General features: G+C 42.7%; 4 protein-coding genes across 8 annotated transcripts; 1 reads left to right on the forward strand and 3 right to left on the reverse strand.

Moving 5' to 3' along the window:
- Positions 1-13,224: 13,224 nt before the first annotated feature.
- On the reverse strand, positions 13,225-20,577 carry PIGW (phosphatidylinositol glycan anchor biosynthesis class W). 5 transcript variants are annotated; one of them, XM_083379775.1, is made up of 3 exons: positions 20,525-20,577; positions 17,683-17,778; positions 13,225-17,417 (listed from the first exon to the last, which is right to left on the reverse strand). In XM_083379775.1, exon 3 carries the CDS (start codon positions 15,818-15,820, stop codon positions 14,309-14,311), a length of 1,512 nt encoding a protein of 503 aa, XP_083235901.1. In that variant the 5' UTR covers positions 15,821-17,417; positions 17,683-17,778; positions 20,525-20,577; the 3' UTR covers positions 13,225-14,308. The 5 variants fall into 5 exon arrangements, with proteins under 5 accessions (XP_083235901.1, XP_083235899.1, XP_083235902.1 ...); XM_083379773.1 differs by lacking the exon at positions 20,525-20,577 and adding an exon at positions 18,663-18,923; XM_083379776.1 differs by lacking the exons at positions 17,683-17,778; positions 20,525-20,577 and adding an exon at positions 18,663-18,923.
- On the forward strand, positions 20,213-75,214 carry MYO19 (myosin XIX). The gene is made up of 24 exons (XM_083379695.1): positions 20,213-20,645; positions 27,329-27,464; positions 31,216-31,364; positions 34,095-34,208; positions 35,294-35,426; positions 36,708-36,777; positions 38,027-38,129; positions 41,068-41,164; positions 42,269-42,345; positions 43,198-43,288; positions 44,100-44,271; positions 44,712-44,785; positions 52,315-52,436; positions 52,562-52,675; positions 53,017-53,193; positions 54,200-54,358; positions 56,802-56,909; positions 60,049-60,119; positions 63,574-63,686; positions 68,595-68,761; positions 69,695-69,824; positions 70,331-70,416; positions 71,830-72,138; positions 73,534-75,214. Exons 1-24 carry the CDS (start codon positions 20,637-20,639, stop codon positions 73,654-73,656), a joined length of 2,904 nt encoding a protein of 967 aa, XP_083235821.1. The 5' UTR covers positions 20,213-20,636; the 3' UTR covers positions 73,657-75,214.
- Positions 75,215-75,604: 390 nt separating this feature from the next.
- ZNHIT3 (zinc finger HIT-type containing 3) lies at positions 75,605-82,446 on the reverse strand. The gene is made up of 5 exons (XM_083379889.1): positions 82,283-82,446; positions 79,530-79,561; positions 78,139-78,231; positions 77,595-77,675; positions 75,605-76,127 (listed from the first exon to the last, which is right to left on the reverse strand). The coding sequence occupies exons 1-5, from the start codon at positions 82,375-82,377 to the stop codon at positions 75,937-75,939; spliced, it is 492 nt and encodes a 163-aa protein (XP_083236015.1). The 5' UTR covers positions 82,378-82,446; the 3' UTR covers positions 75,605-75,936.
- A 13,168-nt stretch (positions 82,447-95,614) lies between these two features.
- LOC310632805 (lysophosphatidic acid receptor 3-like) lies at positions 95,615-96,583 on the reverse strand (the record flags this gene model as incomplete). The annotated part of the gene is made up of 1 exon (XM_083350235.1): positions 95,615-96,583. One exon carries the CDS (start codon positions 96,581-96,583, stop codon positions 95,615-95,617), a length of 969 nt encoding a protein of 322 aa, XP_083206361.1.
- Positions 96,584-125,310: the final 28,727 nt, after the last annotated feature.

Below are 125,310 nucleotides of genomic sequence, written 5' to 3' on the forward strand. Positions count from 1 at the left end.
CAGGAGAAGGAGAAGGAGAAGGAGAAGGAGGAGAAGAAGGAAGAGAAGAAGGAGGAGAAGGAGGAGGAGGAGGAGAAGGAGGAGAAGGAGAAGGAGGAGGAGGAGAAGGAGGAGGAGAAGAAGGAGGAGGAGAGGGAGGAGGAGGAGAAAGAGAAGAAGAAGGAGGAGGAGGAGGAGGAGGAGGAGGAGGAGGAGAAGGAGAAGGAGGAGGAGGAGGAGGAGAAGGAGGAGGAGAAGAAGGAGGAGGAGAGGGAGGAGGAGGAGAAAGAGAAGAAGAAGGAGGAGGAGGAGGAGGAGAAGAAGGAGAAGGAGGAGAAGAAAAAGAAGAAGAAGAAGAAGAAGAAGAAGAAGAAGAAGAAGAAGAAGAAGAAGAAGAAGAAGAAGAAGAAGAAGAAGAAGACCTGATCTAGATGCTCCTTTGATGTTTACCAACGGCTTTTATTTTTTTATATTTATTTTTTTTTAAAGTGGAGCCAGAAGCGGAGTTGCTTTCATGACTTACTACCCCGGGGTTTGAGAAGACCAAAGCACCAGAAGGCGAGACAAGAAACAACGGATGGAAACTAATCAAGGAGAGAAGCAACCTGGAACTAAGGAGAAATCAGAAGAATGAATCAGTGGAACAGAAGTTGCCTCCAGAAGTTGTGGATGCTCCATCACTAGGAGGTTTCAAAAAGAGACTGGACAGCCACTTGTCTGAAATGGTCTAGGGCAGGGGTAGGCAACCTCAGCTCTTTTGTGACTCCTGGACTTCAACTCCCAGAATTCCTGAGCCAGCCACGCTGAGGAGAAATGGAGAGGTTTCCATGCTGAGCCATACAGGCTCAGGAATTCTGGGAGTTGAAGTCCACGAGTCATCAAAGAGCCAAGGTTTCCCACCCCTGCTCTAGGGTCTCCTGCTTGAGCAGGAGGTTGGACTAGAAGACCTCCAAGGTCCCTTCCAACTGTTAATTCTGACCCGTGATTCTGTCTCAAGGGTGAGAAGCAGAGAACCATCTACGGCTCCCAGAGTTGTGGATGTCTGAACGCGTGCTTCTTAAAGCTCTTCCAGGGAGGAAGGAATAGAGGCCAGAAAATGTAGGTCATAAAGACCGGCTGGAACGCACCCATGCTAAGTAAAAGCACTTGAGGTTTGATTGCGGGTGTGTGAACCAGCACGGATTCTTTCCCACAAACCCACAGCCAAAGAAAAAAAAAAGTTAGCAGGTGCCTGAAATTTCAGCGCAGATCAATTGTGAATACAGGTAGTCCTTCACTTATAATCGTAACTGTCGGCCGTTAAGTGAGACATTTGTTGAGTTTTGCCCTGTTTTACGACTTCCCCCCCCTTTTCTTGTTATGTGAATCACTGCAGCGGATGAGTTAGTAACCGGGTTGTTAAGCGAATCTGGCTTCCCCATTGACTTTGCCAGTCACAAGGTCGCAAAAGGAGATCACACGACCCCGGGACGCAGCAAAGGTCATAAATAGGAACCAGCATTTGAATTTTGATCGTGTGATCAGGGGGATGCGGCCAAGGTCGTTAACTATGGAAAACGGTCCTAAGTCACATTTTTCAGTGCCGTCGTAACAGTCGCTAAATGAACTGTTGTAAGTCGAGGACTACCTGTACATTGTGGGGATAATAGCGCACATTTCAGGATGATTTTAATTAACCCAAACCCAAATGAGTCCACTATCAGCCTGGTCAAATTGAAAAGCAAACTAATTTACAATATTGGGATCTGTTGGGTTGTGCCTGGATTCAGCCACTCAGAACTAGGGGTTAGGGAAAGAGAGAGGAACCAGCATCGTGTCAATGTTTTCTCTCTGAAAACGCAAGCGAGTTGGACGCTGTGGTACTGCTGTTAAAACACAGCAGGACTGGGGATTTTCTACTGAACGACATACTCAACCAAGCCTTTTAACTATGCTTCATATATGACAGCCTGAGCTTTGAAGGGACCTTGGTGCTCTCTGAGCTTGGTCGTTTTCTTGACTAAGCTGGATTTATGCAACGAACGAAATTCAAACTGAACACTTAACAAAGCTTCAGAGAACAGCAACGAAGATGATCAAAGGCCTGGAGACCAAGACCTACGAAGAACGGTTGCGGGACTTGGGTTTGGCTAGTGACAGGGGTAGGCAACCTCGGCTCTTTTATGACTCATGGACTTCCAACTGCCAGAATTCCTGAGTCAGCGTGGCTGACTCAGGAATTCTGGGAGTTGAAGTCCATGAGTCATAAAAGAGCCGAGGTTGCCTACCCCTGGGCTAGTCTAAAGAAAAGAAGAAATAAGGGAGACATGATAGCAGCGGTCCAGTATCTGAGGGGCTGCCACAAGTTAGAGGGGGCCAGGTTGTTCACCAGAGCACCAGAGGGAAGGACGAGAAACAACGGTTGGAAACTGATCAAAGAGAGAAGCAACCTGGAATTAAGGAGAAACTTCCTGACAGTGAGGACAATCAACCAGTGGAACAGCTTTGCCTTCAGAAATTGTGGGCGCTCCATCACTGGAGGTTTTTAAGAAGAGACTAGACAGCCATTTGTCTGAGATGGTATGGGTTCTCCTGCTTGAGCAGGGGGCTGGACTAGAAGACCTCCAAGGTCCCTTCCAGCTCTATTCTATTCCATTCCATTCCATTCCATTCCAGCTGATAAAGGAGAATATTTGTAGCTCGGGGTTGAAATGAGGTCCTTGATGCTCTTGGAGCTTGCTTGTTTTCTTGCAAGGCGTTTCATGACCCAAACTAGGTAACCTCATCAGTGCTGGTTGATGATGACTAGTTGACTAACCCTGATGAGGTTACCTAGTTTGGGTCATGAAAGTTCTGCGAGAAAACAACCATGCTCTTGAGAGCTCCAAGGATCTCTCATTTCAGCCCCGAGCTACAAAATATTCTCCTTCATCAGCCTAAACTTTGCTAGTGTTCAGTTTGAACTTCGTACGTTGCCTAAACCCAGCTTATATTTTGGGAGAATGTGCATATTCAGAAAATCCAGGAACTAAAATATGTCATCACTGCCTCCACCTTTCCAGCAGACACATATAAGCGGTGACATCTTTGTAAGGGGAGGAGCATCGAAATTTTAAGGCTGCCTTAAATCTCATCGTAATGGTTCATAGCAACGGTCTCACCTCTAGGCATCCCATCAAAGAATAATAAAGAACCCAAGACTTAAATCACCTCACCATTCAGGACATTCTAAATAACACATACGCTCGTACCTTCTTTAAAGGTAAAGGTAAAGGTTCCCTCGCACATGCGTGCTAGTCGTTTCCGACTCCAGGGGACGGTGCTCATCTCCGTTTCAAAGCCGAAGAGCCAGCGCTTGTCCGAGGACGTCTCCGTGGTCATGTGGCCGGCATGACTAGACGCCAAAGGCACACGGAACGCTGTTACCTTCCCACCGTAGCGGTCCCTATTTTTCTACTTGCATTTTATGTGCTTTCGAACTGCTAGGTTGGCAGAAGCTGGGACGAGGAACAGGCGCTCACTCTGTTACGCGGCACTCGGGATTTGACCCGCCAAACTGCTGACCTTCTGATCGACAAGCTCAGCGTCCTAACCCACTGAGCCACCGCGTCTTTACACTCACAAATTACAGTTCTGTTTACCAAAGTCCTCAACTTTTAACTTCACTCCAATTCTCCCTTTTCCCATTTCTACCTATGTGAAAGAAATTTATCTCACCACAGATGCAATAATGCAGTCTTGCCAAAAAACAAACAGTTCAGTAACACCTTTTTAACAGAATAACAGAGTTGGAAGGGACCTTAGAGGTCTTCTAGTCCCCCCACCCCGTGTTCAGGCAGGAAACCCTGTACCATTTCAGAAAAATGGTTGTCCAATCTCTTCTTAAAAACCTCCACTGTTGGAGTGGCCATGGCTTCGGGAGGCAGGTTGATTCACGGATTAACGTATCAGGAAATTTCTCCTAGGGCAGGGCTTTTCAACCTTTTCACCCATTGTGCCACTTTTAGGATATGGCAACATCCGAGTACCACCGGTCGCCTAGCAAGATGTCAAACACTTGATGACCCCCCCCACACACACACACAAAAAGGAAAAAAGTGATGAAGTACAGGTGGTCGACTTACAACAGTTGGCTTAGTGATGGGTTTGAAGTTACAATGGCACTGAAAAATGTGGCCCCCAAGCCACAGCCGAGCAAGACACCTGCCTGCCCACCCAGCAGCGCTCTTCCTCCTGTCCGAGGTTTTCACTGTTGTGAGCATTTCTGTTGAGGATTGGCAGTGGAGGAGGGGTGAAGGGTGTTTGGTTTCTATTCCCCTTCTATTCCCCCCGCCCCTGCTGGGTGGTTGCAGCAGGTTTTGGTCACTTCACATGACCCTGGGACACTGTGACCATCATAAATATGAATCAGTTGCCAAGCATCTGAATGTAAATCACAAGACCCTGGAGATGCTGCAACATTCCAGCTGATCGGCGCTTCTTCTGGGCTCAGAAGCACCAGGATCAGCGCCAAGCTCCAGCTTCCACTTCCACGTCCACTGAGCTCCAGCCGTCTCTCACTCAGGCTTGTGCGGTGCTGCTACTGGTTCAGCTCATTCCCCTCCCCCGCTACTTTTCTAGGATGGTGGCGTACCACCTGCCAGGTGCCAATGTACCACAGGTGGTACCTGTACCACTGGTTGAAAAGCCCTGTTCTAGGTTGCTTCTCTCCTTGAATAGCAACCTAGAACTAAGGATAAATTTTTTGAGTGCCAACCTTCCCCATTTATCAGCTGGAAAACTCAAATCTAGGAAGCCCCCACTGGCATTGGCACAACATCTGCCCAACAACTTTAACACTGATTCCCAATGGAGAGACAAATGGGTTGCTGGATGCCCAATTATAAGGAAGACATATAAGTGACCTCACAAAAAAGGCGCCAGGCTTTGAACTACCACACCAGCAATATAGACAATCCTGAATAGGATTCACAGCTCACATTGCGTCTGCCGAGACTCTCTGTATAAATGGGGCGTAGTATGCTAAGATGATCAGAGGCCTGGAGACTAAAACATACGAAGAACAGCTATGGAACTTGGGTTTGGCTAAAGAAAAGAAGAAATAGGGGAGACATGATAGCAGTGTTCCACTATCTGAGGGGCTGCCACAAGGCAGAGGGGGCCAGGTTATTCTCCAAAGCACCAGAGGGAAGGACGAGAAACAATGGTTGGAAACTGATCAAAGATAGAAGCAACTTGGAATTAAGGAGAAACTTCCTGACAGTGAGGACAATCAACCAGTGGAACAGCTTTGCCACCAGAAATCGTGCGTGCTCCATCACTGGAGATTTTTAAGAAGAGACTGGAGATTCACCTGTCTGAGATGGTATAGGTTCTCCTGCTTGAGCAGGGGGCTGGACTAGAAGACCTCCAAGGTCCCTTCCAGTTCTATTCTATTCTCTTATTCTATTCGGGGGTCCCGCGACAAGCGGTAAGATCACATTGTGACGGGCTGTAAGCTGGTGCAGTATCTGATATATTTTTAAGAATATAAACGATGCTGTGCCTGAGTGGTTGGATGGCCTAGACACTGTTATTTGAACACAGATCTTTCTAACAATGACATTTTATCGTGTTTTACTAATATAGGTGAAATGTTAATATCGCTAGTCCACGTATGATGTGCCATGTGCTAAATAAATATTCAAAGATACAAGCTTTTGTGAGCTGCCGCTCACTGTGTCTCTGCTAAAGCAAGATGCAGCGCACAAAAGCTTAATTTATTCATATCTATATAGCCACTTATCTCGCCATCAAGTAAATACGTCTCTGAATAAAAAGGGTCAGGCAGGACAGGTGCTGCCAGACTCCTGCTGAATCTTTGCCACCACAGATGAACACAGTCCTGAAATGCATATTCACAACCATCCTCATAAAATGCCTTACCTACGCTCGGGGCCAACCACATATTTGTAATGTATGTGGAAATATTTTGGACACCTAGAGCTATATCAGGAGAGCCAGCCTGGTCTGGTGGTTAAGGCAACCGGACGAGAAACTGGAAGACTGACTTTCCAGTCCTGCCTTAGACGGAAAACCAGCTGGGTTACTTTGGGCCAGTCACTTTCAGTTCTGGGAAAGAGGCAAAACAGTTGTGAGAAACCTTCCCAAGAAAATTGCAGTGATTTGCCCAGAACACAAAAAAAACAGCTACACTCTGTCGTATGCCAGTACAGGTAGTCCTAGATTTACAACAGTTCCATTCAGTGACTCTTCGAAGTTACAACGGTACTGGGGGGGAAAAAAGTGGCATGACCATTTTCCGCAATTGTGACCGTTGCAGCATCCCCCGTGGTCATGTGATTTACATTCAGGTGCTTGACCACTGGTTCCTATCGATGACGCTTGCAGTGCCCCGGGGTCATGTGATCGTCTTTTGTGACCTTCCAACAAACAAAGTCAACGGAGGAAGCCCGATTCACGTAATATCCGTGTAATTCACGTAATATCCGTGAACAACTGCAATGGTTCGCTTCACAAATGTGGCAAGAAAAGTGGCCAAATGGGGCACAAGTCACTTAAAATTTTCTCACTTAATAACACAAATTCTGGGTTCAACTGTGGCCGTAAGTCGAGGACTACCTGCATCACAATTTGTACCAGAGTTGAGTTTACCTTATTCAAGGTCACATGTTGGCTGTGTTCACACAATAGGCTAAGCCAGGGGTAGGCAACCATGGCTCTTTTATGACTCATGGACTTCAACTCCCAGAATTCCTGAGCCAGCATAGCTCAGTATGGAAACCTCTCCATTTCCCCTCAGCATGGCTGGCTCAGGAATTCTGGAAGTTGGTCCACAAGTCATAAAACAGCCTAGGCCTAGGCCAGGGGTAGGCAACCTTGGCTCTTTTATGACTCGTGGACTTCAACTCCCAGAATTCCTGAGCCAGCATAGCTCAGTATGGAAACCTCTCCATTTCTCCTCAGCATGGCTGGCTCAGGAATTCTGGGAGTTGAAGTCCATGAATCATAAAAGAGCCAAGGTTGCCTACCCCTGGGCTAAGCCAAAACAACTTCAGACCACAATCCCAATTTACTGTTTACAACAAAGAACAGAGAATCATAGGGCTGGAAGAGATATCAGAGGTCTTCTAGTCTACCCCATTCTCAAAGCATGAGACCTTATACCAGGGGTCAGCAACCTGAAACAGTGAAAGAGCCACTCGGAACCGGTTCCCTCACACAAGGAAAAACTGGGAGCCGCAAAAAATGTCGGTGCGCATGCGCGTACATGTGCAGAACTTAAACTTAAACTTGATTTTTAACTTTTGTATTTTTGGCTTTTAATTACCCTGTAAACCGCCCTGAGTCCTCCGGGAAAGGGCAGTATATAAATGTAATAAAATAAATACATATAGTTTGACTGAAGTGTGGAGCCAAGGCGAGATGTGCACCTACCCTGCATATTTGAATTGATTGGTTGAACTTTTTTAATCCCACTTTTTTTTTGGACTACACATAGCATGCGGCTCCGGAGCCGTGGGTTGCAGACCCGTGCCTTATACCATTCTGGTCAAATGGTAGTCCCATCTATTTTTGAAACCCTCCAGTGTTGAGGCACCCACAACTCTTTAGCATGTCTGCCAAGATCAACTAATTGCAAACAAGGTGACAGAGGGGAAGGGCACTTTTTCTAGGAAAAATAACTTTTACTATGCAGATGTCTACGGAGATTCTCAGTCAACTAAGGCAGGGGTGTCAAACTCAATTTCACTGAGGGCCGCATCAGCATTGCGGTTGCCCTCAGGGGGCCGGGTGGGTATGGTCTAGGTGGGCGTGGCCTACTGGGTGGGCGTGGCTAGAGTGCGTATGGCCTACTGGGTGGGCGTGGCCAGCTCTACATCGTTCGCATCAAGGGTGCCTATGGGGGCCTGGGCAGGAGTGGAACAGATCTGAGGGTCTCTGGCAGAAGGAGGGTCTCTGGGCCAGGGCCAAAGCAGTGGGGGTCGTTACCTCACTGTTTCCAGGATGGCTTTGCGGGCTGCATGAAACCACTTCGTGGGCCGGATCTGGCCCCCGGGCCTTGTGTTTGACATGTCTGAACTAAGGAGACATTTTCTGACAGTTAGAACAATTAACCAGTGGAACAACCTGCCTCCAGAAGCTGTGAATGCTGGAAGTTTTTAAAAAGAGACTGGACAACCATTTGTCTGAAATGGTATAGGCTTTCCTGCCTGAGCAGGGGGTTGGACTAGAAGACCTCCAAGGTCCCTTCCAACTTTATCATTATCATTGTTATTATTATTATTATTATCCAGGTCATGGTCGTCCCAAAGGTGCTTTTTTCACGAGGCAACTGCACTTTGTTTTTCTTGAAGACACTTCGCTTCTTGGATGAAGCGAAGGAAGTCCAGTTGCCTCCTGGGAAAAAAAAGTGCCTTTGGGTTTTACTAATGCAGAAATATAAGTAGGACGCCAAATAAAAACACAAAACTCCATGCTACTCAGCTAAATAAAGACTGTGAGTAACGGGCAACACAAAAGCCATGCCCGAAACAGCTTTAAAGTTACCTACGCGAAACATATTCAATTTTCTAGAACTAAGCAACCCGGAATTGCAGGCAGGCCAACTTGCAACCTATTTTAGCAACTAAAATCAAGGGCTTGGCCAGCAATTATGGTTCAACTTAACCTGTACACCTACACCACTCAGCCAATATGCCCAAGGGGGCAAAAAAAAAAAGCAAAAGCTCGTTTCAAAGCATAAAATCCTTGTATAATTAGCAGCCTGCCTACTCTTTCCAAAGAGGGGTGTTTTCTTTCCCTTAATCAGGGACTGATTCACTCTCACTTTCTCTCCTTTTGACTTTTCCACGTTCTTTTGCCTCCTTGCATTGCATTGTTTTCCCAGGGAATCCTCAAATAATGGGGGAAAGGGGGAAATTGTTTTCCCCTCCCCTCTTTTTCCAGGGAAGAGGGGGTGCATTCTTTTTGCTTTTCGAAAGGAGGCAGGTTAGGAGAAGAAATCCTTTTTCCCCCCCAGGACATCAATGCATGTGGAAGAAAATAAATTAATAAATAAGGCACTGAGTAGGTCAAAGCATAACCTTCGCCTGGCCTCCTCCTCCTCCCTCCGCCCCCACTGACTGCTCCGACAGGCTCCACCTATATTTAAATTTACCTTCCTTTTCCCCCCCAGCCCGTCTCTCCTATTGGTTGAAGCGACTGAAGCTGCAGGAGGAGACTTGCCACACCTCGAAGCGCCGAAACGGGCGATTTTTTTGGCCTCTCTCTCTTGCCTTCCCCTCCCTCCCCTTTCAGGAGGGCAGCATGGAGCCTCCTCGTCCGGCTTTGGCTCCGCCCCCGCCCCTCCTCCTCCTCCTGCCCCCCTCCTCTCGCGAGAGACGGAGACGGTAGCCCTCCCCGCCTGCCCCACCCACCAGCCCCACCAACCGCTCGCCGGGCTCCGCCCTCCCAATCCCCGCCCTCTTTCGACCCCCGGCGACTAACTGCTCTTTCGGGGGCGTGCCTCGGCTCAAGCTGTCGCCTCTGCCCAAGCTCCGCCCCTTTCTCTCTTTTATGTAAATGACGCTTGTGCGGCCCGCCCCCTGCCTCCGTCCTTCCCCTTCGCTCTTTCCGCCGCGGGCTCAATCGAAGAAAGGATGGTGGGAGAGCGTTTCCTTTATATAGGTAGGCCGGAAAGAGGGTCCGGCTTGCGGCTCTCTGCGCGTGCGTCAGAAGGAACGCGGCCGTGAAGTGGAACCCGCCTGCCCATTCTCCGCCTTTCTTCCTTGGAAACTTGTCACAAATAGGCCCTGCCGCCGGCGCGGCGAATAGAGGGGCTGAGGTTGTACGCATGCTCAGTAAGCCCTTTCTTCCGCCTCGAGAAATAGTTCGAGCGGGAAAAAGCGGGGATGTGGCGAAGCCGGTCTCGCGCTCGCCCTGAGGCGGGAGTGGATTCGTATTGCTTTAAACGGGCTTACTTCGGAATAAAAAAAAAAGGGCAAGACTTCGCTTCTGGAAGCCTTACCGAAGAAATCCACACTTATTTTAAGTAGGAGCTGCTCCTTTCACTTCCTTGGCTTCTTTAGCCGTTTGGATCTCTTAGACCAAAAAGTTAAAATTATTTGTGAGGTAAAGTTGCCCTCCCCCCGAAATATACCTTAACCATATTTTAAAAAAGGTATAATGCCTATTTGCTTTTACCCGAAATATTCCTTATCCATATTTAAAAATACGGATGACGCAAACCTTTCTCCCCAAAACTTGCCTTATCAATGTTTAAAAGAAGGCATAAAATATACCTGCTTTCTCCGAAAACATACCGTATCAGTAATTAAGGTATGCGTACCTGCTTTCCCCTCAAAATTTACCTCAGTATTTAAAGCGTATGATATATCTGCTCATCAATATTTAAAAGAAGCGATAATATATGCCTTCTTTCCCCCAAAAAACTCTTTTATCAATATTTAAAAGAAGGGATAATAAATATTCTTGCTCTCTCCCCACAATATTATGATTATTAAATTTCTCAGCTAATCTCAATGTACAGTACATAGTTGTACTTTGACAATAAAGGTTCATTTCATTTCATTTCGGGTCATGGGGCTGCTCTAGGCGGCTCACAATCATAAATGAAGAAGAAATAGGAAGTTTAAACGACGTGAAAGTAAAATAGAACAATACAAATAACCAAGGAGAAAGAAAACGAAAAGAAAAGAGGTCAATAGGATCAGCAAAAAAAGGTGGACAAGTGGGGAGCAGAGAAATGGGGTAGGGGAGCTTGTTATCAATCTTACAGCCACCTCCAGGATTGAATTTCTCCATTGGGTCTCCACGACAACTTGCAGAGCCAAGTCTCTAGCCCTTAAGGAATGACAGGAGGTTGGGGGCAGATCTTACACTGGACGGCAGGATGCCTATGGAGATTTTCAGTCATCCAGGTCATGGTTGTCCCAACGGCGCTTTTTCAAAAGGCCACTTGCCTTTTGAAAAAGCACCTTTTGGGTTCCAAAGGAAGGGTGCTGCGGCCGAGAAGGCTCTTCTCAATCCCGGCAGTCCTAATAAATATACATTATCAATATTTGAAAGAAGATGCTACCTGCTTTCCCTCCGTTCCCCCCCCCCCCCAAAATGGACCTTATCAATATTTAAAAGAAGCCTGGAGATGCACAATGCCAAATCTGGGACTTTTTCTTGTAATTTGGACTGAGAAATGGCACAGCAATAAGAGCAGGAAAATATTCCATACAAGGTTGTCTCCAGCACTAAATAACAGCCCTGAATCTGAAGCCAAAAGATGGAACTCTTCTTTTACAATCCAAGCTCATACTAGCAGTGATTGGTTACCAGCATTCGGGTAAAACAGAAGGGACCAACAACAGAGAATATTTGTAGCTCAGGACTGAAATGAGAGGTCTTTGGTGCTTGTTTTTATGCAGACAACTAGCACTGATGATGTTACGTAGTTTGAGTAGTGAAATGCCTGCCTAAAAACAACCAAGCTCAGAGAGCACTAAGGACCTTTCAAACTGAAAACATTTAAGAGTTTGCATCCCTTTGGAAAGAAAGGTTATCTTATGGACTTTTAATTCATGGTTATATTATGGAAATCATAATATGGATCAATCTGGCATTAAGCAACCTAAGCTATAGGGCTGACGGCCGGCTAACAAAAATTGGCTTATGCCCGAGTTGCCAGTCACTAGCTTCCAGCCTGCCCAGTGTTTTTTGCCATTCCATTTGTAACTCCAGGGATTATGATTCCCTTCAAATTATGATTATGATTCCTTTCAAATCTAGCATTTGAAATCAATTCAACTAATGTTTTAGCATTATAAGTGAGGTGGCATATAACAATGTGAAGCATAAATTTATTTAGAAAAAAACCCCAGCAAGAGCTGGAGTCCAGAATTTGAAAATATTTGAAAATATTTCACCTGTCTCAAAAATGTATTTGTGTGTGGGGCAGAGAATTACAAGCAATGGTGAAAGCAGTCTTAACAGTGTTGCCATGAAAATTCCTTTGTATGTGCATTGTAACATTACATGGACATATGAAAGAGTTTTATCTTACAGTGTGACTTCCATTCTTCATGACTTTCTTTCTAGTGATAATTAGATACCAGTCATGAATGGTTGTAAATCAAGTCTGTACTACATTTTTCAGTGTGATTGCCAAGTTTCAATTGCATAAGTACTGGTACTTTTGCATAAATTGATGGTGTCTCAGAACAAGTACAACAAATGGCTTGTTTTATTGCATCAACTTGAAAATGGCACGTTATTGTATAATGACTTTTGTTGGGCATGGCTCCATTGCAAACTACTCATTGCTGAGGTGATGATCTCAGAAACGAGATCTTTAATTTTAAAATTACAGTATTTGTATATTAGTTGATGTTTATTTCCCTAATCCAGACATGTCAAACACAAGGCCCGGGGGCCGGATCCGGCCCGCGAAGTGGTTTCATGTGGCCCGCGAAGCCATCCTGGAAACAGTGAGGGAATGGCCCCCGCTGCCTTGGCCCTGGCCCAGAGACCCTCCTCCTGCCAGAGACCCTCAGATCTGTCCCACTCCTGCCCAGACCCCCATAGGCAGCCTTGATGCCAACGATGTAGAGCTGGCCACGCCCACCCAGTAGGCCATACGCACTCTAGCCACGCCCACCCAGGTGGCCACGCCCACCCAGGCCATACCCACCCGGACCCCTGAGGGCAACCGCAATGCTGATGCGGCCCTCAATGAAATTGAGTTTGACACCCCTGCCCTAATCAATGGTAAATTATAGCAAAGGTAATGTAGGTAGCATTTGATCCATTTCCACAATCCTAAGTAGAACGGCTGTCTTCATTTTCTATATTGCAATCTACCTTCCCCATACTCTTTTGAGAGTTCAGAGCTTGTTACTTAACAAGCAATGCATCTTTATGATCTTCTATCTCAGGGGTTCCCAACCGGGGGTGCTCGCACCCCCTGGGGGAGCAAGACAACATTCCAGGGAGTGCGAAAACTTGGGTTTAGATGTTTCAAAATTATAGTGTATATGCATAATTTGTTTTGAACTTTTGTAAGGGGTGCAAGAATATATCGGAAGCGTTCTAGGGGTGCCGGGTATAGAAAAGGTTGGGAGCCGCTGTTCTAATAAAAATATATGACCTTTAGAAAAATAAGATTTTTTCTTTGTAAACCAGTGATGTGTTTTATTAGTAATTTGTAAAAAGCTGATTTCAGAATCTTAACTTTACTTTTTTTTACATCTAAGGTTACATGCTGTTTGTCTATATTGCTAGAAATAGATTTGGCTCTTGGCACTGCAAGTTTTATTTTGGAAACATGAATTTTCTTCATGGATTTTTAATATATTTTAAATTAAGTCTGTAAGAGCATCTCTGACATGCCTATATTTATATATGTCATAGTATTAGCAAATGCTGATCACTTATCAGCATAATATATTGTCATAGGGTTCACCCTCTACAGCAGTGATGGCGAACCTTTTAGAGACCGAGTGCCCAAACCGCAACCCAAAACCCACTTATTTATTGCAAAGTGCCAGGGCTGCATCAGCATTGTGGTGCCCTCTGGGAGGGCGTGGCCAGGGTGGTCACAGCAGACTGGGTGGATGTGGCCATCTTGATGCTCTAACACCTCTACTCGAGCTTGCTAGCCGGTCATTTTGCCTGCTTTGTGCTGGGTGGGGTTGCTGCTCCGGGCAGTGGCAGCGGCGCCCTAAGGGACCAGCGCGAGCTGCTAGTGGCAGTGGTGCACGTGCCCACAGAGGGCTCTGAGTGCTGCCTCTGACACGGGTGCCATAGGTTCGCCACCACTGCTCTACAGTAACACATAAAATGGCATTTTGATTTTGGGTCAGGCTAAATTTATATATGTCAGTTGGGCTAAGCAGAAACAATAAAACAGATACAAGAACCTTCAAGCCACACCATTTCCCCCACCCCCAGCACTCATATTGGGGACCTCAGATTGCACCATGAAATTATTTTTTTCTAAAATAAAAATCAAAACAGGTGCCTTTGTCTTTATAAATTTTATCCTTACAAAATAAAAAATTGTCCCAGCCCAATGATAATGGCTTTTATATTTCATGACGTCACAAAAATTTGCAAACTATCACATTATGGCAAGAAGCCTCTGGTTAAAAATAATTCTTTTCCATTTCCCATAAATTGGTTGCTAAATATCCCAGTAAAAAAAATCACACTCTCATGCATATAAATCTAACGAAAAACACCAAGGTTTATATATTTCATAAACTGCAGTTTTTATCATTTTTATTGGCAATATTTTTGTGCCTTCAAGTCAATGTTCACGCCTGGGGACTGTCTAGACATGTTCCTGCAGTTTTATAAATTACCAACATTTTAAAATTATATTTTTTGCTTCCAATAAATACATAACCAAACAGTTTGTAAACATATATAAATGCACTATTAACATGGCAGAGAGTGTGCTGCTGTGTACTGTATCAACCTGCATATTTACAAGACCAGTTAAAACATTGGCTAGCAAAAAATGCAGAAGCTGGTTTTTGTTTACCGCATTGATCATACACATACTCTGAGATTTGGTCTTTCTGTGCCGGAATTCCAAATTAGTTTTTTTATATGTTGATGAGTGCAGAATATTCCAACTACTAGGAATATCAGCCCCACCCACAAGAAGCTTTGTGAATACGAGAATGAGATCAACCACTAAAAAAGAACTAAAGAGAATCAAGCAGCTAGTAACAATCCATATACAAAAAGAAAGGTTTGCCATTCTTCGGGACACAGTGTCAGTGTACAACTGAGCAATGTGGAGGCATATAAAAAGGAGAAAAATTGCCAGTAAAAAGTAGCAGATTACTTTAAGCCACTCTTTTGCTGTTGTTCTTTTTCCTAACAAATAGAAACCTACTTGCACACTGGACAGGTAGATAGCAAGGTAACCGATGACAGAAAATATGCCCTCTCTGTTGGCATTTAGAAAACCAGTCCTTGAATCTTGCCCATTGCTTCCATGCAAAATAAACATTTTCAGGGGTGTAACGTCAAGAAAGCATTCATAAACTACAGCAAGCGTTACTGCGGCAACCCAGGCTTTGTGCACAGGGAACACAGTCAGAAGCAGTGATGCACCCATCCGTACAGCAGCTAAAGTGAAGAAAAAGTTCCAGTGCACGCCGTATTCAGTGACATGTTCATAATAGTCAGCTGCTTTAACACTCATTAGTCGTCCGAAGCCAAGGAGAACGAGGGGCCATACAGTCAACAACTGCCTTGAGAGATAAAAGAATTTGTGTTGCGTTGCACCAGGTTTCAGCCGAACCTCTGGACAAACCACACCATTTCCAAAAACAAATATTCCAACTCCCAAATCCATCACTCCTGTCCCATAAGTCTCGGTTTTGGCATATCTCCGCGGATACTGTGGGAAGTCTACAGCCAGGATACTAATGGACGTCCACAAATTGATGAACACTCGAAGCGAAGTTATGGAGGGAATGTAGTCTGGGTCCAATTTGGTTCTCAGGAAATCATCTGAGATTTGCTTACGTGACACTTGGGCATAATTTGTCCGTTTAGTATAAATGACAGAAATCAAGCCTATGCAGAATACCATAATGGAGAGGATCACAAAAGGGAACATGGAAGCTAAAATTGTATAGGAAAGTACTGGAGGGACGATTAAAACAGTAAAGTCTAGGAAAAAATTACCATACATTGAGCATAAAGGTCTTCCATAATGGAGAAAATAGAAAATTAGGAGCAACCCTCTGGTAAGAATACATAATGGTGCAAGCGGTAAGCCAACAGAAATTTCAAGTAAGGTTGTTCCATTCAGGTTACTTAGAAAGGCTTCTTTTACCAGTTGCTGTGACATTTTTCAGCCTCTGCAAAGTTACATTTAAAACAAAAATCAGAATGGCAAGCAAGTAAAATGAGTCAAAAGCAAGCAACTGAGTTTACTTCAAGATAGATCCCCACCATTCAGAGATTACTTTCCAGTTTCTCAATGTACAATAGAGGATTTATTGGATAAAACAATGGACATTGTTTTGGGAACCGTTGATGAAAAATGTCAGGTAGCAGTAATGTATTATCTCCTCAGGCAGTCCTTGACTTATGGTCGTAATGAACCCCAAAATTATGACTAAGTCATTAAGGGATTCATCACGTGACTGTGCCTAATTGTATTAGTTTTTTCCTATGGCTGTTAAGCAGACGTGACAGTCATAGAGTGAACTACCGTATATGGTTGTGGTCATTAAATCTAATAATAAATTAAACAAATCCATTGTCCGTAATGGGCATTTATTGCCAGAAACAGGAAGCATACACCAGTTTCCAGCCATAAAGTCATACATTGCAGTCATGGCTTGCTGCAAATGACCCGAAACGCAATCATGCAAGGAGAGTGTGGCCATTTGAATTTCAAATCTGGATTTTTAGGTACTGTATCTTTTGGGGAGGTTGTTATAACTGAATGGTTTCAAGTTGATAACTACATGTACAGCAAGCCTTGTACCCTGTTTATTTTCAACTCAGAATCTCTGGACAAAAAGGTGAAACTATAAACAGCCATCTTGAACCATCTTCTCTTTGTTGAACTCTTAATTTCTCAGTTGCTTCAACCATAATAATCCTTAGGTTGGCTTTCTCCACATTAACATATACCAGATACAAAGGAATCCCCAACAAGCAGTCATTCTCATTATATCTGGAAGATCACAGTTTTGAGAAGCAGCATAGAATTCTAACCGTTTGGTAAGAGCTGAGGTAGAAAAATAGCTTCTAGTAATGTACCCAAGTCCATTTTTCCCCTATATCCAAATCACCCTACATTAACGCATTACTATCCACTAATGGCTTTCAACAACCCAAACTATGGACATTCAGCTACAGTGTCATCATGCAGAATGTATCATTGCTTGTTGTCTCTGCTCACTCCCTCTTATGCAGACACTTATGCTGGGAATTGAAGTTGGATATGGACATCCCAGCCATCTTATTTCAACTTGTCCATAAATGAAAGGATGTATCATCATGCCATAACTTGAAACACTTAGGAGATGAGAGATCATGCGGTCTATGGCTAGTATCTCCGTAGCCCACCACAGATACTATCATTCTCTCAGCTGGCATCTATTGGATTGGAATGGCATGGAAGACTTTTGCGCGCTGTGTAAGACATTTCAAGCACTGGACCATTCTTCAGCAACTCACCAAACCTCAGATGTGATTAAGTGAAATGTGAGCCTGTTTTTTCTGGTAGTCCGTTGACCTTCTCAAGTTGTCTCCAACAGCCTCCAGATTGGTTGGATTTCAATTCTCAGAATTCTTCAGCAGGGCCATTTTTAAAAACGGTGAGGATTAAAGTCCACCCGTTTTGAGAAAGCTGTCTAGGAGAAGGAGCCAAGGGAACAGCTTTCACTTCTACTTTCTGCCCAGGGCTGCTGAGCTGAAGGCTTCCTCCAGCCCTATAAACAATTTTGGGAAGCAGATGAGAAAGATTTGCGCGAGAAATTATCTTCCAACCGAAGATATTGTGATCTAGAAGCAAAAAAGAACGACCAAAAATAATTGCCCTTCAGTTAATAAAGCTATTCCCTTTTTCATTCATCCCTTGGCGCATTTCTATTCATTATTTCTCCATATAACTGGTGGAACAGAAAATACCCTGTGAAAAAGGTAGAGTAGAAGTCTAAGAAATAGAGAGATATAAATGTAATAAAAAATAAGTACTTCTTTGCATAAGGAGATAATTCAAGGAAGATTCGTCGCTGTTCTCTGCATGTTTTTTTTCTAGCTAGCCAATTCCTTAGAAATTCCTTCTCACTGCTGAAAAACAAATAAGTTATTCTTTGGAATCTACAAATTCAATTTTTTTTTACAATGCATTCTGATTGACAAGGCATGTTGAACTTATAACAAAACATTGCAGTACAAAATGTGAAGAGCTGGGTTATAGTGTTCCAGTAAACACATCCAGTTTTACTCCATTCCATTTCAATTCTGTTTATTCCCAAACTGGTCTAGAGTGCTGAAATGTTAATCTCTTTTTTAGGCTCATTACTGAACATGAAATTTGGAGTTTAGGTTTTTCTCCCGTAAAGGAGGAAGGGGCAGAGAATGAATGAAATGTCAATGCATAGAATAATATTTTTTGCTATTTGTAAATCAATCAAGACATTTCGTTGAACTGCTGACAACAAAAAATTAAAAAAAAAACCAGTAAAATGAAACAAGCAATTTCAATCAGGCACTGCACTGCCCAATTGTGACAAGAATCACAGAAAATTTAAAACATTTAAAATTAATTTCCTTTTAACAGGAACGGTTACAATAATTAAATTTAAATTTTAAACCAAATCCCCCTGGAAGCTGCTCTCTAGGCAGCGAGCGAGTCTAGGACCTGCCCTTCTGAAGCAATTAACAGATAAATACGAGCTTATCCCCAGACTTTGGATATTAATTCAGACAGGCTGGGAGACGGCAACAGGAAGAGAGAAAAGCAGTTTAAAACCCAGTTGAATTATCCATTTCTTTGCATTTTTCAAATTTTCACCCGGACATGCTTTGAAAGAATAACCTGCATGAGTCACCAGGGAGACCAACTCCTTAAAAAAATAATAACAACAAGCAGGATTTGAGTTGGTTAAATGAGAATATTTCCTCCACAGGATGACGCACTTAAGAGAATTGCCCTTTCAAAAGAATATTACTTTTGGAAGCCTGGGATACAGTTTCTTCTTTTGCCTTCCGCTGCGGACTATTCTAAACTTCCTGCTGCTACAATGCCTTACCCACCCACCCCAAAAAGTAAAGAAGGAATCCGTTTCCTCGCGACATTTTCATCAGCAAATATCCTACGAAACGGCACTGCCTGATTCACCACGCCGTTTGAGCAACGCACGCTCGCTACCTGTTAAGCGGAGGACTGAAAAGTTGCAAAAAAATAAATGCAAAATTACGTTCCGATCATATGTATGAAAACTCCTTCACGTCCATCTAAGCCAGAGCCTTACTGAATCTTAAAGTGAACCCATAGATATGGTCAAACAACGCCGAAGAGGTCCCGTTAACAAGAGGGTTTGTTCTAGGCTTGTTAAAACTTGGACCCAAATCTCTCTCTTTTTTTTTTGGCACGGAAGGAAAAAATTCCCACCTGACATTCATCAAATTGGGAGCAGCTCTACTCAACGTGCGTCAGAAATGGTGTAGGGTCTCCTGCTTGGGCGGGTGGGTGGGCTGGATTAGATGACCTACAAGGTCCCTTCCAACTCTGTAATTCTAATTCTAACACTACTTGGGTTAATAGATCTACACAGACCACGGCTTCGAGACTACTCCCTAACCAGCCATCCCTAGCCTCCCTCCTGCCCTTCCTTTCACTCTGAAGTTACAACCCAAGGCCAGCAAACCCTGCGCTTGGCGTCTCCGCCCGTTTAGAAGCGCTTCCTCCAGAATTCAGACGTTGAGTGTGACATCTTCCCCTTACGTGAACTGAGTCCCTTCGGGGGGACAACTAGCACTTTACGACCCTTTTAATCGGCCAGCTGCTTCATTTGAAGGACCGCGCGTACATCCTTGCAATACGAAGAATTTACAGGCCAAAATAATTAGTAGTAGTAGTGGTGGTAGTAGTAGTAATTAGTAGTAGTAGTAATAATAATAATATAAATAATAATAATAATAAAATAAATAATAATAATATAATAAATAATAATAATATAATATAATATTTTTTTAAAAAAAATTCCATTTATATCCCGCCCTTCTCCGAAGACTCAGGGCGGCTTACAAGCTTAGCAGTAGCCTTCATTCTATGTATATGCCTGCTTATTAGGGCTTTCACACACACCCCAAGCGGCATTATTACAAAGTCAGCTTATTGCCCCCAACAATCTGGGTCCTCATTTTACCTACCTCGGAAGGATGGAAGGCTGAGTCAACCTTGAGCCTGGTGGGACTCGAACCTGCACTGATTGCAGGCAGCTGGTGTTACTTAAGGAGGCATTAGCCCACTGCTCCACCAAGGCAATAATAATAATAATAATAATAATAATAATAATAATAATAATAATAATAATAATAATAATAATAACAATAACAACAACAACAACAACAATAACAACAACAACAATAATAACAATAATAAATAAATAAAGGACACTGAAGTTTGTGCGCCTCCCGCGAAGTTCGCTTGGCGAAAAACGCCGAACCGCGCGCGGCATCTGCAAAGCGCTCGAGCACGCGATGCGACTCCAGACCGGCTCCTCTTACGGGCCACGTGTTGCATTTTTCCCAGGGTGTTGCGTCTTTCGGGGTGGGGAGGGGGAGGTTTAAACTTTGCCAGGAATCCAGGATTCCCCACCCCACTTCCGCCAGGAAAGAGCCCTCCGCCACCGTTCCTCTCTCTCCTTCCCTCCCCAGGAAAAAAGAAAAGAAAAAAGGCCCAGGGCTTTGGACTCCGCAATCCGCAGGCGGGACGCTCGATCCCGGGAATCGAGCCTCGCCGATTCAAATTCAGCCGCTCCCGCCTCCTGCCCCGCCTTTGCCTGGACTGGGACTGGTAGGGAGCGACCTCAGCCTGCCTTCCTTCCCCGCTTGTCGTTAGAGGACGTTTGCTTCGGCTTCCCCAGGACCGCCACGAAACTCCGATTTATAGCTCGCTCCGCTTTCCATCTCTTATCTATATGCGGCGGGTGAGTCCGATTGGGCGATACGTCGCTCTGTTTTCTCCCTTCCCTTCTCCCCCCCCCCCCGGACTCCCCCCCCTCCCCAATCTCCATAACTAAACCAGAGCACTGATTGCTCGGTCTGCCCCCCCCCCCCGTAATGTGCCCTCAACTTTTGAGAAAAAGGTGTAAACCAGGGGGTCTTCCAACTTAGCCCTTTTACGACTTGTGGACTTCAACTCCCAGAATTCCTCAGCCAGGCATGCCTGGCTGAGGAATTCTGGGAGTTGAAGTCCACAAGTCGTAAAAGGGCCAAGTTTGAAAACCCCTGACTGTAAACGGAGCAAGAGTTCGGCTGCGCATCGACGAAGTTCCTTCTTCCTTCCCACGGGCGAAGCTTAAGCAATGGGAGGGAAGAAATCTTGGCAGAAGCAGCGGGGTGGTTTTTTTTTGGGGGGGGGGAAAGTAATTACCAGATTGTGTAAATCGAGAAGCGACAGCTAAGAGACCTGGCTTTCTTTGAATCCCAACATTTGCCCCCCCCCCAAAAATACTTGGGGTTTTGTAGCAAGTTATCCAATAGTAACAATAGCAGGTAATAACAGGTAAGGGCCCTTTTATAGGAAATGAGTATAGGTCACTGCAATACGTTAAAGTTGATCCTAACTTTAAAACCATACTGACTGACTGTAGTTCACATGATACACATTAAAAAAAACCTATTTTGGTATAGTGCAGGGGTCGGCAACCTTGGCTCTTTTATGACTCGCGGACTTCAACTCCCAGAATTCCTGAGCCAGCTATGCTGGCTCAGGAATTCTGGGAGTTGAAGCCCGCGAGTCATAAAAGAGCCAAGGTTGCCTACCCCTGGTATAGTGTAATGGTGACCCTGTCTGTATTTGTACACAAACCTTTGCAGTCAAACTAAAAGTGCTGGAATATAAATGCCAAATATAAAATTTGCCAAGGTCCAAAATAAGCTCGTTCAGTTACAAAGTCTGCATGATAGTTTTTTTGATGAGTACAATGTCATAATTCAATGGAACCAGTTTATACACAAGGATAATCTACTACCAGCATGTGAAAAACTGAAATAATCCTGCTTGGTCCAGCTGGTGGTAAATTTTTAAAGGTACAAAGCCAGAAGCAAGTGGCTTTTTAAAAAATGAAATGTTTATATGAGAAGTTCCATAGATTTCAATAGGACTTTCTGACATTAAAGATTTAGGCTTAATGAAAAGGGTGAAGGAAACTGGAGGATTTTTTAAGTGTTTGAAGTTGTTATCTATTTAAAAGGCTGGCATAACATGTGAAATGTCAAATCTTGACAAAATCTTGGTTTATGGCTACACATGGTGTATGAACCCAATTAAATATATTATTTTGATAAATCATGACTGTAGCCTCATATTTGCTATCTGGAATGCTTCCAACTAAAAATTTGGGACAAAACTCTTCTAACCCAAATCAACGTGTTGCCAAGCCTGGACTGGGTTGCTTAACATTGGGACCCCAATATTCGACTTTAATCCAGATCTTGTTGCTACGTCCCTTTGCAACTGTTGTGGCTTTCTTTACTTAACTTTTTCTTTCTTGATGAATATGCAGTGGGCAAATTTGTCCTAAGGCTAAGGCTAAGACTGATCTTTAAAAGAATGATTGCTGTGTTTTTGTTTTTAATTGGACCTTGTGCTACAATGCTGTAGTAGTCTTCTGTGTCCATCAGCTTCTCAGTACATCCATCAAAGTGGAGTGGGTTTTTTTCAGTCAAAGAGCTTCTACCCAGTGCTTATAATGCAATTCCACTAAGTCTTATTCATGGTGTGTGTGTATGTCTGTGTGTCCAAGTAATATTGTGACCTCTAAATGAGATTCAAGGTGCTGGTGATGACCTATAAAGCCCTAAATGGCCTGGGTCCGGGATACTTGAGGGAACACCTCCTGCCAGCATCAAACTCCCTTCGTCCAGTGCGCTCCCCCACAGGGAGGGTCTTCTCAGGGTGCCACCAGTAAAAGACTGCCGGCGGATAACACCCAGGGGGAGGGCCTTCTCTGTGGGTGCGCCTGCCCTCTGGAACCAGCTGCCCGTAGAGCTTAGGACTGCCCCCGACCTTCGTTCATTCTGTCGGGACCTGAAGACCTGGCTCTTTGAGCTCTCCGGCCCAGGCTGAGAATTTTTAACTGAGGTTTTTAGTTAAGGGATAATTTAATCTTTTTTTAATTGTTTTTTTAACTTTTGTATTTTGTACTGTTTGATTTTAAATACCCTGTAAACCGCCCTGAGTCCTTCGGGAAAGGGCGGTATATAAATTTAATAAAATTAAAATTAAATTAAATTAAATGGAAGTTCTAATCTGAGGCAGAAAAAAGAAGGCAGGCACTAAGAATTTAATATTTTTTCTGATTCAAGAAGACTGTTTTTATACCCGTAAATCCTGAATTTTGAATGCGTGTTTTCTTTTAAACCAGTTTGGGATGAGGAGAAGAAATCTTGTTTACAACTCTTTGTATATAGATTGTAGGTTATTTGAAGGACAGCTGTGATTCATTAAAAAACCCTGCTAGTACACAGCAATAGATTTTCAGTGTTAAGGACGGAGTAGCTTTATTGTTACCAAGTATAAACAGGACAGTACTTTGTTCTTGTTGGCTGTTTCGGTGTTTTAGGGTTTAGCTTGATTTAAATTAAATTATAAAATCCAAAGTCAGTATGTGTTGATTTGTTCATTCCCTCCTAGCCAATACTTGTGGTCAGTACTAATCCTTTTCTTTCCACTGTCCAGGTTGATAAGAGGCAAAGTGTGACCTCATTTGCATAGAATGGAATGGGATACAGGAATCAGCTTCCAATAATCAAAAACTGCCCGTGGTAAACCCCAATGCAGAGTATATTAACTGCATTGGGTGGCTTTTCAAAACCCAGAAAATAAAAATAAAAAAAGACCTCTGGGCTTAATTTGATTGATAAACTCAGCCATTATGATTTGTACAAATCTGCCCTATACATTGGCAATTTAGGAGTAGGCAACCTTGGCTCTTTTATGACTCGTGGACTTCAACTCCCAGAATTCCTGAGCTGGCTCAGGAATTCTGGGAGTTGAAGTCCACGAATCATAAAAGAGCCAAGGTTGCCTACCCCTGGATAAACCATGGTTCAGTTTAAGGTTGATCCCATAGGCTCTGCTTGTACACTATGCTTGATTAATGGTTAATACTATTAAAGTTTCCAGAATTAGCACTTTGCCAGGATTTGCTCAGCACATGTAACCAACCATAAGCATTCCTTCCCATGTTTTACCATATTTTATTCTAAGGAATTATATTAGCCCAACAAATATTGCTTGGCTCCTACATAGCTCTAAGACAGAAACTCTGGTATACAAAGTGCAATATTTAGTTCAATTGTAGTTTATAGGTCTTGTTTCTTACCTGCTTAAAAATGGCAATGCAAGTAAGAGCTTTCAGGGCATCAAGATTTTTGTGATCAGACGGTAAGCATTTTCTCCTGGGAAATTTGCAGAGAATTTAGTGTTTGCCTAATAATAATAATAATAATAATAATAATAATAATAATAATAATAATAATAATAATAATAATAAAAAACACTGACCTTACCGTATTTTGGCACAGGAAACTTAACAGTTTAGAGTAGACCCAGTTAGCTTTTGTAGGGGAGACTCGAAGGACCCTAAGGCTGTAAATTAGACTTTTTTCTTCTTCTTCCATTCAGTGGTGTCCAATTCTCTGAGACCGCCTGGATAAGTCTTTCTAGTCTTCTTGTGTCAAGGTTTTTCAGAACTGGTTTGCCATTGTCTTCTTCCTAGGGCTGAGAGAAAGTGACTGGCCAGCCGGCTTTGTGTCCAAAGCAGGACTGGAACTCACATTTTTAGTGTTCTTCCGTGCTGAAGAAGGGAAACTGCTTCTTGGCAGATATAAGACTTTTAGGAAAAGAAAGTGCTGTTTTTCTACCCCCCCCCCCCTTTTGTGCTTAAAATATTGTATGTGGTAGTAAGAATGGTCACTGTATAACAGAAAGCAGTTAATAGAAACTGCATTATTGTACCACCTAATTCTTCGTAAAGAGAGGGAAGAATCTTAAGAGAGAAAATAACAGGAGAGGAAATATAAATGTGCTGTGTGCATGTAATCATAGGTAAGCCAGCATTTTGTGTGGCTTTAAGGCTATTTTTTTTTAATTTTAATTCCATTTATATCCCGCCCTTCTCCGAAGACTCAGGGCGGCTTACAAGCTTAGCAGTTATCCGCCAGTTGCTCTGGAGTGGGATGAAGCTAGCAATCAAAAAGCATGTTTTCAGACTTTTTTTTCCTTGCCCTTCTCATAAAACTTTCCACGGACCACACCCAGGCAAAATTGTCCTGCCTCCCTTTTCCCTTTAGGCTTTTCTCCTCTTTCTGCTAACGTATGTGTAACAACCTGCAAACAGATCTGTTTTACTGGAGAAAAACCACTGGATTCTCTCCAACTCTGGCAGCCTCTAATAGTAGCAATGTGATGTATATGTTTTAAATTTAAACTGCTGCTTTGCTTAGTTTGGCTTCAGGTTAGAATTAACACGGATACCGGTAGCTGGTTCCTCCTTTCATAACACTTACCAAAATACACCAAAGTTTTGGAAGCAAATTAAAACTGAATAAAATTTACCTGCAGGTTTGGAAAAAAAAAAGCCCTGATAGAGTAATTTTGATTATTCATCCAGAGCTAAAACTGAAACCGTTATTAACAGATGAAAATGGTTAATAACGGTTAAATGTGGCAGTTGAAATCGGAATGCAAGAGGTTCATACTGTACAGGTAGTCCTCGACTTCCAATCGCAATTGAGCCCAAAATTTCTGTTGGCTAAGTGAGACATTTGTTAGGTGAATTTTGCTCCATTTTACGACTTCTCTTGCCACAGTTGTTGAGTGAATCACTGCAGTTAATAACCTGGTTGTTAAGTGAATCTGGCTTGCCCATTGACTTTGCTTGTCAGAAGGTTGCAAAATGTGATCACATGACCCTGGGACACTGCAACCGCCATAAAGTGAATTTTGATCATGTGACCCTGTGGATGCTACAATAATTGTAAGTGTGAAAAACAGTCATAAGTCACATTTTTCAGTGCCCTTGTAACTTTGAATGGTCACTATGCAACTATACAACACTATGGAATGTTGTAAGTTGAGGACTTCCTGTAACTGTTGGTCTTTCCATAAGAAATGATGACAAGGTTCATACAATTGGTGCCGAACTAAACCCTACAGATTATACTAGTGAATGCCTTAGAGCAGGGGTCTTCAGACTTGGCCCTTTTGTGACTTGTGGACTTCCACTCCCAGAATTCCTCAGCCAGGCACGCTGGCTGAGGAATTCTGGGAGTTGAAGTCCACAAGTCACAAAAGGGCCAAGTTTGAAGACCCCTGCCTTAGAGCCCTGTGTGAATCAAATTCATCAATCCAATTCAATCCAATCACTGTATGAAACCTACATTTTACTGAAACAGAATACAGTTTGGTTTACTGTGATTCATCAACCTAGTAATTGCAGTTCAGGGAGGCAAATGATGTTGCATGTATCATGAATTTGCCAGACACGTGTACATGTTATGATGCATGTGATTTCATTGTACCAAATTCCTTTGTCAAGAAACCTTGAAACTGAGGGTTTAGTAACTACAGTTAATCCTAAACGCACAACCATGATGAAAGGACTGGAGGTTAAAACATGTAAGGAACGGTTGATGGAATTGGGTATGTCTAGTCTAATGAAGAGGGACGAGGGGGGACATGACAGCAGTCTTCCAGTATCTCAGGGGTTGCCACAAAGAAGAGGGAGTCAAGCTATTCTCCAAAGCACCTGAAGGCAGGAGAAGAAGCAACGGATGCAAACTAGTCAAGGAGAGAAGCAACCTGGAACTAAGGAGAAACTTCCTGACAGTTAGAACAATTAACCGGTGGAACAACCTGCCTCCAGAAGCTGTGAATGCTCCAACACTGGAAGTTTTTAAGAAGAGACTGGACAGCCATTTGTCTGAAATGGTATAGGGTTTCCTGCCTGAGCAGGGGGTTGAACTAGATGACTTCCAAGGTACCTTCCAACTTTATCATCATCATCATCATCATCATAATTTAGAGAGTGAAGTTACAATAGCATTGAAAAAAGTGATTTATGACCATTTTCACATTTATGACCATTAAAGCATCTCCATGGTCACATGATCAAATTCAGATGCTTGATTAACTGTATTTATGATGGTTGTTCACATGATCACCTTTTGTAGCCAACTGACAAGCAAAGTCAATGGGGAAGCCAGATTCACTTAACAACCATGTTACTAAACAACTGCAATGATTCACTTAACAACTGTGGCAAGAAAGGTCGTAAAATGGGGCTAAATTCACTTAATAACTGTCTTGCTTAGCAATGGAAATTTGGGGCTCAGTTGTCATAAGTCAAGGACTACCTGTATTGCAATGCTGGGCACCCTTTTATGCAAGGTAGCATGAAGCCAGAAGGGCAAAATTCCTGTAAAATGACAAGGCAGAAATCGCACCAGAATGCAAAACTCACAAGACTTCATGCGGATTATTATTATTATTAGTTTAAAAAAATAATGTTTTAAATTTAGGTTCCTGCAAACGATATCCTGACATGTTTGGAATAATATCTTGCTTGTGTTAGTCTCTTAATTCTTCTATCTCTGCTTTTAGGTTAATGGCTTCACGGCCCATCACAATGGGGAGGATAACACTTTGGGCAAAGAAATTGAATCATTTCTGAGTGACCAACAACAATTCTCTTGCATCAGTAACCTTACCAAAGTGAATCCTGTAACCACCACATCTGGTAAGAGCTAAAACACTCTTAAAGAAAACTTTTGCTTCAGAAGTGCTCTTCTTTTACACACACACACACACACACACACACACGTTACTGCTTGTTCATGAAAGTTTTTCTTTTTTATATATTTTATTGGTTTTTTTAACAGAACATAAATCATTCAGTAATTAGTAAACAGTATGTTGTCTGGGTAACATTTACAAAACAATCTTTAACAATTGATTTCTATAATCCATATTCCATATGTTAATTTCAGTCGATTTCCCTTTTCCCCCGAAGTATCCTTCTTGCAAACATTAGATTAAAACAATTCTCATTATTTTGATAAACAACAATTAAGTATATAGTTTTTCCAACATTCCTATTAATCATTTTAGTTGCCTTATCGTAAATCCTGTTACCGTGCTTATTTCAGTTTATTTCTCCCCACCCCCCAAATTCTAAATATTCTTATTGGTGACAGTTTTCTCAACAATTAATTACATTTACATTGGTGGATTTAATTCTATTTTTTCCATATAAGCCCTCTCACACTTTTATATTTCTTAAGCAATAGATAAAAAAGTAGAAAGAGAAAAGGAGAGACGAAAAAGAGGAGAAAAAGAGGAAAGAGGAAAAAAAAGACAAAAGCAATAAAATACAAAAAATAACATACTACTTAAAATATGTGTCCCTCCTAACTTAATATATATATTTATTCCCTCAATTTCTTATTCTTTTTAACCATAGCTAAGAATACATTTAATCTCTTTAAACTTTAAGCATTCCATTCAGTAGATCTAATCATCTAATCCAGGGGTGTCAAACTCAATTTCATTGAGGGCCGCATCAGCATTGCGGTTGCCCTCAGGAGGACGGGTGGGTGTGGCCAGGGTGGGCGTGGCCTACTGGGTGGGCGTGGCTAGAGTGCGTATGGCCTACTGAGTGGGCATGGCCACCTCTACATCGTTTGCATCAAGGGTGCCTATGGGTGCCTGGGCAGGAGTGGGACAGATCTGAGGGTCTCTGGCAGGAGGAGGGTCTCTGGGCCAGAACCGAGGCAGTGGGGGCCGTTCCCTCACTGTTTCCAGGATGGCTTTGGGGGCCACATGAAACCACCTCGTGGGCCGGATCCGGCCCCCAGGCCTTGTGTTTGACATGTCTGATCTAATCCTTTAACCCTAATTCAAAACACATTTTTTATGCTTTTCTTATTGTCACATTTAAATAACTCAAATGTTTGCTTTGATTTAATAGACTCAGTTGCCTCTTGTACATCAGAGATATTTGTCATTTGAACAATAATAACATGCAGAAATTACAGGTAGTCCTCGACTTAATGACCACAACTGAGTCCAAAATTTCTGCTGCTAAGTAAGACATTTGTTAAGTGAGCTTGGCCCCATTTTGCCACCTTTTATTTAGTTGTTAAGCGAATCACTGCAGCTTTTAAGCTAGTCACACGGTTGTTAAGTGAATCGGGCGTCCCCACTGACTGCTCTCATCAGAAGGTCGCAAAAGGTGATCACATGCAGCCGTCGTAAATATGAGTCAGTGGCCAAGCGTCTGAATTTTGATCACGTGACCGTGGGGATGCTGCAACGGTCTTCACGGTGAAAAACGGCCATAAGTCGCTTTTTTTCCACTGCCGTTGTAACTTTGAACAGTCGCTAAATGAACTGTTGTAAGTCGAGGACTAGCTGTATGCTGGAAATATGACCCTTGTAGCCTGTTGCAGTGAAGCCTGGAAAATCATGGATGCTGTCTACAGGTAGTGCCCACTTAATTACGACCTTGTTTAGCAACCGTTTCAAACTATAATGGAGCTGGAAAAATACCTTTACGTCCAGTCCTTGCATTTAACCATCACAGCATCCCTGCAGTCATGTGATTTGACACCAGCGAATGCTTACCATGGTTGCAGCAACCCGTGCAATCCATTTGTGCCCTTCACACAAGAGAGGTTGGCGAAGCCTGCAGTAAAATCGCGAATCGCTGTCCCTCAAATGTTTTGCTTAATAAAACCATGAGTTCGAGTCCCGCCTAAGCCACGAAAGCCAGCTTGGTGGCTTTGGGCCAGTTGTTCTCTCTCAGCCCAACCCGCCTCACAGGGTTGTTGTGGGGGAAAACAGCTGGAGGATGGAGCATGGGTTAGGTCTGCCTCCTTGAGTTTGTCTGTAAAAATAATAAAGGTGGGATACAATAAATAAATAATTTAAAAAGAATAAATAAATAGAAACGAGCTCGTCAGCTCGTTGTTTTGCCTAGTGACAGAGTTGCCAATCCAGTTTGTGGTTGCTAAGTGAGATCCACCTGGACTTCAAGAAATTTAGAGACATGCTAGAACCGGGGTCTTCAAACCTGGCCCTTTTATGACTTGTGGACTTCAACTCCCAGAATTCCTCAGCCAGGCATGCGTGCCTGGCTGAGGAATTCTGGGAGTTGAAGTCCACAAGTCATAAAAGGGCCAGGTTTGAAGACCCCTGCTCTGGAAACAGGTTGCAGCAAGTTTGACTGCCTTGAAAAACAAGCAACTAATGTTTTTCCACAGCAAGAAAGTAGGGAAATTGTTCCATTTGGCCCGTCGTTTGAAGATCTGCTTATTCCAGCTTTTTTTTTTTAATGCTGAACGTTTATTTTCCAATATAGCTGATTAAGGTTCCACCCCTGTCACCTCCAGGAGTTTGAATGACAGGTACGCCTAGACCACAATTGAGTCCAAAATTTCTGTTGCAAACCAAGGCAGTTTTTGACCCACGTTTGTGATCTTTTTTGCCACAGTTAAGCAAATCCTTGCAGCTGTTAAGTGAATCGTGCAGTCATTAAGCAAATCTGGCTCCCTCCATTGACTTGGCTTGTGGGAAGCCTGCAGGGGAGGTTGCAAATCGTGATCACATGACCCCAGGACCCTGCAACCGAATAATAATAATAATAACAACAACAATAATAATAATAATGATGATGATGATGATGATACAAAAAACTGCGCTAGTCGGAACATCTTACGTTTAAGGAGATACCTGGTTGATACCTAGGATGCTGGCAGCAACCCGTGTCAACCATTAGTGCCAGTCAATTTGAGTGTTCAGTTGACAGAGGTTCAGGTTTAATGAATAAAAGTTTTATAATATAATAATAAAGTTGGAAGGGACCTTGGAAGTCAACTAGTCCAACCCCCTGCTCAGGCAGAAAACCCTATACCATTTCAGACAAATGGCTGTCCAGTCTCTTCTTAAAAAGCTGCAGTGTTGGAGCACCCATAAGATCTGGAGGCAAGCAGTTCCACTGGTTAATTGTTCTCACTGTCTGGAAATTTCTCCTTAGTTCTAGGTTGCTTCTCTCCTTGACTAGTTTCCATCCGTTGCTTCTTGTCCTGCCTTCGGGCGCTTTGGAGAAGAGCTTGACTCCCTCTTCTTTGGGGCAGTTCATGAGGATTGCTGCAACAGTTGCAGATGTGAAAGCCATCAGGTCTGTTGCAACTTCACACGGTCACTAAACAAATGGTTGTAAGTCGAGGACTATCTGTATGTATAGAGTCTTTGGATCTGTACGCATGAACTTCAAGGTTCCCGAATTCCCAAGCCAACATGGCAATTGCTGGGGGAACTGAAGCCCATGAAATGAAATCAGCTTGCTCAAATGAAATTGCAGCCTGCCCAAAAAGAGATTAGCAAATGAGGCAGAGACTTCATGTTCTACATTTTGAAAACGGTATCCACAATAGATCAGTCAAAAGAGTCAGGTCGTAAATACTGACAAAATGTTCTGCTGCCTTTAGTTCTGAAGTGTCTCCAGGCGAGGTACGCTGTCGATGTGTTTTATACAAAAGCGGGGTGCAGCCTTGTGGCCATCAATCCCTTCCGTCCTGTTCAACGTCTCTACTCCCAGGAGCTCATGAAAGAATACCACACTGCTGCCGGTCTTCAGGTGAGAGGGTGTGCCGCATTGGCGGATTGCCGCCTTTCTGGAAAAACAAACTGGGTTTAATGTTATGTTAGATTAATGTTTTTCAATCTTAGCAACTCTTAAAATACGTGTGGGGTCCTTGGTGCTCTCTGAGCTTGGTGGTTTTCTTGCAGACCTTTCATAACCCAACTAGGTAACTTCCTCAGTGCTAGAAGGAAGTGGGGTTTGTGGAGAGGAGGAGGAGGGGAAGGAGGAAGACTGAGGGGTCCTTGGTGCTCTCTGAGCTTGGTGGTTTTCTTGCAGACCTTTCATGTGTTGTGATTCAGGGTCAGCCTGTGGGTTCGGCAGTTGGGTCGGACGACTCAGAGGAGGAGGGGGGTGTTGAAGACCTTGCTGAGGGGGTTGAAGATCTTGCTGATGAGAGCCCTCAGCCAGGCCCCTCCCACTTGGTCACCACGGAGACCCAGCTGTGTGAGCCTGACAGCGTGGATGAAGATGACCCACAGCTGGCCCTGTTCAAGGACGCCCGACGCAGGAGGCAGTCAATTAGGAGTAAACAGCGGAAGGCAATGGGGCTCCTCGGAAGGAGGCAGAGAGAAGCCACGCCCTGAACTCTATATAAGGGGAATGTGTGGGAGGGCTGGTTTGCTGAAGGCAACCGCTTGGATAGTTCCTGTTTCTTAAAGCTCCGGTTTCTTGGTTTGTCTTGTTCCGTTTGTTTTTGTAGCAATAAATTTGGCAGGCATAATTCCAGCCTCTTGCCTTCTTGTAAAAGGGGTTGTCCCTGCCTTTTCTGCAGGCCCGGTAGCAGGCTGGTACAGAACATCATGACCCAACTAGGTAACATCCTCAGTGCTAGAAGAAAGCGGGGTTTGTGGAGAGGAGGAGGAGGGGAAGGAGGAAGACTTAGGGGTCCTTGGTGCTCTCTGAGCTTGGTGGTTTTCATGACCCAGCTAGGTAACATCCTCAGTACTAGAAGGGGAAGTGGGGATTGTGGAGAGGAGGAGGAGGGGAAGGAGGAGGACTGTGAGGTCCTTGGTGCTCTCTGAGCTTGGTGGTATTCTTGCAGACGTTTCATAACCAAACTAGATAACATCAGTGCTAGCGTTGATAGTTTTACCTAGTTAGGTAATGAAATGTCTGCAAGAAAACCACCAAGCTCAGAGAGCACCAAGGACCCCACAGATCAACCCTCAGCTATGGATATTCTCTTCTGTTGGTCTAAGATGTATGGACTTCAACTCCCAGAATTCCTCAGTCAGCATACAGTACTAAGCACAACATGCGCCATGGGCATCATTGCATAAATTATATAGTTTGTAATTTGTTTTACTTGTTTAATATTTTACTTGTTAAATACCTGTGTATTCGTTCAGCTGTCAAGTTTCAAACTAATTTTACTGCATGGAATTTCACAATTATTTTGTCTGATTTGTACACCACCTTGGTAAAGGCATATAATAAAAATGTTGCTAGTAATGTTATTTTAGAACAAAGCACTGGACTGAAGCTTCCTATTCTTTAATTTTCTGAAATATATAGGGCGAGTCCAGGGAGGAGCAGTGCAGTGCATGGTTGGGGTGATGAGTTAGGAATGGAGAGACCCAGCTTTTAGGCATGGAAGTGCCTGAACGACTTCACGTCAGTACTCTTGCTTAGCCCTAACAGGCATGGACTCTGTGACAGGCCATCTAAGAAATAGCAATAGCACTTAGACTTATATACCGCTCCGTAGTGCTGTACAAGGGACATGGTGGCTCAGTGGGTTAGGACGCTGAGCCTGTCGATCAGAAGGTTGGCAGTTTGGTGGGTCGAATCCCGAGTGCCGCATAACAGAGTGAGCGCCTGTTACTCGTCCCAGCTTCTGCCAACCTAGCAGTTCGAAAGCACGTAAAAATGCAAGTAGAAAAATAGGGACCACTATGGTGAGAAGGTGATAGTGTTCCATGCGCCTTTGGCGTCTAGTCATGCTGGCCACATGACCACGGAGACGTCCTTGGGCAAGCGCTGGCTCTTCGGCTTTGAAACAGAGATGAGCACCGGCCCCTAGAGTTGGAAACGACTAGCATGCATGTGCGGGGGAACCTTTACCTTTACCTTAGTGCTTTACAGCACTCTCCGAGCGGTTTACAAATGTCAGCATATGGCCCCCCAACAATCTGAGTCCTCATTTTACCGACCTCGGAAGGATGGAAGGCTGAGTCAACAACCTTGAGCCCGTCAGGATCGAACTCCAGACTGTGGGCAGAGTTAGCCTGCAATGCTGTATTCTAACCACTGCGCCACCAGGATTCCTATAATAAACAAAACTATCCCATCACAACGTGTATTGCTAGCTTCACTGTAAGAAATCAGAGTGCATAGTGTAAAAGCAAGCAGATCCTGCAGTGTGGGACAAATTCAAAGAAAAAAACTACAATAACAACTACTGTTGAAGACCAGAAGACAGGGAATTGATAAGGACCAAGGTGTGCTCGTGCACATGAAGACTCGGCTTACCTTGGTTTTTGCTAATTTCCCAGTTCTGGTTCAGCCTTGTGTTTGGTGTACAGGGTTCATGTCCAGTTGTGTCCGTGTGTGTGTCCATGTGTGTATCAAAATGGGCAGGATGACAATTGTGGCACTACCTCCATCACCCATCCAAGATGTTATTGTCGATTCCCTTTTGCTGAAAATGCTACAGTCTGCTGTTGAATTGTCTGTTTCCATTTTTTTCTTTCCAATTGCTTGTGTATTCTTTTTCTTCCTTAGGAATTAAAACCTCACATTTTCACAGTAGCAGAAGAAAGCTACCGAAAGGTCCAGAGCCAGATTCCATTAGTCAATCAGTCCATCATTGTTAGTGGGGAAAGCGGTGCTGGTAAAGTAAGCTGAGATCTCTTTAAAATTGCTTTGGGGAAATTTTGCATGCTCATTTCTGGTTGAATTGACTTACACGTTTGTGTGACCAGCAGATTTTTTTTTTCGACCTGCCTTCCGAAGGTTGGCACCTTAACCAACTTTTCCACGTTAGAAGTTAAGGCTTTGAGTTTCATCCCCTTCCAGTTCTGATTTGGATGAAATCAGTTTGTTTTTGCATCTGCATAACTGTAGTTACTGAATCGGGATTAAAGAGAGAATCCAGATCCTGTTAAAGATGGTGCTTGATTCAAACCCGGAAGGGCTCTGCTCCTCTCTAATGTGGGAAGATGCAGAATTGGCCATTTTGTGTAATTTGTGGCTGGACCTGGGAGATCAAATGGTAAAAAGTGCCTGAGGTTGACACTCCACAAATGCCACCCTTTCCATGTTTGAAAGGGCAGGGGTAGGCAACCTTGGCTCTTTTATGACTCGTGGACTTCAACTCCCAGAATTCCTGAGCCAGCGTGGCTCAGCATGGAAACCTCTCCCTTTCTCCTCAGCATGGCTGGCTCAGGAATTCTGGGAGTTGAAGTCCACGAGTCATAAAAGAGCCAAGGTTGCCTACCCCTAGGGCAGGGGTCAGCAACCTGAAACAGTGAAAGAGCCACTTGGAACCGGTTCCCTCACAAAAGGAAAAACTGGGAGCCGCAAAAAATGTGTGCGCATGCGCAGAACAGGGTTTGACTGAAGAGTGGAGCCAAGGCAAATCACATTCTCCAATTAGTTTGAAGGGTACGTTCTCCCTCCTTAGCTTAACCCCCAGTTCTTTCTTAGCCTCTTATGACATTCAACCTTGAACATGCGCCGCTGCTCTGTTATTATGTCTAACTAATCTAATCCCCCATGCATATTCTTCCTTCCCCCTCCCTTCTTCATCTAACTTTAACTCTAAATGTGATACACAGGTAGAAATACAAAATGGCTGCTTCATCTTTTGTCAAAGCAAGGACATCAGATGTTAGCAGCGTTGACACTGCCTTTCTCTTGTTTCTGAGATATTATAAGTGGAGAGAGAAATCAGTGGCTGATATTCAGGGGTCTCTTTCTAGACATGGACCTCCCGCTGCCTGATGAAGTTTTATGCGACTGTTGCAGCTTCACCTGACCTCCCAGACGGCAGTATATCGGTGGAGAGGATAGAGCAACGCGTCTTGGATTCCAATCCTGTCATGGAAGCTTTTGGTAAAGATGATATTTTCAATCAACAAAAATTTTGCTCTAGCCCAGGGGTAGGCCACCTCGGCTCTTTTATGACTCATGGACTTCAACTCCCAGAATTCCTGAGCCAGCTCAGGAATTCTGGGAGTTGAAGTCCACGAGTCATAAAAGAGCCAAGGTTGCCTACCCCTGGTCTATCCAATAGAACCATGCAACTCAAATAAACCATAAATCTAATCCAACGCTTCTCAACCTGATGATTTTAAGATGGGTGGACTTCAACTCCCAGAATTCCCCATGCTGGCTGGGGAATTCTGGGAGTTGTAGCCCACCTGTCTTCAGTGCTTTTTTGTAAAAAAAAAAAAAAAAAGGTGCCGGAACTCCCACATGTCACACAACCTGCCTTGCCAAGGTTCCATCCCAAAAAGGTGCCGGAACTCCATTCTGAGCATTCTATGAGAAAAAAAGCCCTGCCTGTCTTAAACTCTAGTCTGTTCAAACCATCCCAGACCGTAGGTATCCGTAGCAAGCTAAAGTTTCATCAAACGTGCTTTGTGATGTCATCGAACAAGCTTTGTTCTTTTTGTACCTGTGTGCAGCATTGTAACGCAAAGGTAAAATTTGTATTGCAGCCTGTGTTGCCCAGATACCTGTGAAAAAGCAGAAACTTACTTCCTTGTTTAAAAATACTGCTCAGGGCATAGTCCTTGTCCTTTAGTTCTTCCAGCTGATTATGAAGTCAGACATACCAAAGTAAAGTTTCCTAAAACCAGTCATGAATAAAAAAGTTGAAGTTGGGTTTCCACATTGCCCTAAGCTATGTTTTGTGGGGGGGGAAAACCACCCCACAACTGGTTGATTTACACAAGGCACTAAATTATAAATAGGAGTGGCCACATTTGGGGACCTTGTGGGCCCCAAGATGTAAAGCAATTAAACTAATTGGGTAAAACTGGTTTGGGAGATGGAGACATTTTTTCATTTATATTAGTCCAACTTTTGAGCCTTGCATTACTTTCCTGCCTTGAATAGTGAGAAATGGTGCAATCTGTTTTCAGCATTATTAGCTACACTATAGAAGAAACAGAATCTTAAGCTATACATACACACACAGAGACACACACTAAATGAATGCATGAATGAATGAATGAATGAATCACAGCAAAGTTTACATGCATGCTATGTCAAATTCCCTTGCATATTAGCATAATGCCCAATCTCTCTTTTACATTAGTTCATACCTCCTTTAACCTTTGTGATAGACACATGTGGCTTGCATAATGCCAGTTTTTGTTAATTTCACAGGAAACGCATGCACCCTTCGGAATAACAACAGCAGTCGCTTTGGGAAATACATCCAACTTCACTTAAATAGGTACCGTCTGCTCCTTCGCCTACAGGATGTTCTATTTTGACATATTGCAATGATCAAGTTTCAGATTCAAGGTTAAAAAGATAAATTCTCCTTTGAGTCTCCTGTTCACCTCCTGGTGATCTTAAGCATTTCTTCCAGGACTTTTAAATTATTATTTTTTTAAAAAAAAAGTTAATGGATTTGAAGTCCAATCCAATCTGAAGCTCTGGAAAATATCTTTGTAAGATGCCATACCGGCGGTCCCCAATTTATGACCCAGATTGCAACTGGGTTGCTGGTTTGAAATCATTATACAGTCATAAGTCAAGGGACTCATGTGATCAGACCTGATTTTATGATACTTTTTCCAGCGGTCGTTAAGCAATTCACTGTGATTGTGAAGCAAATCCACAATCGTTACATGGATGCTGATGTCATAAGTCTGAAGCCATTCTTCCAAACGGGTGTTTGTTTGTTTTTGCCAGAAACCAGCATTAAAAAATGCCAGAAACCGACCAAAACAAATAAATAATTCACAAGGTCACATGATTGTGGCGCATAGCATCTGATCATAAAGGCACACTGGTTGCCAAGTGCCCAAAATATGGTCACATGACTGCCATGGAAGTTAGTACATTTCATGATGGCATAAATGCCTTAAGACAGAGGTCCCCAACCTCTTGGACACCAGGGATCGGTTCCGTGGAAAGAGATTTTTCCACGGACCGGAAGGGGCGTGGTTTTGTCTACTGCCTGCATCCCACGGATGGGTCTTTGCTTGTTTGTGCGGCCTGGTTGCTGGCATGCCGTGGCCCGGTACCAGTCCACGGACTGGGGGTTGGGGACCCCTGCTTTAGCAGCCACAAAGCACCATTCCCTGCCTGTAATAATTTCAAACAATCATTAAGCCACCAGTTGTAAGTCGAGGACTGCCTGTATTCTGGGCAAGGATTTGTTACGCATTGCATCCAGGGGAGGGATCAAAACAGGCAAGACCACCAATGCGGAATTAATTAATTAAGGTAGAAGGGTGGAGCTTGCGTCACGCATGCCAGCCTGTCTTATTTTGAATGCCCCATCAAATATGTTGAGACTACATTTCTCAGAATCCTCAGTTATTATGGCCATTGATTGGCAGATTGTTGAAGTTATGATCCTTGCTTTTTGCTATCCACTGAGGCCTTTTGGAATAGATTGGGAAATGTAATTTTGCTGCTCCGCCGCTGCTCCTAGAGTCCGTGAATTTAATTTTAAGCTACCATTTCTGCAGATCTCAGCTTTTAACAAGTGCATCCATTCAGACTTTTCTTCTGGAGAAAACAAGAGTTGCCTATCAAGCCCCTCAGGAAAGGAATTTCCATATTTTTTACCAGGTGTGTGTGTTTCTATCGGGTTTCTTTAATGTGAATCAATAACTTCCGTTTTGAAAATTTGTATGCACATAAAGATGCTAGAAGGGACGCGGTGGCTCAGTGGGTTAGGACACTGAGCTTGTCGATCAGATGGTCGGCAGTTTGGCGGGTCGAATCCCAAGTGCCACGTAACAGAGTGAGTGCCTGTTACTTGTCCCACCTTCTGCCAACCTAGCAGTTCGAAAGCACGTAAAAATGCAAGTAGAAAAATAGGGACCACTACGGTGGGAAGGTAACAGCGTTCCATGCGCCTTTGGCATCTAGTCACGCCGGCCACATGACCACGGAGACGTCCTCGGACAAGTGCTGGCTCTTCAGCTTTGAAACGGAGATGAGCACCGGCCCCTAGAGTTGGAAACGACTAGCACGCATGTGCAGGGGAACCTTTACCTTTGAAGATGCTCGGAAAAATAGTTCTGCTTTGTTGCTGAGGGTCACAATATGAGAAATATCCTTTTTTTTAATGGAACAACCTGTTTGCTTCAACTGTTTTGGGGAAAATAGGAAGCAGGAATATTAGGTACAGGTAGTCCTTGACGCACGACTACAATTGAGCCTAAAATTTATGTTGCTAAATGAGGCATTTGTTAAGTGAATTTTGCCCTATTTTATGACCTTTATCGCCACATTTGTTAAGTGAATCATGGTACTTGTTAAGTTAGGGACACGGTTGTTAAGTGAATCTGGCTTCTCCATTGACTTTGCTGGTCAGAAGGTCGCAAAAGGGGATCCATGACCCCTGGACACTGCAACCGTCTTAAATGGAGTCAGTTGCCAAGTGTCTGAATTTTGATCGCATGATCATGGGGATGCTTCAAAGGTTATAATTGTGAAAAACGGTCATAAGTCACTTTTTCAGTGCCGCTGTAACTTTGAATGGTCATTAAATGAACTGTTGTAAGTCAAGGACTACCTGTATATTCATTGCCTTGTGTTCTCACACACACACACACACACACACACACACACACATATATATATATATAAATATGAAAAGGTATTAAAAACTAATGATATTGTTGATAAAACAAAAAAGTTTAATTAGCAAACATTGTAATACCTAGAGACAGCAAAATAAAAGAAAAAGATAAAGATCTGCAAATAGATGCACAACAGTTGTGGCAAAAGAAAGCAAAGGTAGTACTGATAGTCATAGGTGTCTTGGGTGCAATTTCAAAACATCTGGAGGGGCACTTGAGCACCACTGGCAATGACAAAATCCCATCAGTCAGCTGCAAAAGGCAGCTTTACATAAAACAGCTTACATCAGGGGTCTTCAAACTTGGCCCTTTTATGACTTGTGGACTTCAACTCCCAGAATTCCTCAGCCAGTGTCTGCCTGAGGAATTCTGGGAGTTGAAGTCCACAAGTCATAAAAGGGCCAAGTCTGAAGACCCCTGGCTTATATCCTGCAATGATACATCCAGATTCAGTCACAGTTTTATTCCATACAGTATTAATCTTGTGAACTCTAAAGCTTCCTCCTTCCGTTATGTGTTCAAGATGGACAGTGATTAATATTTATATGTTACTTATATGTAAGGGTGTAGGTCTTTACATATGTTGTATATTGTATGTTTAAATGTGTGTTATGAGTGTGTACACTTTGAGAGCAAGCAACTAAATTTCATTTGTAATGTGTGCCGTTACGCCCACAGTGAAAAATGACTAAAGGTAAAGGTTCCCCCGTACATGCGTGCTAGTCGTTTCCGACTCTAGGGGCCGGTGCTCATCTCCGTTTCAAAGCCGAAGAGCCAGCGCTTGTCCGAGGATGTCTCCGTGGTCATGTGGCCAGCATGACTAGACGCCAAAGCCGCACGGAAACGCTGTTACCTTCCCACTGTAGTGGTCCCTTTTTTTCTACTTGCATTTTTACGTGCTTTCGAACTGCTAGGTTGGCAGAAGCTGGGACGAGTAACAGGCGCTCACTCTGTTACGCGGCACTCGGGATTCGACCCGCCAAACTGCCGACCTTCTGATCGACAAGCTCAGCGTCCTAACCCACTGAGCCACTGCGCCCACAGTAAAAAATGACAATAAAGGTTATCCAATCCAGGGCTTTTCGACCTATTTTCTGAATTCTTTCAATACAATATGCCTGATTAGTATTAACTTTCTAGAATTTCTAGAAGCCTGGCACTCTGACAAATCAGCCATCATTAGGCACATAGACATTAACAACATTTATAGACTTATGCAGAAGAGACAATCAACCAGCCCCAAAGAGAAAAAGACTCCAGCACCTCTCCACCAGTAATCAGCACCCAGATCAGCATAGATTAACTCCAAGGTCACCTTCAGATGAACAATGAAGGAAGCAATACCCCCATTCGAGAAACTTCCAAAGAGCCATTAGTAAACAGTCCAACCGAAGAATCCCTAAGACCCGTCTAGACAGGCAAGATGCAAGAATATCAATCGACAGCAAATAGCACACCTTACTAGCACTGATGATGTTACCTAGTTAGGGTAATGAAACGTCTGCAACAAGCAAAACAAGCAAGCTCGGAGAGCATCAAGGACCCATCAGTATTAATTTTGGGTGCAAAGGATGGCATGTTGTACAGCTTGTTTGGTTTGAGTTGTTTCCAGCAGATGCCACCACTTAGCTGGTATTGGCTGGTCTAAAAAAAACAACAACGAAGAAGGTTCAGATCTGCTTAGATTTTGGATAGGAGGCCACCAGGAGATTCCAGAAATGTAAGCTAGAAGTTGCCATGTGCCAAATTTAAACTTAAACAAGACTACCATCACTGTACACGTTCAGTAAATGGATTAATTCAGTAAGCCCCTTCAGCACGTTCTGTAAAACCAGCTGTACGAGGGAATGACGGTTAGTACCTAGGACACCCATGTAGGTTTGGGGAAAATTGCCAAGCTGTTTTCGCTTACTTTACAGATTGCAAAAGGAGCCACGCTGGATGAGCGCCAAGAATGGGATCTCCTGGAGAGTGCACAGTTCTGTTGGCTTCCAAATTCTGAAAAGACTCTAGAAGGTGGCATTTGAAAGCCCAGATCTTGTAAAGACCCTTTGTTGTTGTTGTTGTTGTTGTTAGCTGCGAAGTCGTGTCCGACCCATCGCGACCCTATGGACAACATTCCTCCAGGCCTTCCTGTCCTCTACCATCTTCTGGAGTCCATTTAAGCTCACGCCTCCTGCTTCAGTGACTCCATCCAGCCACCTCATTCTCTGTCGTCCCCTTCTTCTCTTGCCCTCAATCTTTCCCAGCATTAGGCTCTTCTCCAGTGAGTCCTTCCTTCTCATTAAAGACCCTTAGGCGTCTTTAAAAAAAGGAGGAAATTGACTACAAGCCTAAATAAATAAAATGTAATGTAATTAATATAATTTCAAGTTGAATTGCTATTACAGAAAAGAGGAGTAGATGAAAAATGCTGGAACAAATTCTGAGATTAGCATTCAAACAAAGACGATGAAGAACTCCTGTGGCCTTTTTTTTTAAAACTCTCAAACATATCCACTTGAAATGATTTTTACATCATTTCTGAGGCACTTCGGTAGGATTATTTCACTGGAGCTTAATTCCCCCAGCAAGTGCTTGGGATTTTGGTTTGCTTTTAGAAAATTTATTTATTTATTAAGATAATTTATATGGCTGCCCAACTCACTCTTAGTGACTCCGGGCAGCTTACAAGGATAAAAATCCAATGGGAAAACCCCCACGCCCCCATTTCTTTCAGTACTGCTTGAATGTCAATGTTTAATGTCAAAAGGTAGGGAAAAATCTTTTAAGTGCAGGAAAAAGGACAATATTTTCTTTTTTCACGAAAGAGAAAACAAATGTGCTTTTGTCTCATCCGTTTTTCATGATTCTGCCCTTTTTTTTAAGCAGGCAAGATCAAGTACAGTCCCTGCCTGCAATTTCAATTTTTAAATGCTGTTCTTGCACTTGAGCCGTTTGGCCTTACTAGGTTGGTTCTGATTCAGTACCATTGCATGTTATCTCAGGCTGTTGGTTCAGCTGTAGCAGCAAATCATTGTTAGGCCTTACAAACCATGATCTGGGACTGCATTAAAGCCACCTGATTTTCGGGAGGGAAAGTGTGAACCTCCGTCTAACGAATGTCTCTTTGCCTTGTAGAAGACTGTTTTGATGTCACTCGGGAGGCCATGACCCACCTGGGCATTGACAGTTTCACCCAGAATAATGTTTTTAAGGTCAGTTAAACCTTGGCTCAGTAGCAGTTGGATTGATCGATCGATAGGATGGGTAAGGCCACCTAATCAGCATGTATTGATCTCTGAGGTTGATTCAGCACGACCTGAATTTCAACAGCCTGGCTGTCAACTGTCCGGTTGGCATTTCCAGAAAAAGTAACTCTTGGGGCATGATTTTACCAAGGTCATAATACTTTACTGAAAAATTACATTGGCACAGAAGAAAACGACGCCAGCTCTGGTTTTCACCCCTCAAAGGCTTGCTTAGTCAAATGATAGACTCCCTCACCCACACCCACCGGGTGTTCACTTTGTCCAATAGTAATATTTCTTCTGGTTATGGAAACAGTCCACTTCTCCGAGAGCTGGCGTTGACTCTCGGTTGCCTAGACCAGAGGTCCCCAACCTTTTGGGCACCAGTGACCGATTCCGTGGAGAGAGGTTTTGCCACGGACCAGAGGGGACGTGGTTTAGTGTGCTGCCTGCATCCCACGGATTGGGCTTTGCTTGTTTGTGCAGACCAGTTGCTGGCATGCTGCGGACTGGTACTGGTCCATGGACCGGGGGTTTGGGACCACTGGCCTAGACATCACCCCTCTCACCTTTGCATTCCATTGTCAAGATATGAGCAAAAGAGAAAATCTATTCTAGTGAAAAGGCGAATCATTCTTGACATTGGCTTCCTGCCATTGGGGTCTTTTATGCTAGGGTGGGTGTCTTTTCAAATCTCCTGCTGGACAGTTCGCAGCAAACTCAGTTTGTGAGTATAGATTCCTTGTTCAGCCCAAAAACAATCACCTGTACAGAATACAGAGAAACTAACCAATTTGCGATCTCTTTTTGTTTTAACAGATACTAGCTGGTCTTCTCCATTTGGGCAATATTCAGTTCTGCGAGTCAGAAGATGAGGCACAGCTTTGTGAGTTAGAAGACCTGGCCAAAGGTGAGCTGCCCGAGAGCAAGGTCCTCTAATCTCAAAAAGAACCTAATTTCAGCTTTGCTGAATCCTGGTTTAACACCGAAGGTGGTGTAAAACCAGCTAGCTGGAGCTTATTCAGCAAAGTACATCATAATATAATGTAGGAGCCCAATCGGTTATCCAACAGATCTTTGTATGTTTATATAGGTAAAGGTAAAGGTTCCCCTGCACATGCGTGCTAGTCGTTTCCAACTCTAGGGGCCGATGCTCATCTCCATTTCAAAGCCGAAGAGCCAGCGCTTGTCTGAGGACGACTCCGTGGTCATGTGGCCAGCATGACTAGACGCCAAAGGTGCACGGAAGGATGTTACCTTCCCACCGGAGTGGTCCCTATTTTTCTACTTGCATTTTTACGTGCTTTCGAACTGCTAGGTTGGCAGAATCTGGGACGAGTAACAGGCGCTCACTCTGCTACGCGGCACTCGGGATTCGACCCGCCAAACTGCCGACCTTCTGATCGACAAGCTCAGCGTCCTAACCCACTGAGCCACTGCGTTCCCTATATATGTGTCTGTGTGTGTATGTATATGTGTGTGTGTGTCTGTGTGTGTGTATATAATATAATATATATATTTATATAATATAAAAATTGTGTATGCGTGTGCATAGTTGCTGACTTAGAAAATTTTAGGATGACATTTTCACATTTCATATTTCTGAACTGCCTAAGCGTCATACTGTAGAACAGAAATTTATCCAGACTGTTTTAAGAAAATTGGCTGACTTTTTGTTTTTTTTTTTTGGTTTTTTTTTTAAATGATTCTTTTAAAACAAGGCTTTGCAGAGTCTGCTTCCCGGCTTTTGAGAATGCCTGGGGAGAATTTGTTGGACGTACTCAGGATCCGGACGATAACTGCTGGGAGACAACGGCAGGTGTTCAGGAAGCCTTGCCTCAAGGCAGAGTGTGAAACAAGGAGGGACTGTCTGGCCAAGGTGATTTATGCCAGGTAAGTCCTTAGACCAGCGTGGCTGCCTGGGGAATTCTGGGAAGTGAAGTCCGTACATTTTCAACTTGCCGAGGTTGAAAAACCCTGCCTTAGATCATTCATAAAAGGGTCAAAAGTTCATCAAGTGTCCTCCAAAGCTTTTATGTTTTCTTTCCTTGTGTCACATTTTAAGATGCCATGTATCCTCGTGACTTTTGCTACATCTCTCGCTATCCTATTCCTTAATATCTCATTCTGTCGTTGAAGCCCCTCTGGAAGGTAAGCTAACTTGGAAGAGAAAGCATAACCTTCGCGATCGATTAGCTTTGCATTGGGTCTTCAGTCCTGCTCACAACACACACCTACGATTCATTATCGGTCTGTGTTTCGGGCTGCTTTTTCGCTATGTAACCTTGCTTCTCTGATGACCTGAATGGCACAATTTTCCACCTTCCTTGCAGGATCTTTGACTGGTTGGTGTCCGTGATCAATGGAAGCATCTGTGCCTCTAATTCCGTGTGGAACAACTTCATAGGTATTATTTGGGGGCATCTTGGGTACATTTTCCTGACAGAACTAGTTTTTGTGGTTGTTAGTTGCGAAGTCGTGACCGACCCATCGGGACCCCATGGACAACGTTCCTCCGGGCCTTCCTGTCCTCTACCATCTTCTGGAGTCCATTTAAGCTCACGCCTACTGCTTCAGTGAAGCCATCCAGCCACCTCGTTCTCTGTCGTCCCCTTCTTCTCTTGCCCTCAACCTTTCCCAGCATTAGGCTCTTCTCTAGTGAGTCCTTCCTTCTCATTAGGTGGCCAAAGTATTTGAGTTTTAGCTTCAAGATCTGCCTTTCTAAAGAGCAGTCAGGGTTGATCTCCTCTAGGACTGACCGGTTTGATCGCCTTGCAGTCCAAGGGACTCGCAGGAGTCTTCTCCAGCACCATAGTTCAAAGGCCTCAATTCTTTGGTGCTCGGCCTTTCTTATGGTCCAACTTTCACTGCCATACATTGCAACTGGGAAGACCGTAGCCTTGACTATACACACTTTTGTTGGCAGGGTGATGTCTCTGCTTTTTAGTGTGCTGTCTAGATTTGCCATGGCTTTCCTCCCCGGGAGCAAGCATCTTAATTTCTTGGCTGCAGTCCCCATCTGCGGTGATCTTGGAGCCTAGGAAAATAAAATCTGTCACTACCTCCATTTCTTCCCCTTCTATTTGCTAGGAATTGAGAGGGCCAGATGTTCTGTACAATAAATCTTCTGCAGTCAGGGAATCTTCCAGTTTCTTTCTGGGTGCAATTCAGGATGCTGGTTATTATCTTTAAAGCCTTAAATGGTTTGGAATGAGCCTACTTAGCAGGACCATCCTTTTCTGAGGATAGTTACCCCTCATCGTTTCAGATAGGGTGGATGTGCTGCAGATCCCTTCCTTTAAATGTAATCTAAAGAGACCTAAGAAGTGTTCCTTCTCTGTAGCTGCCCCTGCCCTGTGGAACACCCTTCCACAAGAGAACCAGCTGCCCTACCCCTCTTCTTTGCTTTTTTGAAGTCCTCCTAGGTATTCTCATAAGCATTGGGGTAGGCTGGAGCCCAGCCAGATTATTCATGAAATATGGAATAAGATTAAGATTAAGATAGATAAAGATAAGATAAGATAAGATACCAAGACCATTGGCATCCGGCCCTCTCAATTCCTGGCAAATAGATGGGGAAGAAATGGAGGTAGTGACAGATTTTATTTTCCTGGGCTCCAAGATCACCACAGATGGGGACTGCAGCCAAGAAATTAAAAGACGCTTGCTCCTGGGGAGGAAAGCCAATGTTAGGCATATGGTGTTAGCCTACAATGTTGGGTTGAAAATATATTAACCATAATGCTATGTCTTTAAGATGTTAATTGGCCAATGGGTGTGTAAGTGTTCTCATGGCCATAAGAGGAAGCTAGGAGCGTAGTTTTTCTCTCTCTCTGAATTCACTGATCTCTACTGTTACTGTTTTTGCTCTGCTGTTGGTTTACTACTGTTGTAACCTAAACTGTGTATTGACCTCTGGACCGGTAAGAAGACTTTGTGACTTGGACTGTTTATTTTTTGACTGTGCATTTTTGTTCTTACACCACCTCAAAAATAAACTACTTTTTGTTTTTATAACTCAGTGTATTCTTGTGTGACTTTACTACTCTCAGTACCATTTCTTGTCTGTGCAACTCTTTGTTAGCACAAGGAGACCTCTGCACAAATAAAATTCCTTAACACTGGTTATGGGCCCAGGCCTGTACTGAGAGTTAGTACACACAGTATTCCTAGCTGAGTTTGTGTTAGTTATTTTTGGTGTAAAATGGCACAGGAACTGTTGTCAGGCATCTCCTGGATAACCCGGTTGGATGGGACAAACTATGTTTCCTGGTCCACGAAATGCTGCTTGCTTTTGCGCAAGGAAGGACTATGGTCTGTTGTTAATAACCCACCAGATACTACTGCTTGGGATCCAGATGATGAAGAGGATGTAAAGAAGTTAGACAACTTTAAACGTAGAAATGAGAAAGCTCTTTGCATTATTGGACTAACACTGAATGACCAGCAGCTTGTCCATATTCGTGGTGAGGAGTCTGCTGCTAGGTGTTGGGATGTTTTGCGAAGGCTTTATGTTCGTGACAGTGTGGGTGCACATATACACCTTACACGTAAGCTGTTTAGGGCTCGTCTGCAGAAGAATGGAGATATGCTGACCCATTTAAATTACATGAAGGCAACTTTTCAAGAGCTTCATGAAAAGGAGCTGATTTTTTCAGAGTTGCATCAGGTCTACATTATTCTGTCATCTTTGGATAAGAGTTATGATGAGTATGTTTCTTCTTTGGAAGTCCTGACCAGAGAGGAACTGACATTGACTAACATTACTGGGAGACTGCTGGAAGAGTCCAGAAGGAGGCGTGACAGAGACCAGCTGAGAGAGACACAGCCACGAGAGGAGCAGCCATTTACCACTGCTTACAATGTCAAGAAATGTTATTCTTGTGGGGCTAGAGGGCATATAGCCAAATTCTGTAGGAAGGGTAGAAAACAGAATGTAAATAGCAGTGGAAAGGCTAAGAAGGGCATTGGTTTGGCTATTTCTGATGAATCAACATCCAGAAACAATGAATTGTGGGTTGTTGATAGTGGGGCTTCACAATGCATTACTAAAGTGAAGGATAGGTTTGTTAATATGAAAAACAGCAACCAATATGTTTCACTAGCCAACGGTTGGAGGATGAAGGCCTCTGGTGAAGGTAATTCCTATTGTCCATGCATTGATGAACAGTTACCTATGTTATATATACCTAAACTAAGATTCAACCTGTTATCTGTAAGGGAATTGGTTAAGGTTGGGTTTGTGGTAACATTCAGAGGGGAGCAATGCACTATTGAGAGGAATGGAACCTGTGTAACTGCTAATTTGAAAAATGGTTTATTCGTTCTCACAAGTAACCAGGTTAGTACAGTTAAAGCTAACTCAATATGTGAGAACAAGAAGCCACATGATGAATGTATACATTTATTGCATAGGCGGTTAGGGCATGTAAACTTTAACTCACTACGTAAAACAGTTGAGTTAGTAGAGGGAATTAAACTGAAGCCATGTAGTAAGTATTTGAATTGCAATGCCTGTAATCAGGAAAAGAGCAAGGAAACTCCGGCAAACAGGATAAACGGCTTCAAAACAACTGTTCCTTTGGAAGTTGTGTTTGCTGACTTAATTGGACCCATGAAGCCAAGTTTAGGAGGATCATGTTATATTTTAAGTATATTGGACCACTACTCTCGTTATGGTTTTTGTTATCTGCTTAAGTCAAAGGCAGACACTTTCCAACAATTTGCAAACTGGCTGAAGTTTGTGGAGAGAAAAACAAAGAGAAAGGTTCAGTGCATAATCACTGATAATGGTACTGAATTTACAAATAAGCGTTTTGTTGATATGCTAGAATCAGCTGGCATTGAGCATAAACGTTCAGCCCCATATAGGCCTCAACATAATGCTTTTGTTGAGAGACGTGGGCAAACGTTACAAGCCATGATGAGAACTATGTTAAGAGATTCTGGCTTAACAGATAGACTGTGGGGGGAGGCAGCAAAATGTGCAAACCATGTTCTGAATATAGTTGTTAATACTTCTACTGGTAAAATACCATATACAATATGGCATGGTAGAAGACCAAACCTTGATTACCTGCACACGTTTGGCACCCCAGCTTGGGTCCACATTCCTGCACAACTCAGGAGTAAAGGCCAACATAGGGCTAGGCAATTATACTTCGTAGGTTATGAAGCTAACCATAGATCCTATCGTTTCTGGGAACGAGGCACAACTAATGTATATAATAGTGCGAGTGCAAAATTCCTTGAGCACGTTGGTTGGGATAGACTAGAGCAAGAAACTGTTAATACTGATCCTCTAGTGTTTGAGGACTCCTCTGATAATGTAAGTAGTAATGATAATACATCTCCTTTAAAAGATGAAGAAGAGATAGGGGAGATTAAAGATGAATCAGAGGAAGGAGAGGAGTCAGGAATTCAAAGCCCTGTAATTCCTTGGCGTTCAACGCGCATTAGACATCCACCTGATCGCTATGAAGCTAGTATAATATGTCAAGTTAGTGTAGAGCCATCTAACTATGATGAGATCAGGATGTATCCTGAAAAGGAACAGGCATCATGGAAAGCTGCAATGAACAGGGAGTTGAAGTCTTTGCGGGATCTTAAGGTTTATGTGAAAGCAAAACTGCCACCTGGTGAGCAAGCTATAGGTTGTAAATGGATATATAAGATAAAGAGGGGTGTAGATGGAACTATAACCCATAAGGCACGTTTGGTTGCACAAGGTTTTGCCCAAACTACTGAGGATTATGACGAAGTATTTGCACCCAGTCTAAGGTCAACTACTTTAAGAGCAGCTTTAGTATGGGCGGCTAAAAACCAATATATGGTTAATCATGTAGATGTTGAAACTGCATATTTACATGCTCCATTGCAACATACTATTTATTTAAGAATACCACCAGGATTGACCAGTGATAGAGACCATGATTGTTGGAAATTAAAGAAAAGCCTCTATGGATTGAAACAATCAGGCTATGAGTGGAACAAATGTATAGTTAATGAGTTAAGTGCATTAGGTTTTGTAGCCAGTAATGCTGATCCTTGTTTGTTTAGAAGAGAACACAACGGAGCATTATCTTTTCTTTTATTATTCACAGATGATATAGCAATAATAACAAAAACTGAGTTAGAAGCACAAACTATCATTTCAAGATTGGAAACTAAATTCACAATTAGAAATCTTGGGGAAATAAGCCACTATTTGGGGTTAGATATTGTGAAAACAAATAGGGGTTTTAAGATTTCGCAAGCCAGTAAAATATCTCAGTTATTAAAGAGATACAATATGGAAATGTGTAAACCAGCAAAAACTCCGATGGCTATGGATTTTAAGGACACTAATGTTGAGAGTCCTGTATTTGATAAGACTATGTACCAATCTTTGATAGGAAGTCTTATGTATCTTAGTAATTGGACTAGACCTGATATTTCTTACTGTGTAAATCAATTAGCTAGGTACAACAATAATCCTACTGTTAGACATTGGCAATCAGCTAAACGAGTATTAAGGTATTTGAAGCAGACTATTCACTACTCGTTATATTTAGAGCCAAATCGTGAGTTAATCCTCACAGCATATGCAGATGCGAGTTTTGCCTCTGATACAAGCAGTCGTAAATCTACCTCAGGGTTGGCTATAATGTTGGGTGATTCTTTGATTGGATGGAAGTCTATTAGACAAAAACACATAAGCTTATCTACAATGGAGGCTGAATTTTCATGTCTATCAGTGTTATGTACAGAACTGCTAGTGTACAAACAATTATTGTTAGATATGGGTTTAGATGTAAATGATCCATTTATTGTGTATGAGGACAATCAAGCTGCGATAAAGATGGCTAATAATGCTGCAGTAAGAACAAGATCTAAACATACTGATCTTCGTTATTTAAATGTCAGACAATGTGTCAAAGATAAATTAATACAGCTAGAGTATTGCCCATCTGATGTAAATATTGCAGACCATTTTACGAAGGTACAAAGTGCTGTGAAACACAATGCTAATTGTGAAAGAATGTGCATAAGATTGTAAGAGTTATATATTATTCTACCCAAAGGGGAGAATGTTAGGCATATGGTGTTAGCCTACAATGTTGGGTTGAAAATATATTAACCATAATGCTATGTCTTTAAGATGTTAATTGGCCAATGGGTGTGTAAGTGTTCTCATGGCCATAAGAGGAAGCTAGGAGCGTAGTTTTTCTCTCTCTCTGAATTCACTGATCTCTACTGTTACTGTTTTTGCTCTGCTGTTGGTTTACTACTGTTGTAACCTAAACTGTGTATTGACCTCTGGACCGGTAAGAAGACTTTGTGACTTGGACTGTTTATTTTTTGACTGTGCATTTTTGTTCTTACACCACCTCAAAAATAAACTACTTTTTGTTTTTATAACTCAGTGTATTCTTGTGTGACTTTACTACTCTCAGTACCATTTCTTGTCTGTGCAACTCTTTGTTAGCACAAGGAGACCTCTGCACAAATAAAATTCCTTAACAGCCATGACAAATCTAGACAGCACACTAAAAAAGCAGAGACATCACCCTGCCAACAAAAGTGCGTATAGTCAAGGCTATGGTCTTCCCAGTTGCAATGTATGGCAGTGAAAGTTGGACAATAAGAAAGGCTGAACGCCAAAGAATTGAGACCTTTGAACTATGGTATTGGAGAAGACTCCTGCGAGTCCCTTGGACTGCAAAGCGATCAAACCGGTCAGTCTTAGAGGAGATCAACCCTGACTGCTCTTTAGAAGGCCAGATCCTGAAGTGGAAACTTAAATACTTTGGCCACCTAATGAGAAGGAAGGACTCACTGGAGAAGAGCTTAATGCTGGGAAAGGTTGAGGGCAAGAGAAGAAGGGGACGACAGAGAATGAGGTGGCTGGATGGCGTCACTGAAGCAGTAGGTGTGAGCCTAAATGGACTCCAGAAGATGGTAGAGGACAGGAAGGCCTGGAGGAACTTTGTCCATGGGGTCGCGATGGGTCGGATACGACTTCGCAACCAACAACAACAAAATAAGATAAGATGATAACCTTTATTGTCATTTTTTACTATGGGCACAATGGCTCACATCAAAAATGATATTTAGTTGCCTGCTCTCAAAGTGAAACACATACACAACACACACCTAAACATACTATATATAACATATGTATAGACCCACATCTCTACATATACATAACAAATAAATATTAAATAGATGTCATAGCTTTTTTTAAATACAGTTTTTATGGATTCTTATTTTATGCTTTGGGGGGTTGATTTCTTTTACTGTTTTGTATGCTGCCCAGTATTTTTCTTGTAACATAAGCAGCTATATAAGGCTCTTAATCAATCAATTAATCAATCTAGATTTGTTATTTTTAAACATTATCTTCCCAAGGATACCCAAAGAGTTTTTGGTTGAACCTCACAAAACTGTAAACTGTACAGTTGTCCCTGGCTTGCAACTTAATGTTTGACAATAGTCTGAAGTTACAACAGCCTTGGAAAAAGTGCACTTTTACAACATGTAGTTGCACCACCCCTGCACTCCTGTGATTTCAGGTGCTTTGCAGCCAGCTCAAATTTACAACTGGTTGCAACGTCCTGCGGCCCCATGACTGCGATTTGCAACCTTTTCCAGCCAAAAAAAAAAAAATCCATTAGAGAAGCTGGATTCACTTAACAACCACAAAAACTCGCTTAATAACCATGGCGATCCACTTTACAACCATCATAAAAAACGGTTGTCAGATTGGATCAAATTATGTAGTAACTTAACTTATGACTGTAGTGGACTTAGTGACAGCAATCCCAGTCCCTCTTGCCGTCATAAATCGACGATTACCTGAAACCCAAAGACCAACTAGGAAGAAGAGCAAGCAGAAAGGCTGCCTTGATAATGTTCCCAGGATGATGGTGCAACCTTTCCTTTCCTCTCCTCCAGGTTTACTAGATGTTTACGGTTTTGAATCCTTTGTGGAAAACCACTTAGAACAGCTTTGCATCAATTATGCTAATGAGAAGCTGCAGCAGCATTTTGTCAGCCATTTTCTAAAAGCTCAACAGGTAACCGTTTTGCAAGTGAATTTTCCCTGGGTGCTCTCCTGCAAGAAAACGAGTTTTTGTATTCTGGGGTCTTTGGGCAAATTGAAACCATCTTACTTCCTCCTCGGTTATTTTTGTTCCTCAAGGAAGAATATGCTGAAGAAGGTCTTGAGTGGTCCTTTGTAAACTACCAAGATAATCAAACCTGTCTGGACGCCATTGAGGGCAATCCTGTTAGCATCTTCTCCTTGCTCAATGAGGTGGGTCCAAAGCTTCCTTTTCAAATAAAGTCCATTTAATCATAATTGGAGCTCTCCAAAGCAGAAGAGGCTAAACTGGCACCATAAGACAATATCAATGTAATACAAGTCATAAGGGGAAAAAAAGAATCTCTAAAAGGCATAAAGGAGTGACTGATTTAAAGACGCCATCATTGGATTCTCCTCTTTTTGGACTGCACCAAATTACTCATCTGCGCCTAAATTTGATTGGCTTTGTTGCTGCTGCTGCTGCTGCTACTGCTCCTCCTCCTCCTCCTCCTCCTCCTCCTCCTCCTCACAGCCAACCTTTCCCCACTGTGTCTCTCTTTTTTCTTTGCTAGGCCTGTCGCCTTAACTGGACTTCCAACGCAGCCCAGTTTCAAAGTCGGATTGAGCTTGCTCTGTCCAAGAACGCCTGTATAAGCCGAGACAAATTTAGGAAAGATCCAAACTTCATTGTATCCCATTATGCCGGCAGTGTCTGCTATCGAATTGAGAGTATGGTGGAAAAAAATAAGGTATGTCTGGTTATCACTTGGGTTTTTTAATTTAAATGAGAGAGGGTCCCTTTTTTTTTGTAAGTCTCATCTGAAAATGAGGCTAAAATCAAATTCCAAATTCCTTTCAAAAGAGAGTTGTAAAAATGGGAAGGGTGCTGCCAAAGAGAAGCCCTTGAATCTTTGGTAACAGGGAACAATGTAAATTTAAGCCATCATCTATTGATCCTAGAGCCAAAAGAATGTAGAATATAACATTCATATATGTGTGTGTGTGTATGTATATATGTGTGTGTGTGTATATGTATATATATATGTGTGTATGTGTGTGTGTGTGTGTAGTGTGTATGTGTATATACGTATGTGTGTGTGTGTATGTGTATAAACATATGTGTGTGTGTGTGTGTGTGTGTGTTTTTCACACTGTTCTCTGTAAAGGACTGCAAAAAAATTCTCCTGCAGTTTGCCCAACAATAATATGACATAAAATTTTAGAACTGCACACATAAATATTTTATCTCTGGCTGTGGGTTTGGGTCCCCTTTCTGAAGCTTTTGTGGCAATAGCTTTTGCTTACACACCCCACAAAAGTGTTAAGACAGATATAAACCTTTCGGTATTTCATAGTTTTTGCCTGGCCTACATACTCCATCCATTAAGCAATGACGTCTGATAGGAGCTAGGAAGTGGCCTGCTCTGTAGTGGCACCTGCTGTTTGAAACACAAGCCCCCCAAGATACATTCGGGATGGGGCAAGGTCTGGAATTTTTATCAGAAGCCCTTTCTGCTGTCACCCTTAAATCAGGGGTGTCAAACTGCAAGCCCATGGGCCGGTTGCATCATATGGAGGCAAAGCCCACCCCAGCTCCGGCAATGCAAAAAAAGTCACGATACGTCACGACACGTGATGTGGCGAGTTTGACACCCGTGCCTTAGATGGATTTAGTCTTGTTCAGTATGTTTATGGTTCATTATGACAAAAGACTGAGAATCTGTCTGCTTCTGGTTTTTCCTTAAAAAAATTCAGGATCCTGTTCCCCCAGAATTAGTCCTGTTGCTGCAACAATCCGAGGATGCCTTGCTTCAGAAGTTATTTCCTGTAGAAGAGACGAACACCAAATCTGACGAAAATGATATAAAGACTCAAGCAAAACCTGCACTTGTCACAGTCGTCTCAAAATTTAAGGTTTGTCCCATTTGCAGATTTCAATTTAGGTTGTGCCTCCTTTCCCCCCTCCTTTCCCCACAGGCTTTTCTCCTACAACAGTGAGCCCCAAACCTGTGTTTGTTAAACCAGAGGAGAAGTAAGGAGAGGAGACACAGGTAAGACAGGCAGGATGGTCTTCTGTAATGTTGTGCGAGTAAAGGAGAAATCATTAAAGTGTAGGTACACCTGACTTACCAACCATTAATTCATTTGGCCCTTTGAAATAGTGACAACTGATTAAGTAATACAGGTGGTCCTTGAGTTACGACCCCAATTGAGCCCAAAATTTCTGTTGCTAAATGAGGCGGTGGTAAAGTGAGTTTTGCCCCGTTTTTATGACCTTTCTTGCCAGAGCTGTTAAGCGAATCACTGCTGTTTTTAAGTTAATGACATGGCTGTTAAGGGAATCTGGCTTCCTCATTGACTTTGCTTGTCAGAAGATCACAAAAGGTGGTCCCATAACCCTGGGACACGACAACCCGTCATAAATATGAGTCACTTGGTTGTTGTTGTTGTTGTTAGCTGTGACGTCGTGTCCGACCCATCGCGACCCCATGGACAATGTTCCTCCAGGCCTTCCTGTCCTCTACCATCTTCTGGAGTCCATTTAAGCTCACGCCGATTGCTTCAGTGACTCCATCCAGCCACCTCATTCTCTGTCATCCCCTTCTTCTCTTGCCCTCAACCTTTCCCAGCATTAGGCTCTTCTCCAGTGAATCCTTCCTTCTCATTAGGTGGCCAAAGTATTTGAGTTTCCACTTTAGGATCTGGCCTTCTAAAGAGCAGTCAGGATTGAGCTCCTCTAGGACGGACCGGTTTGATCGCCTTGCGGTCCAAGGGACTCGCAGGAGTCTTCTCCAGCACAAGAGTTCAAAGGCCTCAATTCTTTGGCGCTCAGCCTTTCTTATGGTCCAACTTTCACTGCCATACATTGCAACTAGGAAGACCATAGCCTTGACTATACGCACTTTTGTTGGCAGGGTGATGTCTCTGCTTTTTAGTGTGCTGTCTAGATTTTTTTTCACTTGGTAAGCATCTGGATTTTGATGCTGTGACCATGGGGTACTGCAAGTGTGAAAAAAGGTCATAGGTCACTTTTTAAAAGGCCATTGTAACTTTGAATGGTCGCTAAAAGAACTGTTGTAAGTCGGGGACTGCCTGTACTTTTGACTGGTCCTTGATGTTCTGGCCATCGCAAGACCCTGCAGTCCCATGGTCACAATTTGTGCAGTTGACAACCAGTTCCCGCTTACGATGACTGCACCACCCCACAGTCATGTGATCACCATTTGCCGCCTTGCCTGCCGGCTTCCCATAAGCAAAGACAAAGCCAGCAAAAAATATCTATTGCAAGTTATTCCAGTAAGTGTCAAGAGTGAAAATTTGGCAGCTATGTGCCCCTCTCTGTTTTCATCTTGCCATTAAAATGGAGGAGGGGAGATGTTGCTTTTGAGTGGGCTAGGTAGAGAAATGAAACCTCTCCCGTTCTCTTGGAAACTTGCTGAGAGTCAGCAGTCTGGAAACCTTTCAAGGACATTCTGGCAGGTGTGAAGAAGATAGCAGACGGTTCCCATAACAAAGCGAACTTGTTTACGTGGACATGTGGGTGGTTTGCCTGGGAAAATCATTGTTATATATATATATACTGTGGTCTGACGCCCTGGGATTTTAGAGTTAGTTTTTCCTCACCTTTACCAGGCCACGTATTCAAAAAACAGTAAGCTTTTCAGAAATGAAAATAATCCTAATTAGAATTAGAATTAGAATTAGAATAGAGTAGCGTAGAATTAGAGGGACGCAGTGGCTCAGTGGGTTAGGACGCTGAGCTTGTCGATCAGAAGGTTGGCAGTTTGGCGGGTGAAATCCTGAGTGCTGCGTAACAGAGTAAGCGCCTGTTACTCGTCCTAGCTTCTGCCAACCTAGCAGTTCGAAAGCACGTAAAAATGCAAGTAGAAAAATAGGGACCACTACGGTGGGAAGGTAACAGCGTTCCGTGCGCCTTTGGCGTCTAGTCACGCTGGCCACATGACCACGGAGACGTCCTCGGACAAGCGCTGGCTCTTCAGCTTTGAAACGGAGATGAGCATCGGCCCCTACAGTTGGAAACGACTAGCACGCATGTGCGGGGGAACCTTTACCTTTACCTTTAGAGTAGAATAGAATAGAATAGAATAGAATAGAATAGAATAGAATAGAATAGAATAGAATAGAATAGAATAGAATAGAATAGAATAGAATAGAATAGAATAGATATAGCAGGAGAGAATGTATATTTGGGCTACCTCAGAAAAGAGCCAGGCTAATGGATTGCAACTTTTGAGTAATGCATTTAAGCTGCAGTGTTTCATTGCAGATCAGGGTTGTTGTTTTTTTCTTCCTTTTCAAAACTCTCAAGGGCCTATTTCTCTTGTGATTCTTGCAGGGTTCCCTTGAGCGGCTGATGGAGATCTTGCACAGCACCACGCCGCACTACATCCGGTGCATTAAGCCCAATGCAGACTGCCAGGCGGCCCTGTTCAGAAAAGAGGAGGTGACCTGCACGCTAATTTTTATTTTATGTTTTCCCCTCCACTCCCCCAGGACACCTGACAACAGTGGTGGCAAACCTATGGCACGTGTGCCAGAGGTGGCACTCAGAGCCCTCTCTGTTGGCATGTATGCTGCCGCCGCCGCTAGCAGCAGGTCCATCAGGCCACCACCGCCACAGGAGCCCCACCCAGCACAAAGGAGGCAAAACGTCCGAATAACAAGCTCGAGTAGAAGTGGTAGAGCAGAGGTCACCAACCATTTCGACTGGTGGACTGGAAGAAAAGGGAGGGGGAAGCATTTTACATGCGTGCATGCACGCATGGGGCCGCAAGCACACACACGCTGGAAAAGGGGTGGGGCTAGGGCCTGCGTGATACTAGCCCTGCCCCGTTCTTGTGTGGCGCAGCACCTTGTATCTGCACCCCCGCGGCAGCCATTTTTGCACCTTGCAGCATGGTGGCCCATTTATGCGCCGCCCGGCTTTTGTATGCCAGAGGCGTCATTCAGAGGCGTCTCCCTGCCTCCCCCCCCCGAGGGCACCACAATGCTGATGCGGCCCTGGCACTTTGCAATAAATAAGTGGGTTTTGGGTTGCAGTTTGGGCACTCGGTCTCTAAAAGGTTCTCCATCGCTGCCTTACAGGATATTATGAATCACCATGGGGTTTTTTGAAACCTGAAACGGTAGTTAAAATTGTACTCCATAGAAGCTTACGAGCAGAAACAGTAATATAAGAAGGTTTTAAACCACCCAGAAATTTAAGATCCTGATATTAAAACGTATAAGGAAATACGTCAGCTCTGTCTGGTGCTGAAGGCTCATCCAGGTGATGCCAGGCAAGTCTCATTGGAGAAAGCCTGAACCCAAGTAATCTTTTTTTACTATAGGTTACTAACCTAGCATAGGGACACGGTGGCTCAGTGGGTTAGGACGCTGAGCTTGTCGATCAGAAGGTCGGCAGTTTGACGGGTCGAATCCCGAGTGCCGCGTAACAGAGTGAGCGCCTGTTACTCGTCCCAGCTTCTGCCAACCTAGCAGTTCGAAAGCACGTAAAAATGCAAGTAGAAAAATAGGGACCACTACGGTGGGAAAGGTAACAGCGCTCCGTGCGCCTTTGGCGTCTAGTCGTGCCGGCCATATGAACACGGAGATGTCCTCGGACAAGCGCTGGCTCTTCGGCTTTGAAACGGAGATGAGCACTGGCCCCTAGAGTCGGAAACGACTAGCACGCACGTGCGGGGGAACCTTTACCTTTACCTTACTAACCTAGCAGTTGTTACCACAGCCATTAAGGGTTGCAACAACTAATTTATAAAAGAAGGAAGACTCTTAAGCCGTCACTTGGTAATAGCAGAAGTGGGGAGAGCATTCTAGTACTGATGATGTTAGCTAGTTTGGTAACGAAACGTCTGCAAGAAAGTGATTAAGCTCAGAGACAACCAAGGACCCCCAGAGTTCAACCCTGAGCTACAAATATTCTGTTCTATCGATGTCAGATATCTTCTACATTACGGAGTCCTTTCCTTATGTTTGTTCGTTCTTTCAAAATTAAGGCATAACCCCATTTATCCCAGGAATATTTATAAACAATCTGTTGGGATTTTTTTGATACCACCAACTCTTTCCTGGATCAACCTTTTATAAAGTGAATCTCTTGTTTTAGCATGTGTCAGAGGTAATGTTAATAGCTACCTAACTCTCCAGTAATACAGTTGGAAGGGAGCGTTAAGGCTCAGAATCGGAATCCAAATTTAAGCGCTCCACGAATCGAGAGAAGCAGCCTGGAACGAAGGAGAAATCAGAAGAGTTGAATCAGTGGAACGGCTTGCCTTCAGAAGTTGTGGATGCTCCATCGCTAGAAGCTTTCAAAAAGAGACTGGAGAGTCACTTGTCTGAAATGGTAGAGGGTTTCCTGCCTGAGCAGGGGGTTGGGCTAGAAGACCTCTAAGGTCCCTTCCAACTCTGCCATTTTACATTCCATTCTGGTCTAGCCTAATCTGCCTTGACCTTCTTCTTGTGGGCTCCTTTCAGCTATTCATCCGATCACCTGCTGGTCAATTTTTAATCTAGTTCAAACCTATCCAGGTCTTTCAGTTTCCCTCTGTAGAAGCGTAGTCTCTACGCTACTGGTTGTCTTTATTGCCCTTTCTCAGACCCTATTATCTGTGAAGCCCTCTCTGACCACTTTCTACAGAGGGACGATTCTGTGGTGGCGAACCTATGGCACGGGTGCCACAGGGGGGCACGCAGAGCCCTCTCTGTGGGCACGCGTGCCATCGCCCCAATCCCAGGCCTTTGGCTGGGTTTTATAAAAAAATTTCGCTTTAGGCCTCTGCCGCCGTGTGGAAAAAAAAAAGGTTCAATCAATCAATTTCAACTTCTAGCGGGGAAAAAAAAAGATCTCGCAAATTTGGAATTGATTGATTGAACTTTTTAGTCCCACCCAGTCTGCCGTTACCACTACAGCCACGCCCACCCAATGGGTCACGCCCACCCGGCACCCGACGATACATAAGTGGGTTTTGGGTTGCAGTTTGGGCACTCGGTCTCTAAAAGGTTTGCAATCACTCAGAGCATCCTGTCGTACAGCATCATAGTCTGGTTTGGAAGCATCCCTGCTTCAGACAGGAAGGTGGTGCAGAGAGTGGTGAGGACAGCTGAAAAGATCCTTGGCAGTTCCCTCCCTCCCATCCAGGACATGGCACAGAAGCTTTGCTTGAGCAGGGTCCGCATAATTGTCTGGGACGCTACACATCCTCTCCATGACCTGTTTTCCTTGTTCCCTTCTGGGAGGGGAGGGGGCTTCGTGGTATCCATAGCAGAACATCCAGATTCAGCCATAGATTCATTCCATACAGCATTAACCTTGTGAACGCTCAGGCTTCCTCCTTCCGTTATATATTCAAGATGGGACAGTATTTAATATTTTATTGTTATGCATATGCAGGGGTGTGAGTCTGTACATGTGTTGCATGTAGCATGTTTTAGGTGTGTGTCATGTATGTGTTTCACTTTGAGAGCGGGCAACTAAATTTCATTTTTGATGTGTGCCGTTGTGCCCGTAGTAAAAAATGACAATAAAGGTTAACTTATCTCAATTCTTCAGGCGATGCGTTCTTCAAAGCCTCTTTTTCTTCCAGGTGCTGAATCAGCTGGAAGCGTGCGGCATTGTACAAAGTGTTCACATCAGTGCAGCTGGGTTTCCAGTTAGGTAAAGCTAACGCCAGAGTTTGCTTTTCTTTCCTCATCCGTGATTACCCCGGCTTGCGTTTTTCCTGCATTGTTCTCCCCTTGCCCTGATCACATTTGGAAATGAGATAATACATGATTTATGTGCTTAATTATTGGTCGTCTCATTCCCAAACATCACCTGTTGGGTTGTGGGTGGTGGGTGAGGATGCCTCCCTCTCTCTCTTCTTTTTTTAAAAAAAATAAATTTTACTGCAAGCCCAACCCACACCATAGCTGTACAAAGTTTCCAGCACCTTTCTGCTCTTAAGGTATTTATTTGTTATTTGCAGGTTGGGTCATTGGGTTTCATTTTACACTAGAGGGCTTTTGTTTATATCCAAATTAACCCCAGGATTAATGTGGCCGTTTGGCTACATTACTAACGTAACATACAGTATGTTTCAGTGGATATTCCTGATGGAATATCTAATGGCAGAAAGTGAAGAAGAACTAAAGAGCCTCTTGTTGCGGGTGAAGTAGGAGAGTGCAAAAGTTGGCTTGAAACTTAACATTAAGAAAACCAAGATCATGGCATCCGGCCCTCTCAATTCCTGGCAAATAGATGGGGAAGAAATGGAGGTAGTGACAGATTTTATTTTCCTGGGCTCCAAGATCACCACAGATGGGGACTGTAGCCAAGAAATTAAAAGACGCTTGCTCCTTGGGAGGAAATCCATGACAAATCTAGACAGCACACTAGAAAGCAGAGACGTCACCCTGTGAGTATAGTCAAGGCTATGGTCTTCCCAGTTGCAATGTATGGCTGTGAAAGTTGGACCATAAGAAAGGCTGAGCGCCAAAGAATTGAAGCCTTTGAGCTATGGTGCTGGAGAAGACTCCTGCGAGTCCCTTGGACTGCAAGACGATCAAACCGGTCAGTCCTAGAGGAGATCAACCCTGACTGCTCTTTAGAAGGCCAGATCCTGAAGCTAAAACTCAAATACTTTGGCCACCTAATGAGAAGGAAGGACTCACTGGAGAAGAGCCTAATGCTGGGAAAGGTTGAGGGCAAGAGAAGAAGGGGACGACAGAGAATGAGGTGGCTGGATGGAGTCATTGAAGCAGTAGGCGTCAGCTTCAATGGACTCCAGAAGATGGTGGAGGACAGGAATGCCTGGAGGAACGTTGTCCATAGGGTCGCGATGGGTCGGTCACGACTTTGCAGTTAACAGCAACAACAATATTCCTGATAGCGTCAAAGAAAGCTGTTAGTTTATTACTGGTAATTTTTCTAAGTATGTACTATTTTGTACTTCTGCAACTTTTTGGGATTCTCTCAAGCCTGCGGGTCCCATTTGCAACATCCTGAACTTTAGAAATAGAACTAGCTAAAGCAGCTAGGTTGACAGATTCTTTGATTTTGAATCACTCATTGCCCAAGGATACATTCATTGTTAAAATAGATCGAATGTAGTAATAACTACCCCTATGCATCTCCCTTTTATCATAGCCAGGTCCACATTTCTCAGGGCTGTGAGAATTATTTCTTTTAGGAGGACCTGGAAAGGCCCATCTTTAATCAGAGCCAGATACAAAGGGGTAGCTGAGGAATAGGGGTGGGGGTGGGGTATAGGAGTAGCAGGGGTGAGGGTGGAGAGCAAGAAAGTAAAAGAGAAAGTTATGCTTCTGCAATTCATTTAATTACATCTGTTGGACATATCAGTTGCATACGGCTAGTCCTCAACTTTGTTGTTAGTTGCAAAGTCGTGTCTGACCCATCGCAACCTCAAGGACAACCTTCCTCCAGGCCTTCCTGTCCTCTACCATCTTCTGGAGTCCATTTAAGCTCAGGCCTACCGCTTCAGTGACTCCATCCAGCCACCTCCTTCTCTGTCGTCCCCTTCTTCTCTTCCCCTCAACCTTTCCCAGCATGAGGCTCTTCTCCAGTGAGTCCTTCCTTCTTCTCATTAGGTGGCCAAAGGATTTGAGTTTCAAAGTCCTCAACGTACCAGCGTTCATTTAGTGACCGTTCAAAGTTACAATCGCGCTGAAAAAAGTGACAACCGTTTTTTCACATGATTGTTGCAGCATCCTCTCAGTTATGGGATCAAAATTTGGATGCTTGACAATTGGCAAGTATGTATGACCAGTGCTTTTTTTGTAAAAGAAAAAGGTGCCGGAACTCTCACATGTCATACAACCTGCCTTGCCTACCCTACAAGGTTCCATCCAAAAAAGGTGCCGGAACTCCGTTCTGAGCGTTCTGTGAGAAAAAAAGCCTTGTGTATGACAGTCCAGAGGTCATTGAACCTAGAACTAAGGGGAAATTTCCTGACAGTGAGGGCAATCAGTGGAACCACCTGCCTCCAGAAGCTGTGAATGCTCCAACACTGGAAGTTTTTAAGAAGAGACTGGACAGCCATTTATCTGAAATGGTATAGGGTTTCCTGCCTGAGCAGGGGGTTGGACTAGAAGACCTCCAAGGTCCCTTCCAACTCTGTTGTTGTTATCAACGTTCCCAACTGGTTTTCGACAAGCAAAGTCAATGGGGAGGAGTCATGTGGCTGCTTTGATGACCACATGGTTCACTTAATGGTTGTGGCAAAAAAGGTCATAAAATGGGGCAAAACTCATAACTGCCTTGCTTAGCAATGGAATTTTTGGGCTCAATTGTGGACGTAAGTCAAGGACTACCTGTATACAGGTAGTTCTTGACTTATAACCAGTCATTTAGGAACTGTTTGAAGTTATGACGCACCTTTGCAAGGCTAATTAAAACCAGGATTTCAAATTCTGACTTTTCTCTCCCTTTCCGGGGTGTTTGGCAACTGGCCTGCATTGAGCGTCACCTGCACTGTCCCACCGTCATCATGATTTACATTTGTTGCCTGAAACCAGCGTTCGCCTCTGGTTTCTGGCAAACCCCCCCCCCCCACTCCTGACAATGGATTCACTTAACAACTATCAGAAAAAGGGTCATAAAATCGGGCATCGTCACCTGGTGACCTATTTAACATTCTGACATGACTTATTACCATAATCCCAGACTCAGCTATGGCAATAAATTGAGGACTCTTTGTATAGAACAGGGGTAGGCAACCTTGGCCCTTTTATGACTCGTGGACTTCAACTCCCAGAATTCCTGAGCCAGCCATGCTGAGGGGAAAGGGAGAAGTTTTCCATGCTGAGCCATGCTGGCTCAGGAATTCTGGGAGTTGAAGTCTATGAGTCATAAAAGAGCCAAGGTTGCCTACCCTAGGCCTAGGCCGCTTTATGACTTGTGGGCTTCAACTCCCAGAATTCCTGAGCCAGCCATGCTGAGAAGAAAGGGAGAGGTTTCCATGCTGAGCCATGCCGGCTCAGGAATTCTGGGAGTTGAAGTCCACGAGTCCTAAAAGAGCCAAGGTTGCCTACCCCCGGTATAGAAGTATACAGTATTGGGTTGTGCATCAGATCAATTCCCCCCCCCCCCCCCTTTACTGTTTTCCTGACAGGATTTCTTTCGGAAGCTTTTTAGAACGTTACGGGCTGCTGAAGAAATTAAAGAAACAAAATCTGAAAGGCACATCCAGTCAAGAAAATGGCTTTTTGCCTGATGCAGGGAACGGTAAGTTCTTTAAGGTTGCATCTTCTGGTAATAGCATGGATTATCTCTAATACTAATTGACTTTATTAGCTTGGGGTATTCAAGGCCTTTAGGCTTCTGTTCCTTTTTTAATGTTTTGTTCACTTTCTTTGCTCTTTATATTCCTGCCTTTCCTTTTGAATTTTCTGAAATATTTGTGAATTTGCAGATTGTAGAAGTCATAGTATATACGGGATTGAGCTGCAGGGCGAGTTGTCTTACATTTTGCAAAACATTCCTGTTTATATGCAAAAATATTAGAAGTACAACATGTTCCTAGGTGCAAAATTTCCCATTACTCTTAATTTTTCCCCATTCATCGTAGGGATAGTATATTCTTTCGAGTTCTCTGATCCATTAATAGTTTATTAATATTCTTTTTCAACTATTCGACCAATTCAGTGAATAAGTAAGGAATGGTTGCATTTGCATGCTTTATATACTTATGGCAGTCCTTAATTATAAAAAGCTGTACCATCAGAAGACCTAAAAACTCACAGACAACTCAGAGATTATCATGGAGAAAATCTACCCATATAGTTGATAAGAATTGATATTGACTAAATCAGAGGTCCCCAACCTTTTGGGCACCAGGGACCGGTTCCTTGGAGAAAGTTTTTTCCATGGACCAGAGGGTGCATGGTTTTGTGTGCTGCCTGCATCCTGCAAATGCGGCTTTGCTTGTTTGTGTGGACCAGTTGCTGGCATGCCACGGCCTGGTATTGGTCCACGGACCGGGAGTTGGGGACCCCTGGACTAAATGGCACATAATCAGTTAATCTATCCAGAGATAGTCAAGGCCATGGCGTATAGTCAAGGCCACGGTTTTCCCAGTTGCAATGTATGGCAGTGAAAGTTGGACCGTGAGAAAGGCTGAGCGCCAAAGAACTGAGGCCTTTGAACTGTGGTGCTGGAGAAGATTCCTGCGAGTCCCTTGGACTGCAAGGCGATCAAACCGGTCAGTCCTAGAGAAGATCAACCCTGGCTGCTCTTTAGAAGGCCAGATCCTGAAGTGGAAACTCAAATACTTTGGCCACCTAATGAGAAGGAAGGACTCCCTGGAGAAGAGCCTAATGCTGGGAAAGGTTGAGGGCAAGAGAAGAAGGGGACGACAGAGGATGAGGTGGCTGGATGGAGTCACTGAAGCAGTAGGCGTGAGTTAAATGGACTCCAGAAGGTGGTAGAGGACAGGAAGGCCTGGAGAAACGTTGTCCATGGGGTCGCGATGGGTCGGACACAACTTCACAACTTTACAACAACAACAATCCAGAGAACGTTTCAGGAGTGAAAATTCCAACTTAACACGAAACAGTTTCAGCATATGTATCACGATTGGGTTGTTAGCATAGAGCAGGGGTGTCAAACTCACCACATCATGTGATGTGTTGCGACATATCGCGACTTTTTCCCCATTACCGGAGCTGGGGTGGGCGCGGTTTCGGCATGATGCATCCGGCCCATGGACCAGCAGTTTGACACCCCTGGTATAGAGCAGTGTTGGAAATTTTAATCTGTGTGCACCTTTAAGTCTCAGAATTCTCCTGGCTGGCTGAGAAATTCTGGGAGTTGAACTACGCACAGCTTAAAAAGTTGCTAAGGCTGAGAAAGGCTGGCTTAAAGTCCCGGAGCTGTAGAAGGAGAGATCTTCTTGCAGAGCTTCACCAAATGGATTGTGGATATTCTGTCATGATGCAACCTTTCCAGCTTTTCATTTGGGGACATTTTATGAGGGCTGTAGCACTTTCCGGGTTTTTGTTCTTGGTCTAGGCCAGGGGTAGGCAAGCTTGGCTCTTTTATGACTCGTGGACTTCAACTCCCAGAATTCCTGAGCCAGCCATGCTGAGGCGAAAGGGAGAGGTTTCTAAGCTGAGCCATGCCGGCTCACGAATTCTGGGAGCTGAAGTCCACGAGTCAGAGCCAAGGTTGCCTACCCCTGGGCTAGGCAGTCTTGACTCCTGCCAAGTGCCTGGCTAGGTCTCCCTGCAGTTTTCCTGGCAACATTTTTCAGAAGAGATTTGCCATTGCCTCATTCCTAGAGCTGAGAGACAGAGAGAGAGAGAGTGACTGGGCCAAGAATGCTTAAAGCAGGACTAGAACTCATGGTCTCCTGATTTCGAACCTGGTGCCTTAACCCCAACCCCACGCTGCCTCTCTTTCTTAATTGTAAGAAACTAGCTTTTCTGAACTATATCCCCATCATTGTATTAAGTGGGTCCTGAAATGCAAACATCTACAATGCTGACTTTCATGTCCAGAGTAAACTTGCTTCAGGAAAACAGCTCTATCTTCTGTTTCCTTATAGCAGTCATCCCCAGCCTTTCCAGTTCTCTGGACTGGTGTGTGTGTGTATGTGGGTGGGGGGAAATGGTTTCACGTGCACACCTGCTCCTTGCACAAATGGAGCTTTGCACACTCACCTGTGGCTTGGACGGCCCAATTCCCAACAGGGCAGGGTTGGGTACTAGTCCACGGACCAAGAGTTGGGGACCTCTGCCTGATAGCATCTACTTGCCTCCAGATAATGGACAGAGTAATCACCTGGATATGTAAATCAGAAACCATGATGAAGAACCAGTGCTTTCCCCTTGCTGTCTTATCCTTGGAGTTATCTGTAAATTCACCCTTTTAAATTTCAAGGTTCAGAAGAATAGCACAGGCCCTATCTATCTAGTAGCATGTAAGCAATAGAAGCAGAGTAGGTTTCTGGTTAAAAAAAATAAATCTAACCTCTGGAAAAATATAGCCAAATATGTATGACTTCACAGATGGCCACTTGAAGAATTACACTTACAAATAAATCAGTGGTCCCTTTTGGTAGGGAAGTAGATCTCATTTATCACCATTTTTTTTAGAAAAATAAGCCCCGAACGTACTAATTTGGGAAGGATTATTGAGCGTTTGATTTAGTTTTGGTATGCTTTTGTCGTCAGCGAATCGAATGAATTGCCCGCTATCATTCCAACTTTTCGCTTTGGGTTTTGGTTCTCTTTTTGATTTTCCTAGTTCTCCTTGGATTCTTCTTCCACTCTTGACCAAACTTGCTTCTCTCTACGGCAGCCTCTGTCTCTCTCTCTCCAAGCAACACGCTTCACCCTTCTCTCCTTCCTTTAGCAAAACAAGGCTGACTGGTAGAGGTAAGCTTAGATTAGAACTTCCGTGCCACGGGCTAAACTACATGGGTTGGTAGCACCCATTCAAACAGGAGGGGACGTTGTATGGTGTGTTGCAAGCTCCAGCCGAACCCAAGGGCCACTTCCAAGTCTGGTTGGGTAGAAAGCATTGATGAGAGAAAACAGGAGAGGAAGGGGAGGTTGGTGGGTATTCCATAGTTCTTCTGTCCATGTATGGTAGGGGGAACCTATTCTCCTACAGATGTTGGGATTCTCATTGCCCATCCAACATGACTGGTGGTCACTCACGATGGAAGGTGTAATCTCAGCAAGATTGGAAGGCTGATTTTCTAACTCAGCCGTGGAGCTCTAAGAGGGCCATTCTCTCAACGTAGCGGAGGATGCATGTATGTGAAGGATGTATGTATATTATTTGTGGTTTTTACTGGTGTGTAGTGTGCACTGTGGATAGCACTCAGTTTTGTTGTGAGATACACAATGACAATAAAGGTATTCTATTCTACTCTATTCTTACTCTACTCTTACTCTACTCTACTCCTATTCTGTTCTATTCTACTCTACCCAACTATTCTTTTCTACTCTATTTTCTATTCTATTCTACTCTACTCTACTCTACTCTACTCTACTCTACTCTACTCTACTCTTATTCTACTCTACTTTATTCTATTCTACTCTGCTCTATACTATTCTATTCTGTTCTGTTCTATTTTATTCTACTCTGTTCTGTTCTGTTCTGTTCTACTCTACTCTGTTCCATTCTATTCTAATTCTACTCTACTCTGTTCTTATTCTACTCTACTTTATTCTACTCTATTCTATTCTACTCTACTCTGTTCTTATTCTGCTCTGCTCTGTTCTACTCTACTCCTAGTCTAGTCTAGTCTAGTCTAGTCTAGTCTACTCTATTCTGTTCTACTCTATTCTGTTCTTATTCTACTCTATTTTACTCTGCTCTACTCTATTCTGTTCTTATTCTACTCCTGTTCTGTTCTGTTCTGTTCTACTCTACTTTAATCTACTCTATTCTACTGTTCTGTTCTTATTCTACTCTATTCTACTCTACTCTGTTCTACTCTATTCTACTCTTATTCTATCTACTTTATTCTACTCTATTCTGTTCTTATTCTACTCTACTCTACTTTATTCTACTCTACTCTATTCTGCTCTACTCTACTCTACTCTACTCTAGCTCACAGAACTAAGGAGTGTTGTGGGTAACTGAGCCTGCAATTACTCTTGCAAGTCATGACAGTTGTTAAGCAGGTCACAAATGGTTTTACTATCATGTTGGCACCTGTCATAAATAAAATGCCATGGTCATGAATGGCAGTTTCGGGGGGGGGGGATCATAAATTATGATGACGTGATTACAAGATGCTGCGAATGGCCAATATATGGTCACATGATAATGGGGGGGAGGGGGAAAGAACTATTGTAACTTTGAATCCAGGTCATAAGTCCCTTTTTCGGCATCTGTTGTAACTTTGAGCAGTCACTATGCAACCAGCCATAAGTCAAGGACTACTTGTAGATTCAGTAAAGAAGACAGAATCCATAAACGCTGCACACATTCTATGCCGGAGGGGAAAGAGTGTGTATATTTAAATCTCAGAGCATCATCTGCTTTGCCATTTCCAAGTCATTTTAATTAGTCCTGTTTTATTTAGTACTTGTTAGGTACAAGCCCATGTAGTTTGGCCCACAGTGACTGCTAATATTTTACAACATTTTCCTGATTTTTTAAAATTCTTTTAAACAGACAAATCGGGGACCCCTCCTGTAAAAGAAGCATGTGACATTTTGCAGGCTAATGTCCAAGATATCCTTCAGCAAGTGAAACCCAGTAATTCTTCTGTCAAACCTGGAGAAACCAAATCACTATCAATGTTTTGCGGCAAGACCAAAATATTTTTGACCAGCTCCATGGTAAGAAGCATCCAGCGAGTTTTGGAAAGGAAAGGAAAGGAAAATGTTGGCCGGGGGTGGAGTCATGGTTATTTTTTGGCAAGATAGAATTTTGTAACATCGAAGGTTTCTAGCCCTCATGAGGATACATGAAACACAGGACTGGGAGATGGAGGCAAAGCACTTTGGTAACTTAGGTTCAGATCTTCCCATTCTTCTTCGTCTCCACCTGCCTTGAATGTGGGGGAAAAAACAAAATCATCTTGATTGGCATAACTGTTTTGTAAACCAAAAAAAAGTGGATGAAGTTTAGCCCTGAGCATGTAGCTTTAATAATAATAATAATGATGATGATGATGATGATGATGATGATGATGATGATGATGTTGGGAGGGAACTTGGAGGTCATCTAGTACAACCCCCTGCTCAGGCAGGAAACTCTATATCATTTCAGACAAATGGCTGTCCAGTCTCTTCTTAAAAACCTCCAGCTTCTGGAAGCAGGTTGTTCCACTGATTAATTGTTGACTCTGGGGAAAAATAAGGTTGTGTGTGTGTATGTGTCAGGATAATAATTTAAAAGCTAAAGAGCTTATGAAATGATATAATGCAATATAAGGTGGATGATGCAATAATAGGAATGACTCAGGTGTGTGTATCCCTTTAAGAGTCTGAGTATAAAAGGGAAGGCTTTTTGCTGCTGTGTTTCTCTTGTCCATTTCCTGCTCTAAGTTTGCTGTTTCACCACGTCTATGTATTTTATTTCTAGTGTATATTGTAGATACGGTGTAATATAAGCCACCATTTAATACAAACCACTGTTTACTGTATTTACTCCTATGTTACCTCAGTGCAATAAGACTGTGCATGCTCTGACAGTGTGTGTGTAGGAATTTGTTTTGGCTACACCCAGGTCCAACAAGAAAATCTTTTTTTTTGCATTCTTTTTCATAGTTAGAGCTTCTCGAATTCCAAAGGGCTTCTATCTTATCCGAGAAAGCGTACTGCATCCAATGCTGTTGGAGAAGGTTTAGGAGGAAGAAAATGGCCAGGCAGAGATGGTCTGCAACCATCATCCAATCAGGTGAGGGGGGAAAACTTATATACTGAGAGGTCTGGAAGAATTTCTACATGTCCTTTGAGAGAGAGCTCAGAGTGAAAGGTTTGCTTTGCAGGTTCAATCCCTGACATTTCAAATTAAAGGGACCAATTGGAAAGTCTTAAAAACACTGGAGGTTTTTAAGAAGAGACCAGACAACCGTTTGTCTGAAACGATACTGGATTTCCTGCTTGAGCAGGGGGTTGGACTAGAAGACCTCCAAGGTCCCTTCCAACTCTATTATTCTGTTATTTTCCCAAGTCCCAAGAAAGTCAGAGGGAGCCATTTGTCCTCGTATAAAAGAGTTGCTATTTGTGTCCCACTAGCACAGCGGTTTTCAACTTGAGGCAACTTCAAGATGTGTGGAATTTCAAATCCCAGTCAGCATAACTGACTGGGGAATTCTGGGAGTTGAAGTTCATGAGTCTTAAAAGTTGCCAAGGTTGAGAAAAATTGCTCTAGCATTTTTTTTCCCCTCTCTCTTTTGGTAGCTGTTCGCCAGTGGCTAACTAGGAAACATTTCCAGAAGTTACGTAAAGCTGTTAGGATTATAAAACAGGCCTGGAAGAAATGGAAGGTAAGAGAAACAAGTTTGACAAGGTAAAAAATAATAATCATCCAGGCCTTTTTTTTTTTTGAAATCTGGAAACAAAAGGAGGTGCATGCTGCAGTTCTGGGCAAAGACCCAAGCAAGGGTGTTTTTTTTAAAAGTGTTTTTCAAGAGTTTCTAGTCCTTATGACTGCAAATGAATTAAAGCATGTTGGTGAAGAGTCTATAAAGAGGTTGGGTAGAGGCATTGACAGGGCTTTCCTCAAAATGATGCAAACAGCATCATAAAGAATTGCACTGTTGCAACTTCAAATGGTCACTAAATGAGTGATTATAAGTCAAGGACTACCTGTAATCTCTCTTTATTTTTAATGGTCGCACGCTTGAGATTATGCAGCTGTACTGCTTCCAGATTATTTAATCCAGAAGAGAAATAAATCTTCCTGTCATGGCTCCGATAGATGAGACCAGTAAAAGCAGAAGTCCAAGGCAAAAGGTTTCCTTAGAGAACATGTTTATTGGCTACAAAGTATTGGCACAGTCAAAAATGAAACCAAAGTCTGGAGTTCCCTCCCAGATGTTAACAATGTTACAAAGTTGAACTCCCCACCCCAGCGCTATGTAATCAACTACGTTCCCCCAATAAAATACTTCAGCGGGCTTTCTAACAGAAGGTTCAGCCAGCCAAACATCATCAGGCAGCAATGACCTTGGTTTCCATGGGACAAAATATTGTTTAGAGTCCCAGTGGTGGCGAACCTATGGCATGAGTGCCGGGGGGGGCACTCTGAGCCCTCACTGTGGGCATGCGGACCTCGCTCTTTGGCTGTTTTCGCAGAAAAAGCCATTTTTCAAGCCCCTTCCTAGCCAAAACAAGCCTCCGGAGCGAATGTGCTGTTTTCAGCTTTGAATTATATCAAATCTGACATCAGAAACAGACTAACAGATGACCTGAAGGGTGCATGCGTTGCTCTCAAACTCTCGCAAAGTATAAGCCAAGGTTAGACAAATTATCAGCATGCACACAACAGCAAAAATCACAATAGTTGTTCAAAAGCATGCCAAAGGCAAACTTTTACCTTTCAGGAAAAGGTGGTTTGTAACATTGAAAGCTTTGCTATGGTGTTTTACTTTTAAGATGCAAGATGTTAATGTACGAGTTGTTTTTTTATAAACTAAAAGCTCAGTATTCAGATTAAATTGCCGTGTTGGCACTTTGCAATAAATAAGTGGGTTTGGGGTTGCAGTTTGGGCACTCGGTCTCTAAAAGGCTCACCATCGCTGGTTTAGACTAACTTTGAAACTACTCGTCCCTCCTCCTCGTACTGCGGCCACCGAAAATGAAACAAAGATGATCTTGGCTGAAGCAACGTTGACGCGTCCCTTTCTCAAAGATGACTGGGTGGATAAACTGGAGCATTTTTTATGCCTCTTCCGTAGACCAAGATGGCTGTGAGAGCTGCAGAAGAACTGGATGGCGTGGAAGAACATCCCCTTCCCTCTCTCCTCGAGAGAGCGGCGTCCTCAAGCCAGGTTGCTAGAAAACTGGATGGGTCCCGGCCTCTGAATTCCATCATCCATTCCTGGCCTCTCAGTCTTGTTCTATCAAGCGCCCCGATGACACTGGGGGGGCTCCAGAGGGACCTTGCTCTCCTAACGTGCCTCCAAGTCTTACAGAAGATGAGCTGGACCAAGGCAGAGGCCAAGCTCCCTGTAGTAGGTGTCAGCTCCATCCGAGCTCCCCCGCAGGTAAGGACGATGGTTACACAGGCTTCCAGGTTTGGCGTAAGAGTTTTGCTCACTCACATGCTCACATCCCTGGAAAACAGCCAGGCTTAAATCCTTTTCCACCAAACACTGAGGCACCACCAATTTTTATTTTTATTTTTAATACACGGAGACCCCGTGAATTTAAAATAATTCCCATGTTAGCCTTGCCTAGCATAGTATAGGTCAGGGGTAGGCAACTTTGACTCTTTTAGGACTTGTGGACTTCAATACCCAGAATTCCTGAACCAGCCGTGCTGGCTCAAGAATTCTGGGAGTTGAAGTCCACAAGTCGTAAAAAGAGCCAACGTTGCCTACCCCTGGTATAGGTAGTCCTTGATTTATGACAATGGGCAACAGAATTTCCGTTGCTAAGACAGACCCGTTCTTGAGTCGCACCCGATTTTATGACTTTTTTTTTGCCATGGTTGTTAAGTGAATCACTGCGTTTACGAGAATCATGCAGCTGTTAAGCGAATTCATTTTCCTCCGTTGATGCTCGTTTGCGGAAGCTGACTGGGAAGGTGGCAGATGTCGATCACCTGACCCAGAGATGCTGCAACCATCATAGATGCATACCGGTTGCCAGGCACCCGAATTTTGGTCATGTGACCACAGGGATGCTGAGATGGTTGTAAGTCACCTTTTCCCATGCTATCATGACTTCAAACAGTCACTAAGCCAATGGTTGTAAGTCAAGGACTAACTGTAGCTGTTTTCTGTACATATGTGTCTATAGCATGGTTAGGTGTGTGTCTTGTATGTGTTCCACTTTGAGAGCGGGCAACTAAATTTCATTTTTGATGTGTGCTGTTGTGCCCACAGTAAAAAAAAAATGACAGTAAAGGTTATCTTATCTTTATCTTATGGAATACGTACATATATATGGAGGCTACTGGATTAATTAGCTGGCCCCACCTCCCCTGTGCTTCCCAGTTCCCCCCCCCCTCCATCTCTTTTTAATTTCACACGAGTAGCCCCATGTAATGATGGGGGGTGGTGGAAATAAATTTAACAAATGAACATATCCATATTTAATTTCACATCATTGTACTTCCATTCTTTATTTTTTTATTCTGTTACCATCTCTTTATGACTCACCCAGAGTAGCCCCATTAACGATGGGGGTGGTGGGCAGAAATAAATTTAACAAATGAATATATCCATATAAAATAGTTAAATAGATCGCACACTTGCTGTTAATCACTGGGCATTTGTTTTAGATAAGTATGCTAGCTGTGCTCCAGTTTGTCTTCGCTGTAAATAACCATCTAACTGGCTTCACGTCTGATGGCGTTTTGCAATTATTGTCTTTTTTTAAAAAAAAAGTATAATGGCTTGGTAACCTAGTATCTTTTTTTTTTTTTTGCCCCTCAGGGCTCCATCAAGTTCCACTGCAGAAAGTCCCCGCTGCTTTATGCCGACACCAGGCCATACAGCCACAGCTGCATAGTGGCTGGATTCAACCAGATTCTCCTTGATCCATGTGCAATACCGTGAAGTCTGCAAAGGGTCCTTTGGGATCCTTGATCTGTCCTTTATTTATTGCTCCGTGTAATATCTTCTTCTTAGGAGGCTTCCTGAAGGACCAGCAAACTTAACTTAAGCACTTCTTCCACATACAGAAATGGTCTAAAACAGTGTTTCTCAACCTTGGCCACTTTTAAGATGTGTGGACTTCAATTCCCAGAATTCTGGGAGTTGTAGTCTACACGTCTTAAAAGCAGGCAAGGTTGAGAAGCACTAGATGCAGGAGTAAGAGTCCTGGCCCACTCATTCAATCTATCAAGTTGTTAAAAGAAATTGTATTCCCCATTTGGGGAGGTTGTATGCATATAGCAGAAACTGAGCTACCTCCAATACCTTATTTGGGCTGATAACAGCCGGCAACCTAGTGCAGCAAAAGGATCCCATCCCCTTCGTTGTCTGATCCTTTATTTTCAGAATCTGGAAGCAAATCTTAACCAGGCTTGTGCTTGCTTTAAAAAATGATTCAGAAGTGCTGGAAGCACTGCACTTTACTTTGCTACTATTCAATAAAACAGCCCAGCTTTTTTCCCAGGTTTTCACCCAAGGCTTTGAATAATGATACTTTAAGGAATCCGTTGGCTTTAATTAGAACTTTAGAGCAACCACAGTTTTGTTTTACGTTTTTGCAAAAGCCTGTCAAAACAAGACTCTTAAGAAATTGCAAAGAAGTGCTGTGTTTGGACCAGGGTGGGCACAAAATTCTTCTTCCAAATCATTTTTGAAACGTACAGCTCTAAATCTTATTAAAGCCAGTAGCCAGTAGAATTTCAAGCCTGCTTGTTTTGGGGTGTGTGTGCATATTTATATTTTTAAAAAGTGTCCATATCGCAATGTTTATTTGAAAAGGGTGCTGTAGATTTCCTATACAACTAATCTATTTCCTTTGGATAGATAATCTTCAGGGTTTTTTTTAACGGCCCCATAATTATATTCATTTATTACCAAAGTCACCATTTTAATGTAACGAGAACTTTATATTTAAAAAAAAAATTCTACCACATTTGTCAGTGTTACCAACATAATGAGGGTAAAGCCCAATGCCCTGGGCATATTTTTATATATATATATATATATAAAGTTATTTTAAAAATTTCTTGTGAGATGCAACTGTTTTGTTCAAAATATTTCTTAAAATGTCAGGAAACAAAATAAATTATTAAAAGGCAAAGTACAAAACAATATTCTCCGAGTACTCTTCCTAATTTCTGGGTTACATTATATTCTGTATAAATTAAGATGTAATAAACTTGTGATTGTTATAAGTCTTGTTGGTTTTATATTCATTGGTTTTACACTCCAGAAGTAAAATAATAATAAAGTTGGAAGGGACCTTGGAGGTCATCTAGTCCAACCCCCTGCTCAGGCAGGAAACCCTATAAAATTTCAGACAAATGGCTGTCCAGTCTCTTCTTAAAAACTTCCAGTGTTGGAGCATCCACCGCTTCTGGAGGCAGGTTGTTCCACTGGTTAATTGTTCTCACTGTCAGGAAGTTTCTCCTTAGTTCTGGGTTGCTTCTCTCCTTGACAAGTTTCCATCCGTTGCTTCTTGTCCTGCCTTCAGGGGCTTTGGAGAATAGCTTGACTCCCTCTTATTTGGGGCAGCCCCTGAGATATTGGAAGACTGCTATCATGTCCCCCCTCGTCCTTCTCTTCATTAAACCCAATTCCAGTAACCGTTCTTCAAATGTTTTAGCCTCCAGTCCCCTGATCTTCTTTGTTGCTCTTCTCTGCACTCTTTCTAGAGTCTCAACATCTTTTTTGCATCGTGGTGACCAAAACTGGATGCCGTATTCCAAATGTGGCCTTACCAAGGCATGGTAAAGTGATATTAACACTTCACGTGTTAATTAACACTTCTTGATTCTATCTTAAATCTTAACTCTCCTTCCATTCCCAGGTAATATAAAATCAGGCCAACGTTCAAAAAGTAGACTTTATTAAAGAATTTATTAAAGAATAAAAGCCATCTTTCTCCCTTTCAAAAACCGGCCACCTTCTGAAACCGGCAAGGATTTGTAGTTCAAAAAACCTCCGCTTGTGAAAATTACACACACACACACACACACACACACACACACACACACACACACACACACCATGCCTGGATCAACTGTTCTTGGGCGCAGCCTGGCTCATTCTGTCCCAAGGCATTCTAACACAGTCAGCAGTAAATAAAAGACAACGCATTTCCCAATTTGCTAGCTTGTCTCCCAGGGCTGGAGAAACCTCTACTTAACTCTACTTAGACGTTCACTCTGGAATTTCCTTCTCCTCCCCCTCCGACTCGACAACCCTTAGGCAACAATCTGCAAACTCCACAAAGACCGGTTCCTGCATGTATTTTCTCATGAGAACGCTCTTGTCCTTGGCTTGGTCAATGGTAAGCAGCAGCGTGCGGAGGTGAGGATTCGAAAGGATGTCTCGGAGCTCTTCCGATTCTTCTGTTTTTAGAAAAAGGGAGGGGGGGGGGAGGAAGAAAGATGAGCTGAGCAAGATTAGCAAAAATGTTTTAAAACATGTCCGATAGATATTGGAAATGTAAACACAAGTCAGCTACTTCTTGCCATGTTTGGTGGACGTATACCAAAGCAAAGAGGTATTGGGGGGGGAAAATACATACTTGGCTAGAAAAGATGTTGGGAAAAGATGTAGATTTTAAACCTTAACTTTTTTTTTATTAAGTATAATGCCAGAAGAGACTGACAGGACAAAACATATATTTGATTTTACATAGAATAACAGCGGCAAGAATTATATTCGCCCAATACTGGAAAAATGCAGAAATACCATCAGATGAAGAAATAATTAAAAAAATACTAGAATGTGCGGAGATGGACAGACTTACTTTGAAGTTGAAAGAAAAAGAAGAAAAAGAATATTATCAAACTTGGCACTTATCAATGGCTAGAGAAAGAATAAAGGATTAGGAAATAAATTTGTATTGGTGAATGTAAAACTCACACAACACGTCTGTTCAACAAGTACTATTGAATGTATGAAAAAAATCAATAACTTTATATAAAAAAATGAAAGATGATTTCAGGAGTTAGATATGGAAAGGTCTTAGCAACTAACATATCTGAGGATCAGAGGCAAGTCAAATACAGGTAGTCTTTGACTTACGACCAAAATTGAGCCCAAAGTTTCTGTTGCTAAGTGAGACAATTGTTAAGTGAATTTTGCTTGGCAACTGGCTTATATTTATGACTGTAGTATCCCAGGGTCATGTGATCAACTTTTAAAAATAATAAAGTTGGAAGGGACCATGGAGGTCATCTAGTCCAACCCCCTGCTCAGGCAGGGAACCCTATACCATTTCAGGCAAATGGCTGTTCAGTCTCCTCTTAAAAACTTCCAGTGTTGGAGCATTCACAGCTTCCGGAGGCAGGTTGTTCCACTGGTTAATTGTTCTAACTATCAGGAAGTTTCTCCTTAATTCTAGGTTGCTTCTCTCCTTGATTAGTTTCCATCCGTTGCTTCTTGTCCTGCTTTCAGGCACTTTGGAGAATAGCTTGACTCCCTCTTCTTTGGGGCAGCCCCTGAGATATTGCAACCTTCCATTAAGCACAGTCAATGGAGAAGCCAGATTAACTTAACAACCATTCTACTAAACAACTGCAGGGATTCACTTAGCAACTCTAGCAAGAAAGCCGTAAAATGGGACAAGACTCACTTAACAACTGCCTTGCTTAGCAACAGAAATTTTGGGCTCAATTGTTGTAAGTCGAGGACTTCCTGTGCCTGTGCAATCAGAAATTGCTTATTTTTTAATCAGTTCCCTTCGTAGCAAGGAAACCACCAGGATTTCATTAGCAACCTCATTGAAACAAATATTTTACAGGGGATTGAAATAAGAACATTTCCTCAAATGCAAGGCAAACGTTGAGTATTTTATGCCAAAAACTTACTCAACAGCTGAAGTTTCTGCAGAGGCACCCTATCGCCTTCGTCATCTTCGGTCAAAATGTCATCCAGAGACCAAGGACTGCCTAAAAAGGAGGAGACAACTAAAGAGGTCCAGAAGAAGAAGCATCTGCAAGGATCTTACCATCGTGACACAGGCCTTTGTTCAGAATGATAGAGGGTCTCCTGCTTGAGCAGGAGGGTTGGACTAGAAGACCTCCAAGGTCCCTTCCAGCGCTATTCTTCGATGTTCCATTTTTGTTTTGAAAAGTTACGTAGTACTAAGCTGCAAAATTTCAGTTCTTGCATTCCCATTGCACTCTCTTTCCAAATCAAGTGTTTTCCCAACCTTGGCAGCTTTTACGATGGGTGGACTTCAACTCCCAGAATTCCTCAGCCACCCTTCAATTCTGGGAGTTGAAGAGTCTACCATCTTAAAAGTTGCCAAGGTTCGGAAACGTTGCTCCAAATAAAATGGTTTCCTCGCCCAGCCCGAACAGAAAGAATACCCATTTTCCTTCCAACTCACTACTAAAAAAAATTATATACCTTCCGTCCTCCGTGATTCCTCTCTCTGAATGGGGTAGGAAGCCTCTGACTCTGCAGGCCGTGTGGTTGGATCCGCTTTGGACGTGCACTCTTCTATTAAAATCCCAAGCATACGTTTTTAGTGACCCCGCATACACACCCACTTCACAGTCTGTTCCTGTTGCTCCCCTTTGGGAGGAGGTTTTGAAGGATTTCCAGCAGGACTATCAGATTCGGTAACGGCTTTGTTCCCAATGCCACCCGTCTGGTAAACACGCAAGACTCGTTTTTCTCGCCATGTACATCTATATATCAGAACTAGACTGTGCTGTTTCTCTGTGTCATAGAATCTATGTGGGCATGTGGGTTTATGATTTTTTGGTCATATTTATGTAGTGTATATTGGAGGTGGTGACCCTTTTGAGGGCTGTATGCAATGAAATTTCATTTTAATGTATGCCGATTAGTGTACATTTAAAGTGACAATAAAGATACTCTATTTTACTGTATTCTATTCTATTCTGTTCTATTCTAATTCTATTATTTTATTCTATTCTAATTCTATTATTTTATTCTATTATTCTAATCTAATTCTATTATTCTAATTCTATTGTTTTATTCTAATTCTATTATTCTATTCTATTCAGTTCTGATTCTATTCTACTATTCTAATTCTATTATTTTATTGTATTATTCTATTCTAATTCTATTATTCTATTCTATTCTAATATTTATTCTATTCTGTTCTGTTCTGTTCTATTCTATTCTTTGTTCTATTCTATTATTCTATTCTATTCTATCCTATCCTATTCTGTTCTTTCATTATTCTATTCTATTCTATTCTATCCTATCCTATTCTGTTCTTTCATTATTCTATTCTATTCTATTCTATTCTATTCTATTCTATTCTATTCTATTCTATTCTATTCTATTCTATTCTATTCTATTCTTTCATTATTCTATTCTATTCTATTCTCCTCAGTGTACCTAGTTTGGAGTTACAGATAATGCTCCCTGCTTTCCATCTCTTAAGGCCACAATTGCAAAGTTCACAGACTTTACTCCAAATCGACCTCAGGCAGTCCTCAACAGATTACTTGAGCCCAGAACTGCAGTTGTTAACTGGGTCCAATTTTGTGACCTTTTTGGCAATGATGTTAAGTGAACACAGTGGTCAATAATCAGATCAATTTACAATGGATTCCCCAGGATGAAAACAAGAAAAAAACAGTACAGAATGTGACCAGAGGAGAAACAATGCAAATAGGAAAACAAAAATGGATGCTTCTTGAATTTATGGGACTTCAGAACCCATACACCCCATCCAATATGGACTTTGGAGAGGCTGAGACACAGAATTACAATTTGGATTAATTTGATTGGGACGCAGATGAAAAGACAACATAATTTACCTTTGTGTTTCTTGTAACAGGGCACGGAACAACTGAAACGACAAGGGAATTACCCATCAGGGCAGAAGTTTTAAGAGCAAAAGAGTTAGATAAGAAAAATAGGGACTGATCCCAAGTTTCTGTATTTCAACCTATCTCGGGATCCAGTGGGAGGAATGCACTCTGCACATGGGCAGAGAGGTCTCCTTGTTGCTCCTTCAGACGATGCAAGACTGAATGCCAAGAGAGAAAGCAAATACTAACCACTTAAAGGGGGAAAGTAATTTGAATCCAGAGGCTGAGATTCACAGAATTCACTTAATTGGCTCATCAAATTTAACCCTTTTTCAAGATTCATATTATAAACCAAAGTATCCATTAGGCCAGGGGTAGGCAACCTCGGCTCATAAAACTCATGGACTTCAACTCCCAGAATTCCTGAGTCAGCATAGAATAGAATAATAGAATAGAACAAAGAATAGAATAGAGTAGAATATAATAATAATAATAATAATAATAATAATAATAATAATAATAATAATAATAATAATAATAATAATAATATAAAGTTGGAAGGGACCTTGGAGGTCATCTAGTCCAACCCCCTGCTCAGGCAGGAAACCCTATACCATTTCAGGCAAATGGCTGTCCAGTCTCTTCTTAAAAACCTCCAGTGTTGGAGCATTCACCGCCTCTGGAGGCAGGTTGTTCCACTGGTTAATTGTTCTAACTGTCAGGAAGTTTCTCCTTAGTTCTAGGTTGCTTCTCTCCTTGACTAGTTTCCATCCATTGCTTCTTGCAATAGCTTGACTCCCTCTTCTTTGTGGAGCCCCTGAGATATTGGAAAACTGCTATCATGTCACCCCTCACCCTTCTCTTCATTAAACTACACATACCCAATTTCAGCAACCGTTCCCTATATGTTTTAGCCTTAGAATAGAATAGAATAATAGAATTAGAATAGAATAATAGAATGAAATAATAGAATTAGTATAGAATAGAATAAGAATAGAATCAGAATTGAATAGAATAATAGAATTAGAATAAAATAATAGAATAAAATAATTAGGCCAAGGGTAGGCAACCTTGGCTCTTTTATGACTCGTGGACTTCAACTCCCAGAATTCCTGAGTCAACATAGCTGAGGAGAAAGGAAGAGGTTTCCATGCTGAGCCATGCTGGCTCAGGAATTCTGGGAGATGAAGTCCACGAGTCATAAAAGGGCCCAGTTTGAAGACCCCCTGCATTAGGCCAAAGAGCTAGAATTGTACAACACAGGAATTTCTTTACAAAAGAAAGAGCAACTAAACAAAACTCTAACCAAGACTGCCACATTCTGGGAATGCATTTGCTAAGTCAGAGTTTCTCACACTTAGGAACCTTAAGATGTGTGGACTTCAACCCCCAGAATTCCCCAGCTGATAAATCAATTTTATCCAATGAGGGTGTGTTTTTTTTGCCAGAAAATAGAATGCATAGCTGACTGGGGAATTCTGGGAGTTGAAGTCCACATATCTTTAAAGTTCTTAAGTATGAAAAACACTATGCTAGATCTCTCCCTAACCTTTGTGTGAATATACAGCTGTTATGTTTCAACCTGAATCAACCCACAATTCTCCTGAAACATCCCAACGGATCATTCTTGAAATGGTGAAACAATTCTGGTTTAGAAGAGATGGCTCCTAAGTAACCTCCCATCGTTTTACAGCATGGGCGAAGGAGAGAGGCGGGGAAGACCACCCGTCCTGCCAGCGATCCCAGAATCATGCACAACATACTCCTCCCGCCCTTGCAAGGGATCCCCTGAGAATATATAATAGGATATTATAGATATAAGCAGATAGGAGGAGGAAAGTGGGTTAGATATGTTTGAAGAAAGGATGGATGGATGGATGTAGATAGCTAGATAGAAATGGATGAATAGCTAGACAAAGACAGATAGATAGATAGATAGATAGATAGATAGATAGATAGATAGATAGATAGATAGATAGATAGATAGATGATAGATATGGATGGATAGCTAGATAGAGATGGAAGGATGGATGTATATAGATAGAAATGGATGGATAGCGATAGATAGATAGATAGATAGATAGATAGATAGATAGATAGATAGATAGATAGATAGATAGATAGATTGATAGACAGACAGACAGACAGACAGACAGATAGAAATGGATGGATAGCTAGAGATGGATGGATGGATGTATGGATGGATGGATGGATGGATAGATAGATAGACAGACAGACAGACAGAAATGGATGGATAGCTAGATAGAAATGGATAGCTAAATAGAGATAGAGATAGATAGATAGATGATAGATAGATAGATACATAGATAGATGATAATCAGAGTTCCCCAACCTTTTGGGCACCAGGGACTGGTTCCACAGAGAGAGGTTTTTCCATGGACTGGAGGGGGCCTGGTTTTGTGTGCTGCCTGCATCTCACAGATGGGACTTTGCTTGTTCGTCCGGACCAGTTGCTGGCATGCCGCGGCCCAGTACCAGTCCACGAACCAGGGGAGGGGGGGTCATGATAGCCCTGTTCCAATATCTCAGGGGCTGCCCCAAACAAGGAGGAGTGAATTCTGGGAGTTGAAGTCCACAAGTCATAACAGGGCCAAGTTTGAAGACCCCCTGCCCAAGAGCCTCTAAGCCCCTTCCCTTCCCTTCCCCCTTGCAAACGCCAGACCCCGAGAGCGTCAGGAAGCCCCTCCTCCTCGCCCAAGCGGCATCTGAGCATAAGCAGAGCGCGCCCTGCTACTCACTATCTCTCCCGGCAGCCCGGACAGCGGTACTTGGCGGCCTGGCGCCCCTCTCGCCCGCAGACCACGCAGCGGCCCTCGCCAGCCGGCCTCGGCATGGCCGCCCCAAGCCCGGCTCTCCAGCGCCTCTTCCGGGCCCGCCTGGCCGACCGCCTCCCGGGCGGGGCTTGGCTCCACACGCGGCGGCTGCTCCTTCTGCAAATCCGCTCTCAAAGCCGGATCGCGCTGGGCCGTGCAGGCTGCTGAAAGGCGGGGGGGGGGGGGGGGGACGGGACTCGGGAGTTCCCCTGGTGCTTTGCACAGTTTCCACAGTCTGGCTTGGAAGAGCGCGTCGTGTGAAGGCAGCTCTCGCGTGTACTCCAAAGGGTGGATGGAAGGAAAAGCCCCTTTGGGCTTCAAAAGAGCGGCTCTGCCCCATCTGCATCAGACGGAATTCTGGGAGTTGAAGTCCACGAGTCATGAAAGCCGATGTTGTCTATCCCTGGATGAAGAGAAGGAGGAAGAGGGGTTGGGGACATAATAGCCCTGTTCCAATATCTCAGGGGCTGCCCCAAAGAAGAGGGAGTGAATTCTGGGAGTTGAAGTCCACGAGTCATAAAAGCCAAGGTTGTCTACCCCTGGATGAAGAGAAGGAGGAGGGGGGACATGATAGCCCTGTTCCAATATCTCAAGGGCTGCCCCAAAGAGGAAGGAGTGAATTCTGGGAGTTGAAGTCCAGGAGTCATAAAAGCCGAGGTTGTCTACCCCTGGATGAAGAGAAGGAGGAGGGGGGGACATGATAGCCCTGTTCCAATATCTCAAGGGCTGCCCCAAAGAGGAAGGAGTGCATTCTGGGAGTTGAAGTCCAGGAGTCATAAAAGCCAAGGTTGTCTACCCCTGGATGAATAGAAGGAGGAGGGGGGGGACATGATAGCCCTGTTTCAAAATCTCAGGGGCTGCCCCAAAGAGGAAGGAGTGCATTCTGGGAGTTGAAGTCCAGGAGTCATAAAAGCCAAGGTTGTCTACCCCTGGATGAAGAGAAGGAGGAGAGGGGGGGACTTGATAGCCCTGTTCCAATATCTCAAGGGCTGCCACAAAGAGGAAGGAGTGCATTCTGGGAGTTGAAGTCCACGAGTCATAAAAGCCAAGGTTGTCTATCCCTGGATGAAGAGAAGGAGGAGGAGGGGGGGACATGATAGCCCTGTTCCAATATCTCAGGGGCTGCCCCAAAGAAGAGGGAGTCAAGCTATTCTCTGAAGCCCCCGAAGGCAGGACAAGAAGCAACGGAGGGAAACTAACCAAAGAGAAAAGCAACCTGGAACTAAGGAGAAATTTTCTGACAGTTACAACAATTAATGGAACAACCTGCCTCCAGAAGCGGTGAATGCTCCAACACTGGAAGTTGGACAGTCATTTATCTGAAATGGTATAGGGTTTCCTGCCTCAGCAGGGGGTTGGACTAGATGACCTCTAAAGTACCTTCCAACTTTATTATTATTATTATTATTATTATTATTATTATTATTATTATTATTATTATTATTATTATTATTATTATTATCTGGGCTTGGTGGGTTGAAGAAACTGATTTAAAGGTTAAATGGAGAAGGTTAAAACAGCATCTTGCAGGGCAGCGGTTTGGATGCAAAGAGCAGATCAAATGAAAATGCAGGATTTGCAGGGGTTCCTAGACTGTCAAGAGAGAGATAGGTAGTCTTTGGCTTACAACCTTTTATTTAGTGACCGTTTTGAAATTACAACTCCCCTGAAAAAAAAAAAGCTTAGGACCAATATTCACACTTAGGACCGTTGCAGCAACCCCACAGTCACGTGACCAAAATTCGGACACTTGGCAACTGACATGTACTTAGGATGGAATCCCGGAATCATGTGATCCCCTTTTGCAGCCTTCTGACCAGCATAGTCAATGGGGGAAGCCAGATTTGCTTAATGACCACATGATTCACTTCACCACTGGAGTGAGTTGCTTAACTGTGGCAAAATAGGAGCCTTGGTGGAACAGTGGGCTGATGCCTCCTTACGTAACACCAGCTGCCTGCAATTAGTGCAGGTTCGAGTCCCACCAGGCTCAAGGTTGACTCAGCCTTCCATCCTTCCCAGGTAGGTAAAATGAGGACCCAGATTGTTGGGGGCAATTAAGCTGACTTTGTAATAATGCCGCTTGGGGTGTGTGTGTGTGTGAAAGCCCTAATAAGCAGGCATATACATAGAATGAAGGCTACTGCTAAGCTTGTAAACCACCCTGAGTCTTCGGAGAAGGGCGGGATATAAATGGAATTTTAAAAAAAAGAAGGGGTGTAAAATGGGCCGAAACCCACTTAACAACTGTCTCACTTAGCAATAGAAATGTTCGGTTCATTTGTGGTTAAGTCGAGCACTACCTGTAAAGCATAATAGCAAGTCATGACAACTCTTGACCACCAGGAGGCACTAGATATTCAATTTCAATACAGTAGCAATAGAACGTTCATTACAGGGGGTCCTATAAAAGCCATAAAATCACAATTTTTATTTATTTATTTTATTTTAATTCCATTTATATCCCACCCTTCTCCGAAGACTCAGGGCGGCTTACAAGCTTAGCAGTAGCCTTCATTCTATGTATATGCCTGCTTATTAGGGCTTTCACACACACACACCCCAAGCGGCATTATTACAAAGTCAGCTTAATTGCCCCCAACAATCTGGGTCCTCATTTTACCTACCTGGGAAGGATGGAAGGCTGAGTCAACCTTGAGCCTGGTGGGATGCGAACCTGCACTAATTGCAGGCAGCTGGTGTTACTTAAGGAGGCATTAGCCCACTGCTCCACCAAGGAGCAGTGGGCTATTGGGATCAGGATTTCTGTTGCTAAGTAAGGCAGTTGTTAAGCAGGTTGTGCTGCAATTACTACCTTTCTTGCCATGGTTGTTAAGTGAATCGCTGCAATGGCTAAGTGAATCACGCATTTGTTAAATGAATCCAGCTTCCCCCATTGACTGCTGGTTGGAAGCCAGCCGGGAAAGTCACAAGTGGGGATCACATGAACCATCAAAAATACATGCCGCTTGCCAAGCCGCCCCCCCCCCAAATTTTGATGATGTAAACAACAACAACAACAACAATATGATAGTAATGATCAGTGCTTTTTTTGTAAAAGAAAACGGTGCTGGAACTCATACATGTCATACAACCCGCCTTGCCTACCCTACAAGGTTCTATCCAAAAAAGGTGCTGGAACTCCGTTCTGAGTGTTCTGTGACAAAAAAAAAAGCCCTGGTAATGATAATAATAAAGTTGGAAGGGACCTTGGAGGTCATCTAGTCCAATCCCCTGCTCAGGCAGGAAACCTTATACCATTTCAGACAAATAAATGGCTGGCCAGTCTCTTCTTAAAAACTTCCAGTGTTGGAGCATTCACAGCTTCTGGAGGCAGGTGGTTCCACTGATTAATTGTTCTAGAGGTCAGGAAGTTTCTCCTTAGTTCTAGGTTGCTTCTCTCCTTGACTAGTTTCCATCCGTTGCTTCTTGTCCTGCCTTCAGGTGCTTTGGAGAATAGCTTGACTCCCTCTTCTTTGGGCAACTGTATGGACACTGCAAGGCTCATATGTTTGTGTCCACATTCTGGATAGAGAGGATCAAAGAGGGGTTTGAAAGAGGGGTCAAAGAGGCCACCTATGTCAAAACTGAACAGCCCTCTCTCAACAGAGGGGGAGGGATATGACATAATCTATCTCCAGTCTACAACACGGTCCTTTCAGCAGTTCCCAGAAGGCCCCACACCCATTTGCCCCACTCAGGTGACCCTTAGGACACAGGTAAACCTCCAAGTGGCCTCAATGACTCTCTGAAAGACTGCAAATGACTGGCTGCCTACAAGGAGTATAAATCCTTCCATTCCCCACCATCCAGTCAGAGCTGAAGAAGCTTCTTGGATGAGAAGTGAAACATCTTCAAGGAAAAAACAAGAATGTCCAACTGCCTCTTGAAAAAACACCTTTGGGTTAAATCAGGATTGCCAAACATCAAGCTTTGCTTAAAATTCATGCGTATTGGAGCTGAGAGCCATGACACCACACCCCTTGTTAAATATTACATATCTTATTTACTTAATCTGAAATCTACTAAGGAAACAGTAATATTTGAATTTTATTTTAGCTACACTCATGTATTAATAGATGTGCAATAGGAATAGTAAGCAATTTTGACCATGCCCATGTTCTGTTTATTATCAATAACGCACTATGTTAATCTCATTACAGCTTAAAGTGAAGATGGCTTTTGTTTCTAAGCGGCACTTGAGCTAAAGATAAAATTTCACTGAAAACATAAAATTAATTTTGAGTTAATAATCCTGCAGCATCTGAATATTGCAGTGGATGCTCTGAACGCTATTATTAGATGCATTTTTTAAGCGTGGCAAGTTACATTTAAAGAGAAGCAAAAAAAGGAGGAAACAAGAGGAGAGAGAAAACTTAGAGGGACGGTAAAGAAATTGAGAATACTGGTAGGTTTGCGGCCTTAAAAATAAAATAAAGCATTATGTAGTGAAGAGAGACGGGGAAAGTCGAATCTAGCTGAAACTTAAGTGCTATGAATTTTGGAAATTTTGGAACTGAATTTTGGAAATCACTATTCAAATTTATTGATCAGGAAGGAGAGATTGGCAAGGAAAAGAAAATGCAGAATATTGTAATGAAATCTTTCCAGCATCTTGTTGTTGTTGTTGTTGTTAGTTGAGAAGTCGTGTCTGACTCATCGCAACCCCATGGACAATGTTCCTCCAGGCCTCCCTGTCCTCTACCATCTTCTGGAGTCCATTTAAGCTCACGCCTACTGCTTCAGTGACTCCATCCAGCCACCTCATTCTCTGTCGTCCCCTTCTTCTATTGCCCTCGATCTTTCCCAGCATTAGGCTTTTCTCCAGTGAGTCTTTCCTTCTCATTAGGTGGCCAAAGTATTTGAGTTTTAGCTTCAGGATCTGGCCTTCTAAAGAGCAGTCAGGATTGATCTCCTGTAGGACTGACCGGTTTGATCGCCTTGCAGTCCAAGGAACTCGCAGGAGTCTTCTCCAGCACCATAGTTCAAAGGCCTCAATTCTTTGACGCTCAGCCTTTCTTATGGTCCAGCTTTCACAGCCATACATTGCAACTGGGAAGACCATAGCCTTGACTATACGCACTTTTGTTGGCAGGCCAGCGTCTTTAACATGCAATAAAATAGGAGGCATCTGTATAGGTGATCCTCGACTTAACAACAGTTCATTTGGTGACCATTCAAAGTTACAACAGCAGTGAAAGATGTGATTTATGACCATTTTCATAGTTACAGTCTTTGCAGCATCCCCATGATCCTGTGATCCTGTGGCAACCAATTCATTTTTATGACGGTTGCTTTGTGCCCAGGTCGTGTGATTCCCTTTTGCCACCTTCTGACAAGCAAAGTCAATGGTAAGACAGATTCACTTAACAACCGTGTTACTAACTTATCCACTGCAGTGATTCACTTAACAACCATAAGCAAGAAAGGTCATAAAATTGGGCAAAACTCATTTAGCAAAGGTCTCACTTAGCAGCAGAAATTTGGGGCTCATTTGCTGTAGTAAGTTGAGGACTACCATCCTATAGTGTCTTCTGTGTCAGTAATAAAGTAATATGTTATATTTTGATGTATGGTGTTTCTGTTCACTTCTTATATTGTCTGCGCTTCTATTAAAATATTCATAGGATTGGAAGGGATCTTGGAGATCTTCTAGTCCAACCCGCTGCTCGAGCAGATCTTATACATTCCGGACAAGTGTTTATGGAGATTCTCAGTCATCCAGATTATAGTTATCCCAAAGATGCTTTTTCATGAGGCAATTGGACTTTCTTGCTAATGATGATGATGATGTTGTTGGAAGGGACCTTGGAGGTCATCTAGTCCAACCCACTGCCCAGACAGGAAACCCTATACCATTTCAGACAAATGGCTGTCCAATCTCTTCTTAAAGACTTCCAGTGTTGGAGCATTCACAGCTTCTGGAGGAAGGTTGTTCCACTGATTAATTGTTCTAACTGTCAGGAACTTAGTTCTAGGTTGTATCTCTCTTTGGTTAAACATCTCTTTGAAGATGTTTCACTTTGCATCCAAGAAGCTTCTTCAGCTCTGACTGGAGCTGAACATAGGAGAACAAACCCACCAGGACAAAAGTCAGCAGTCCATCTGCATTTAAAAGACAAAGGCTCCTCTTTAAAAGATAGCAAAGTCCACATTTTGGACAGAGAGGACCGCGGGTTTGAAAGAGGGGTCAAAGAGGCCATCTATGTCAAAATTGAACAGCCCTCACTCAACAGAGGGGGAGGGATATGACATTGTCCATCTCCAGTCTACAACACTGTCCTTTCAGCAGTTCCAAGAAGGCTCCACCCCCATTTGCACCACTCAGGTGACCCTGAGGACACAGATAAACCTCCAAGTGGCCTCAACGACTCTCTAAAAGAAGGCAAATGACCAGCTGTCTGCAAGGAGTATAAATCCTTCCCTTCCCCGCCATCCAGTCAGAGCTGAAGAAGCTTCTGGGATGAGAAGCGAAACGTCTTCAAAGTAAAAACAAGGAAGTATTTTATATTTCATTTGTATTTCGATTATATCGTATATTATCAACTAATAAAACTTTGTAAATGAAAGTAAAAACAAAGTCCAGTCAACCTCATGAAAAAGCATCTTTGGGATTCTGGACAAGTGGTTGCCCAGTCTCTTCTTAAACATCTCTAGTGATGGAGCACCCACAACATCTGGAGACAAGCCATTCCCCTGATTAATTGTACTCATTGTCAGGAGGTTTCTCCTTATTTCCCGGTTGGATCTTGCTCTGACAATCTTCCATCAGTTGCTTCTTGTCCTGCCTTCAGGTGTTTTGGAGAATAGGTTGACCCTCTCTTCTTTGTCACAGCCCCTCAAGTACTGGAAAACGGCTATCATGTCACCCCTTGTCCTTCTCTTCATTAGACCAGCTATAACTAGTTCCCTTAACTGTTCACCACACAGTTAAGCCTCCAGACCCCCTCATTGTCTTTGTTGCTCTTCTCTGCACACTTTGCAAAGGTCTCAACAACTTTTTTGTATTGGGGTGACCAGAACTGTGCACAGTATTCCAAGAGTAATTGTTTAGATGCCCAATAAAATTAGTCTAATTAATCACATTAGCTAATTAGCTAATTCATTAGCTAATGAGTCTTGGTGGAGGCAGTGGGCTAATGCCTCCTTAAGTAACACCAGCTGCCTGCAATTAGTGCAGGTTCGAGTCCCACCAGGCTCAAGGTTGACTCAGCCTTCCATCCTTCCGAGGTAGGTAAAATGAGGACCCAGATTGTTGGGGGCAATAAGCTGACTTTGTAATAATGCCGCTTGGGGTGTGTGTGAAAGCCCTAATAAGCAGGCATATACATAGAATGAAGGCTACTGCTAAGCTTGTAAGCCGCCCTGAGTCTTCGGAGAAGGGCGGGATATAAATGGAATTAAAATTAAAAATTAAAATTAAAATTAATTCAAGGGGGGGAGGAATCAGATTCGCTTAACGATCACATGATTCACTTAACAACCATGGCAAAACAATTCGTAAAATGGGGCAAAGCTCACTTAACGACTGCCTTGCTTAGCGACGGAAATTGGGGGCTCAATTGTGGGTGCGAGTCATGGACTAACTGTATTTCCTTTCTGTTATCGCATTTCTCTTTTGCTTATCCTCTTTCTTACCTCTTTTCTGCACTTTAAATAATGTTGGCTCTCCTGAAAGGGCAGATAATAAATCCTGCTGCTAATTTATTTATTGTCCGCCTTTCTTAAGGCACAGCCATAAAATCTGTTTAATTCCTCTTTCTAGCTGGCAGGGAGAAGGGTCTCCCAACGCTGCAAAATGAATTATTTAATTGGCTCCGGTGATGTTTAAAACCGTGGAAAACTGTTTCGGCTGAAGGAAAAATTACACAGTAGACAAAATATGTAACCGCCTTATAATGAAAGATAAATTTTATTCAGGACTGATCCGCATCGATCAGCAAAATGAACCATGTTTCTTATACCCATTAACATCATTTATACGACGTGTTCTGGGTAGAAATGTTGAATCGGGATATTTAAAATGTTTGCTTTTCTCTATAAGAGATAAGGAGAAATATCTATGCCAATATGCACGCGTATCCAGTTGCACCCGAGATGCAAAAGATTTTTTTTGCTCTTGCTTGCTTTTTGTTCTTCCTTGCTTTATTTTCCTTTACAAGTAGTGCTCAACCTACGAGCGCAACCCAATATTTCCGTTGTTATGCGAGGCAGTTGTTAAGTGAGTTTTGCCCCATGTTATGAACTTTCTTGCCACAGTTGTTAAGTGAATCACTGCAGTTATTAAGTTATAAGCAAGGTGGCTGGGTGAGTCTGGCTTCCCTTATTGATTTGTCTGAAACGGTATGAGGTTTCCTGCCTGATCAGGAGGTTGGGCTAGATGACCTCCAAGGTCCCTTCCAACTTTATTATTATTATTATAAAACTTTTATTCATTAAACATGAACCTCTGCCAACTGAACATTCAAACTGACTGGCACTAATGATTGACACGGGCTGCTGCCAGCATCCTAGGTATCAACCAGGTGCCTCCTTAAAATGTAAGATGTTCCCAGAAGTGCAGTTTTTTGTAGCTTTGCTGGAGTTATTGCAGGAAGCTGGAATTTCTTGATGTATTTTGCAAAGTTTTGGGACATATTTCCCAGTGCCCGATGACAATGGGTATCACTGTTACACGTTTCATCCATAATTATAGTTTTGATGGCTAGGTCGTGGTATTTCATAATTTCTTCTTCTTCTTCTTCTTCTTCTTCTTCTTCTTCTTCTTCTTCTTCTTCTTCTTCTTCTTCTTCTTCTTCTTCTTCTTCTTCTATCATTATTATTATTACTATTATTATCACTATTATTATTACTATTATTATTACTATATTATTATTATTATTAATTATTATTACTATATTATTATTATTATTACTATCTCTATGGGCGCGCCGGCCCTTTGGAACCATCTTCCCACGGAGCTTAGGACCACCCCCGACCTTCGCTCATTTCGCAGGGATTTGAAAACTTGGCTTTTTGAGCTGTCTGGCCCAGACTGAGGGGTTTTAATTATTTATTAATGGGGTTTTTAGTTTAAATTCAGGGACTTAATTTAATTTTAGTTTTAATCAATTTTAATTTTGTATGTTATGTATTTTTAATTTTTCCCTGTAAACCGCCCTGAGTCCTACGGGAATAGGGCGGTATACAAGTTTAAATAATAAATAAATTATTATTATTATTATTATTATTATTATTATTATTATTATTGTTGTTGTTGTTGTTGTTGTTGTTGTTATTATTATTATTATTATTATTATTAATTATTATTATTATTATTATTATTATTACTATTATTACTATTATTACTATATTATTATTATTATTATTATTATTATTATTACTATTATTATTATTATTATTACTATTATTATTATTATTATGCTTATCAGGTCACAAAATGTGATCTCATGATCATGCGGATGCTGCAATGGTCCCAAGTGTTAAAACTGGTCAGAAGTCACCTGTTTTCAGTGCCGTTGTAACTTCAGTCACTAAAGGAAACATCATAAGTTGAGGACTACCTGTAATAAGTTGACACAACATGTGGTACTCCAAGCAGCCCCGGAAAATTCCCAGGCACCTCCCGAAGCTGGCAGGATTTTGAATCTGGCTGAAATGCAGAAATAAGCATTTTGTTTGTGGGTGTTTTTTTTTTTAAAAAAATGGGGATGGACATAAAAAACTGCTTGAAAAGACAGGGAAGAGATTTCAGGAGAATCTATTCTTAAAATAATAATAATAATAATAATAATAATAATAATAATAATAATAATAATAATAATAATAATAATAATAATAATAAAAATAAACAGCCAACATTTTTTTAAAAAGGAAAAAGAACCCCACCCACCACCCACCGAATATAAAAAGTTTGGATTTCAAACAGTGAATCACAAGGAACTAATCTTGTAATCCCCGTGGACGGGAATCAGACGTAATTAGCCAAGCTGGAGACAAGCAGCGCCAAGAAGCGAAGGGGTATTTACACAATGGGGAGGGGGCATCCAGAGGGCATCCGTTGACAGAAAGACACCCAAACCTTTTCTTCTGTGAGAAGCGCAAAAAGACAAAGTTAGTTCATTAAAGGAGGGGAAAGGAGAATAAGGGAGGAGGAAGAGGAGGGGAAGAGGAGGAGGAGGAGGAGGAGGAAGAAGAGGAAGGAGGATTACTTTGTTGTTTGCCTCCGCAAGATGCGAGGAGTCGGGCTGCGTTTTCACAACACGCGGGAGTCCCGCGTACAACACAAGCCCGATTTAGCCCCGTCTGATGCAGGGTGCAAAGCCGGCCCTTTTAAAGCCCAAAGGGGGCTTCCACCCACCCTTTGGAGTACACGCAAGAGCTGCGTCCCCACGACGCGCTCGTCCAGGTCAGACTCTGCGAACGGCACGCCAGAAGCTGCAACCCCGAGTCCCCGCCTTTCGGCAGCCTGCACAGCCGAGCGCGATCCGGCTTGATAGGTCTCTTTCTTGCAGATTTGTTGGTGCTTACCTGCCAGCCCTTTGAGGTAGGCCAGGTCAGAAAACAGACACCTCAAGGATTCCAAGAACGCTTCTTTCATTTTCTCTGTTTGCAGAATCTCGAAAGCTTAATCCAAATCTTCATTACCCTTTTGAAGAATAATACAATCAAGTCGGGGCCGTTCTGAGTCTTTTTGTCACCCTTTCTCCTTCCCCAGCACTAAACAACTATTCTCTCTCTTTTTTCCTCTCTCCACAGAGGGAAACTTAATTCCTTCGCGTTCCTCTGGCTGTCAGTTCCGGATAGCAATATGGGCAGGTATAAATCAAAATAAAATGAAATCTGCCCAGAGAAACAGCTGAAATCTGGAGATCAGTTCAAAGGAACTTGCAGGAAGATGCCAAAATTCAAAAGTCATCAGCTGGGTCTTCTGCCCCATGTCTCTGTGTGGCAGCTGCAACTGCCATCTTGACTTTTTTGCCCTCTCTGGACACCCCTGTTCGGAGCTCCAATGTTAGAAGAAGATTGCCTTGTGGTAGGAAGTGTCAGTTCCATTCTGATGTCTCTGATACCGTCCGAAACAATCCTATCACACAGTGGGTCCCACGGAATGGCATTTCCTTCGGAGTAGTTGTATAGAGGACTGCACAGCATGAGTTTTTTTCCTCTTAGTGTTCTCCCACAGTCACAACGAAGGGAGCCAGTCACAATCCATGCAAGATAGGGGCACAATTATTAGCACGATCAATAAACAATAATAGCCAAAGAAAGGAGAACAGAATGGTGGATCATACAGAGATGCATTAGGCAGCCCCAAAAATGAGAAAGGAATGGAGGATCATACAGAGGTGCAATATGCAGCCTCCAGCAAAGCCTTTTTATTAATTTATAAAAACACACTATGCACATTTCCTGATTTCTTGAGTTCACGAACGTGCATAAAACAATATTTATATTTCTAAATCCAGGTCAAGCATTGTTTTGTGAATGTTACCTGTTTTAAATTTAAATCTTATTTTTTTAAAAATCTTGTCTTTTCCTCCAATGTTCACCACTGGATGCCAATCCAAGCCGTTTTTCTCAGATGTCAGCAATCAATTTTGGGGCACAGCAAAGGTAATTATTGGGTAAGCTTTTGTAGGTCATAACTCATCATTAGAGGCGCTATCTGGCTGAGATCCATCATACAGGCAATTTAGTTGAGTAAACAGATATAATTGATGGAAAATAACCACCAATACAACGATCTTTTTAAAGCCAAGTGTAACATACTTACTGTAGGAAGAGGCAAAAGAATAAAGCAAGCTTTTGTAGTCATCAGAGAATTATTCTGATTAATAATTCATTGCGGAGGAAGTTCACATTAAAATCTTGAATTTTCATCCTGAATTTGTACTGTATTTCCTTGACTGCCCCCGAGATTTAAGTTTTAAAGCAATTAACATTAAAATCTTGAATTTTCAACCTGAATTTGTACTGTATTTCCTTGACTGCCCCCGAGATTTAAGTTTTAAAGCAATTAACATTAAAATCTTGAATTTTCATCCTGAATTTGTACTGTATTTCCTTGACTGCCCCCGAGATTTAAGTTTTAAAGCAATTAACATTAAAATCTTGAATTTTCATCCTGAATTTATACTGTATTTCCTTGACTGCCCCCGAGATTTAAGTTTTAAAGTAATTAACATTAAAATCTTGAATTTTCAACCTGAATTTGTACTGTGTTTCTTTGATTGCCCCTGAGATTTAAGTTTTAAAGCAATTTTAGTCATTCCCGTTTTCTATTGCCGGGGAACTGTCCGCCCCTTCAGGTGCTGAAATTGGGTAACTGTACAATAACTGTATTGTAAATCTGCATTCAGAACCCATCGAAAATCAACCATTTTTATCTTTAATCATCTTATTTAAAGAAAGGGAGGACTACAAACTCAATCAGAATAAATCAGATTGATAGGTACTTCCCGAAAGATCTGAGAGAGACACACACACACACAGAGATGTCATAAAAAATAGCCCTTGACCTACAACCACAATCAGGACCAAAATTTCCATTGCTAAACAAGGCAATTAATAATAGAACAGAACAGAGCAGAGCAGAACAGGAGAGAGCAGAGCAGCACAGAACAGAACAGAACAGAATAGAGCTGGAAGGGACCTTGGAGGTCTTCTAGTCCAGCCCCCGCTTAAACAGGAGAACTTATGGCATCTCAGACAAGTGACTGTCTAGCCTCTTCCTAAAAATCTCCAATTCTTAAATGAGTCATGCCTGATTTTATGATCTTTTTTGCCATGGTTATTAAACATATCACTGCAGCTGTTAAGTGAATACAGTTGTTAAGTGAATCTGGTTTCCCCCATTGACTTTGCTTATTGGAAAATAACCCCAGGAAGCTGCAGCAAACATTGCTATTACATGCCAATTGTAAATCTTCCAATTTATCATGGGGATGCAACGATGGTCGTAAGTATGAGGACTGGCCATAAGTCACTTTTTTATGATGGTGTAACCCTGAATGGTCACTAAACAAATGGTTGTGACTTGAGGACTACCTGTATTCTGTCATGCTCCTTTGTACGAAGTTTTACATGTCTTCCACCCACTCCCTTTCCAATCTATTACTTTGGAGTAAGCCCCATTGGACTTAAAAAATGGGATTTATTTCTGAGCAGACCTGTAAAGGACAGCACCATCTATCAAAACGGTTGTTGATAATTCACAAGAGATGGACATTCACAGGTCCAGAGAGTCACCCCAAATTAGGTCTGTTCAATGGCTTGTACTTGAATGCGGTTATTGGAAGGAAGTTTTAGAAACCTGAGCTTGTGTCCCAGCTTCTTCATATTCAGAGAATATATGATGGGATCTCCCAGTGAGTTAATGGTGATCATCATCACCGTGAGGTTTCTGAAGATATAGATAGCTCGAGAATGCTCACTGGGACACTGTTGAGTGGCTGAATCAAACACCACCCCGACGAAGAAAGGCGCGTAGGAAAACAAAGCTAAAACCCAGATCAATACACTGGTTCTGGCCACTTGGACTTCAGCTAGACGGTAGGTAGCCTGGCACTGTCCTAGGGTTTCCATAGTTCCTTTGTGTTTCCTCAAAAAGATGATGATGTTTGCATAAGTGAAGAGCGGTAGAACTAGCACCACTAGACAGTGAGGAATGGTGATGAAGGTGAGGTAGTCCATGCACAATGGACTGTACAAGGCAGAAATTTTATCCTTCTCCAAGCAGTTCCACCCCATGAGAGGCATGAAACCCAAGGAGAAAGCACACGCCCAGATAACCAACGTGGTACTCAAAATCTGGTTCCTGGTAATTCGGTATCTCATCCTTAAGCATCTGGATACAGCCAAGTAGCGTTCGATCCCAATGATGACTAAGTTATAAATGGTGGCCAGGATTGACATGGCATAGAAGGCGTAAGCTCTGAGGAGTTGCTTGGACCCCACGACGGTGCTTTGAGGGTCTGTGATGAACAGCATGGCAATCCAGAAGCCCGAAGAGCCACAGAGGAAGTCAGAGATGGCCAAGTTGCAGAAAAGGATGAAGATGGGTTTGTGCAAGTCCTTGGAGAACACCACCCCAAGAACCACGCCAGAGTTGAAGATGGCTGAGATAAAGGTGATGACAAGTTGAGGGATGCCCAATGCCAGCACCAGGTGGATGTTCCATACGGGAGCAGTGATGTTGTATAAACAATCATGCTTTCGGATCATGGTGAGGATCAGCCCTGAGCCTTAGGCCACCATTGAAGCTGAGAAGGAAGATGTCAGAATGGAAGGCGGAAGCCAAGAACCCAGGTCAAAAGCGAGATCAGGAGACCCACAGATTCTTATTCATGCGCTATCTGGACCTTGGAAGGAAACTTTTCTGATTGAAGAGCTGGGATCCTTACTGCCGTTGAACATATTCCAAGCCGTGGTCCTTGTTCGTCATACGGGACCACAACTCACCCAGCTGAAGACGTAGATGAAATTGAAGATTTGAAGATTCTCCAAAGCACCTTAGAGCAAGAGAAGATGGGTGGAAGATCATTAAAGAGATATCCAGTCTGGAACTAAGGAGAAGTTTCCTGACAGTGAAAACAATCTATCAGTGAAATGACCTGCCTTCAGAGGTTGTGGATGCTTCATCCCTGGAAGTTTTCAAGAAGAGATTGAACAGCCATTTGTCCAGTATGGTATAAGCAGGAGGTTGGACTAGAAGACCTCCAAGGTCCCTTCTGACCCTATGATTCTGTGTCTGGTGCAACAGCCTCTTTTTCGTCTCCTATTCTGCAGCACGACGGTAGTGGGCACAATGACCTCCTGTCCTGCTGATCCAAGGAGAGAAGACTCAACATTATGCATTCCTGTTTTCCTTGTTATCACCCAAACAGTGAGTTAAACGTTAACTCCCAGACGTCTAATCAGGAGGGCTATCAGCTCCTTACTCCAAGGTTGCTAGGTTGATCTCACGTAGCAAAGGTATCCAATAAGTTCTAGCTAATCTCTCTGCCTGGTGGAGCTGCCTACACAGGAATGACATTAATTAAAGGACAAATATGGCTAATGAAAAGCAAACAGAGATATTTCCATTCCTTCCGTACTTTCAGCTGTCACCAAGCTGATGTCCCTTAGATCAAGGCTGTCCAACGTTGGCGACTTTGAGTCTGGTGGACTTCACGCTGGCTGGGGAATTCTGGGAACTGAAGTCCACCAGTCTTAAGGTTGCCAAGGCTGGACATCTCTACCTTCAATGAAGGAGAATATTTGTAGCTCAGGGTGGACATGAGGGGTCCTTGGTGCCCTCTGAGCTTGTTTGGTTTCTTGCAGACGTTTCATTACCCTAACTAGGTTACATCATCAGTGCTAGTAAGGTGTGCTATTTGCTGTCGATTGATATTCTTGCGTCTTGCCTGTCTAGATGGGTCTTAGGGATTCTTCGGTTGGACTGTTTACTAATGGCTCTTTGGAAGTTTCTCGATTGGGGGTATTGCTTCCTTCATGGTTCATCTGAAGGTGACCTTGGAGTTAATCTATGCTGATCTGGGTGCTGATTACTGGTGGAGAGGTGCTGGAGTCTTTTTCTCTTTGGGGCTGGTTGATTGTCTCTTCTGCATAAGTCTATGATGATGATGATGATGATGATGATGATGATGATAATGATAATAATAATAATAACAACAACAATAATAATAATAATAATAATAATAATAATAATAATAATAATAAATGGATTTGGGTTTTAAAATTATTTAACTAATGTATTCTTATTTTATTGCCCTGTACACCGCCCTGAGTCCTTCAGGAGAAGGGCGGTATATAAATCAAATAAATAAATAAATAAATAAATAAATAAATAAATAAATAAATAAATAAATAAATAAATAAATAAATAAATAATAATAGTTGGAAGGGGCCTTGGAAGTCATCTAGTCCAACCCCCTGCTCAGGCAGGAAACCTTATATCATTTCAGACAAAAGGGGGCGGGGAAGGAAGCAACCACTTAAGGAACTGTCAGTTGCTAGGGCTGTTAAGTCTTCTTCCTGTCCAGGTAATAAAAAATTCTAATGGAATCTCCTGGACAGTTAAAAAGAAAATTTGCAAACAGGCACATTTAGCCAGTTTAGTCTAGTAGTTAAGGTATCAGGCAATGATGATGATGACGACAACGACAACAACAATGACAACAACAACAACAACAACAACAACAACAACGATGATGATGATGATGTTGAAAGAGACTATGGAGGTCATCTAGTCCAACCCCCTGCTCAGGCAGGAAACCCTGGACAAATGGCTGTCCAGTCTCTTCTTTAAAACTTCCAGTGTTGGAGCATTCACCGCTTCTGGAGGCAGGTTGTTCCACTGGTTAATTGTTCTAACTGTCAGGAAGTTTCTCCTTACTTCTAGGTTGCTTCTCTCCTTGACTAGTTTCCATCCGTTGCTTCTTCTCCTGCTTTCGGGTGCTTTGGAGAATAGCTTGACTCCCTCTTCTTTGTGGCAGCCCCTGAGATATTGGAACACTGCTATCATGTCCCCCCTCGTCCTTCTGTTCATTAAACTACACATACCCAATTCCAGCAACCGTTCCCTATATGTTTTAGCCTCCAGTCTCCCAATCATCTTTGTTGCTCTTCTCTGCACTCTTTCTAGAGTCTCAACATCTTTTTTTACATCGTGGTGACCAAAGCTGGATGCAGTATTCCAGGTGTGGCCTTACCAAGACATTGTAAAGTGGTATTAGTACTTCACATGATCTTGATTCTATCCCTCTGTTAATGCAGCCTAGCACTGCGTTGGCATTTTTGGCAGCTGCAGCACACGGCTGGCTCCTATTTAAGTGATTGCCCACTAGATCCCTCTCACATGTCTATGTGCCTATTGATGGCTGATTTGTCAGAGTGCCAGGCTTCTAGAAATTCCCTGGCATTTATGGACTTGGCCTGGTCTAGGGTGGTCACATTTTCCCAATTGATACTATAATTAAATCAGCCTATATGTTGTGAAATTGAAGAATTTTCATCCTGCCTTTTGATTGCCAGCTGGTGTTCATGGATGCATCCTGCCAGTCTTCTGCCTGTTTGTCCTACCTTCTCTGCCTTTGATTGTTATGATTAGCTTCAACTTAGCTTATGACAGTCAATGATGTTGGGGGTAATCTAAAATACCTACAAAGTCCTACATGGAATCTGGCCAATATCGGGAATAGAATAGAATAGAATAGAATAGAATAGAATAGAATAGAATAGAATAGAATAGAATAGAATAGAATAGAATAGAATAGAATAGAATAGAACAGAGAATGGAATGGAATGGAATGGAATAGAATAGAATAGAATAGAATAGAATAGAATAGAATAGAATAGAATAGAATAGAATAGAATAGAATAGAATAGAATAGAATAGAATAGAATAGAATAGAATAGAATACGGAATGGAACGGAAGAGAACAGAACAGAACAAGAGCTGGAAGGGACCTTGGAGGTCTTCTAGTCCAGCCCCCTGCTCAAGCAGGAGGACCTATACCATCTCAGACAGGTGATTGTCCAGTCTCTTTTTAAAAACTTCCAGCAATGTAAATCTTGTAGCCCTTTGGAAAGTTCAACTGAGTAGCCACTCATGGGAGCAACATTGTTATTTTATTTTATTTTTTTAATGTCTTAATAAAATATATGTGACTGCTCAAGAAAACAAAAAGAGACACACAAAAAACTCAAAGGGCAGACCTGATGGACCACTGGGTCTTTTTTCTGCCATTAGCTTTCTATATTTCTATGTTTCTATCTCACAGTGCAGGTAGTCCTCAACTTACAACCACAACTGAGCCCGCAATTTATGTTGCTAAGTGAGACATTTGTTAAGTGAGTTTTGCCCCCATTTTATGACTTTTTTTGCCACATTTGTTAAGCGAATCACTGCAGTCGTTCAGTTAGTAACCTGGTTGTTAAGTGAATCTGACTTCCCCCATTGACTTTGCTTGTCAGAAGGTCGCAAAATGTGATCACGTGGCCCTGGGACACTGCAACCGTCATACATTCAGCATCTGAATGTAAGTCACGTGACCATGAGGATGCTGCGATGGTTGTAAGGTGAAAAACGGTCATAAGTCACTTTATTCAGTGCCGTTGTAACTTTGAACAGTCACTAAATGAACTGTTGTAAGTCGAGGATTACCTGTGACTCTTGAGTGGCATACTGTATAACAGACATGTCAAACACAAGGCCCGGGGGCCGGATCCGGCCCGCGAAGTGGTTTCATGCAGCCCGCGAAGCCATCCTGGAAACAGTGAGGGAACGGCCCCCACTGCCTTGGCCCTGGCCCAGAGACCCTCCTTCCGCCAGAGACCCTCAGATCTGTCCCACTCCTGCCCAGGCCCCCATAGGCACCCTTGATGCGAATGATGTAGAGCTGGCCACACCCACCCAGTAGGCCATACGCACTCTAGCCACGCCCACCCAGTAGGCCACACCCACCCAGGCCATACCCACCCGGCCCCTTGAGGGCAACCGCAATGCTGATGCGGCCCTCAGTGAAATTGAGTTTGACATCCCTGCTGTATAACAATCCAATAAAAGATTATGCTTGTATTGGACCAGCAGGTGGCACCACCTATTTAATTTGGCTGATCTAAGAAAGTTGATGTATATTTGGATGGGAGACCAGTAGGAAATCCCTCATGAAAAAGCACCTTTGGGATTCTTTTCCGTCTGTTACAACTGGGACTGCCAAGGAAACGTTACATTTTTTCCCAGGAAAGATAGATCAACTATCAAAGTCACAATCATCCTGTCACTCCAGAGCAGACATGCCATAAAAATACACGGAACAGCTGGTGGTTTACTGCTTAGTTCTTGGCAACAGCTTCTTTTACGTGACTTCATTCAGTTATCAAAGGATTTGACCGCTGCAATGGCTATTTGGGGAAATAAAACTGACACTGCAGTTGGAGTGTGAAAGGAAACGCTCTTCAGCCAAGAAGTGGGCTTGCTGAAAACCAGGATGTCCTTTGCCAATAGGAGGAAAGTCCACCCAGAGGTGACACACACAGTCCTTAAAAGACGATGATCAGCACTGACATCTAAAAAAAACCCACGTCCTTCTTTGAAGGACGTGACCTTTCGATTCTTGGTTGCTTCAGGAAAAGCAGATTCTGCTTCCAAAGGTCAAGAAAGAAAGATTAGACTTGGACACTAGGATTTTGTGGAGTAGAAAGTGGCCTGTAGGTGGATCCCGTGATGTCGCAACATACCAGAGTATGAGGAAGGTCAACATTTTCCAGATTGTAAGGGGAACGTCATTCTTGTCATGGTGTAGTTTTGAGTTTTCTCCTGCAAACATCCTTGGAAGTCCACAATTAAAATTTCTCTGTGGGGTTCCTGGTACTCTTTGAGCTTGGCTGATTTCTTGCAGACATTTCAAGACCCAACTATGTAACATCATCAGTGCTAGAAGGGGTGGCCCTGTCATCTCTTCACCAGCAATCAACACCCAGATAGCAACAACAACAACCTTATTGTCACTTTGAATGTACACCAATCGGCATACATCAGAAAGAAATTTCGTTGCATACAGCTCTCAAAGGGCCACCACCTCCAATATACACTCCTTGTTCGTGGCCAGCTCAAGTTTCAGATCATCCATTTTAGTCTCTAGGGAGTGAACGATGGCCAACAAGACAGTTGGAAATGGAGCTCATGTGGATTATCCCTCAAATTAGCTTGCATTCCTGCGCCAGAACTTCGCCTCCTTTCCTTTTTCTGATCAGGACTCTTCTACCTTTTCCTTAAAGAGGCCTAGCTCCTTTTCACCCCTGGAGGTAAGCGGAGATTAACACCAAGGTTAATACTATACTGCTCAAAAAAATAAAAATAAAGGGAACACAAGATAAGACATCCTACTATTAAATACAGTACATTGTGTTGTTTAAGTGTTCCCTTTATTTTTTTGAGCAGTATAGATCAACAATCAAACAGTAAACAATACTCCAAGAAAGAGCTAACAACACAGACAAACTAACAGTAAACAACAGCCTAATCAAGGAACCACCAAGAACACTCCCACCAACATTGATAGGGCAAGCCCCGGTATATAAACAACCCCATTTCTTGCACTGATGAAGTTACCTAGTTGGGTCATGAAATGTCTGCAAGTAAACAACCAAGCTCAGAGAGCATCAAGGTCTTCCCAGTCCTCCTCCTCCTCCTCCTCCTCCTCCTCCTCCTCCTCCTCCTCCTCCTCCTCCTCCTCCTCCTCCTCCTCCTCCTCACAAACCCACTCCCTTCTAGCACTGCTGAAGTTACCTAGTTGGGTCATGAAATGTCTGCAAGTAAACAACCAATCTCAGAGAGCATCAAGGACCTCACTTCTTGACTTTAATTCATCCCACATTTTTTTAAAAAAAAAGAGGAATAGAACTTCATGAGAATAACAAATCAACCAGGTTGTCAAGATAGGAATGAGTCTGCAAGATTTGGGCGTTCTCCCATTAGCTGATTTATTGAGCAACACACCCAACCGAAATGCGTGTTGGGAGAAACAGGCACCAAACTGTATAAAACTTTAAAAATAAAGTTTGCTCATTTAATAAAGCTTTCCATCTCACACAAGTTGACTCTGGGAAGTACACAATAAAACAATTAAAATTTACAATAAAACCACCTAAATCATAAAATAACTAAACAAAATCAAGAGGGTGAAATCGGAATGTTGTCCTTGACTTTCAACCATTTGTTTAGCAACCATTCAAAGTTAAAAAACAGCACTGACTTATGACTGGTCTCACACTTACAACAGTCACAGCATCCTTACAGATGATCAGAACTCAGACGCTTGTTAACCCGCTTGTATTTGTCTGAAATGGTATAGGGTTTCCTGCCTGAGCAGGGGGTTGGACTAGATGACCTCCAAGGTCCCTTCCAACTACTACTACTACTACTACTACTACTAATTATTATTATTATTATTATTATTATTATTATTATTATTATTATTATTATTATTATTATTATTATTATTATTATTATTATTATTATTATTATTATTATTATTTAGCAACAGCAAGCCCACTCAGACTTGTATACTGCTTCACAGTGTTTCACAATCCTCTCTAAATGGCTTACAGCAGGGGTCTTCAAACTTGGCCCTTTTATGACTTGTGAACTTCAACTCCCAGAATTCCTCAGCCAGCATGCCTGGCTGAGGAATTCTAGGAGTTGAAGTCCACAAGTCACAAAAGGGCCAAGTTTGAAGACCCCTGGCTTACAGAATCAGCATATGGTCCCCAACAATCTGGGTCCTCATTTTATTGATCTTGGAAGGATGGAAGGCTGAGTCAACTTTGAGCCCTATCAGAATCGAACTCCAAGCTGTGGGCAGAGTTTGCCTGTAATACTTGCAATTATACATATACATGTACATATACATACACACACACATGTGCACGCACATACACATACACATGTGTGTGTGTGGAAGAAAAGAGAGCGAGCACATGTAAGGAGTGGGTTTTTATACCCTCAGGAGCCTTTTGTTTGGAACTGTTCCTGTGGTATGAACTTTGACCTGAGTTTAAGTGTGCTCTTTGGCACCTGTGGGTTAATCCTTAGAGTTTGGGTGGGGTATGTAGATTTTAAGTTTAAGTTTAAGTTTATTATATTTGTATACCACCCTTCTCCCGAAGGACTCAGGGTCTTAAGGGTCTTTGTCTTCCTAAGCTTCTAGCTGGAGGGCTACAACCTTCCTGAATGGATTATCACATCTGCATTTCTACAGAGCTGGTTTCTGCTTGGGGGAAGGAGAGTTGGGGCTATTAAGAAAAACTGCTTTTCTGCCTCTTTAAGATCCTTTGAGGAAATATAATATTCTGCCCTCTTAATATTTCCTTTCCTGGGGGGGCGGGCTGACTTCCCACACGATGGTAGCAGCAATCCTGGGGGGATGTGATCGTCATTTGGGGGCTATCCACTGGCTTCTCGCAAACAAAGTCAATGGGGGAAGATGGATTTATTTATTTATTTATTTATTTTATTACATTTATATACCGCCCTTTCCTAAAGGACTCAGGGCGGTTTACAGGGTAATTGAAAACCAAGATACAAAAGTTAAAAACAAATTTAAAAAAAAATTATATTTGTCCCTGTATAAATAAAACCCCAATTGGCTTAACAAAGATGTGATTGTCTTAAGGACTGTAGCGATTCACTTAACAACTATGGCAAAAAGGTTATAAAGAACCATGGTGGCCAAGCGGTTAGAATGCAATGCTGCAGGCTACTTTTGCTGACTGCCGGCTGCCAGCAGTTCAGCAGTTCGAATCTCACCATCTCAAGGTTGACCCATCCTTCCATCCTTCCGAGGTCAGTAAAATGAAGACCCAGATTGCTGGGGGCCATACGCTGACTCTGTAAACTGCTTAGAGAAGGCTGTGAAGCACTGTGAAGCGGTATATAAGTCTAAGGGCTATTGTTATTCTTCCTTCCTTCTCTTCCTTCTTTTTCTCCCTCTTTTTCCCTTCCTTCCTTCTTTCCTTCCCTCCTTCCGTTTTTCTCTCCCCCCATTTCTCCTTCCTTCCTTCCTTCCTTCCTTCCTTCCTTCCTTCCTTCCTTCCTTCCTTCCTTCCTTCCTTCCTTCCTTCCTTCCTTGCCATGGTGGTACAGTGGTTAGAATACAATATTGTAGGCTAACTCTGTCTACCACTAGGAGTTCAATCGTGACCGGCCCAAGGTTGACCCATCCTTCCATCCTTCTGAGGTCGGTTAAATGAGGACCCAGATTGTTGGGGGCAAATATGTTGACTCTGTAAACTGCTTAGAGAGGGCTGTAAAGCACTATACAAGTCTAAGTGCTATTGCTATTGCTTCCTTCCTTCCTTTCCTTCTTTCCCTCCCTTTTCTCCTTCCTTCCTTCCTTCTCATGGTGGCACAGTGGTTAGAATGTGGTATTGCAGGCTAATTTTGCCCACTGCCAGCAGTTCGATCCTGACTGGCTCAAGGTGGACTCAGCCTTCCATCCTTCTGAGGTCGGTTAAATGAGGACCCAGATTGTTGGGGGCAAATATGCTGACTCTGTAAACCGCTTAGAGAGGGTTGTAAAGCTCTGTGAAGCGGGATATAATTGGGTGCAACTTACTTAACAATTGTCTTGCTTAGCAATGGAAATTCTGGTGCCAGCTGTGGTGACCACATGGGTGATCACACGACCCCCAGGATGCCGCAACCATCCATGCCAGTTGCCAAGCAACCAAATATTGATCAAGCAGCCCTGGGGATGCTGCAACAGTTGCAAATTTGAGGATGAGTTGCAAGTCCCCTTTTTTCAGTACCGTTGCATCTTCGAACAGTTGCTAAGTGAATGGTTGCACGCTGAGGACTATCTGCATGGGAAGAATCCTGCAGCTGGGCAGAATTCTGTGCAGCCTTCATCCAGACACTCTGTGAATTCACATGCCCACCGCCAATTCTCCATGCAGGCATCTGAGTGAGGTGATACCCTTCCCCAATTCAAAGGAATACCCCACCCCCGTCTTCAGAAATGCAAGCTAACACACTTTAACCATCAGGTCTTACCTTTTTAAAAAAAAAATTAATCACCTTTTGTGTTTCCTTATCACCCAGTTCGGCTTCCCAGCTGTAAAACCAAACTGGCTACAGCAAACGTAGGGCTCCATCCAGAGAGATAAGGCTATTTCTGGGGAATAAACCTGCTGGCAACCAGGGCAATAAATTTCCATAAAAATAAAAGTTGGTAAAAGGATGCACAGTTCATCGCCTATGATGAATTAACTGTGGCAGAGATAAGCACATAAACACTTTGACATTTGCAAATCACTTTGATGCGGTAGCCTTGAAAGTTCTCCCTTATTTCCCTGTTCTGCGGTTATTGCTGGATAAAAGTCACAAGTTAGACACAGCTGCGGTTGGGGTATTTCACCATTTTTCCCCCTGCCCCCCCCCTTTCCATTCAGTGTTATAAAAGAGACTTATTGAACGGTATTCCAAAGCTTTTGCATGAAATTCTGATCAGATGCATTTATCTAAAGCAGCGTATATGTGTGTGTGTGTGTGAGAGAGAGAGAGAGAGAGACAGAGAGAAGTTTTCTCTTTCAGGGGAACACTGCTTCTCTTTTTTATTTTTTTTATTTTTTATTTTATTTTAATTCCATTTATATCCCGCCCTTCTCCGAAGACTCAGGGCGGCTTACAAGCTTAGCAGTAGCCTTCATTCTATGTATATGCCTGCTTATTAGGGCTTTCACACACACCCCAAGCGGCATTATTACAAAGTCAGCTTATTGCCCCCAACAATCTGGGTCCTCATTTTACCGACCTCGGAAGGATGGAAGGCTGAGTCAACCTTGAGCCTGGTGGGATGCGAACCTGCACTAATTGCAGGCAGCTGGTGTTACTTAAGGAGGCATTAGCCCATTGCTCCACCAAGGCTCTGATGTTGTTGTTAGTTGCGAAGTCGTGTCCGACCCATCGCGACCCCACGGACAACGTTCCTCCAGGCCTTCCTAAGTCGCATTTTTCAGTGATATTGTAACATTGAACAATCACTAAATGAACTGGGGTAAATCGAGCACTACCTATATTTCTTTCTTATGGATTTCCCCAAACCAGCAACAACTATTTCTGGTTTAAAAACATCAGATGAAACTTAAACAACCATTTTAGCAAGAAACTTCTTTTAAAAAAAACATGCAAAAAGTCCCAAGTTCAGGGATGGACAGGCTGGAAAAACATCCAAAAAAACAGGTAATGGGGAGGACGTGGGAAAGGAAATACTTCTCTAGAATAGATAAGAGATGAACTAGATGGGGCGGGGAATTGATCTGACCGAAAACTCACCAGCATTTTTTTTTTGTTGACGCTCAGCGGAAATTCTGAATTCTGCAGAAAAAGGGTGGGCTGTGCAAGTTCACACCGATTGACGGACTATCCATTCCCTCCGCCCTTGAGGGTTTCATTATAAAATTGGGAGGCAATAGATAGATAGAGAGACAGCTGGAGAGATTCGCATAAAAGTCAGCAAAGTCTATTTGTTCTTGTTAGTTGCGAAGTCGTGTCCGACCCATCGCGACCCCATGGACAATGTTCCTCCAGGCCTTCCTGTCCTCGACCATCTTCTGGAGTCCATTTAAGCTCACGCCTACTGCTTCAGTGACTCCATCCAGCCACCTCCTTCTCTGTCGTCTCCTTCTTCTCTTGCCCTCAACCTTTCCCAGCATTAGGCTCTTCTCCAGTGAGTCCTTCCTTCTCATTAGGTGGCCAAAGGATTTGAGTTTTAGCTTCAGGATCTGGCCTTCTAAAGAGCAGTCAGGGTTGATCTCCTCTAGGACTGACCGGTTTGATCGCCTTGCAGTCCTAGGGACTCGCAGGAGTCTTCTCCAGCACCATAGTTCAAAGGCCTGAATTCTTTGGTGCTCAGCCTTTCTTATGGTCCAACTTTCACAGCCATACATTGCAACTGGGAAGACCATAGCCTTGACTGTACGCACTTTTGTCGACAGGGTGATGTCTCTGCTTTTTAGTGTGCTGTCTAGATTTGCCATGGCTTTCCTCCCGAGGAGCAAGCGTCTTTAATTTCTTGGCTGCAGTCTCCATCTGCGGTGATCTTGGAGCCCAGGAAAATAAAATCTGTCACTACCTCCATTTCTTCCCCATCTTTTTTAATGATAACTTTACTAAAATGTGGTAAACTGGAAAGATAAAAAACTAACAGATGCTAATAATTAAGATAGGACAAAGGGAAGGAAGGAAGGAAGGAAGGAAGGAAGGAAGGAAGGAAGGAAGGAAGGAAGGAAGGAAGGAAGGAAGGGAGAGAGGGAGGGAGAGAGGGAGGGAGGGAAGGAGGGAGGGAGGGAGGGAAGGAAGGAAGGAAGAAAGGAATAGAAAGGAAAAGGAAATGGAAGGAAAGGAGGGAGGAAAGAATAGAAAGAAAAAAAAGGCAGGAAAGAATGGGGAAACGGAGGGAGGGAGGGCGGGAGGAAAATATAAAGAAATCATTTCCAATTTTCCTTTAGGACCACCATTGGTATAAATTGACTAAATGGTTAGAACATTAGAGCCTTGGTGGAGCAGTGGGCTAATGCCTCCTTAAGTAACACCAGCTGCCTGCAATTAGTGCAGGTTCGCATCCCACCAGGCTCAAGGTTGACTCAGCCTTCCATCCTTCCGAGGTAGGTAAAATGAGGACCCAGATTGTTGGGGGCAATTAAGCTGACTTTGTAATAATGCCGCTTGGGTGTGTGTGTGTGAAAGCCCTAATAAGCAGGCATATACATAGAATGAAGGCTACTGCTAAGCTTGTAAGCCGCCCTGAGTCTTCGGAGAAGGGCGGGATATAAATGGAATTAAAATAAATAATTTTTTTCATTTTTTCTGTATGTGGGGGAGCCACTGTTTTTTTTCCAAAGAACTGCAAAGAGCACACTTTCTGTAGTTGTGTGCTGTATCTTGTGGGACTAAACTGTATTCCCGAGAAACGCTTGACACGTTTCTTTTTCTCTTGAAACGAAACCAGCCAATTCCACAACGCTATCCCTGCCTTGCTATTTCTTTTCCAATTCCCAAAAGCAGCAATGGCAAATTGTGGAGCCGCCCTGACTTTCTGCAGAAACATATTTTATGTATTTTGTTTTTGGACACAGACAGCATACTTGAAAGACAAGTAAACCATTAAGCCAAATTTATCGGGTTGTTTGCTCTTTACGTAACTGAGAGAAACACTTTCTCAGTTCCGGCTTAACCCCTGGCAAACAAGTAGTCCTCAACTTACATCCATTCATTTAGTGAACGCTCAAAATTACAATGACACTGAAAAAAGTGACACATGACTGTTTTTCACATGTACAACCATTGCAGCATTCCCGTGGTCACATGATCAGAATTCAAACGCTTGGCAACTGGCATGTACTACTACTACTACTACTACTACTACTACTACTACTAATAATAATAATAATAATAATAGTAATAGTAATAGTAATAATAATTTAATTTTTATACCGCCCTTCTCCCAAAGGACTCAGGGCAGTGTACAGGGCAATACAATAAAATACAATATATACAAATTAAAAGAAATATTAAATACAATAGCCCAATTCAATAGATTAATACAAAACGTTAAAATACCCCTAAACCCATCAGACCAGGCCCGCTTGTTCAAATAAATATGTTTTTAGGTCACGTCGGAAGGAGCGAAGGTCAGGAGCCGTCCGGAGCTCCACCGGCAAGCGGTTCCACAGGTCTGGCGCGCCCACAGAGAACGCCCTCCCCCTGGGGGCCACCAGTCGACACTCTCTGATCAGAGGCACCCTAAGGAGGCCCTCTCTGTGGGAGCGCACTGGACGGAGGGAAGTTGACGCCGGCAGCAGATGCTCCCGTAAGTAACCCGGACCCATGCCATTTAGTTGCAGTGTCCCAGGGTCACGTGTTCCCCTTTTGCGACCTTCTGACAAGCAAAGTCAATGGGGAAGCCAGATTCACTTAACAACCGTGTTGCTAAAATAACAGCTACAGTGATTTCACTTAACAACCGTGGCAAGAAAAGTTTGCAAAATGGGGGAAAGCACTTGCTGAGGAAAGGAAAGTTGGGGCTCGATAACAGTCGTAAGTCAAGGATCACATGTATTCAATGATACAGGTAGTCCTCGACTTATGACCACAACTGAGCCCAAAATTTATGCCGCTAAAAGTGACCATCATAAATGTGAGCCACTGGGCAAGCGTCTGAAGTTTGATCCCGTGATCAGTGGGATGTTGCAAAGTAGCAACTGAAAAACGGTCATAGGGATCTTTTTTCAGCGCCCTTGTAACTTTGAACGGCACTAAACAAACCGTTGTAAGTTGAGGACTACCTATATTAGCCAGTGCCCAGTCTTGGCTAGAAGGTAGCGGGTACAGAATTACTTAACGACATACAATATGCTTTAGCGAAACGCTTCCAGTTTCCACAGAGGGTGGCCAATGCAAGTTCCACCTGTGTGTTTTATGCGTGTTACATAATCACAACCACACCTTGACAACCCCTGGGTTCCAAGGACGAGAACAGTTATCCTATTATCACCGTATTCATCCAGATAATGATAAGTAAATGTTAAATGATAAGAGACAAAACAATTGCATAAGGGTATTTATCCATAGTGCGTTGACATCGCACAATGGGAAAGATGTTGTGAAGCTGCTGGAGTTGTCCGAGATGGCAAAACTGACAGCTTTGGTTAAAAAAAAAAGATATTGACTAAATTTATTACCGATTGGAAAGCCCTTTTGGACTTTTTGTGGGAAAGAGATTACAAAATGAAATTATGACATACAGATTTAATGACTAGCAACGTTCAGAGATCATAAAAAAATGTTAAGTTGTAATTTTAGAGTCAAAGAGGAACTTACGTTTTACTTGTATCTGCTATAAAAAGAGGCGGAAGTCATTATTTTTGGTGTATTTTGATTTCTTTTTTTTATTAAAGAGTTTTACAAAAACAAAATTTTACAATATATCCCCAAATCCCTCCCACCCCAAACCCACCCACTTCCCCCCCACACTTCCCAGAGCTAAATACAGGATTATAGTTACAATAATCATATTCTAAATAAAAATTATGCATAATATACAATTAACCAAATTCATAATGTGCTTTAACTCCCCTTTAACATAACTACAAACAACGTACCAATAACAATATCCCACTAAAATCTACTCATAAGCTAAATGGAACTTTTTAGTCCCATATTTGTTCTGAATATAATCAATCTATCTCCTCCAAACTGAAATATATCTTTCCTGTGAATGATCTTTCAAATAAGCAGAAATCTTAGACATTTCTGCAAGGTTCGAATCTTTAAACACCCATTCTTCTATAGTGGGCAAACTATCCTTCTTCCAATATTGTCCCACCAGTAACCGTGCTGCCGTTATCATGTTCAACATCAAGTTAGTTTCTTTAACATCACAATCTACAACAATACCCAATAAAAACAATTGCGGAGAAAACTTTATCTTTCTCTTAAAAATCTTTTGAATGTTCCACCAAATTTTGATCCAAAAAGCTTTTATATTTCTACAAGTCCACCACATGTGAAAATAGGTAGCTTCTAAACTACCACATCTCCAACATTTAGACTGTAAATTAGGATACATGTTGGACAACTTCTTGGGATCCAGATGCCATCTATAAAACATTTTATAAAAGGTGTATTTTGATTTCTTGTTATATTTTTTTTATTTTATTCCACAGATCTACTTCTGACTCTTTTTTTTCTCTATTCTATCCTCTTTACTCCTTCCCTTCTTAATCTTTAGTGGGTTTTTGTTAGTTTTTAACTTTTTTACATTAAAACTGAATAGAGTTATTATTTAAAAAACACATTTATCATATTAAAAATTAAAATTGGAAAAATATATAAAGGGGGGGAAAAGTTGTCATTCCAGAAACTAATTACAACATTCAACTTTCTACATACGTTTCCATGATTCTTTGTTTTATTATACACACACGCACGTAAAAAAATTATTTTCAGAACTTCAATTTCAGTATCTTTAAAAGGTTCAAAAGCAAATTAATTCTCCCAAACAAACAGATCAATAATTTTCATTCATTCATTTGAGATACACACAGACACAGAGAGAGACACACACACAAATGAAAATTATTGATCCGTTGAATTTGCCTTTGAAGCTTTTGAGGGTAAAACTGAAATTGAAGTTCTGAAAATGGAAACATTTCAGATACAAGGAAGGGTTTGGAATGCATATTTTTTATTATTGCTATTTTTTATTAAACTTTTATTCATTAAACATGAACTTCAGTCAACTGAACAATCAAATTGTTCAGATGTTGTGCTTGCTCCATCACTGGAGGTTTCCAAGAAAAGACTTGTTTGAAATGGTCCAGGGTCTCCTGCTTGAGCATGGGGTTGAACTAGAAGACCTCCAAGACCTTCCAAGACCTTCCAACTCTATTGTGATTTTGATCTGCAGCCTAATTTCATCCATCTCTGTATCTGAGGAAGTCAAGCTATCCTCCAAAGCACCTGAAGGCAAGACAAGAAACTAATCAAGAAAAGTTGCAACCTGGAATTAAGGAGAAACTTCCTCACAGTGAGGACAATGAAACAGTGGAGAGAAATTGTGGGTGCTCCAACACTGGAGGCTTTTAAGAAAAGAGTGGACACCCATTTGTCTGGAATGATATGGGGTCTGCTGCTTGAGCAGGGTGTTATGTATGCAGGCATCTGCATAGCAACAGCCATCAGGCGGCGTTGGCCTGGACAGTTTCGGCGGGAAACCTAGGGCCAACCCCATTGGCTGTTACCTTACCTGGCCAGGTATATAAGGAGGCCAGGTAGCCCTCATTCCTCAGTTCACTTGCCCTTCCAATAAAGAGCTGAACTCACACACCGGCTGGCGTCTCTCTTGCGTCGGACCCACTACACAATACAGGGGGTTGGACTAGATGACCTCCAAGGCCCCTTCCAACTCTGTTATTCTTCAGTTGGTTAATCGTTCCCTCCCCTTGTGAAACAGGCCCACAGCTGATGACCTTCTATAATTCTGTTTACTCAGTGAATCTTTTCATTTTGCTTGCTTCTTTTTCACTCTTTTTACTTACACAGAATAAGAATAGGAATAACAGAGTTGGACCTTGGAGGTCTCGTAGTCCATCCCCCTGCTCAGGCAGGAAACCCTATAACCCATACACTCAAATGTTCTTTTTTCCCCGCCCTTCTCCTTTCCTCTGAAAGGAAAACAGGAGCTTAAAAGCAGAGATGCCACCGTAAAACGCTCATGTCCTCTTTTGCTAGGAATTTATGAAACCCTTGGATTGATATATCTCAGCACAGCAGCCATCTGGAAGCAGATTTCAGATGTCTTCCAAGATGGATTAGCATTTCTGTTTCCCCTTACAAAGGACCTACCCACCTTCCACCCTGGATGCCACATCACGTCCTCTCATAATCTGTGGAAGCCATCTTTGAATAGGAGGCATGAATCACAATCCTGATAGATTTCACCAGCTGAAAAATCATGGAATTTCCCAGATGATGTGGGCAAATTGTCAAGGTTGGGGGCAGGATAGAGATTCATCCATTAAAGCAAAAGCTGGTGATTCCCCACCCCCACCCCCCCGGCTTTCTAAGTACTGTGTTAAAATCTGCTTTTCTATAACTTAAATTCATTATTCAGCCTTCTGCCCTCTGGGATGAGCTAAAACAGCTCTTAACAAATATGTCTGACTACAGGTAGTCCTTGACGTACGACCACAATTAGGTCCAAAATTTCTCTTGTTAAGTGAGTTTCGCCCCATTTTACGAACTTCCTTGCCACAGTTTGTTAAGCGAATCACTGCAGTTGTTAAGTTAGTACCATGGTTGTTAAGTGAATCTGGCTTCCCCACTGATTTTGCTTGTCAGAAGGTCGCAAAAGGGGGATTATTGTTATTATTTTTTTATTTATTAAATTTTTATACCGCCCTTCTCCCGAAGGACTCAGGGCGGTGTACAGGGCAATAAATATCAAAATATAAATACAAAAGTTAAAAGAATTAAATAATCATGCCCAATATAATACAATGCTTAAAAACTATGTTAAAATTAGATCCAACCCTAAACCCATCAAACCAGGCCAGATTGTTCAAATAAATAAGTTTTTAAATCGCGCCGGAAGGAGCGAAGGTCGGGGGCCATCCGGAGCTCAACCGGCAAGCGGTTCCACAGGTCTGGCGCGCCCACAGAGAAGGACCTCCCCCTGGGGGCCACCAGTCGGCATTCTCTGATCGGAGGCACCCTGAGGAGGCCCACTCTGTGGGAGCGCACTGGACGGAGGGAAGTTGACGCCGGCCGCAGGTGTTGCCGTAGGTAATCCGGACCCATGACCCCGGGACACTGTAGCCGTCATAAATACGAGTCAGTTACGAAGCGTCTGAATTTTGATGCGGATGCTGCGATGGTTGTAAGCGTGAAAAACGGTCATATGTCCCTTTTTTCAGTGCTGTTGTAACTTTGAACTGTCTCTAAATGAACTGTTGTAAATCAAGGACGACCTGTATGCAGTTAGATAAAATGTTCTCGTAACAGGCCACATGTTTGATTTGAATCAGGGTAGACGTATGGCTAGCAATCTGCAATGAGCAGGATTTAGGAGAAGTTCTGGAAATTTGCAGACAGGGAAAATTTATTCTCCAAAGCACCAGAGGGCAGGACAAGAAACAATGGATGGAAACTGACCAAAGAGAGAAGCAACCTGGAATTAAGGAGAAACTTCCTGACAGTGAGGACAATTAACCAGTGGAACAGCTTACCCCCAGAAATTTTGGGCGCTCCATCAGTGGAGGTCTTTAAGGCTAGACCCGTGGTGGTGAACCTATGGCACGTGTGCCACAGGTGGCATGCAGAACCCTCTCTGTGGGCACACTTGCCGTTGCCCCAGTCCTAGGCCTTCAGTTGGGTTTTATAAAACCTTTTCATTTTAGGCTGCCGTGTGCAAAAAAAAAAAAGGTTCAATCAATCAATCAATTTCAACTTCTCACAGGAAAAAGAAAGATCTCGCAAAGTTGGAATTGATTGATTGAGCTTTTTAGTCCCACCCAGTCTGCCGTTACCACCGCAGCTACAGCCATCCAATGGGCCACATCCACCCAATGGGCCACACCCACCCAGTGGGTTTTGGGTTGTAGTTTTTTTTGGGTTGTAGTTTGGACACTTGGTCTCTAAAAGGTTCACCATCACTGGGTTAGACAATCACTTGTCTGAGATGGTATAGGTCCACCTGCTTGAGCAGGGGGCTGGACTAGAAGACCTCCAAGGTCCCTTCCAGCTCCTATTCTGATTTTTGATTCTAAAATGGCAATGATGACCATTTTTTAGCAGTTATGATCTTTCCAGCATGCCCACGATCACACGATCAAAATTCGGACGCTTGGCAACTGGTTCATATTTATGACGGTTATACTGTCCGGGGGTCATGTGATTCCCCTTTTGTGACCATCTGACAAGCAAATCAATGGGGAAGGCAGATTCACTTAACAACCAGGTTACTAACATATCAACTGCAGTGATTCACTTAACAACCGAGGCAAAAAAGGTGAACGAATGTCTCACTTGACAACAGAAATGCTGGCCTCAATTGTGGTCATAAGTTGAGGATCACCTGTACAAGCAACAGAGAGAATATTGGAGAAGCACCGAGAAAGGGAACATCCTGATGAAATTTAATAGTCAAGAGGTTAACCCATTAACCGTGATTAAGGAGAGGGCTGGACTTCCGGTGGCTCCGCGGCGACAGAGACAGCCTTCCCGGGCTGCCTGCGGCTCAGCTGTTGTTTTTTTTCGCCCGAAACAGCGCCAATCAGCTGTTCGGGTGAATCCGAAGCCCCCTCCTCGGGAGAAGAGGAGGGGGCGAGCTCCCAGGTAGGGGTAGAGTTCTCCAGGGCCGCCTGAGTTTATGGCTTGGGCGGCTGAAGGATTGAACTCCCCCGTAGCCTGGGCTGCTCCCAGCTGGCCGTCGCCTCTGCTCCTGACTTCTTGGAGCAGAGCCAGCCGTCTGCGACCACCCCTGCCTGAAGGAATGACTATGGATTAAAGGAGCAGGCAGAGCGATACAAGAGGAAAAGGTAAAGAGGACTATTATGCTTTACTCTCCAGCTTGATGGACTTTTTTGGATTATAAATCTGAAGTGAAAGTGCGTCACATTTGGTAAAAGATGGCGGCTAAACCACCCCCTAAAACTCTTCGGAGTGCTGGAACTTCTCCGGTGCAACAATCATTATTGCAGGCGCTGCATCCTCCTGATGTATTGACATCAAAGGACTTACAAGATGCTCTTGAAAAACACACCCAGGTAATTTTGGAATCAATTAATGATAGATTTGCACAGATGGAGGAGAAATTGGAGAAATTGGAGAAGAGAATGGAGGAGAGGATGGAACAGAAGCTCAGAGCGATGAAGGTAGACATCTTGTCTTCAGTGTGTAAAGTGGCTCGTTGTGTGGAAGAATTGGAGGAAAAGTTAGAAGACTTTACTCAAAAGAATGCTATATTAGAAGCAAAAGTATTGGAGAATGAAGATAAAATGGAAAAGGAACTGAGTCTTGCTCAATATTTCCAGATGCAGTTTGCTATTAGAATTAGAGGCTTAAAGGAGAATACTAAGGAAGATCTAAAGCAGCTGGTTTCTGAGGCTTTCGAAGTAGTGTTGAAACAGCCAGCATCTGAAATAAAAGGAGGCATGGATAAAGTGTTTCGTGTGAATTCATGGATTGCTAGACAGAGAAAGTTGCCTAGAGATGTGGTGGTATATTTTGCAAAAAGGGAAACTAGAGATGAAGTTATACAAGCTGCTTATGATACTAAAGTTGTGATTGCTAATCAAGAAGTTTTGGTTTTAAAAGAAATTCCTCCAAAGATTCTAAGGAGAAGGAAGGATTTTACATTTCTTGTGCAAGAGCTCAAGCAACGAGATATAAGGTTCAGATGGGAGATCCCAGTGGGGTTGATGGTGACGCACGAAGGTAAAAGGTACCGTTTGGTTACTGTGATGCAAGCGCGTGATTTCTACAATAATGTTTTAAATGCAACGCCATTAACACTTTTGGAAGCTGAAAAGGGATCTGGAGAAGGAGTGCATCAAGAGGCCGAAGATGGTCAGATAGAAGACAACGGTGTTGGAGGAGATCAAGATACAACCTCGTCGGATGAGTCTATAAAACAGAGGGTGACGCGTGCTGCTGCAAAACGATCTAAGAAGAGAAAATAGCAGGATTTGCAGAAGTCTATGGAACTTCTACGATATAGTCAAGTAGTCAAGTAGGGGAGGTGGGAAAAGGTTTGGGTGTAGACGCAATATATTTTTATATCTGGTGGTTTTGTGGAAAGGGTGAGCTTTTTTGGATTAAAGTTTGGTGGAATATGCAGAAGATTCTCAAATGGAGGTTAAAGTTTTGTTCGCAATCTTTTTTCCTTTTTTTTTTTGTTTGGAATAATTATAGATGTGGTACTGGAAGAGAAACGGCCGATTACAGAAGAGTTGACTTTAAAGTTTTCTGATTTGGTTGAGGTGGTGAAGATCTTGGTTAACTTGAAAGATTATTTGTAAGAACGTTATATCATGGAATGGATAAAATGGATGGAGTTTATTTAGGATAAGTATAGGGTTGAGAAGGGTTTTTTTTTCTTTTTCCTTTTTTTGTCTTTAATATATACTTAATACTATTAAGGTTTGTTCCATCCTATATCAGCTAGAGAGTGTTTCTTTTTTATTTTAGTTTTTTATATATATTTAATATTGCTAAGGTTTGTTTTATCCTATATAAGCTAGAGAGTGATGGATTTTAGAATTTATAGTTGTAAGTATATGGTTGCTTAGGTTTGCCTTTTATATATATATATATATATATATACCTTGTATTTAGCTCTGGGAAGTAGGGGGGGAGGGGGGGAGGGAGGGGGGGGAGGAGGGAGGGGGGAGGAGGGGAGGTAGGGGGGAAGGAGGGAGGGGGAAGGGGGGTTTTTTTAAAGGAAAATTGTATTTTAAAACTTTTCAATAAAAAAAAAAGGAGAGGGCTGGACATAAAAAGAAATCAGAGGAAGAGAGAGAGAGAGAGAGAGAGAGAGAGATGACAAAAAAGTGTTGAGGAGCAAAACCAGGAAGAACTTCAAACAATGTATGTTGTAGTTAAGTAGAGGTCAATCTTAGTTGAGCTTCGTCAAGAGACTCAATCTCTGAAGTGGTGGGAAGGGATCCAAACAAACTAAGAATGTGTTGGAAAAATGGTGGAAAAGCAAGGAGGAAAATTCAAGGGGGTAGGAAGAAGATGGTGGTCCATATGAAAGACCTATCCTCCTTTAAAACCCCACATGGCGATGGATAAAATAAGGGAAAGGAGAAAAGAGTTATGTGTAGTTTAACGAAGAGAAGGACTAGGGGTGACATGATAGCAGTGTTCCAGTATCTCAGGGGCTGCCACAAAGAAGAGGGAGTCAAGCTATTCTCCAAAGCACCTGAAAGCAGGACAAGAAGCAACAGATGGAAACTAAGCAAGGAGAGAAGCAACCTAGAACTAAGGAGAAACTTCCTGACCGTTAGAACAATTAAGCAGTGGAACAACCTTTCTCCAGAAGTGGTGAATGCTCCAACACTGGAAGTTTTTAAGAAGAGACTGGACAGCCATTTGTCTGAAATGGCATAGGGTTTCCTGCCAGAGCAGGGGGTTGAACTAGATGACCTCCAAGGTCCCTTCCAAATTATTATTATTATTATTATTATTATTATATTCTAAAAGCTACAGTCACATAAAAGTTACAAAAATCATTTATTTATTGGTGCAGTCGCCCATCTCGAAGCAATTACAAACACAAAAGAATAAGAAAATAACCAAGATTTTAAAAAATGATTAAAAATAATAGAAACACCTTAAAAGCAAAAATTAGAAATTTGATAGAACTATAACATTGCCCCAGCCATCTCTCTCCTCTGTGTATTAAAATATATGGCTTAATTAATATTCTGCTGATGAATCTGTGAGCTTTTCCATAATCCATCTATTGTAGACGGATAACAGTTTTCAATTTTCACACTGTAAAGCATATTTTACTATAAAGAGTACAATAAGAACAAAGCTGAAATAAAAATTGAACAAAGTCTAATGTTTCTGTGTTAGTACCACTTTACAATGCCTTGGTAAAGCCACACTTGGAGTATGGCGTCTAGTTTTGGTCACCACGATGTAAAAAAGATGTTGAGACTCTGGAAAGAGTGCAGAGAAGAGCAACAAAGAGGATCATGGGACTGGAGGCTAAAACAAATAAGGAATGGTTGCTGGAATTGGGTATGTCTAGTTTAATGAAGAAAAGGACGAGGGGGGACATGATAGCAGCATTCCAGTATCTCAGGGGCTGCCCCAAAGAAGAGGGAGTCAAGCTATTGTCCAAAGTGCCTGAAGGCAGGACAAGAAAGAGAGAAGCAACCTAGAACTAAGGAGAAATTTTCTAACAGTTAGAACAATTAATTAATGGAACAACTTGCCTCCAGAAGTAGTAGTAGTAGTAGTAGTAGTAGTAGTAGTAGTAATAATAATAATAATAATAATAATAATAATAATAATAATAATAATAATAATAATAATAATAAAGTTTGAAGGGACCTTGGAGGTCATCTAGTCCAACCCCCTGCTAAGGCAGGAAACCCTATACCATTTCAGACAAATGGCTTTCCAGTCTCTTCTTAAAAACCTCCAGGGTTGGAGCATTCACCGCTTCTGGAGGCAGGTTGTTCCACTGGTTAATTGTTCTAATGGTCAGGAAGTTTCTCCTTAGTTCTAGGTTGCTTCTCTCCTTGACTAGTTTCCATCCGTTGCTTCTTCTCCTGCTTTCAGGTGCTTTGGAGAATAGTTGTGAGTGCTCCAGCACTGGAGAGATTGGACAGCCATTTGTCCACTTTAGTATAGGTTTTCCTGCTTCAGCAGGGGTTTGGACTAGATAGAAGACCTCCATTTGAACACCATCAGCATTGACAGAAATTACAGCCATCAATTACAAAAGGCAGCTCTACGTGGAACAGCTTACATCCTGCAGTTTAACAAACGTGCCAAGTCCAGCCTAAACGTCGGGATGACTCTGCGACCAGTCACAATAATGTATTCAATTTTGCAAGAGGTTTTGCAAACGGAGAGGGGCTGAGGAGAAAAAGATAAGCAGCTGAGAATAGGTCCAGGAGGAACGGTGTGTGAATCAGAAACAGGATGTGGCTTAGACTGGTTAGAAATTCCAATGCATGTGCACCTACCACAGAAGAAGACAAAAGAAAAATTGGTAAAGCTGAAAGGCTGCCCATAAAATTAAAAAAAAAAAGTCCACCGAGTATTTAAGAGGTCAAGGGAGAGCTCGTTCTCCTTCAGAGGCAGAAAGGGAATGAGCTGCTCCTTCCATCTTCCTTTCTAGCCTTCAGTGTAATTTAATTTACATTTAAATTTATGGGTTCTTTTTATATGTCTGCTGTTGGATGGGCGATGTAGCAAGATAAAGAAAGACAAATCTATCTATCTATCTATCTATCTATCTATCTATCTATCTATCTATCTATCTATCTATCTATCATCTTTCACCACGATGTAAAAAAGATGTTGAGACTCTAGAAAGAGTACAGAGATCAACAAAGATGATTGGGGGACTGGAGGCTAAAACATATAGGGAACGGTTGCTGGAATTTGGTATGTCTAGTTCAATGAAGAGAAGGGTGAGGGGTGACATGATAGCAGTCTTCCAGTATCTCAGGGGCTGCCCCAAAGAAGAGGGAGTCAAGCTATTCTCCAAACCACCTGAAAGCAGGACAAGAAGCAATGGATGGAAACTAGTCAAGGAGAGAAGCAACCTAGAACTAAGGAGAAATTTCCTGACAGTTAGAACAATTAATCAGTGGAACAACCTGCCTCCAGAAGTTGTGATTGCTCCAACACTGGAAGTTTTTAAGAAGAGACTGGACAGCCATTTGTCTGAAATGGTATAGGGTTTCCTGCCTTAGCAGGGGGTTGGACTAGAGGACCTCCAAGATCCCTTCCAACTTCTTCTTCTTCTTCTTCTTCTTCTTCTTCTTCTTCTTCTTCTTCTTCTTCTTCTTCTTCTTCTTCTTCTTCTTCTTCTTATTCTTATTCTTATTCTTATTCTTCTTCATTATTATTATTATTATCATCATCATCTATCATCTATCTATCTATCTATCTATCTATCTATCTATCTATCTATCTATCTATCTATTATTCTGCTTTTATTATTTTTACAAATGAGGTGCCCCAGGACTCTGTTCTGGGCGCAGTGCTCTTCAACATCTTCATCAATGATTTGGATGAGGGGATAGATGGGGAACTCATCAAATTTGCAGACGACACCAACGCTGGCAGGAATAGCCAATACTCCAGAAGACAGGCTTAAGATACAGGAGGATCTGGACAGACTTGAACACTGGGCACTATCTAACAAAATGAAATTCAATGGTGAAAAAAGTAAGGCTCTACATTTAGGCAGGAAAAACCAAATACACAGGTATAGTACAGGGGGTACCTTGCTCGATAGTAGTAACTGTGAGAAGGATCTCGCAATCCTGGTGGACAATCACTTAAATATGAGCCAGCAGTGTGCTGCAGTTGCCAAAAAAGCCAACACAGTGCTAGACTGCATTAACAGAGGGATAGAATCAACATCACAATCAGTGGAACAACCTGCCTCCAGAAGTGGTGAATGCTCCAACACTGGAAATTTTTAAGAAGAGACTGGACAGCCATTTGTCTGAAATGTATACTATAGGGTTTCCTGCCTGAGCAGGGGGTTGGAGCAGATGACCTCCATGGTCCCTTCCAAGTTTTATATTATTATTATAAAGCTTTTATTCATAAAACATGAAACTCAGTCAACTGAACACTCAAATTGACTGGCATTAATGGTTGACACAGGTTGCTGCCAACATCCTAGGTATCAACCAGGTAGGTATCTTCTTAAAATGTAAGATGTTTCGAGTAGGGCAGTTTTTTGTAGCTTTGCTGGAGTTATTGCAGGAAGCTGCAATTTCTTAATGTATTTTGCAAAGTTTTTGGATTATTATTATTATTATTATTATTATTATTATTATTATTATTATTATTATTTACTAGTAATGGTGTTTAAAGCCCTACATGGCAGGGGTCCGGAGTACCTCAGGGAACACCTGCTGCCGGCATCAACCTCCCTGCGCCCTGTGCGTTCCCACAGAGAGGGCCTCCTCAGGGTGCCACCGGTCAGAGAATGTCGATTGGTGGCCCCCAGGGGGAGATCCTTCTCTGTGGGCGCTCCGGAACTATGGAATCAGTTACCGGTGGAGCTCCGGATGGCGCCCGATCTTCGCTCCTTTGGCTGCGATCTGAAGACATTTTTGTTTGCACAAGCCGGCCTGGCCTGATGGGGGATTGGTAGGGTTTTTATTCTTGTATTTTTATTGCTGTATTTTTGGGGGTTTTATAAATGTAGTGTATTAATTGTTTTAACGGGCAACTATTTAATCTTCTTTTAATATTTGTAACTTTGTATTTTATTCTTGCCCTGTGAACCGCCCTGAGTCCTTCGGGAGAAGGGCGGTATATAAATATTAATAAACTAAACTAAACTAAATTATTATTATTATTAATCATTGCACAGTCAGCCAGATGTTCAGACTGGATTTGGCATTTTTGTCTACCTATCGAGTCCTTACCAAGGACCTGGGATAGGCAGATGTGGATGTTTGATGGTATTACAGATATCGTCGCAGGATGGAAGCAGTTCCTAGTAAGGTCGCCTTTTGCAATTGACTAATGGCGAATTTGTCAATGCCAATGGTGTTCAAATGGTGCTTGGGATTGCAAGTTGTTTGGGATTGCACCCAAGGCATCTCTTACTGTTAGTACTACCCTTGCTTGCCTTTGCCACAGTCTTTCTGTTTCTATTTGTAGGTCTTTGTATTTTGTTATCTTCTCCAGTTTTTTCTCGTCTATTCTGCTGTCTCCAGGAACTGCCACGTCCACTATCCAGACATTTTTGTCTTTCTTATCGACAGTTGTTAAGTCTGGGGTGTTATGTTGTAGGTGCTTGTCTGTTTGAATTCTGAAGTCCCAGAGCAGTTTAATATTAACATTTTCTATGACTTTCTCTATTTTATGAGCCCACCAGCTCTTGCTTACAGGCAAATGATATTTCTTGCAGATGTTCCAATGCACCATTGTTGCTACTTTGTCATGCCGCTGGTTGTAGTCAGTCTGTGCGATCTTCTTGTAGCAGATGATGATGATGATGATGATTGATACCTTAACTACTAGACTAAACTGTCTGCAAATTTTCTTTTTAAGAGTCCAGGAGATTCCATTAAAATTTTCTATTACCTGGACAGGAAGAAGACTTACCAACCCTAGCAACTAACAGTTCCTTAAGTGGTTACTTCCTTCCCCCACACCCTTTCCATGCACAAAAATGCATTTTGTTAAAATTTCAGGCAATTTTTCCCAGCACAAAGAACTAGGTGAATATTTTAAGGAAACTTAGGAACAAGGCCTTTAAGGTTTAATGTTTGCTAACAGTTTGGGACAGATCAGAAAAATTGTTAAGAGGGTGGCAGTGGTTGTGTTTAGACTTGAGAAAAAATCAAAGGTAACTAAGGAATTTAGAGAGTTGGGTTTGCGTATGACAGGGTTTGCCAGGCTTGGCAACTCAAAGATGTGCAGGAAAAGGACAACACAGATCTTTCTCTCTTTTACCTTGCCATATCTTTGTCTGACAGCAGTATGCATTCCTTGGACTTTGGTCAACCTTACAATCAATAGGATCATACAAACAATGGAAAGAACATCAGAGTAGCACTGAGAGAGGGAACATCCTGATGAGATTTAATGGTCAAGAGGTTAACCCATTAACCATGATTAAGGAGAGGGCTGAACTGAAAAAGAAATTGGAAATACCCATTGAGAGAGAGAGAGAGGGAGAGACTTGACAAAAAAAAAGTCTTGAGGAATGTTAACAGGAAGAACTTCAAACAATGTGTGTTGTGGTCAGGTGGAGGTCAACCTCTGTTGACCTTCTTCAAGAGACTTCATCTCTGAAGTGGTTGGAAGCGGTCCAGACCTGCTGGGATGATTCGGAAGACCGGTAGAAAAGCAAGGAGGAAAATTGAAGGCGATAGGAGCAAGAAGGATGTGTCTGTATGTGGAGAAGACCTGTCCTTTTCTGAAACCCAAGATGGCGATGGACAAAACAGGTGGATGGGTGTGTGTGCAAAACAAAACCCCATCAAAAGTCCTTGAAAGAAGTATACAGAAAGGTTCTGAAATTCTGAAAAATTAGAAAATGCTATAAACCGGGGAGGTTGGCTGGGCTGAGAAAGAGGGCCCAATCCACCTCCAAAGTCACTCTGCTGTCTTCCTGGTGCATTTACCCCTAGCCAGTGGAAATGCTGACAGCTCTCCACAGAGAGGAAAATAGTGGCTCTTATACACATTTATTTTATTTATTTATTTTATTTTAATTCCATTTATATCCCGCCCTTCTCCGAAGACTCAGGGCGGCTTACAAGCTTAGCAGTAGCCTTCATTCTATGTATATGCCTGCTTATTAGGGCTTTCACCCCCCCCAAGCGGCATTATTACAAAATCAGCTTAATTGCCCCCAACAATCTGGGTCCTCATTTTACCTACCTCGGAAGGATGGAAGGCTGAGTCAACCTTGAGCCTGGTGGGACTCGAACCTGCACTAATTGCAGGCAGCTGGTGTTACTTAAGGAGGCATTAGCCCACTGCTCCACCAAGGCTCTAGATATATCCCCACATATCCCCAACCAACCAGCCTTTACAACAGGGGTCCACCAAGGCTCTAGATATATCCCCAACCAGCCAGCCTTTACAACAGGGGTCCCCAATCCCTGCTCCGTGGACCGATACTGGGGCTGTGGCATGCCAGCAACCGGTCCACACAAACAAGCAAAGCCCCATCCGTGGGATGCAGACAGTACACAAAACCATGCCCCCTCTGGTCCGCGGAAAAACCTCTCTCCATATAACTGGTCCCTGGTGCCCGAATATATCCTGACTTAGGCCAATTAATCAGGGGAACAACTTGCCTCCAGAAATTGTGAATGCTCCAACACTGGACGTTTTTAAGAAGAGACTGGGCAGCAATTTGTGTTAAATGGTTAAAAGGTCTCCTGCTTGAGCAGAGGGTTGGACTACATGACCTCTAAGGTCCCTTCTGTTATTCTTTTATATACATACATACATGCATACATACATACATATATATGATCAATAAGGTCATATAAAAATATTTAAAGGATATATATGTGTGTGTGTTAGTATATGTATATGTAGAAAATTAACAGTTATAAAGTAATAATAAATACGGAAAACAATAAAGTTTATTTTATACATATGACTATTACTTTACTTTATTATTATTACTATTAGGCGGTGGCTC

This window comes from Vipera ursinii (assembly GCF_947247035.1).
Source record: "Vipera ursinii genome assembly, chromosome: 1".
Lineage (NCBI taxonomy): Eukaryota > Metazoa > Chordata > Lepidosauria > Squamata > Viperidae > Vipera > Vipera ursinii.

Excerpts from the sequence above, each read along its gene's own strand:
- PIGW (XM_083379775.1), bottom strand. The coding sequence starts at position 15,820 with ATGTCACAGCAACTGGTAAAAGAAGCCTTTCTAAGTAACCTGAATGGA.
- ZNHIT3 (XM_083379889.1), bottom strand. The coding sequence starts at position 82,377 with ATGCCGAGGCCGGCTGGCGAGGGCCGCTGCGTGGTCTGCGGGCGAGAG. Across the intron at positions 78,232-79,529 it reads CTGTTACAAGAAACACAAAG|AAGAGTGCACGTCCAAAGCG; the intron begins GTAAATTATGTT and ends GGATTTTAATAG. Across the intron at positions 76,128-77,594 it reads GCAGAAACTTCAGCTGTTGA|AAGAATCGGAAGAGCTCCGA; the intron begins GTAAGTTTTTGG and ends TTCTAAAAACAG.
- MYO19 (XM_083379695.1), top strand. Across the intron at positions 42,346-43,197 it reads CCCAGAATAATGTTTTTAAG|ATACTAGCTGGTCTTCTCCA; the intron begins GTCAGTTAAACC and ends TTGTTTTAACAG. Across the intron at positions 44,786-52,314 it reads CGTGTGGAACAACTTCATAG|GTTTACTAGATGTTTACGGT; the intron begins GTATTATTTGGG and ends CCTCTCCTCCAG.